Here is a 121896-nt window from a genome sequence, read left to right on the forward strand (position 1 = left end):
GAGGTAGCAGCTCAAGCCCTTCAAAAGGGCCCACTGCTTCCTTTCTGCCAAGTTGGGCCGAATTCACCGGGAGCGAACTTTCCCAACACGACCCCCACCATCACTCACTCACAGACCCTCAACCAAGTAAGTCAGTCCAGCATGGTCTCTTACCTGTAAGAGCTAACTCTCAGATAGTTGTCACCTTTGGAAGATTTCTCCTCTATATCTCTTCTGGTAACAGCTCAAAATGTTGTATTGCCTATCACTTTCAGTCTCGAAGATCACTGGATTGCCTATCACTTTCAGTCTCGCCTATCACTGGATTGCCTATCACTTTCAGTCTTGCCAATCACTGGATTGCCTATCACTTTCAGTCTCGCCGATCACTGGATTGCCTATCACTTTCAGTCTCGCCAATCACTGGATTGCCTATCACTTTCAGTCTCGCCGATCACTGGATTGCCTATCACTTTCAGTCTCGCCGATCACTGGATTGCCTATCACTTTCAGTCTCGCCTATCACTGGATTGCCTATCACTTTCAGTCTCGCCTATCACTGGATTGCCTATCACTTTCAGTCTTGCCGATCACTGGATTGCCTATCACTTTCAGTCTTGCCAATCACTGGATTGCCTATCACTTTCAGTCTCGCCGATCACTGGATTGCCTATCACTTTCAGTCTCGCCTATCACTGGATTGCCTATCACTTTCAGTCTCGCCTATCACTGGATTGCCTATCACTTTCAGTCTTGCCGATCACTGGATTGCCTATCACTTTCAGTCTTGCCAATCACTGGATTGCCTATCACTTTCAGTCTCGCCTATCACTGGATTGCCTATCACTTTCAGACAAAACAATCAGTACAATAATAATAATTACTTTACAATAAGAGAAGGTGAATCTCCCCAGCTGGATCACAGATGGCAATATAAACTTGACGGAGCATCTAACCCTTCAGCTAGACTTTTAAATAATCTATTTTGATCCATAAAGGTCCATGTCCAACCCCCTATTATGGAGTGACATCTGTCTCCCATTTTTTATTGTGCATTGTCACCCCCTCTTATTCTCCTCTGATTAAAACCTCAAAAGGCCATTGTGACACACATGACACAGACATAGTCCACCATTGTCACCATCAGGAGAACCAGCCTAGAGCAATGACGTGCAGTTGACATTGAAGTGAGCGCATGTAGTAGAAGGAAGTGACTTAGGCTGAAGGAGTGGCACTGAGACTGAAAACAAAAGATGAAGGGAAACTAAAGCAAGACTTTTGAGGGTAACATGAAAACTTTTAACAGCAAAATCTAAATGTCTTCCAGTTACAGTTTAAATATACATTAATATGTGCTAAAGACATGGCAAAGCACAGACCCGGAACAATCATGCTTCGAGCGAGTATCAGAAGAGTGTCAGAAATTCTTATCCCTGTACATGTTATGGGTCAGCAACTCAGAATGATAGTCAAAGCATCATCATAATGGTAAGTGGAGCTTCCGCTCATTGGAACCCTCCCCCCTTCCGGCACCACAATTGGCACCTTTCAGGGGGGAGGGGGGTGCAGGTACCTGTACAGTACAGATATCTGCACCCACTTCTGGCATAGATATCTGCAGAAGCTACGCCCCTTTCCGCAGAATCTACGCCCCTTTCCGAAGGTCCCCCACTGTCTGCTGGGAAACACACGGATCCCAGAGACAGCGGGGACCATCCTTATTGCGCAGCGCGACTCGCGCATGCACAGTAGGGAACCGGGAAATGAAGCTGCAAGGCTCCACTTCCTGATTCCCATACCCAAGATGGCGGCAGCAGCACCCGAGAGACGATCGAGAGATCGGCTTCGGGTGCCGACATCGCGGGCGCGCTGGGCGGGTAAGTGTCATTATTTTAAAAGTCAGCAGCTTCAGTATTTGTAGCTGCTGGCTTTTAAAAAAAAATAAACGGTGGACTCCCGCTTTAAAGGGAGATCTTGGCAATGGCATCCTCCAAAATTCTCCCATGACAGGTCCTCTTTATATTTAAAATATCTGAAACAGTATGTATCAATGTTTGTAATCTGATGAGTTAGGACCAAAGTGTTATTTATAATTATCAATGTAACTAAGGATCTGGCCTCTACAAAACTAAACAAATACAAAGAAATATTATGATAACTAAATTTGAATATAAATAATCAATACAGTGGAACCTTGGATTCCAGGAGAATGCTTATAATCTAAAGCACTCGCATATCAAAGCGAGTTTCCCCATAGAAGTCAATGGAAACAAAGTCGTTCCGCGTTGACTTCTATGACATGCAATACCACATGTGGCCAGAGGTGGGGGCACCGGAGAGTCTCGGAAATACTTGGGGACAGCTCGGCCGAACTCAGAAAAGCCTCAGAAAGGCCTGGAAACACTTAGGAGCAGAGTATTTCTGAGTGTTTCTGAGTATTTCCTAGTGTTTCCCAGCATTTCTGAGCGGCTTTGAAGGGCTCCGAACTATTCCGAATGTCCCCGGCACCCCCGCACCTCTGGCCAAATGCGGTACTGTACACCCCATTAGCTTCAAATCTGCATGTTTTGTGATACAACACTCGTAAACCGAGTCAGAATTAAAAATATATAATCAGCTCGTCTTTCAAAACGCTCGTTAACCGCGTTACTCGTTAACCAAGGTTCCACTGCACATGAATGGTAAATAAGGGTATGGTATGATCCCTTTAAATGTATCAATACTTAACTCTTTATTAACATAATCAGCAAAACATCAAACCCAGGAAACAACCAGATGAGATAAAATAATTACCTTAAAAAAAACATTTCATAGATCAGGGATATGCAATTAGCGGACCTCCAGCTGTTGCTAAACTACAAGTCCCATCATGCCTCTGCCTCAGGCTGTCATGCTTGTGGCTTTAAGAGTCTTGCTATGCCTCATGGGAACTGTAGTTCTGCAACAGCTGGAGGTCCGCTAATTGCATATCCCTGCCATAGATTATTAATTTATATTTCAAGTTACAATGTGTAGAACAGCCTTTCTCGACCTTTCCCAACACAGATGAACCCTTGAAATAACTTTCCCGTCTCAGGGAGACCCTGCTAAAAATGACTTTATCTACAACTCATGATACATTAGTGTGATGGTCAGCGGGAAGAATGCTCCTTACACTTGTGATTATTGAGAAGAATTACCCCTTCAGAGATAGTTAAAGAGATCATTGGTGTCAGTGAGAATGTATCTGAAAGGCAGAAAGTCCTAATTGTTTAACCACCTTCAGACCGGACCATTTTGCTGGTAAATGACCAGAGGTCTTTTTACAATTTGGCACTGCGCTGCTTTAACTGGTAATTGCGCGGTCATGCAATGTTGTACCCAAACAAAATTTGCGTCCTTTTCTTCCCACAAATAGAGCTTTCTTTTGATGGTATTTGATTGCCTCTGCGATTTTTATTTTTTGCGATATAAACGTAAAAAGACCGCAAATTTTGAAAAAAAATGATATTTTCTACTTTTTGTTATTAGAAAAATCCAATAAACTCAATTTTAGTCATACATTTAGGCCAAAATGTATTCAGCCACATGTCTTTGGTAAAAAAAAAGTCAATAATTGTATATTTATTGGTTTGCGCAAAAGTTGTCACATCTACAAACTAAGGTACGTTTTCTGGAATTTACGCAGCTTTTAGTTTACGACTGCCTATCTCATTTCTTGAGGTGCTAAAATGGCAGGGCAGTACAAACCCCCCCCAAATGACCCCATTTTGGAAAGTAGACACCCTAAGGAAATTGATAAGTGGCATGTTGAGCCCATTGAATATTTTATTTTTTTGCCTCAAGCGATTGAATAATGACAAAAAAAAATTTTTTTTTTTTTTTACACAAAGTTGTCACTAAATGATATATTGCTCACACATGCTATGGGCATATGTGAAATGACACCCCAAAATAAATTCTGCTGCTTCTCCTGAGTACGGGGATACCACATATGTGGGACTTTTTGGGAGCCTAGCCGCGTACGGGGCCCCGAAAGCCAAGAACCGCCTTCAGGTTTTCTAAGGGCGTAAATATTTGACTTCACTCCTCACTACCTATTACAGTTTTGAAGGCCATAAAATGCCAAGATGGCACAAAACCCCCACAAATGACCCCATTTTAGAAAGTAGACACCCCAAGCTATTTGCTGAGAGGCATGTTGAGTCCATGGAATATTTTATATTTTGCCACAAGTTGCGGGAAAATTACAAACTTTTTTTTTTTTTTTTTCACAAAGTTGTCACTAAATGATATATTGCTCACGCATGACATGGGCATATGTGAAATGACACCCCAAAATAAATTCTGCTGCTTCTCCTGAGTACGGGGATACCACATATGTGGGACTTTTTGGGAGCCTAGCCGCGTACGGGGCCCCGAAAACCAAGCACCGCCTTCAGGCTTTCTAAGGGCGTTACAGTTTTGAAGGCCATAAAATGCCAAGATGGCACAAACCCCCCCCAAATGACCCCATTTTGGAAAGTAGACACCCCTAAATTTAGGGGTACACTAGTGAGACTAGGTAATAAATGGCGGGTGCCCTGAAACTATAAAAAAATAACTAACCAACCAGCGTCACCTGTAACAGTTATATGGTGATCACTGGTGAAAGGGTTAACTAGGGGGCAATCAGGGGGCTTTATGCGGTAGTATATGGGGGTCCCTGGCGCTATAAAAAGCTGCGGCGAACCTAAATACCTACCTGCCTAACTAGCGTCACCTGTGACACTAATACAGTGATCAGAAAAACGATCGCTTATTAGGCTGGGTTCACACTGGAGCGATGCGGGAACGCCACGAATGCGCGGCGGGTTCCCGCATCACATGCCTCCCGGCGGCAGTTCACACTGCCCTATGCGAACTGCTGGGAGTGTCAGTGAAATGTTAATGACACCCCCAGATCAGTTTGCATATCGCAGTGCGATCTGCAAACTCGGATCGCATGGTGTGAACACCCATGCGATCCGATTCTGCTGCGGACCAAAAAAAGGGTCCCGTGCGAGTTTGCGGCGGGTGCGGCGGGTGCGACACGAATTCAGCCATACTATCTGTATGGCTGAACTCGAATCGCACAGAGATCGGATGTGATTTGCACTGCAGTGCGGTGCGAATCACATCCGTTCTCATAAACCACTGCAATGTGAACCCAGCCTTAGTGACACTGGCGACGGGGGGAGATCACGGGGTTAAACCTTTATTGGGGGGGTTAGGGGGGTACCTTAGAACTAAAGGGGGCTAACCCTAACTGCCCTAACAGTTATTACAGTCACAAATGACACCTGCCGGGTGATCAGGGGGTTAAACCTTTATTAGGTAATAAATGGCGGGTGCCCTGAAACTATAAAAAAATAACTAACCAACCAGCGTCACCTGTAACAGTTATATGGTGATCACTGGTGAAAGGGTTAACTAGGGGGCAATCAGGGGGCTTTATGCGGTAGTATATGGGGGTCCCTGGCGCTATAAAAAGCTGCGGCGAACCTAAATACCTACCTGCCTAACAAGCGTCACCTGTGACACTAATACAGCGATCAGAAAAACTATCGCTTATTAGGCTGGGTTCACACTGGAGCGATGCGGGAACGCCATGAATCCGCGGCGGGTTTCCGCATCGCATGCCTCCCGGCGGCAGTTCACACTGCCCTATGCGAACTGCTGGGAGTGTCAGTGAAATGTTAATGACACCCCCAGATCAGTTCGCATATCGCAGTGCGATCTGCAAACTCGGATCGCATGGTGTGAACACCCATGCGATCCGATTCTGCTGCGGGCCAAAAAAAGGGTCCCGTGCAAATTTGCGGCGGGTGCGGCGGGTGCGGCGGGTGCGACACGAATTCAGCCATACTATCTGTATGGCTGAACTCGAATCGCACAGAGATCGGATGTGATTTGCACTGCAGTGCGGTGCGAATCACATTCGTTCTCATAAACCGCTGCAATGTGAACCCAGCCTTAGTGACACTGGCGACGGGGGGTGATCACGGGGTTAAACCTTTATTGGGGGGGTTAGGGGGGCACATTAGAACTAAAGGGGGCTAACCCTAACTGCCCTAACAGTTACTACAGTCACAAATGACACCAATGCAAAAAAAAAAAAAAAAAAAGCAATTGGTGTCACTGTGACTGGGGGGGCAGGGGTAATTGGGGGGTGATCGGGGGTAAAGGGGGGGTGTGAGTGTGCCTGGCATGTTCTACTGTATGTGGGGTGTGTTGGTGCAACTCACCGAACCTCTCTCCTCGGTGCCGGAACGAAAACTACGGAGGAGAGAATACATCACTTCCTCTCCTGTGTTTACATTACAGGAGAGGAAGTGATGTCACCGGACATTTTCATTCGCCGGGAGCGATCGAGAGGGGGTGGCCATGAATGAATGGCCGTCCCCTCGTCCGGGTTCGCTCCTGAACGAATACCGACCGCCGCAGGCACCGGGCGGGGGCCCGATCGGGCCCCCGACCGGCGGGCAGGCAAGGACGTACATGTAAGCCCTTATGCCTGCCCGTGCCATTCTGCCGATGTACATCGGCGTGCGGCGGTCGGCAAGTGGTTAAGGAACATCTAGGAACCTCTGGAGGAACCCTAGGGTTCCATGGAACCCCATTTGAGAAATCCTCAACCCTGGTTGAGAAAAAAAAAATAAAATCAATGTGATCAGTGTTATATGTTGTGTAAAATGTATAACTATAACAACAAAATATTCTGTATCATTTTTTTTCTTCTATTCAGATATATATTCTAAATTATCTCCTGTAGTAGGGGTCTATATTTATAATTGATTTACAAAGAACTTGGTATTATGAGTTATTAACTATTATAGTTTTAAGGTGAGTATGTATATTTATGCATACATTGATTTTACTGAGCTCATAGATGGTCATTCACAGATGGTCACATTGTCTTGGGACCATTGTGCCTAGTGTTTTGTGGTTGCCAGATAAAACCAGCTTTTTTCGCGCTTCTTTCAAGCCTATAAAAGATCAGACAATGCACAAGGGCAGTGAACTTCACCCAGGATGAAAAAGTGCCTAGAACTTGCATAGACTGTCGATATTCCAGAAAAAAACTGTCTGAAGATCATGGAGAAAGCTGTAGTACATCAGCTACAACTTTACCTGGATACTCACAAACTCCTGGACCCGCTGCAATCAGGCTTCCGCCCGGGTCATGGAACAGAAACAGCTCTCCTCAAGATTTGGGATGACGCCCTCGAAGCAGCAGATGACGGGGAGCCGTGTCTCCTCGTACTGCTAGACCTAAGTGCAGCGTTTGATACAGTAGATCACAATACTCTACTCGTCCGCCTCACAGAAGTAGCCGGAGTCCAAGACATAGATCTCCATTGGTTCGCGTCCTTTCTAGGAAGTCGGTCACAGACAGAGAAACTAGGAAAATTCCTCTCCGAAACTCGGGCAGTCACCTGCGGAGTCCCTCAAGGCTCTACTTTGTCACCCGTTCTCTTCAACATTTACATTCGCCCACTCCTTCAAATCATCAGATGCTCAGATCTCTGCTTCCACTCTTACGCTGACGACACGCAACTTTATTTCCGGATCAATGGAAAAAAACATCACCAACAACAACTTGAAAACTGCCTCAAATCAATAGAGGACTGGATGACCACCAACTCCCTCCAGCTGAACGAATCAAAGACAAAGCTTCTTATCTTACACCCAAATCATAAGCCCGCAACCAAAACCTCCTGGTCTCCTCCAACCGTCTTTGGGCAGACTATCTCACCAAAGACCAAAGCCAAGAGTCTCTGGGTTATTTTAGATGCACAAATGTCAATGGATACGCAAATAGGATCTGTAGTCAGTGGATCTCACCATCTGCTACGCATGCTTCGCAGACTCATCCCTTTTATCCCAAAGAATGACAAAGCAGTGGTAGTTGGAACAATCATTAATTCACGACTGGACTACGCAAACTCGCTTTATATAGGATTACCACAATATCAACTTGCGCGATTACAACTGATCCAAAACACGGCGGCAAGGCTGATAACAGGAAAAAAAAACCCTGGGGATCCATCTCTCCTTCTCTGAGGAGCTAACATTGGCTAACCGTAAAAAATCGGATCACGTTCAAGACCCTTTGCCTCTCCCACAAATGCGTGCATAGAGAAGCTCCGCAATACCCAATGGAGAAAATAAATCATTACACACCAAACCGCAGTCTTCGATCAGCCAACAAAAACCTCCTCCTCGTGCCCAAAGCCGGTATAAATCCAAGGGGGATCGGAGATTCGCTGTCCAAGGGCCTCGGCTATGGAATGCTCTACCAATCAACATCCGCCTGGAAGAAAACCACCTGGCCTTTAAGAAAAAACTCAAGACCTTCCTCTTTTAGCAGATGATCAAAGCTCGCCACAGCGCCTAGAGGCGATTCAGTTCGCATTGTGCGCTATACAAGTATTTCATTCATTCATTCATTCATTCAGAAGTTGAGGGGTTCCCTGGATTGAATGCTGAATTTATCCTTGTATTGTATCATCTGTAACACATCTGTAACCAAAGTAAATCTCCTTTTTATTACATTCTATGTGTGTGTTTTAACCCTTTGCATTTACTGACCACATATCTGAAAGGGTAAATATTTGCATGAACCTATGGTTAAATATAACACACAATTTAACCCCTCATTACATCTCCCATGCAATAAATAATAAAAAATGAATAAAAATAATGATAAATAAATAAAAGATTACAACAATTGGGAAGAGCTGGGTTTTACAAATGTAATGATGACTGAAATGTACCGTACCTGTAAAACAAATAATGAAGGAAATAAATACTTGTGAATGGCCAGACTGGTAAAATGAAGAATTTTCCTTGTTTTAGCTCCTAGCCCCAGATTTAGTCAGTGACCCGGCAGAAGTAAATTCTGATAGAAGAGGGGTGAGGGGAGTCTCCTCTGAAAGGGTCAGCTCAGTACTAGAAGTCTGATGGAGAGATTTTGCTGAAGAAAATTGAATGAAAACAACAGAAAATGTGACATTTCTGGTCACAATATAATTTCATTATCAATATCTACACATATTTATAATACAGACATTTCCCCTGATCATCTCCGGAGCACACAGGAGTGTAGATTGGCTCTGCGTTCACCTGAGATTCATTTAAAACGTAGATCTAGATTTAACATAGATTTAAAACATGGATCCTCTGGAAGATGAATCTCTATGGAAATCAAACATCAACTTAATTCGTTATTCCCTCAATGATACACACCTTAGCCCTCTAGAAATAAATAACTACTTTAAGATTTTCCAAGCTTTACTCTACTTTCTATCACTTCTATCATTTTACTATTGGATGTTTCTTCGTTTTATAAAAGTTTGAAATGGGAAGTTGTGATGCTGAAAAAAAAATAAAAAATCAACAATAAAATGGTGTAAAGTTGAACAAATGGAAAGAACAAATATAATAAAACAGAAAAAGGTAAAAAAATTTAAAAATTAAAAAAAAAGGAACAATGAGAGGTTTAGGAAAGTTTGTTCTCCAAATAACATTTTGGATCTTTTTAAATTTAAAGCAATATAAATATATATTGTCCCTTTTCTTAAAAATCTTTAAAAGAAAAGTTGATTTTTATTTTAGTTAAACTTCAGAAAAAAGAGCAGAGAAGTTTCCTGGAGCTGCTTTGTACAATGACAAAACTATCAAAGAGAGTATTTCCAATGGAAAATATTGGTTTCACAGTAATTTTATCTTTTTTAAATATACTTTGTTTGAAATCTGCGATGTATGGGTTCATCACTAGACACTGAACACAATGCACTGTGAAGTATACACACAATGGGGCTGATTTACAAAGCATTTGCTCCATGAGTAGCGGCGCACGCCGACGCGCAACGGCCGTTTTTGCATTCACAAAGCATTTGCGCCTGTAACAGTGCAATTCTCCATTTACTATAGTGATCGTGAGCGATCTGCGCGCCGCTATAGACCTGGCGCATGGCATCTTCAACTCTGAATTAAAAGAAGCTGGAAGTGCGAATATTATGGGGTGATGTGAGGAAGTATAGATATGACTGTCCAAGTAACAAATATGTCCGAAATAGGATGGAATAGGACGGAATATTGACTTTCTCTGAGCAAGCTTGCTGCACCTGAAAATACACTCGGAACTGCGTGAGATCATTTTATGCACTGCGCATGCGCAAACGGCATTTGCGCCCGTTTAAGTGCTCTGGTTCACTGCGCCGGCAAAATCTTAGTAAATGTCAAGTCACGTAGGTTAATTTGCATAAGTTGAACAGGCTCACGTCTCAACTTGACTTTTTTTTTTTGCGCTGGTTCACTTCTATGGGGTTTTTTTAAGGCTATTTGCACACAGGTCATGTTAGCATTAAGAAAAAAAAAAATGAAGAAAAAAAACTGTGTGGGGGTCCCCCGAAATTCCATACCAGGCCCTTCAGGTCTGGTATGGATATTAAGGGGAATCTCGTGCCAAGAAAAAAAATGGTGCGGGGGTCCCCCTCAAAATCCATACCAGGCCCTTCAGGTCTGGCATGGATATGAAGGGGAATACCGCGTCCAAAAAAAATGGTGTGGGGGTCCCCCTCAAAATCCATACCAGACCCTTATCCAAGCACGCAACCTGGCAGGCCGCAGTAAAAGAGGGGGGGCGTGAGAACGCCCCCTCCTGAACCGTACCAGACCACATGCCCTCAACATTGGGAGGGTGCTTTGGGCTAGCGCCCCCCCCAAAGCATCTTGTCCCCATGTTGATGAGGACAAGGGCCTCATCCCCACAACCCTGGCCGGTGGTTGTGGGGGTCTGCGGGCGGGGGGCTTATCGGAATCTGGAAGCCCCCTTTAACAAGGGGACCCCCAGATCCCGGCCTCCCCCCCCTGTGTGGTACAGGGTACTTACCTACCATTTCACCAAAATAGTGACGAAAGGGTTAAAAATGACAGGAGACGGTCTTTGACAAGTCCTTTATTAAAGTCTTCTTTCATCTTCTTTCTTCTGGTCTTCTTCCTTCTTCCTTTCTTCATCCTTCGGTTTTTTCATCTTCTTCCTCCATCTTCTTCTTCCTCCGATCCGCTTCTTCTTGCTATGAATAAGCACTACAGCTAGTGCGAAACGTCAGCAATTTTTCCTTATTCGCTGTGTTTATTGAGCTGTGATGTGATTTTCCAAATAAAAGAAAGTGGTCTTCTGAAGAGTGTGGCAGTCCAGCGCTTGTTTTTCGCCTGCCGCTTCTTCTTGCTCCGGTGTTCTCATCCGGCATCTTCCTCCACGGCGCCTCTTCTTGGTTCTCGGGCCGCTCCACGCAATGGGAGGCTCCCGCTGTGTGACACTTCTCTTCTTCTGACAGTTCTTATATAACGGAGGGAGCGGGGCCACCCGGTGACCCCGCCCCCCTCCGACGCATTGGAATGGCCACCACCCCTGCCCATTCCCTCATATGGCTGATAACAGCTTGGGGAGTCATTCAGTGAGGACTATGTTGGGATCAATCACAGTTGCTGGGTCAGTCAGGTTTTATTCTTGAAGTTGGCAGGCAGTGGAATTTATGTGTGAATTTCTTTTGGGGATTTTTATTTTTCAATAAAGGACTTGTCTTTATTTCTAGGTTACTTTTTTGTGAATGGGTATAGGTACAGTATTATGTGCCTCTTACTTTTTTATTTTTTTACTTTACATTTAATTTTATTTTATATATTGGAAGAAGTATACAGATATTGTACAATATAGGAGTATACAACAGTACATATCAACAGTCATATCAATATAAGATGCTTTTCCACACAAATAAATTGAACAGTTTGTCAAAAGTAACAAATATCAATGTGGGGGAATGTGAAGATCCCCCTCAAACAAGTAGGGACTAGTATGGAGAAAAGGAGGGGAAAAACAAGGTCATGGTCAGGAATACAAAGAAAAACAAATAAGGGTGTCCAATCTGGTACATAGGGCTAGATAGGGTTTAGCCACTAGAGATCCGCGCTATAGCCAAATGACGGCTACAGCACGGACCTCCTTTGCCGGGAAGATGTCTATTGACGTCGTCCCATGCACGAGCGGCCTGTGCGCCCCCTGAGGGGCGCGTGCGGCGCGCTCTGTGATCGGCAAGTCTATGAGACTCGCCTGATCATGGATCCGAGCAAGGGGTTGATCCCGACCCCTTACCACGTGATCAGCTGTCAGCCAATGACAGCTGATCATGTGATACAACGGAGCCGGTAATCGGCTATTATTCCTCCTCGCGCTGAGAAAAAAAAGAGCCGATCACCGGCGGCCGTGATCGGGACATCAGTGCCCACCTGCCCCCTGCCAGTGCCACCTCATGAATAAATAAGTGCCCCCGTCAGTGCCCACAGTGCCACCCAGCAGTGCCCACAGTGCCACCCATCAGTGCCCACAGTGCCACCCATCAGTGCCCACAATCTGCCTCAACAACGGTGCTGCACCCCTGTGCCACATATCCGTGCCCATCAGTGTCATCTACCAGTGCCCATCAGTGCCGCCCATCAGTGCCCAGCAGTGCCACCTATCAGAGCCACCTATCAGTGCCACCTATCAGTGCCCATCAGTCCCATCTATCAGTGGTACCTATCAGTGCCCCTTAGTGCCACCCATCCGTGCCACCCATCCGTGCCACCCATCCGTGCCATCTTATCTGTGCCCATCTTTGCCCATCAGTGCCGCCTTATCTGTGCCCATCAGTACTGCCTTATCTGTGCCTATTAGTGCCGCCTTAACTGTGCCTATCAGTGCCCACCAGTGCAGCCTATCAGTGCCCATCAGTGCCGCCTCATCAGCGCACTTCAATGAAGGAGAAAAATGACCTGTTTGCAAAATTTTATAACAAACTATTAAACATGAGTTTTTATTTATTTTTTATTTTGCATATTTTTTTGTTTGTTTAGCAAAAAATAAAACTCCCAGCTGTAATTAAGTACCACCAAAAGAAAGCTCTATTTGTGGGAAAAAAATGATAAAAATTTCATTTGGGTACAGTGTTGTATGACCGCGCAATTGTCATTCAAAGTGCATCAGCGCTGAAAGGTGAAAATTGGTCTGGGCAGGAGGGGGGTTTAAGTGCCCAGTAAGCAAGTGGTTAATATGGAAAAACAGAAAGACTATGAGAACTCTTCATGATACCTTTGGGGATGCTAATACTTGTAGAAAGGATAATAATTTATTGCTATAAATGGACAGTGTATGCTGGGTGTGGGACCCAAAGAGACCATTGTGTCCAGAAGATTGCACGGGCTCCATTTTTTTGGCAAGCCTAATCTCATATTGGGTTCGCGTGTTGAGAATTTGGAGCAAGGTTGTTCTGTCAGGAGGATCAGCTTGTTTCCAAACCATAGCAATGGCCTTCCTAGTGGCATTACAGCCATGTACTCCCTACTAGTGATGGCCGAACGGTTCGCCCGGCGGTCGTTTCGCGGCGAATTTCCGACTTTCGCCGTCCGCGGGTTCGAACGCCTTTTTCCGTCGTTCGCCCCGGCGGACTTACGTGTTTAATGTATACAAGAACTTTAACCTTTCGTGACACGTTTATCATGTGTTACAGGACAACCAATTGAGACATGACAGCTCATGGACACTTGGACATTCCCCCTAACCTATAAATACACCCGATCCGGTGGCCATTTTACATTCTTTCTTCTGTCACTGTAGGGAAAGGATCCTGTGTGGAGTAGGGACAGAGAAAACGCTAGCTATTTGGTACACAAAAGTTCTTTTCAGGACTGGTATAGGTGTTAGGTCAGCAGCCTGAGTTTCTTTTGTCAGTTTAGATAAAGGGACAGAGCGCTGTATGCTGCTATTTTAGGGACAGCTCAGCCAGATTAGTCTTTCTTCATCATCATCATCATCATCATCATTAGCTGTTACTATCAGGTCCACAAAAGAGCTGTTCCAGCTAATCGTTCCAGCCTACTCTTTTTTGCCAATTTGTATAGGGACAGGCAGGAAGCAGTGTGTCAGGCAGTGAGGATAATTTTAAAGACTTGCTGTTACTATTAGTTCCACAAAGGTTCTTTTCAGGACTGGTATCAGTGGTACGGTAATAGGCTTGTACACGTATAATATTCTTTCTTCCAAATATAGAAAGAATATTATACTTGACTGCTGCCCTTCTGCTGCAGTCTGCTAATCATTCACAACTCACTTGTTCCACAAAGCTCTTTATCAGGACTGGTAACTTGGTCTGTCTAGGGTGCTACGGTACATAGGCTTGGGTGCGGTACAGTCTGCTGTTCTGTAAGGACCGCTATCGGTCCACAATAGATAGGGTTGACGTGCACCACTGCTGACCGCTGCCCTATACTGCAGCAGTCCTTCAGCGGTATAGGGACTGACGCACAGTCTGCTAAACACTAATACACAACCTGCTTGGTCCACAAAAGTTCTTATAAGGACTGGTAACTTGGTATAGGGTGCTACGGTACATAGGCCTGAGTGCGTTACAGTCTGCTGTTCTGTAAGGACCGCTATCGGTCCACAATACATAGGGTTGACGTGCACTACTGCTGACCGCTGCCCTATACTGCAGCAGTCCTTCAGCGGTATAGGGACTGACGCACAGTCTGCTAAACACTAACACACAACCTGCTTGGTCCACAAAAGTTCTTATAAGGACTGGTAACTTGGTATAGGGTGCTACGGTACATAGGCCTGAGTGCAGTACAGTCTGCTGTTCTGTAAGGACTGCTATCGGTCCACAATACATAGGGTTGCCGTGCACTACTGCTGACCGCTGCCCTATACTGCAGCAGTCCTTCAGCGGTATAGGGACTGACGCACAGTCTGCTAAACACTAATACACAACCTGCTTGGTCCACAAAAGTTCTTATAAGGACTGGTAACTTGGTATAGGGTGCTACGGTACATAGGCCTGAGTGCAGTACAGTCTGCTGTTCTGTAAGGACCGCTATCGGTCCACAATACATAGGGTTGCCGTGCACTACTGCTGACCGCTGCCCTATACTGCAGCAGTCCTTCATTGGTATAGGGACTGACGTACAGTCTGCTAATCACTAACACACAACCTGCTTGGTCCACAAAAGTTCTTATAAGGACTGGTAACTTGGTATAGGGTGCTACGGTACATAGGCCTGAGTGCGTTACAGTCTGCTGTTCTGTAAGGACCGCTATCGGTCCACAATACATAGGGTTGCCGTGCACTACTGCTGACCGCTGCCCTATACTGCAGCAGTCCTTCAGCGGTATAGGGACTGACGCACAGTCTGCTAAACACTAATACACAACCTGCTTGGTCCACAAAAGTTCTTATAAGGACTGGTAACTTGGTATAGGGTGCTACGGTACATAGGCCTGAGTGCAGTACAGTCTGCTGTTCTGTAAGGACCGCTATCGGTCCACAATACATAGGGTTGCCGTGCACTACTGCTGACCGCTGCCCTATACTGCAGCAGTCCTTCATTGGTATAGGGACTGACGTACAGTCTGCTAATCACTAACACACAACCTGCTTGGTCCACAAAAGTTCTTATAAGGACTGGTAACTTGGTATAGGGTGCTACGGTACATAGGCCTGAGTGCGTTACAGTCTGCTGTTCTGTAAGGACCGCTATCGGTCCACAATACATAGGGTTGCCGTGCACTACTGCTGACCGCTGCCCTATACTGCAGCAGTCCTTCAGCGGTATAGGGACTGACGCACAGTCTGCTAAACACTAACACACAACCTGCTTGGTCCACAAAAGTTTTTATAAGGACTGGTAACTTGGTATAGGGTGCTACGGTACATAGGCCTGAGTGCAGTACAGTCTGCTGTTCTGTAAGGACCGCTATCGGTCCACAATACATAGGGTTGCCGTGCACTACTGCTGACCGCTGCCCTATACTGCAGCAGTCCTTCATTGGTATAGGGACTGACGTACAGTCTGCTAATCACTAACACACAACCTGCTTGGTCCACAAAAGTTCTTATAAGGACTGGTAACTTGGTATAGGGTGCTACGGTACATAGGCCTGAGTGCAGTACAGTCTGCTGTTCTGTAAGGACCGCTATCGGTCCACAATACATAGGGTTGCCGTGCACTACTGCTGACCGCTGCCCTATACTGCAGCAGTCCTTCATTGGTATAGGGACTGACGTACAGTCTGCTAATCACTAACACACAACCTGCTTGGTCCACAAAAGTTCTTATAAGGACTGGTAACTTGGTATAGGGTGCTACGGTACATAGGCCTGAGTGCAGTACAGTCTGCTGTTCTGTAAGGACCGCTATCGGTCCACAATACATAGGGTTGCCGTGCACTACTGCTGACCGCTGCCCTATACTGCAGCAGTCCTTCATTGGTATAGGGACTGACGTACAGTCTGCTAATCACTAACACACAACCTGCTTGGTCCACAAAAGTTTTTATAAGGACTGGTAACTTGGTATAGGGTGCTACGGTACATAGGCCTGAGTGCAGTACAGTCTGCTGTTCTGTAAGGACCGCTATCGGTCCACAATACATAGGGTTGACGTGCACTACTGCTGACCGCTGCCCTATACTGCAGCAGTCCTTCAGCGGTATAGGGACTAAGAGTTTTGTCACAGGGTGATTTAAAAAATGACAGGCAGAGGAAGAGGCAGGCCCTTCCGCAGGGGTGGTAGGGGTAGGGCAGGAGCAACAGCCTTGAGCCAAAGTGGGAAGTTGCAGAAGGTGCGTTCAATTACTTTAAAGGATGCACCAGACTTGGTTGAGTGGCTCACTCAGCCTTATTCTTCTGCACCCTCCTCATCCTCTCGATCTGCACCCTCTTCTTCACTCTCTGCTATGTGCACCCCCAAAGACACTACCACCAACAACACCACCACCACCACATACCTTCCGCTTGAGTGCAAATGGGGGCCTTCATGCTCCAGTGTTTTAATAGGGACCCCCGTATAAAAAGCATGAGGGTCAAGGACCAGTACTGGGTGGCAACGTACTTAGATCCCCGGTACAAACACAAAATGGCGGAAATGTTACCGCCGTCGCAGAGGGCTGTCAGAATGCAGCACTTCCAGGCCTTGCTTCGAGAAATGCTGCATTCTGCTTTTGCGTGCGCTGGCAGAGGAGCAATTCCCACTCCCAGAGAAGGATTTGCGGGTACCAATCCAACAGCGCCTGCAAGAAGAGGCCGGTTTGAAGATGTGTTGGTGACTTCGGATATGAGGTCATTCTTTCAGCCGACCCATCGACAGGTGTCATCCGGATCCAGCATCAGGGAACGCCTAGACCGTCAGGTGTCCGACTACATTGGGTTAACGGCCGATGTGGACGCTCTGAGGAGTGATGAACCCCTAGACTACTGGGTGGGCAGGCTTGACCTCTGGCCAGAGCTTGCCCAATTTGCAATCGAACTGTTGGCTTGCCCCTCATCCAGTGTCCTGTCCGAAAGGACGTTCAGCGCAGCAGGGGGGATTGTGACCGATAAGCGTACTCGCCTAGCTCACGACAGTGTTAACTACCTCACATTTCTAAAAATGAATGAGGCATGGATCTCGGAGGAATTCAACACATGTGATCAGTAGACCATGTATATGTCTATAAACAATTTTTGGAATCAAGCACACAGACCTTCTTAATTCATTTGGCTCACTTCCCTGACCCAAAAAAGCACACCGTACTATATGCCCCTACCCTCCTCTTTGAAGAGGTTGAGCGGTGTCATATTTCTACTGGGGCTGCTTATTATGAGGGGTTCCCACCATCCCTGTGCTGTGCTGACTTCCTCCTGGGTGTTCTTATTATGAGGGGCTCCCACCATCCCTGTGCTGTGCTGACTTCCTCCTGGGGGTTCTTATTATGAGGGGCTCCCACCATCCCTGTGCTGTGCTGACTTCCTCCTGGGGGTTCTTATTATGAGGGGATCACACCATCCCTGTGCTGTGCTGACTTCCTCCTGGGGCTGCTTACGGTGCTGCTGTCAGCGCTGTATGTCACGGAGCTGCTGTCAGCGCTGTATGTCACGGAGCTGCTGTCAGCGCTGTATGTCACGGAGCTGCTGTCAGCGCTGTATGTCACGGAGCTGCTGTCAGCGCTGTATGTCACGGAGCTGCTGTCAGCGCTGTATGTCACGGAGCTGCTGTCAGCGCTGTATGTCACGGAGCTGCTGTCAGCGCTGTATGTCACGGTGCTGCTGTCAGCGCTGTATGTCACGGAGCTGCTGTCAGCGCTGTATGTCACGGAGCTGCTGTCAGCGCTGTATGTCACGGAGCTGCTGTCAGCGCTGTATGTCACGGAGCTGCTGTCAGCGCTGTATGTCACGGAGCTGCTGTCAGCGCTGTATGTCACGGTGCTGCTGTCAGCGCTGTATGTCACGGAGCTGCTGTCAGCGCTGTATGTCACGGAGCTGCTGTCAGTGCTGTATGTCACGGAGCTGCTGTCAGCGCTGTATGTCACGGAGCTGCTGTCAGCGCTGTATGTCACGGAGCTGCTGTCAGCGCTGTATGTCACGGTGCTGCTGTCAGCGCTGTATGTCACGGAGCTGCTGTCAGCGCTGTATGTCACGGAGCTGCTGTCAGTGCTGTATGTCACGGAGCTGCTGTCAGCGCTGTATGTCACGGAGCTGCTGTCAGCGCTGTATGTCACGGAGCTGCTGTCAGCGCTGTATGTCACGGTGCTGCTGTCAGCGCTGTATGTCACGGAGCTGCTGTCAGCGCTGTATGTCACGGAGCTGCTGTCAGCGCTGTATGTCACGGAGCTGCTGTCAGCGCTGTATGTCACGGAGCTGCTGTCAGCGCTGTATGTCACGGAGCTGCTGTCAGCGCTGTATGTCACGGTGCTGATGTCAGTGCTCTGTATTACGGTGCTGCTGTCAGTGCTCTGTATCTCCTGCACCCTCTTGTTTGCCTACCCTGGTCCCTGACCTTCCCTCTCCTCCATTGCCTTCATTAGCTCCATAGTCCTGAATTGTCAGAACAATTTCCCAAATAAAAAAAAAATGCTTGTAGTTATCGATCCCAAATTCACCTCATACATGTATTATGCTATTGTCCAGGTGGTGGGACTACGTGCTACCCCCTAATAATTACCCCGTGGCCGCAAATTCGACCTAAAGGTTTGCGAAATTCGCCTCCCATTGAAGTCAATGGAGCCCGCGGCGAACGGTCGTTTTCGCGAACGTTTGTGTCCGTTCGCGTTTCGCGTTCGCGAAACGTCCCGTCGGAAGTTCGTCCATCACTACTCCCTACATTATTATTATTATTATTATTATTATTACAGACATGTACATGTCAACTCCCTACAGTCCGGCTTCCGTCCACAACATTCCACTGAAACTGCCCTACTAAAACTCACAATGACCTACTAACTGCTAAAACCAATGGCCATTACTCCATACTCATAATCTTAGACCTCTCCTCATCAGCAAACGACTCTCCCTTGGCCTCTGTGATTCTGCTTTATCCTGGTTCTCCTCCTACCTATTTCAGCACACTTTCAGCGTCACTTACAACTCCTCCACTGCTCTTCCTATCCCTTTTGGGGTACCCCAAGGCTCCGTCCTTTGGCCCCTCCTATTCTCGCTCTATACCTCTTCCCTGGGCCAGCTGATCACCTCCCATGGCTTCCAATACCACCTCTATGCCGACGACACCCAGATCTATCTCTCCACTCCTCAAATCACCCCCTCGATCTCCTCACAGATCTCAAACTTACTTAATGCCATATCGATATGGATATCACACCACTTCCTCAAACCCTGTTTTATATATAGAAAGGCCCCCACCCTCCGTTCTTATTTAGTACATAACGGCAATAGATCCACCAAGGCACGTTAAAATCTTTAACGATATGAAGGGATTTTATAGGTGCCAAAGATGTCTCCCATGTAAAACTAGTAAGAAACAGCCACGTAAAAAAGAAACCTTTAGGGCAAAAACAGATCATAAAGAGTATAGAATGAGAGAATTAATTACCTGCCGGAGCACCCATGTAACTTACGTTATAGAGTGCCCGTGTAATCTGCAATATGTGGGTAGGACCACACGTCCCCTTTTTGTTAGGATTAGGGAACATATTAAAAATATTAAAAAAGGTTTCCCGAATCACAATCTTTCCCGTCATTTTGACGAGTTCCATCAAAGAGACCCATCTGGGTTAATTTTTTATGGGATAGATTGTGTTAAGGGGAATTGGAGGGGAGGAAACAAAACTACCCTGATCTCGCAAAATGAAACGGCATGGATATACAGGTTGGGGTCCCTCGCGCCGCGGGGCCTCAACCTGGATATAGATTTGAATTGCTTTATAGCCAATCCTTAAATAACTCCTCTTCTTGATGGTTTATTATTTGTTCGTTGATAATTGACTACAGATAAATATTAATATACCCCTTTGTGTGGGGCTGTGGCAATGCTGGTTAGCATTAATATGTTAGCTTTTCTATACATACCCCTTTGCTTGGGGTTTGCTGATGGTGTTTAGCCTTTTTTAGCTTTATGATATATATATAGATGGGATTCCTCTTATAGACATGATTTTTTGTATTTATTGTCTTGGTCCCCCCTTTTGTGTTTTTTCCTTCGTTATTAATATTAGTTTCAATATTACTTTTATTATCATATTTTTAATAAGATTATTTTTCCTCTGTTTCTTCTTTTCATCCTATGGTTCTTTGGAAAGAAAAAGAATTATATATATCAAAAGTTTCAGATATATAACATTGTACTATATAGTATCTGGATTGCAAGGAGATAATATAGGGCTTTGATGAAGGTCTAAGATACTAATTTTTGCTAAGATTATTTGTATTCAATTCTCTTTTTTTCCAGATGTCTCATAGCTTTAGAAATGCCCTATCTTTAGAGGGGTAGATTTAGATATTTATTTTTTGTATTTTGTAAATGTTTAAGTTATTATGATATATCTTCGTATTTGTGTTTTTTATAAATCTCCCTGGAATAAGGTCATTATGCAAAAGAGAGAAAAAATTATTTCTAAATTCCCCCTCGGACAGATCACCCTTGCGGGCTGTCATCTGAAGTGAGATATATTAGAAATTATTTGAATAATGTTTATACAATTTGGTAATTTTTTTCAAGAGTCTCGTATGTTTACTCTGCCTCTCAGTTTGTGACTGGGTGTTACGAACGTGAGTAACAAATAGGCATTTTTTCCCATAGTCTCGGATGCTTGCTCCGCCCCTCAGACTCTGATTGGATGCTGGGTATGGGGATGATCATTAAGGCGTCTAGTAGTTTTCTTACTTCCCTATTTAACGTGTAGTGTGTAGTGGCGTGACACCGCCACTGAAGACGTCAATGACGAAACGCGTTCGACTGAGTTACGCTTACTACGTCACTTCCGGGTCGCCTACGGTGGTTGGAACGCAGTTGTAGCACACGCTGTGCATCCACCGAACGGAAACCGCATTGTGTTTAGGAGATTCGCTACAAGGGCTCTACCCTAGGGGAATTTATAAATAATATATATTTTTATAAACGGAACTAATCTGGGGATATCGCTCATTCTTATTGGAGCAATTTATATTATTCAGGATTGTTCCTGTCCCCCCGGGCCAGAGAGCCATTAGCGTTTATTTTAAGTGTGTTTTCTGTTTTTATATTTTTTATATACATTATCCTGATTTTTTATTTTTTATTTTTTGGGGTTGATATATAAGAAATGGATCAATAACCCAAGGAGTCTATGTTAAGTGGAAGTTTTATTGGACTGTGTTCCATATTGATTACCATTCCTTTCTATCATATGAATTTTGTTTTTTGTTTTTTGTGGAAATAAACGTTTTTTATACGTATTACACTATGGAGACTTTAATTTTTTTCCTATGAGGGTAAAAATGGAATTTCCTTCTGAATACGAATGATCATACAATATACGGGCCAAGGAGCTGGATTTCTTCAAATTCGGTTTAAAGGCGAATTACCCCTGCAGGGGTGTATTCTTCTGGTGAGTGGGGCACCTTGTGGGGGAGCACGGAAGTCACTTTGAAGATTTTACAACAAGCACTAAAGTCACCTTATGAACATTTACTGTTGGACTTGCACTATTGAAGATTTTTGGACAGGTGGACACTATATAACCTTTTTTGGGGGTTTTTTTGATTTTTTGTTTTTTTCCTTTTTTATAATTAACTTTTTTTGCTTATTATTATTTTTTATATTTTTTGTTTTTTGTTTTTTACTTTTGTCTTTATTTTATTTTTATTTTTATTTTTATTATTATTATTTTTTATTTTTTATTTTTATTTTTATTTTTATTTTTATTTTTATTTTAATTTTTATTTTTAATTTTTGTTTTTTTATTTTTTATTTTTTATTTTTATTTTTATTTTATTTTTTCATTTTATTTCTACCTTTATTTATTTTTATTTTTATTTTATTTTTCAGTTTTGCGATTCACTTAGTTGGGTATTTGTTGTGATATATATTTTGCACTTTAGTATTTTAATTTTTGATTTTTCACCTGTACCTAATTGCACTTTATACTCTTTTAAGACATCTGCACTTTCAAATTAGACTTGTTTACTAATTTAGCCGATGAGTTGTTGGATAAATCACATTATTAATACTCATGCGATTTTAAGGCTATGGTCGCATTAAGTATCACTTTTTGTTATTTAGATTTTCTTCACAGAATTTATATATAATTTTTTTTGGTAAATTATATATTCTTTTTACACGGATTTAAAAAATATATTAGATAAGGTCACACTTACCATAATTGTGTCTGAATCGCAAAAGGTCAATCTATGCGATTTTAGCAGAGGTTACCGTTTTTGTCTATTCTTGTATAGAATTAGAGTTAGTGGGTTCTAAAGGATTGTATTGTGTTTTCCTTTGACAAGGAGTCAATATCTTCATGTGGCAGTAATTGGATATATGAGATTACTATTTGAGAGACAGGTTGGTGTGTTATTGGACTTTCTGGCATTTTTTAGGGTTTTCCACCAAAATACACTTTCCTTTCAAGTGTTTATAATTATTAACTATTATTTTCCGATAAAAGGTAGCGCCAGATACCCCAGTTGTTAGGTTGTATTTATTGTTGTGGAAACCCTGTGTGGGGATTTTCTTCATTTTGGGGGGGCTGCAACCTAAAAATATACATATATATACATTTTTTGAGTCCATTGCCTGGGTTTGCCTATCCTACACCTAGAACTTATTAGCGCGGTTTCTCCAATCTTTATACTAATCTCATATTGGGTTTGCGTGTTGAGAATTTGGAGCAAGGTTATTCTATCAGGAGGATCAGCTTGTTTCCAAGCCATAGCGATGGCCTTCCTAGTGGCATTACATCCATGTACTATTATAGGGTGGTAGGCAGGGTCCCAAGATTCATGGTGTAGAAGAAGAAGGGCCGTGACTGAGTTGCACTCTATGGGGGTGGTAAGTACCCTATAAAGAAAAGTACAGTGCCTTGGAAAAATATTCATACTCTTGGAAATTTTCCACATTTTGTCATCTTAAGCCGCGTACACACGGGCGGACTGTCTGTCCAACTTAGTCCGCCGAAACACATTTCAGCGGACAATCCGCTCGTGTGTGGGCTTCAGCAGACTTTTTCAGCGTGCAGTCTGGCGGACTAAGTATTTTGGAATTTCCGTAATACTGTCCGTCAGACTTTGGTTTCAGCGGACAATCCGCTCGTGAGTAGGCTAGTTGGACGGACTAAGTATGGCGCATGCTCAGAAAGGATTTACACGGCGGAAGGTTGCATTGCAGTGTATAGGACGTCCTATTTCTAGTCCCGTCATATGTACACGTCATCGCGCAAACTTTCAACGGACTGTTTGTTCATCGTGTGTGGTCAAGTCCATTCAATTGAAAGTAGGACGGACTGTCCGTCGGATTGTCTGACGGACTAAGTTGGCCATACAGTCCGCCCGTGTGTACGCGGCTTAACAACCAAAAACCTAAAATGTATTTTATTGGGATTTTATGTGGCCAAAACAAAGTGGCACATAACTGTGAAGTGGAAGGAAAATGACAAATGGTTTTCAAAATTTCTTACAAATAAATATCTGAAAAGTGTGGTGTGCATTTGTATTCAGCCCCCTTTTCTCAGACAGGTAAGCTGAAGTAAGTGGGATGGTTAAGGTTCTGAAGTGGTACAGTACTGAAGGTAGTAGTGACATGTACCCATTATGCCACGTACACACGATTGGAAATCCTGCCAGCAAAAGACCGATGAGAGCTTTTGGTCGGAAAATACGACCGTGTGTTTACGCTCCATTGGACTTTTTCTGGCAGAATTCCAGCCAGCAAAAGATTGAGAGCAGGTTCTCTATTTTCTGGTCAGAAAAAGTTCAGATCGGAAATCTTTTGTACAAATTCCTACGCATGCTCGGAAACAATTCGACGCATGCTCGGAAGCATTGAACTTCATTTTCTCGGCTTGTTGTAGTGTTGTACGTCACCACGTTCTTGACGGACGAAAGTTGAGAGAACTTTTGTGTGACCGTGTGTATGCAAGACAAGCTTGAGCGGAATTCCGCCGGAAAAAAAAAATCCAAGTTTTTTTCGTCTGAAAATCCGCTTGTGTGTACGGGGCATTACTTATTCACATAGGAAGGGGCTGGTAACTGGGGGTCCTTCTATTATTAAAGGGGGTTCTGGATTTCCATAAGACTCCTGTCTATAGACTCCAACAACCCCTGGGCCTAGGTTGTGCAGAAGAGACCATTGTTCTTATTAACATGGGGTCATGTTGAGGGCCTGCAATGTATTTTAAATGGGTCTGTGCTTACTGTTGGTCTCTAACCGCATGCACCCACCATTCAGCCTCCATTATTAAGCTAACTTCTCTTTTCCAGTCCGACAAAGTAGGACATGCATCCTATTTCCAAAACCTAGGTATTAAAAATTTGGCTGCTTTCAACGAACGAGGACTTATACTTTTTTTTGTAGAACTTAACCACTTCCCACCCGGCCAATGCATATATACGGCCGGGTGGGAGCCGTCTACTCCTGATAGGACGTTCAGGAACGTCCTTCAGGAGTAGCGGGATCGCGCGCGTGCGCGCCCGCGCAGCGGCGCGATCCCGATGTGCTCGTGTCACCCGGACACGGCACATCTCAGATCGGCAGGAGGGCTCTGTGATTGGCCCTCCTGATCACATGACGGCCGTGTCCAATCACGGCCATCATGTGATGTAAACAAACAGCCGGTTGCTAGGCAATCGGCTCTCCTCTCCTCACACGGAAGTCACCGCTGTGGAGAGGAGAGCAGAACGCTGCAGCCGGCTGATGATCAGTGAGTATGAGCTGTTTTTTACAGTTTTTACTCACTGATCATCAGTGTAGTGTAAACACACAACACACCACACAGTACAAACACAGTCCCCACATATGTCCCCAAAACACACATGTCCCCAAAACATACATGTCCCCAAATAATAAAAACACATGTCCCTAATAATAAAAACATGTCCCCCACATATGTCCCACTAAAATCACATGTCCCAATGATTATCTGCACACATATGTACGTGATCACCTGCACACATATGTACATGATCAATTGCGTACATATGTCCGTGATCACACAAACCAATTATTATACACTTAACGGAATTTTTTTTACCAAAAACATGTAGCAGAATACATTTTGGCTTAAATTTATGACAAAATTTGATTTTATTGGATTTCTTTTCAAATAGAAAAAAGAAAATATTGTTTTTTTTCCAAATTTCCGCTATTTTTGCGCTTATATCGCAAAAAAAAAACGGAGTCGTGAATAAATAACACCAAAATAAAGCTCTATTTGTGCGAACAAAATGATAACAATTTCATTTGGGTACAGTGTAGCACGACCGCGCAATTGTCACTGAAAGCGATAGAGCGCTGAAAGCTGAAAATTGGGCTGGGAAGGAAGGGGGTGAAAGTGCCCGGTATTGTAGTGGTTAAAGGGGTTGTAAAGGTTTGTTTTTTTATTATATAAATAGGTTCCTTTAAGTTAGTGCATTGTTGGTTCACTTACCTTTTCCTTTGATTTCCCTTCTAAATGTTTTTTTCTTTGTTCTCTTTGTCTGAATTTCTCACTTCCTGTTCCTCTTCAGTAAGTTGTTCAGTAAGCTGTTGTGGCTGACTAAACACCGCTCGCATGATGGTGTGAAGTTTACGGAGGAGAAACAGGAAGTGAGAAATTTAGACAAAGGAAAAAAAAAACATTTAGAAGGGAAATCGAAGGAAAAGGTAAGTGAACCAACAATATACTAGCTTAAAGGAACCTATTTAGAAAAAAAAAAAAAAAAACCTTTACAACCCCTTTAATAGAAGAGGGCATCCCATGGAATAGGAAAAGCTACGGGGAAGATTCTATGGGTCTAAATGTCATCCTTTTCATCCACAGAGCAGTCACCTCCCAAAATGGTTTCAGTTTGGGACAAGACCAAAAAGTTGAGTGTATTACACATTTTAGATTTATGCACATTTGTGCAAAGCTCACCATTGATCACAGTATGCGAGGATCTCTGGGGACTTGAAGTTGTATTTTGTGTGAAGGATTTTATTCGCTTTGGTACTGTGTATATGAATCACCTTTAATTGTCTAATGTTTATTATGGTTTTGATTATGGTGTTTTGAGAAGAGTTCACATTTGGCTTAGTGATTTGAGGTTTGATACTCTCTGATTTGTGCACTTGGTATATTGTTTACTTTGGAGCTTGTTTTGATCCTTATTTTCAATCTATACACCCCCCCCCCCCCCACCTTTTTTTGTCTTGTCTTCTTGAGATAGGTTCCTCCCCTATATTATGCATGAAGATGGTATGCATTTATAGGAGGTAATAGCAATAGGAAGAATAGGAAGAATAGAATATAGAAGGGCAACTCAGTTGTGGGGCTTCCCCCCCTCCTCCCCCCCTTTTTTTTCTTTTTTATTATTTTTCGCTATTTACTCCCCTCCCTCTCTTTCCCTCTCATCATTTGAAGCTCACTGTATACGTCTATTTCCTCCTACTTCCCTAATAATTGCTGTGATCTACTGTCCCCCAGGACCATTATCTACTTTCCTTGATGCGTTTTCTGCCTGGCTACCCTACTATCTCAAGTAGGGGGGCTATTTGATAATAGTCTCAGAAGGACCTTTAGATTGTATCTGGCTGGGATTTACATTTTGACATTTAGAATATAGATGAGGGAGATGAGAAAAAAAACATTTTAAGATCTCCCTAAGGAGTGATCTACCGGAAAGGGTAGTTAAGAGAAAATAAATTTGAAAAGAGTACATAAAAAAATGAATATCGGACTCAGAACCATCTTTGGCTCTCCTGAATAGATTCCCCACTGATCTCACCAAAACACAACAACGCCTTCTCCTACAACTCACCACCGCAGCTAAGGGCATGGAAAAGCCCAAACCTAAACATAATTGAAGTCAAAAATAGGGTCACCCAAGCGATGATTCACAGTAAAATTGAAGCCACCATTATGGATAAAATCCCCAGGCACCTAAAAGTCTGGCAACCCTGGATTGATCATTTCTTACCGCCAGACTTCGATGAGCACCTAATGATGCCGTGATCTCCATCATTTTCCCAGGGTTCTGGAGCATAGACCAATAGATGCTCCGCGTGTGCTGCCCGATCTCTCTTTTTCTCTTCCTTCTCTCATTCCTACTTTTGGCTCTCCCTTCTGCTCCCCTTACTGCCTCCTTCTTTTCTCCCACTCTAACCTTTTCCCACTTCCTATAAACCTTTTGGTGGCATGTGTGACCGCTATGCACAGTTTAGCAAACTTGATCTTCCCGATTTTATGGAGTATCGCCCCTCTTTTGCTATTACCAGCAGTTGGGGCCTTAGCCTATTATTGTCTGTACCGAGGAAGCAAGCGATATTTTACCCACTAGAGATCCGCGCTATAGTCGAATGACGGCTACAGCGTGGACCTGCTTTGCCGGGACTACGTCTATTGACGTCGTCCCGTGCACGAGCGACCTGTGCGCCCCCTCAGGGGCGCACACGGCGCGCTCTGTGATCCGCGAGTCTATGAGACTTGCCTGATCACGGATCGGAGCAAGGGGTCGATCCCGACCCCTTACCACGTGATCAGCTGCCAGCCAATGACAGCTGATCATGTGACACAACAGAGCTGATCACTGGCGGCCGTGAGAGGGACTTCAGTCCCAATCATGGCCAGATCATCAGTGCCCACCTGCCCCCTGCCAGTGCCACCTAAGTATTAAAAAAGTGCCCCCCATCAGTGCCCCCCATCAGTGCCAGCCATCAGTGCCCACAATGCCACCCATCAGTGCCCACAGTGTCACCCATCAGTACCCACAGTGCCACCTATCAGTGCCCACAGTGACACCTATCAGTGCCCACAATCTGCCTCAACAACAGTGCTGCACCCCAGTGACACATATTCGTGCCCATCAGTGTCATCTACCAGTGCCCATCAGTGCCCATCAGTGCCACCCATCAGTGCCCAGCAGTGCCACCTATCAGAGCCACCTATCAGTGCCACCTATCAGTTCCCATCAGTCCCATCTATCAGTAGTACCTATCAGTGCCCCTTAGTGCCATCTATCCGTGCCACCCATCCGTGCCACCCATCCGTGCCACCCATCCGTGCCACCCATCAGTGCCATCTTATCTGTGCCCATCTTTGCCCATCAGTGCCACCTTATCTGTGCCCATCAGTACTGCCTTATCTGTGCCTATCAGTGCCACCTTATCTGTGCCTATTAGTGCCGCCTTAACTGTGCCTATTAGTGCCCACCAGTGCAGCCTATCAGTGCCCACCAGTGCAGCCTATCAGTGCCCCCCAGTGCCGCCTCATCAGTGAATTTCAATGGAGAAAAATGACCTGTTTGCAAAATTTTATAACAAACTATGAAACATGATTTTTTTTTTTTTTTTGCATCTTTTTTTGTTTGTTTAGCAAAAAATAAAACTCCCAGCTGTAATTAAATACCACCAAAAGAAATCTCTATTTGTGGGAAAAAAATGATAAAAATTTCATTTGGGTACAGTGTTGTATGCCCGCGCAATTGTCATTCAAAGTGCATCAGCGCTGAAAGCTGAAAATTGATCTGGGCAGGAGGGGGGGTTTAAGTGCCCAGTAAGCAAGTGGTTAAAGTATACTCATGTCAATTGCTATTGGTTAGTAATTTTTTTTTTGTTTTTTTTGTTATACCAGTATATGGCTTCTGTACGAAAGCATGCTCTGTTCTTATTTGTCATTATATTCTAAACTCACACTGTTTCTGTATACAACTTACTTGTTGCCAATAAAACTATTTGAAAAGAAAAAAATGAATATCTGCACATATGAGTACAAAGTCATACATACAATGACTATGTAATGCAACGTGGGTATTATTGCATGCACCATAAAGAGAGGAATAATTATAGGTCCATTATTTACTGTTAACCCTAAATAAATCATCTGTAAAGGTTTTTAAAGGGTCACCTGTGGAAAATGTTGAGTATTGTATTTGGTCACCAATTCGCCCCCACACACAATTGTCTTGACATATTTGGTATTGATTTACTCAACTCAGTCTCATCTTTTATTTATGGGAAATTAATATCATGCAATAAACGTAATTGCAACTGCCATATTTTTATTCTGCACCTACCAGTTTAAAAATAATATATATTTAATATTTTGGGTTTTTAAATGCTGTTTTCATGTACAAAAATTTGCATCTTAACCACTTCAGCCCCGGAAGATTTGGCTGCTCAATGACCGGGCCATTTTTTGCAATTCGGCACTGCGTCGCTTTAACTGATAATTGCAAAATTGTGCGACGCTGCACCTGAACAAAATTAATGTCCTTTTTTTTCCCCACAAATAGAGATTTATTTTGGTGGTATTTGATCGTCTCTGCGGTTTTTATTTTTTGCAATACAAACAAACAAAGAGCGTCAATTTTGAAAAAAAAACACAATATTTTGTACTTTTTGCTATCATAAATATCTCAATTTTTTTATTTAAAAAAGCTAATTTTTTTCTTAGTTTGGCCGATATATATTCTTCTACATATTTCTGGTAAAAAAAAATCTCAATAAGCGTATATTGATCGGTTTGCGCAAAAGTTATAGTGTCTACAAAACAGGGGATATATTTATAGCATTTTTATTATTTTTTTTTTACTAGTAATGGCAGTGATCTGCAAAATTTATCGGAACTGCAACATTATGGCGGACACTTCAGACACTTTTGACACTTTTTTGGGACCATTGGCATTTATACAGCGATCAGTGCTATAAAAATGCACTGATTACTGTAAAAATGTCACTGGCAGGGAAGGAGTTAACACTAAGGGGCGATCAAGGGGATAACTGTGTTCCCTATGTGTGTTTCTAACTGTAGGGGGAGGGGACTGACCTAGAGGAAGTGACGGATCGTGGTTCTTAGCTAATAGGAACTCACGATCTGTCACGCCTCACAGAACAGAACAGGGATTTGAGTATTTACACACACATCCTTGTTCTGCCTCTCATCGTGACTGCCGGCCACGAGCTTCGGCACCCGCCGCTGTGCAGCGGGTACGGGTGCACACCTCCAGCAGCGTGCGTGCGCCTGCTATCCCGATCCCGCAAGCTGACGTATAGCTAGGACGGCTGGCAGAAACGTGCCGACCTGGTAAAATGACGGCGGCTGGCCGGCAAGCAGTTAATGTGTGTGAAAACTAAAAAAAAAAAAGGTTCTAGTTGAAAACCCCAATGACTTAAATCTACCCTCAAATCTCCTTCTCCTTTTCAAGATCACATTACAGCATATTTCTATTGAACATCAGCTTTTAAAAAAAAAAAAAAATTGTGACATCATAACCAAGCTTGAAAAATTCTTACATGGACATCTTCTACTAGGAGAGATCAGCTGAGTGTCCATCATCATTTCCTACCGATGTACACAAATCCTCTAGGACTACGTCTCCCAAGTGTTCTTTACCTACACACAGTCTATAGGCATCCTCTTGCAGTCAAGACAAATCATTTTTATTGTGAACATAAACAATGTAAGCACGTAGAGAGTGAAAGAGGTGGAATTCTGTAGTCCAACATGGGAGAACATCCCTTGGGATTTCAGTGCAGCAGAGGGCACTGTTGTCAGCTCACCACAGAAAGTTACCAACGCATTGGATTTCTGACAGATCATCAATACAGTACACCGACAAGTAAACTGAATACCATTGATTATCTTGTGACAATGGCAAAAAGGGGGTGGGCTATATTAGACAGCAAGTAAACATGTTGATGTGTTGAAAGCAGAAAAAATAGGCAAAGGTGAGGATTTGAGGGCTTTTGACAAGGGCCGAATTGTAATGGCTAGATGACTGGGTCAGAGCAACTCCAAAACTGCAGCTCTTGTGGGATTTTGCCAGTCTTCAGTGGTCAGGACTGACCAGAAGTAATCCATAGAGGGATAAAGAAAAACTCTGGATAGTTGCACACCTCACTTTATTATCAAAAAACATCACAATACAGTGGGGAACATATATATATATATATATATATATATATATATAAATTATTTTTTTTATTTTTTATTATTATTTTTTTTATTGGTATTTCCAAAAAAATTTCAATTGTTACCTTTGGGCATTCCCCGGCTCAGAGAAATACAAACTTATAAACAGGTACATATCAATAGGTTAGCTACCAAACAAGACACTAGACAACCTAAAATTCAGCTGTTCAGTCTCTCAATTTGATAAAGGAGTGAGATTAAAATGCGCTACACTTCAAACAGAGATATTTTAAAGTTTTTGCTCTACATGAGCTTAGTTGCAAAGGAAAACCAGCAAACCGGAGACAGGCTCATGGGTGGCCAAGGTTCATTGATGGACATGAGGATCGAAGGCTGGTCCGTTTAGTCCAATCCAAAGGAAAAGCTAGTGTAACTCAAATTGCTGAAATTGTTAATGCTGGTTCCCATTAGAAATAAGTCAGAACATACAGAGCATTGCAGTTTGTTATGGGACTGTGTAGCTGCAGACTGGTCAGGGCGCCCATGCTGACCTGTGTCCACAGCCAAAAGTGCCTACAATAAGCACATGAGCAGCAGCACTGGACCACAGAGCAATAGAAGAAGGTGAAAAAAGGAAAAAAAAAGCAGAGCACATACATAAATACTATAAATAAATGAAATATAAACACCTATGAGTGATTAATTAATTGATTGCAATAGTAGTGAGAAAAATTGATGTACCCCTCTAATAAATCAAACATAACATAATTTATTAGATGCAAAAAGATCCAGAAAGTCGACAAAACAAACAAAGATTTCACCGCTCTAAGACAAAACCACTGACAGGCTGCTAGCTCTCCAAATGGGGTTCCAGGTGCAGGCTGATTGCATAAGCCAAATGTGTAGAAACAGAACGAAACTCTGGATAGCCGCACTCCGGATTGTGTAAAAATTAGATGCCTTTATTTCTTCAAAATGCAAGTGCAAAACTCCATTGAACAAAACGTCACAGCAAAAAGGGGAACAAAAAAGGATTTTTGAATAAAATAGCTAACGCGTTTCACGCTACAAACATCGCTTACTCATAGCTAGCTTATGTTCTGAGTAACAAACAAATATATACTGTTCATGTATAAGCACACCACAGTGAAATCAGAGGTAAAACAATGACAGCTGATAAAGCTATCATCATAGATTCTCCACACATGCATTCCACACCCAGTTGTTGGTTGGTGAAAATAACTGGGAAAGGAAAAAAGGGGAAAAAAGGTGAACATGTCTGTGTATTGAAATGTGATTTGATGAAAAGTATAAATATGTAAAAAATATATATATATATACATATAGAGGTGAAAATAACAAAATGTGAAAAAAAAAAGAAAAATGTATATATGTATATAGGCGTGTATTAATGTGTGTATATAAATATATTGGTGTAAAGGTGATAATAATACATGTAATTGTGCACTAGTGCAGAATAACCTTTTAATGCATAGATAAAGAATATGAATAAATGTCATAAAATTCAAAATGAAACAGTATTGAATGTTTATATGTATGTAAATAAACTCAAATATTTAGAGAATGAACTGTGATGTAACAGTGACAGGGATGAACCTGCACTAAACAAAATCACATCAGATCAATGGCCATATTTATGTGAACTGTTGGTGAAAAAAGAAAAGGATAATAATGAAAGAACCAATATGAAACCATACAATTGATGGACTTATTTCGATGACAAGTAGTACGCATGCATGGAGAATCCAAGATTCAGAAACAGATCACAATTGCCAAATATTTCTAAAGTTGTACATACACCAACCAATCTCGTGTTTTTATCGATGTGTAAATGAATGTAAATACACCAATCAATGCATAAAATAAAGTATGTACCTGCGACTACCACTATAAAAACACACAAGTATACAAATATAACATGTAAAATAGTTAAATAAAAACAGAAACAAAAAAGAAAAACAAAAAACCTTTTAGAACCCTCACGGACACTAGAATAAGCCTAGACGCCTCAATCAAGTGCCTAAAACAGTAAATGCACCCAAATGAGGCGTATGCTTTAGGCAATCAGCCATCTACTTGAATATTCCATAGATATTACAATTAATGGGCAAGAAAAGAAACAAACATTTTAACCCCTTCCCTCCTCACTATAATTAACTCATGTTGTTCACACGGGTCGCCCATATAAAAATACCGATACAGCGATGTGCAGAAATGTCTGTAATACAATAAATGCAACTAGTGTACAGACACCAACTGTTCTATATGGAATAGTGATATATAGTGTGTAATCGCAGTGTATATAAAGTCACTTAGACATTTTTTATATAGGTTGTGTAGTATGAAAGGGAAATATCTCACTGTAATAGTGTGAAACATCTCCCTTTCTTTGAAGACCAATGGCCTGAGTGAATAGTATGAGAGAGTCTATGATGGAATAGAGGCAAGGATGCAATGGCTATAACGGTTGATTGAACATGATCAATTCCACATAAGATAAAATGGTGATATATATATAACCACAATATGTATAAACTCATGTGAACACGGTTTGTGGGCTATATATATGCAGAAGGGATCACGCTACAATGCTGTGAGATCTCTTGATTTCTATTTCTTATTTTTATTTATTAACCTAATGTAAATGACACCTCTCTAGATTGTGTAAAAAAATATATAAAGATTTACTTGTTAAAAGACTATAGTCGCGGAAAAAAAATATTTCCAGATCTGTACAATAGTTAAATGTGAAATGTGCTGTATATAACCCGCATCAATAAATTGCATAAACCGCAAAGTGTGTAATGCGGTATATACAAATTCCCCAATATCTGGGTTATATCAGTAAACCACATACATGTAAAATAGTGAGTGTGTCCCATATCTATGAGACTATACCCATATAATGTATACTGTATCTGAAAATATCTACGTATGGGTAACATTCACAAACTAGACAAAAACCCCCCTCTATGGTCTTAGTAAATATGGGGAAGAAGTGTCAATTACCACCCACTTGGTGTGTCTGACTAGCGCACACATGTATAATTTTAGACATTCACATGGATGTTATCATTTTGATCCCATGTGACAAGCTTGTAGAGGGTGTTATTGTGAATGAACCTATGACTATTATAACGTTAAATTTTGGGATGGCTGAAAAAGCTGATGGAAAATAAGAAACAGAACTGGAACACTAGTATATCATAAAAGGTAACATTAAATTGGGGTAATCTTAATCCTGAAGGGGAATTGCAGTGTTTCAAAAGATTTCTCAATCATAATAATATGAAACATCCCAACCAAAATTTAACCCTGTCGGAATTCTGGTTTCTAAAAAGAATATCCAGAAAACCTCACGTTTACAGAGTATGAGAAATCTGTCACCTCCTCGCTTGGGGGGTCACCACCTTCTCAATCCCCTGTATGAATAGATTTGAAACATCCTTCTGATGTACAGTGTTCCAGTGTCTAGCCACATTAGTGGATTTGTTCTTTTCAATGTCATATAAATGATCATATAAGCGATCTTTAAGTCTGCGTGTAGTGCGTCCTACATATTGTATATGGCAAAGATTGCATGTGATGACATAAATTAAATACTTAGTGTTGCAATTCATGAAAGATTTAATGTCAGCAGTTTTATTATTAACACAAGAAGTAATTTGTGTACCTCTCATGATATGGCAACAGTAAGCACAACCTGTTCCTCCGCATTTAAAGTTACCTGTAGATCTTAACCAATGTTGGTCGGATTTGCTACTTGTGAATAAACTGGGGGATAAGGTATGTCCTAAAGTAGATGCTCTACGAGAAACCATTTTTATACCTCTAGAAAGGATTTGGTTGTATGCAAAATCGCTAAATAAAATAGGGAGATATTTGGTCACTATTTTCCTCACGTCATTAAATTCTGTACTATAAGATGTGGAGAACACAGGGATGTTTGTCTCTAAAGAAGAAAATTTACTTTTATTGTTATTTCTACTGGAGGAACGTTTATTTTGTAACAAAGTATCTCTTGGGATGGTACTGGCTGAAACCAGGGCTTTTTGTATATTGGCGGGTGTATATCCTCTTTCCTTGAATCTATTAGCCATCTCATTGGCTTCCAGCTGAAAAATTTCTGGGGTGCTGCATAAACGCCTCAACCTCAAAAATTGTCCATATGGCATCCCTCTGATAGTATGACCAGGATGGGCTGAGTCTGCTCTTAAAAGTGTGTTACCTGCAATTGATTTTCTATGTAGACCAGAGACTATGTTTTCTTCTGAACCAGTCAACCTTTTATGATGTACTAGTGTTCCAGTTCTGTTTCTTATTTTCCATCAGCTTTTTCAGCCATCCCAAAATTTAACGTTATAATAGTCATAGGTTCATTCACAATAACACCCTCTACAAGCTTGTCACATGGGATCAAAATGATAACATCCATGTGAATGTCTAAAATTATACATGTGTGCGCTAGTCAGACACACCAAGTGGGTGGTAATTGACACTTCTTCCCCATATTTACTAAGACTATAGAGGGGGGTTTTTGTCTAGTTTGTGAATGTTACCCATACGTAGATATTTTCAGATACATTATATGGGTATAGTCTCATAGATATGGGACACACTCACTATTTTACATGTATGTGGTTTACTGATATAACCCAGATATTGGGGAATTTGTATATACCGCATTACACACTTTGCGGTTTATGCAATTTATTGATGCGGGTTATATACAGCACATTTCACATTTAACTATTGTACAGATCTGGAAATATTCTTTTTCCGCGACTATAGTCTTCTAACAAGTAAATCTTTATATATTTTTTTACACAATCTAGAGAGGTGTCATTTACATTAGGTTAATAAATAAATAAAAATAATAAATAGAAATCAAGAGATCTCACAGCATTGTAGCGTGATCCCTTCTGCATATATACAGTCCACAAACCGTGTTCACATGAGTTTATACATATTGTGGTTATATATATCACCATTTTATCTTATGTGGAATTGATCATGTTCAATCACCCATTATAGCCATTGCATCCTTGCCTCTATTCCATCATAGACTCTCTCATACTATTCACTCAGGTCATTGGTCTTCAAAGAAAAGGAGATGTTTCACACTATTACAGTGAGATATTTCCCTTTCATACTACACAACCTATAAAAAATGTCTAAGTGACTTTATATACACTGCGATTACACACTATATATCACTATTCCATATAGAACAGTTGGTGTCTGTACACTAGTTGCATTTATTGTATTACAGACATTTCTGCACATCGCTGTATCGGTATTTTTATATGGGCGACCCGTGTGAACAACATGAGTTAATTATAGTGAGGAGGGAAGGGGTTAAAATGTTTGTTTCTTTTCTTGCCCATTAATTGTAATATCTATGGAATATTCAAGTAGATGGCTGATTGCCTAAAGCATACGCCTCATTTGGGTGCATTTACTGTTTTAGGCACTTGATTGAGGCGTCTAGGCTTATTCTAGTGTCCGTGAGGGTTCTAAAAGGTTTTTTGTTTTTCTTTTTTGTTTCTGTTTTTATTTAACTATTTTACATGTTATATTTGTATACTTGTGTGTTTTTATAGTGGTAGTCGCAGGTACATACTTTATTTTATGCATTGATTGGTGTATTTACATTCATTTACACATCGATAAAAACACGAGATTGGTTGGTGTATGTACAACTTTAGAAATATTTGGCAATTGTGATCTGTTTCTGAATCTTGGATTCTCCATGCATGCGTACTACTTGTCATCGAAATAAGTCCATCAATTGTATGGTTTCATATTGGTTCTTTCATTATTATCCTTTTCTTTTTTCACCAACAGTTCACATAAATATGGCCATTGATCTGATGTGATTTTGTTTAGTGCAGGTTCATCCCTGTCACTGTTACATCACAGTTCATTCTCTAAATATTTGAGTTTATTTACATACATATAAACATTCAATACTGTTTCATTTTGAATTTTATGACATTTATTCATATTCTTTATCTATGCATTAAAAGGTTATTCTGCACTAGTGCACAATTACATGTATTATTATCACCTTTACACCAATATATTTATATACACACATTAATACACGCCTATATACATATATACATTTTTCTTTTTCTTTTTTCACATTTTGTTATTTTCACCTCTATATGTATATATATATATATATATTTTACATATTTATACTTTTCATCAAATCACATTTCAATACACAGACATGTTCACCTTTTTTCCCCTTTTTTCCTTTCCCAGTTATTTTCACCAACCAACAACTGGGTGTGGAATGCATGTGTGGAGAATCTATGATGATAGCTTTATCAGCTGTCATGGTTTTACCTCTGATTTCACTGTGGTGTGCTTATACATGAACAGTATATATTTGTTTGTTACTCAGAACATAAGCTAGCTATGAGTAAGCGCTGTTTGTAGCGTGAAACGCGTTAGCTATTTTATTCAAAAATCCTTTTTTGTTCCCTTTTTGCTGTGACGTTTTGTTCAATGAAGTTTTGCACTTGCATTTTGAAGAAATAAAGGCATCTAATTTTTACACAATCCGGAGTGCGGCTATCTAGAGTTTCGTTCTGTTTCTACACATAACATAATTTATTAAAATAATTATAAATAACAAGTGTTAATAATGAAATTCGAAAAATCACAGTGAAGTGATAAAAAAGTCCAATACCAAATTCCATAATAGCATCAGGATAAAAAAGTATGGAGATAAGGCAAGCCACACCAAAAGGGGGAGAAAAAAAAAGGAGTATGAATGTATAAATGTATACGTACAATTTTATAGTATTTGAGGACATGACTATGAATGGATTTTATGGAAGCTCATAAGAGAGCGATGAATGTAAATGGTGAAATGTATAATGGATATGTAAAAAAATTAATAAAGAGACACACGTTCTAACATAAACACCAACATATATTTACTTTTCCCAACTCCATGGCCCCATTAAACATCATATCATTAAATACTCAGGGACTAAAAGTTCCACACAAACGCACTAAAGCCTTCCGCACATTTTCATCCAAAAAAGCACATATAGTTTGCCTCCAAGAGACTCCTTTTGCGTCACAATCCACTCCCAAATTTTTCAGTAAAGACTACCCCCAAGTATACACAGCTTCGGCCTCCTCTAAAAAACGAGGCGTGCTTATAGCTTTCCATCGCAATACACCATTTTCACTAATGAAGGAAATCAAGGATCCAGAAGGTCGTTACTTGATTCTTAAAGGACACCTACTTGATACCGCTATCACCATTACATCATACTACGCTCCTAACAAAAATCCTATTTCTTTTCTTTCTCATTTATTTCAAACTATAGAACACCACAAAATAGGTACTACAATTCTATGTGGAGATTCTAATCAGACCATATTTCCATTTTTGGATAAATCACCAATCCCACAGTCACATACAGCAGACAAACAACTCTTATCAAAACTAATTACAAAACATAACCTAGTAGATACTTGGAGAGAATTGAATCCAACCAAGAGACAATACACACATTACTCGTTCCCTTATAGCTCATTTTCTAGGATAGACCATATATTTATGTCCATAGGGCTAATTCCAGAACTAATATCTACAAAAATGATTCCCATCCCATGGTCCGATCATAGTGCAGGCTACATTACTGTTGCCTCTATAACTCCAAAAAAAAAAAGATCCAACATGGATATTAAGAGATTTCCTACTCAAAAATCCAGCTCATAAAATTAATATTGAAATTGCGCTCAAAGATTATATAAAATATAACTCCACACCTAACGTCTCTCCGACTACATTATGGGAAGCACACAAACCTGTTCTCTGTGGCATATGTCTACAGCAAGCAAACATATTCAACAGAGAGCGGAAAATCCTTTGTCAGACTTTAGAAACAAATTTCAATAAATGTCACACAGCATTCCAAAATAACCCTTCTTCTTTATCTAAAATAAATCTTGACAAAGCTAAATTGGAATTTGATCTATTCCTTACTGAAGCAGCGGATAAAACCATCAAGAGATCACAACACAATTTCTATATCAATGCGAATAAACCTCACACACTATTAGCCAGGGCATTAAAATCCTGCCAGAACCCAACGAAACCGATACGTCTGAAAATCTCTAGGGGGGTATACACAAATAATCCTTTAAAAATATTACAAAAATTCAAAACACAATTAAAAAATTTATACTCTTCTAATAATGAGTTGGACCCTTCTAGAGCGAATGATTTTTTCTCTCATATATCTCTACTGACACTTTCTAAAACACAAATGGAAATGATGGAGGAACCAGTGTCAATTATAGAGGTATCTGAAGTTATCAAAAATCTGAAACTAAATAAAAGGCCAGGTCCTGATGGTTTTTCTGCGCTGTATTACAAAACGTTTGTAGACACCCTATCTCCAGTCTTGACAAACACTTTTAATTCCCTTTTGGAAGGTCATTCTTTTAGAAGAGAAACCCTGACTGCAATTATCTGTATGCTCCCTAAACCTCACACAGATGATTCAATATGGTCTAATTATCAAGAGAAAAAAGAAAGGAAAAACCGTGCTTGTCAAATAATCAAAAATTAATTAAAGAAAAATAAGCAGCAAACCCAAATGTTATACTACATTCGGCATTAAAAATAAAAAAAGGGGTGGGTTGCGCTAAAAAAAATTTATAATAACAAATTAGAAATAAATAGAATGTGTATGTGAGCAAAATTATACCAATGAAGTGTCACCCAAAATATATACGTGAATATATAAATCAATCCTATGCAAAAAATAATTTGTAAAATGTACAAAAATATGTCAGTGAAAAAAAATCCTATGAATTACAGGTCTTCAACAGAATATGAGAACTTATTATTGAAGATTTTTGACTTTCACAATACACATTACATATAAATTTTATTAAACACGGCCTTCTGGTGACAAGATACTTCAGCAAACTGTAGAAGGTTTCTAGCAACAAAGTCCCCCATAAGATACTTTTGTTCTCAAGACCTTACCCCCAATGCTATACCACACACCTGAGTAGTTGAGAATATATTACCTTACTTGTTTATGATGCCCTGATATTTTTTTTTTTTTTTTTTTTTTCAGGTGTATTGTTAGGCATGTTGCCTTTAAGTGATTTTCTCTTAATGATATATAACATATATAGTTGTATTAACCATTGTTTAATTAATTAACTCTTTATTAGTTATTGAACAGATTTTCTTTGAACATACTCCGATGAATACAATCGGAAATGAATACAGTAGATATTATTTTAGGGTATTTTTGCTCTCTTATATATAGGTAAACTCTAAACCTATAGAGACTCCTAATTAATCTATATGATTTACATAGTCTTATTTTAGCTGATAATATTTTTCTTCTCTTTTTTTATTTTTTTTCTTCTCAGACTCTCATTTATTGACAACTTACGTAGATATTCATTTTTATCTATTGTCATAGACAGTCATTTTTTCATGGTTAACCAATATGCGTCTTTATTATATAATGGTAGACGGATATATAATGGTTATGGTCTTACACCTCTCTCTTCTCATGATTAATTTAGATATATATCCCCTAATACGGATTATATACCCCCAATACACAATATAATTTGCCATTTTGAGGCTCATGGTTTGATGGTACCCCCTGATTCATTAATCTCGAAAGGTAATCACGTACCCCACAAAGTGGATTAGTTTTACATACTTTATTATTTCAATTCCAACTGTGAATATCCACTACCTTTCCCCGGCAAATAGCTATCCCTCTTGTAAATAGGTGAGCGGGATCTCACCTATAGCCGGATTTCCATACAATCCCCTATACTCTAATCTAATCTCAATATAACTTGTAACAATAGTTGTATAATAATAGATTTCTGTCACTCAAGCTCAAGATCGACTCAGGTCTATATACTCATTCATTGTCATAATTAACATATCACCTTCAGTAGAATTTTTCTCGTTCAATACTACAATTTTCTAAACTCTGTCTGATTTTTCTCTGCTACACTTTATTACAAACGAAGCAGAAATGATACCTACCTATTCTTCGTCTACCCCCACTTGCCTTAAATTAATTTCTTTAAATGCAAAAGGTTTAAATTTACCGGAAAAAAGGAGCCAATTACTCTACACTATGAAACATGACAAAGCGAATATCATCCTATTACGGTACAAGAAACTCACTTCCGTACAGGATCGGTACCTAAACTTGAAAACCTAAATTATCCAGAGGTTTATCATTCCACGACACCTGAATCTAAAACCAAAGGTGTATCGATCTTATTGGCCAAAAATTGTCCTCTACAAATAATAGATAAACTGATTGATGAAAATGGTAGATTTATTTTTCTGAAAGGAACATGCAATGGGCGAAAAATAACGATAGCAAATATTTATGCACCAAATAATAAGCAAGTACCCTTCTTTAAGACTCTCATTCAAGATCTCACTTCCTTCCAAGAGGGAACCCTAATTCTGGGTGGTGATTTTAATGTTCCCCTACACCCCCTTTTGGATACCTCAAATGGGACTTCGTCCCTCACATATTCTGCTCTGAAAAGCATTAAAAGTGAAATTCAATCCCTATTATTACATGATACCTGGAGATCCTTATACCCTGATTGTAAAGATTATATGTTTTATTCTAAACCACATGATAAATACTCCAGGATAGATTACTTTTTCCTATCTCAGAATGATCTAACTTTCCTTCAAAAAGCATCTATTGGTCCCATGTATCTTTCAGATCACCATCCAATAATTATTGAATTATCCTTCCCTGAAATCCATCCGCGCTCTCCCATTTGGAGACTTGATCAATCGCTTTTGACTGACACCGATACTACCAAACATGTAAAACTTAGATTGCAACAATACTTCAAGGAAAATGAGGTAGAAGATACCTCACCCCCTATAATATGGGAGGCACATAAATGTGTCATAAGGGGTATATTCATTGCAGCAGCGGCTAAACGGAAAAAAGAAAAATTAAAATATTTCCAAGAGTTAACTAGCCGGATTCATCAACTAGAGAAAGCCCATAAACATTCGCAAGCTTTAACAGTAATGAATTCATTAATTGAGACTAGAAAGCAACTTCTTACCTTACTAGATAAACAAACTAAGCGAAAATTTATATTGACACAAAAAACATACTACGAATTTGGTAATAAAGCTAGCAAAACTCTGGCAAGGGCTTTACAATCAAAAAAAGCAAAAACGACAGTTCATGCCCTTTCAGATACCCAAGGTCGTAAATTACTTAATACTAATGATATACAGTGGTGTGAAAAAGTGTTTGCCCCCTTCCTCATTTCCTGTTCCTTTGCATGTTTGTCACACTTAAGTGTTTCGGAACATCAAACCAATTTAAACAATAGTCAAGGTCAACACAAGTAAACACAAAATGCAATTTGTAAATGAAGGTGTTTATTATTAAAGGTGAAAAAAAATCCAAACCATCATGGCCCTGTGTGAAAAAGTGATTGCCCCCCTTGTTAAAACATACTATAACTGTGGTTGTCCACACCTGAGTTCAATTTCTCTAGCCACACCCAGGCCTGATTATTGCCACACTTGTTCACAATCAAGGCATCACTTAAATAGGAGCTGCTTGACACAGTAAGGTCCACCAGAAGATCCTTAAAAGCTACACATCATGCCGAGACCCAAAGAAATTCAGGAACAATTGAGAAAAAAAGTAATTGAGATCTATCAGTCTGGAAAGGGTTATAAAGCCATTTCCAAAGCTTTGGGAATCCAGCGAACCACAGTGAGAGCCATTATCCACAAATGGCGAAGACATGGAACAGTGGTGAACCTTCCCAGGAGTGGCCGGCCGCCCAAAATTACCCCAAGAGCGCAGCGACGACTCATCCAAGAGGTCACAAAAGACCCCACAACAACAACCAAGGAACTGCAGGCCTCACTTGCCTCAGTTAAGGTCAGCGTTCATGCCTCCACCATCAGGAAAAGACTGGGCAAAAATGGCCTGCATGGCAGAGTTCCAAGGAGAAAACCACTGCTGAGCAAAAAGAACATCAAAGCTCGTCTCAATTTCTCCACAACACATCTTGATGATCCCCAAGACTTTTGGGACAACATTCTGTGGACCGATGAGACAAAAGTGGAACTCTTTGGAAGGTGTGTGTCCAAGAATATCTGGCGTAGAAGTAACACTGCATTTCATAAAAAGAACATTATACCAACAGTAAAATATGGTGGTGGTAGTGTGATGGTCTGGGGCTGTTTTGCTGCTTCAGGACCTGGAAGACTTGCCGTGATAAAAGGAACTATGAATTCTGCTGTCTACCAAGAGATCCTGAAGGAGAATGTCCGACCATCTGTTCGTGTACTCAAGCTGAAACAAACTTGGGTTCTGCAGCAGGACAATGATCCTAAACACACCAGCAAGTCCACCACCGAATGGCTGAAGAAAAACAAAAAGAAGACTTTGGAGTGGCCTAGCCAAAGTCCTGACCTGAATCCTATTGAGATGTTGTGGTATGACCTTAAAAAGGCCGTTCATGCTCGAAAACCCTCTAATGTAACTGAATTAGGACAACTCTGCAAAGATGAGTGGGCCAAAATTCCTCCAGGACGCTGTAAAAGCCTCATTGCACGTTATCGCAAACGCTTGGTTGCAGTTGTTGCTGCTAAGGGTGGCCCAACCAGTTATTAGGTTTAGGGGGCAATCACTTTTTCACACAGGGCCATGATGGTTTGGATTTTTTTTCACCTTTAATAATAAACACCTTCATTTACAAATTGCATTTTGTGTTTACTTGTGTTGTCCTTGACTATTGTTTAAATTGGTTTGATGTTCCGAAACACTTAAGTGTGACAAACATGCAAAGGAACAGGAAATGAGGAAGGGGGCAAACACTTTTTCACACCACTGTAGCTGATCAGTTCAAAAATTACTATTCTCAGCTGTACAATCTTTCTACCCCGAATTCGCCTTCGAAAGCTATGCCGAGATCACAAATGATTGCGGATTTTCTTTCAAAATTTGGACCCACTCCCATCACAGCTACCCAAAACCAAGAATTAGATAGACCACTAGATATGGAAGAAGCAAAATATGCACTATCCATGATGAAACCTGGAAAAAGCCCAGGTCCAGATGGATTGAATGTTGGTTATTATAGAGCCTTTAGTGACCTTCTCACACCTATCTTTCTCAAAACTTTTAATACTTATGACACACTCATCACTCCTCCCAGAGACTTAACATCTGCCCATATAACGGTTATCCCGAAACCTGGGAAAGATACTCTGCTCACTTCTAGCTACAGACCCATATCTCTATTGAATGTAGACCTCAAATGGTATGCAAAAATTCTAGCTAATAGGCTTCTCCCATTAATTCCCCAACTAATACACCTAGATCAGGTGGGTTTTGTACCTGGTAGGGAGGCCAGGGATAATACCCTTAAGGCTCTTAACATTCAACACTATTTATCCACTTCTAAGGAGAGGGGATTCCTCTTATCATTGGACGTGGAGAAGGCGTTCGATAGAGTGGCCTGGGATTATATGACGCAAGCTTTACAAGCAATCGATCTCCCACAGCGAATGCTTAACTTTATACACATGCTTTATTCTAATCCCACTGCAGCGGTAAGGATAAATGGCCACCTATCGAGCGCCTTCTCTATTTCAAATGGAACGAGGCAAGGTTGCCCTCTATCCCCCTTGATCTATATTCTTACATTAGAACCTATGTTGAGATGTATTAGGGAAAACCCGGACATTAAAGGAATAAATATAAAAGGTCCTTCATACAAATTAGCGGCTTTCGCCGATGACATCCTTTTATTCCTTTCTGCACCTCGTATAACACTACCAAATCTCCTTAAATCACTTACACATTTCCAACAACTATCCAACCTCCAAATCAACTTTGCAAAGTCTACTGCTCTGAATATTTCTCTTACATCAACACAATGCAAACACTGCCAAAAAAAATTCCCGTTTAAATGGAATTCACACTCTATTACATATCTGGGTATCAACTTAACCTCCAAAATCTCAGATTTATATATGGCAAATTATATACCCATACTTCACTCCATAATTTCTGACTTCAAAAAATGGTCAAATAATTTATTTTCCTGGTTTGGTAGAGCGGCCATAGTCAAAATGAATATTTTACCTAGATTGCTATATCTCTTTCAAACGGCTCCGATTCAAATCCCCAACACATTTTTCACATCATTTCGCACAGCATGTACAAAATTTATTTGGGGGTCTATACGCCCACGAATAAACTTTATGAAACTCACTTGTCCGAAATTAAAAGGAGGTATAGGTTTACCTGATATTAAAAATATCAACAAGCATGTCAGTTGACGAGAATCATTGACTGGAATATACACTCTCCCAATAAAGAATGGGTCCAGTTGGAAAATTCTTTAGATTCCATTCCAATTGCTCAAACTCCATGGTTACCAGCTAAGCATATTCCTAAAGTATATAAACTCCATCCTTTAATTGGTCCGTCACTTACCGCTTTCAAACAAACATGTTCCAAATACCGTCTCTCATCAAATACGGGGCTTATGACACCAATAAAAATGAATCCAGCATTTTTACCTGGAATGTGTTCTACATTTTTAAACGATATCTGGCCACAGTCAACGGTCAGATCCATGCTTTTCTTTGAAGGAGATAAAATTATCACCTATTCCAAATTACAAGCTTCTATACATCCTCAGTCTTTTCCTCTGGAGACATATTTACAAGTTAAACAATTCCTAGATATAGCATCTAAACGTCCCGATTGGGCCCGAGTTCTTACACCTTTCGAAAAGATGTGTCTTAAAAAAGAACCACAAAAACATCTAATCTCTTTTTCATATACGTTACTTTTCTCCGACTTGGAGTCCACGATAGATGGTAGAGCTGCCCAATGGTGTAGAGATTTATCCCAAAATATCACAAGCAAAGATTGGGAAACGATTCATAAAATCGCACACAAGGGCTCTCTGAATGTATCGGCACAGGAAAATGCTTATAAAATTATATCGAGATGGTATAATACACCAGTAAAATTAAATCGTATATTCCCAACAGTTTCCCCATTATGCTGGAGATGTGGTACAGAACCTGGTTCTCTCCTTCATATTTGGTGGTCTTGTCACAAAATACAACCTTTCTGGAATGATGTACATAAATTTATCTATCGTATTACTACATTCAAACTGGAGTACACACCTGCTCAATTTATGCTACATCACTCCACTAAGCATTCCAGCAATTATATAAGATCTCTGCCCATGTACTTAATTTCAGCAGCAAACATGTGCATACCATGTAAATGGCGCTCTCCTGACCCACCTACCATAAAAGATTGGTTTCTTCGAATCCAAAAAATCGCAGAAATGGAGAATCTCATTCACCAATCCAAAGATACTCCTTCCAAATACACTAAAACATGGTCAAGCTGGATATGTTTCTCGTCAACTGACACTTTTAAAGATCTGATCAAGTAACCATTATACAGTGGTGTGAAAAAGTGTTTGCCCCCTTCCTCATTTCCTGTTCCTTTGCATGTTTGTCACACTTAAGTGTTTCGGAACATCAAACCAATTTAAACAATAGTCAAGGACAACACAAGTAAACACAAAATGCAATTTGTAAATGAAGGTGTTTATTATTAAAGGTGAAAAAAAATCCAAACCATCATGGCCCTGTGTGAAAAAGTGATTGCCCCCCTTGTTAAAACATACTATAACTGTGGTTGTCCACACCTGAGTTAAATTTCTCTAGCCACACCCAGGCCTGATTATTGCCACACCTGTTCACAATCAAGGCATCACTTAAATAGGAGCTGCTTGACACAGTAAGGTCCACCAGAAGATCCTTAAAAGCTACACATCATGCCGAGACCCAAAGAAATTCAGGAACAATTGAGAAAGAAAGTAATTGAGATCTATCAGTCTGGTAAGGGTTATAAAGCCATTTCCAAAGCTTTGGGAATCCAGCGAACCACAGTGAGAGCCATTATCCACAAATGGCGAAGACATGGAACAGTGGTGAACCTTCCCAGGAGTGGCAGGCCGCCCAAAATTACCCCAAGAGCGCAGCGACTACTCATCCAAGAGGTCACAAAAGACCCCACAACAACGTCCAAGGAACTGCAGGCCTCACTTGCCTCAGTTAAGGTCAGCGTTCATGCCTCCACCATCAGGAAAAGACTGGGCAAAAATGGCCTGCATGGCAGAGTTCCAAGGAGAAAACCACTGCTGAGCAAAAAGAACATCAAAGCTCGTCTCAATTTCTCCACAACACATCTTGATGATCCCCAAGACTTTTGGGACAACATTCTGTGGACCGATGAGACAAAAGTGGAACTCTTTGGAAGGTGTGTGTCCAAGTATATCTGGCGTAGAAGGAACACTGCATTTCATAAAAAGAACATTATACCAACAGTAAAATATGGTGGTGGTAGTGTGATGGTCTGGGGCTGTTTTGCTGCTTCAGGACCTGGAAGACTTGCCGTGATAAAAGTAACTATGAATTCTGCTGTCTACCAAGAGATCCTGAAGGAGAATGTCCGACCATCTGTTCGTGTACTCAAGCTGAAACGAACTTGGGTTCTGCAGCAGGACAATGATCCTAAACACACCAGCAAGTCCACCACCGAATGGCTGAAGAAAAACAAAATGAAGACTTTGGAGTGGCCTAGCCAAAGTCCTGACCTGAATCCTATTGAGATGTTGTGGTATGACCTTAAAAAGGCCGTTCATGCTCGAAAACCTTCTAATGTAACTGAATTAGGACAATTCTGCAAAGATGAGTGGGCCAAAATTCCTCCAGGACGCTGTAAAAGCCTCATTGCACGTTATCGCAAACGCTTGGTTGCAGTTGTTGCTGCTAAGGGTGGCCCAACCAGTTATTAGGTTTAGGGGGCAATCACTTTTTCACACAGGGCCATGATGGTTTGGATTTTTTTTCACCTTTAATAATAAACACCTTCATTTACAAATTGCATTTTGTGTTTACTTGTGTTGTCCTTGACTATTGTTTAAATTGGTTTGATGTTCCGAAACACTTAAGTGTGACAAACATGCAAAGGAACAGGAAATGAGGAAGGGGGCAAACACTTTTTCACACCACTGTATGCACTTCAGATTGACATTAGACCTTATTATTCTGGGACATTCAGGAAGCTGGCTTCCGTTATTACAAACTCAATATAAGTGTATATTATAAATTCTTGATTCACTTCAGATAATATTTAATATTTACCTACAGGTAGCAAAAATATTTTCCTCCTGTGCTTACAATTTTTGCTTGTAACTTAACTAATGAGTGACAGGCTAGATGACTTTGATGGTAGTCTTTCTTGAAATTACAGATTATATCTTTCTTCAATAAGAGTTAGGGGATTTTCTTTCCCTTTTTTTTTTACTTCCTATCCCCCTATCCCAATATTTTCCCCCTTTATGGTGACTCTTATGGTCACATTATGGTGATAGCATACGGTTCTTAGACATTAAATATAATCTATATATTGGATTTTTTTCTTTTATCAAGATCATTTTGCAATGTTTATATAATTTTTCTTAATTTTTTTTTTGTTTCATGATTGAATGTCTGATTGTATAAACTCAATAAAAATATTTGAAAAAAAAAAAAATATGTCAGTGAAGATAACAAGTACAAATCCCTATTATTAATAAACAGCAAGGATAGTAATTAATTAATCATATAACCGCAAACCAGCTAATCAAACTGTATAGGTAGCAGAAAGAATTTTTTTGTGTAAATTCATTTAAATTAATAAATTAATAAAACATAATTCTAAACAGTGAAAAAAACATGTTATAATGTCCATATAAAGTCTTTAGTTGAAAGAGGAGAAAGGATTGTTTGCAATAACTCCACAGTGATAAGGTGACAGCAGACCATCCAAAATTATTGTGAGTAGTGCACGCCTCCACCACAGATATTACTGCCGCTTACCAAAGGTATATGGTTCTTTGTTACAGAGAACCATACAACACAAGTGACTGATTCCCCCAGTCCAGGGTATTCACAGGTGGATACAGGAACTGTTTACTTCTCCCATCCTCCAAAAACTTCCTCTCATCAATGACCGTAAAGGAAATAAAACTTGCAATAGTGTAAAACCCAAGTATTTTAATGAATGTTAAAAAAACAGATTGCGCACTTACAAAATGTCAATGTACAGATCACATAACAGATTCGAGCCGGCCGGTCTCGATATGCAGCGCCCAATACTTCCGGAACAAACACGTGAGCTGGTGGCGTCAGGACGTCGCTCCTCCTCCCTACGCGTTTCGTAATTTATGTAAAAAGATATATGCACAAATATATAAGTGCAGAAATTAATAACACAAACCATACCGTCCTAGGAATTGTCAATGAAGCAATTGACATCAACATCAATATTCAACCCAAAGGGGGTATAGCTCTTTAACTTATGTACCCAGGCCATCTCTAATCTAGAAATGCTGCGGACCAAACAGCCACCCCTCCAATGCGGCCTATATTTATCTATGCCAAGGAACAACGTATTGGAGGGATAACTATTATGGACAGACCTGTAGAGGTCTCTTGGTCCGCATTAACGAACATATAAGCAACATCAGAAAAGGGTTTACTAAACACTCGGTCTCCAAGCACTATCTAACTGTCCATAATAGGGATCCCTGCAATACGTTGTTCCTTGGCATAGATAAATATAGGCCGCATTGGAGGGGTGGCTGTTTGGTCCGCAGCATTTCTAGATTAGAGATGGCCTGGGTACATAAGTTAAAGAGCTATACCCCCTTTGGGTTGAATATTGATGTTGATGTCAATTGCTTCATTGACAATTCCTAGGACGGTATGGTTTGTGTTATTAATTTCTGCACTTATATATTTGTGCATATATCTTTTTACATAAGTTTTTCTATATACATTTTTCATATTATTTTTTTATACTATTTTTCATATATATATTTTTGTATATATATTTTTAATATGTATAATTTTATATATAATTTCAGGTTTTTTTAGCTTTTATGTATTGTTTATGGTTGATATACACCTAATTCTAGGAGTGCAATATGTCTTCTCAATTTGGATATTTGCGCATATATAATTGATGTTTTTGTATAAAGTATAGCCCAAGGGTTTGACCTTTGGAACTCGGCGGATCACCCATGCGGTATATCTAATCAAGTGGGCCAATTCATAAATATTCCCTATCAATACCTTTGTGGCATTTTTTATGTTCTTTTTAGAAAAAGACAAAAGTGTTTTTTTCTCCCCCTCCTATAATGTGGTTATTATGGTGATTTAATTACATTTGTCTTAATCTGATAGAATATCTTCGGCAATTCTTTTTTTAGGCATTTGAGTCGGTACACATCCGGTTCGGGTGTATAATATTTGAATCTTTATATTTATTTATTTATTTTTATTTATCATGCCTGTTAGGAGGGCGTTTTTCCCACAGCACTAGTCAGTGTTGCTTTTCCTAAACCAAGATGGCGTCTTCTGTTTCAGTTCCGGGGGTCAGACCGAGGCTTGGTTTCTGTTTTTACTATTTAAGCGGTGCGTCAGGACGCCGCCCGTACCCCGTGACCACGTCCCTTAGTGACGAAACGCGTAGGGAGGAGGAGCGACGTCCTGACGCCACCAGCTCACGTGTTTGTTCCGGAAGTATTGGGCGCTGCATATCGAGACCGGCCGGCTCGAATCTGTTATGCGATCTGTACATTGACATTTTGTAAGTGCGCAATCTGTTTTTTTAACATTCATTAAAATACTTGGGTTTTACACTATTGCAGGTTTTATTTCCTTTACGGTCATTGATGAGAGGAAGTTTTTGGAGGATGGGAGAAGTAAACGGTTCCTGTATCCACCTGTGAATCCCCTGGACTGGCGGAATCAGTCACTTGTGTTGTATGGTTCTCTGTAACAAAGAACCATATACCTTTGGTAAGCGGCAGTAATATCTGTGGTGGAGGCGTGCACTACTCACAATAATTTTGGATGGTCTGCTGTCACCTTATCACTGTGGAGTTATTGCAAACAATCTTTTCTCCTCTTTCAACTAAAGACTTTATATGGACATTATAACATGTTTTTTTCACTGTTTAGAATTATGTTTTATTAATTTATTAAGTTAAATGAATTTACACAAAAAAATGCTTTCTGCTACCTATACAGTTTGATTAGCTGGTTTGCGGTTATATGATTAATTAATTACTATCCATGCTGTTTATTAACAATAGGGATTTGTACTTGTTATCTTCACTGACATATTTTTGTACATTTTACTAATTATTTTTTGCATAGGATTGATTTATATATTCACGTATATATTTTGGGTGACACTTCATTGGTATAATTTTGCTCACATACACATTCTATTTATTTCTAATTTGTTATTATACATTTTTTTTAGCGCAACCCACCCCTTTTTTTATTTTTATGGTCTAATTATCGCCCTATTTCGTTACTAAATTTGGACATAAAAATTTTAGCCAAAATTCTAGCTAACAGATTAAATACTATTATAGGCAATCTTATACATCGTGATCAAGTGGGCTTTATTCCATTACGTCAAGCAGGAGATAATATTAGACGTGCAACACTCCTGTCACATGCCGCTAAAAAAAGACGTATTCCCACTTGTTTTCTTTCTTTAGATATTATGAAAGCTTTTGACACAGTCTCATGGTCATATATGAACTATACCCTTTCCAAATGGGGATTCGGCCCTCATTTTTTACGATGGATCTCTAATTTGTATCAAGATCCCAAAGCTTATATCAGATATGCAGGGTACAAATCGGACGAGTTTAATATACTGAGGGGGACTCGTCAAGGATGTCCACTTTCGCCATTATTATTTGCTTTACTCATTGAACCTTTAGCACAAAGAATTAGGATGGAACCCACTATAACAGGTATTGAAATGGGTGGCTTTCATCATAAGCTCTGTTTATTCGCAGACGATATTCTCCTTTTTCTATCTTCTCCACATGTTTCGGCCCCAAATCTTATGGTTGTACTACAAGAATTCTCATTTATTTCGGGCCTAAAGGTCAATATTCAAAAATCTTCAGCATTAAACATTTCACTTGTCGAAAAAGATAAACAATCTTTACAAAATTCAATACCCTTTAAAGTGGGTAGATCATAGCCTCCCATATCTGGATGTGCAGTTTACTCCTAACCCCTCCGATTTATTTGCAGTTAATTACCCAGCTCTATTAAAAAATATTACAAGGTCGTTATCTAATTGGTCATCAATGCCGATATCATGGTTTGGGAAAATCAATATCATAAAAATGTCTGTTCTTCCGAAATTTTTATATTTATTCAGAACTCTCCCGATTCATATTCCTGCATATTTTCTTAGGCTGATTCAACAAAAAGGAACGAAATTTACTTGGGGGGAAAATAAAACATAGACTTCACAAAAAAACACTTGTTCTCCCCAAAGCTTTGGGTGGTTTGGGATTTCCAGACTTTAACCACTTCAGCCCCGGACCAATAAACAGCTTAAGGACCAAAGGTCTTTTTGCAATTTCGCACTGCACTGCTTTAACTGGTAATTGCGCGGTCATGCAATGTTGTACCCAAACAAAATTTGCGTCTTTTTCTTCCCACAAATAGAGCTTTCTTTTGATGGTATTTGATTGCCTCTGCGATTTTTATTTTTTGCGATATAAATGGAAAAAGACCGAAAATTTTGAGAAAAAATTATATTTTCTACTTTTTGTTATAAGAAAAATCGAATAAACTCAATTTTAGTCAAACATTTAGGGCAAAATTTATTCAGCCACATGTCTTTAGTAAAAAAAATGTCAATAAGGGGGCGTGGCTTGATCTCAGCCAAGATGGACGCGTAGCTCGGGAGCTCTGACACACAGCGGGACAACGAAGCAGCTTACAGAGCTCAGAGGGGATTTTAACCTCCCCCTGAGAAGCGATCCAGGTCCAGGACACTTACCGAACATGTCTAGGCGGAAGAGAGTGGACAAAAGGCCCAGGAAACTGACGGCTTACTTTTCACAGCCACCAGGCCGGCAGTCCCAAGATGGCGCCGGCGCGTCCTCCACTCCGCGCCATGCCGCCACATCCCCGGAGCGCAGCGGCGGGCTGATCCGGGACCCTGAGCGACGGTACTCAGACTCTCAGGCTTCCACTCTGTCGAATGGAAGCCCGGCCAAGGCGAGGAGCAGAAGGGAAGGAGAGGTGCTACCACGACATGCTGAGGTGAGCTCTCCCATTGATTCACAGGAGGATACCAGGGAACTCCCTGACTCCATTATGACTTTTCCAACTGCTAATCAACCTGTCCTTGATACTACTCTCAAATACATGCTTATTTCTTTGCGCAGCTCTTTGCATACTGACATGATGGCCTGCATGAGAAGTTTTGGCACAGATTTAAAAGATATGGGACAAAGAGTGGACCACATAGAGACTAAAATGGGGGAATATGCCTCTACGATCAATGATTTGATCGATGCACATGACACAGTGGAAGAAGAACAGAGCTGGGTGAAAGCTAAGTTAGCAGACTTGGAAGACAGGGCCAGGAGAAATAATGTTAAGCTAAGGGGTATCCCTGAAACAGTTGCAGATGCAGACCTGCACACCTATGTTTCGAACATGCTATCCACCCTTATGCCAGATCTCACACCTATTGAGATATCTATGGATCGGATACACCGCATCCCAAAGCCTGCCTTCATTCCAGCCCCTGTACCTAGAGATGTTTTGCTCCGCATGCATTTTTATCAAACCAAGGACCGTTTAATGCAGATGACGAGAAAGGGGGAGCACCTCAATACGGAATTTTCCGGCCTCCAGTTCTATGCGGATCTTTCGTAGCACACTCTGCAACTTCGCAAAAACCTCAACAATATCACCAAAGTTTTGCGAAACCACCGCATTAGTTATAAATGGGGGTTCCCCACTAAACTAAGTGTGCACAAGGAAGGGACTAACTATATAATTTCCTCTCCTTCCAAAGGACTTCAACTCCTCAAATCATGGAAGATCCTTCTGGAAGACTCGTTAAATTCACCTATGCCTGACACACCAAAGAATTTACCTCATGACTGATACACGCCTACTGCCAGCTACTTGTTGCTCGTCCAATGACCTGGACGCTGTAAGGCACAGCCTATCCATTAGGCCCCGCTTCTAGGAGCCTCCTGCTGGTCCAATTACCCCGTTTTCTTGAGCGGATACATTCTGCACACGGGTTATGATGACCCTCCTTTTAACTGTTTTCTCAACACTATTGGTTTTGTTTCCCCTTTCCCCTTCCTTCTTGTTCCAGGAGCTGTTGATGTACTTACTACTTTCCAGAAACATCATTGTCCTATGTCATGCATTGTCCCTGGCCGGGGACTCACAGAAGATATGTAGCTACCGGGTTGCTTCAGAGCATTGTCCATTATTGGAGAGGCCACAGGCCGCGGGGATACGTGAGTATGCCCGAGTAATACTTCTGAGCTTCGACATTCCTGAAGATCATGCCGATCACCATATTGTCCATTAATGCCCACGGGCTTAATCATCCAGCTAAGCGGTTCTCTCTATGGTCTGAAGCCCAATCGTCACATTGTGACATTCTTTGTGTTCAAGAGACGCACTTCCCCATTGACGCACCTCCTAAGTGTACCTCCAAAGGATTTCAACATTATTATTTTGCAAATGCACAGGAGAAGAAAAGAGGGGTCATGATTGCCATCAGAGACTCGATTTCCTTCCAGCTGCATCAGCAAATCATGGACCCTAATGGTCGATTTCTCATATTGATTTGTGACATTAATAACCATCGCTACACATTAGTTAATGTATATGTCCCTAATGCTCGGCAGATACATTTTTTGAATATTCTTATGAAGAAAATTCGCAAGGTGAAAGAAGGAACATTGCTGCTTTGCGGGGACTTTAATGTTACCCCAGACCCGAAAGTGGATTCTACTGCTACTTCCTCCAAGCGAGCGTTATCTTTAGCTAATTTCTTGAGATCTAATGATTTGTATGATGTTTGGCGTTGTAGACATGCCTGCGAGAGGGACTATTCTTTCTACTCTCACAGGCATTGCTCTTACAGTAGAATTGACTTATTTTTGGCGGACAGGTGGCTTCTGCAAAAAATTTCCAAATCCAAAATTAATGCGATATCATGGTCAGATCATGCGTCTGTCCTGATTCAGGTCGCAGATAACAACCTCTCATCCTCCACTTATTTGTGGAGAGCGAATGCTCATATAATTCAAGACCCTCATACTAAATCTATATTGGAAAGCCACCTCTCCGAATTTTTTAATATCAACACCACTCCTGACGTTGCACCATCCACGGTGTGGAACGCTCATAAGGCATATATTCGTGGTATTTTCATTCAACTAGGGGCTAAAGCGAAGAGACAGAGGCAGTGGCAACTAGAGGAACTGTTGAGGAAAATCGAACACATAGAAGGCCTACACAAAACACAGCCTTCTCCTGATCTCCATGTCAAACTTACTAATTTACGTCATGATCTTAGACTTTTCTTGTTGCAAAAATTTGAACAACAGGAAAGACGGCTGAAGTTGTCTTTTTACTCTACTGGTAACAGGGCTGGCAAGGCATTGGCCCGTAGACTGCGGGGCCAGCGCTTTAAATCTAAAATTCCCTATCTGGTTGACTCAACATCTAAAGCTAAAGAGCAGGACCCCCAGAAAATTGCTGACGCCTTTAGTGATTATTATGCGTCTTTATATAATCTAGCCGATGACGAGTCCACCCCACAACCTTCTAGAGTTGATATCGATAACTTTTTGTCGACGGTGAATCTTCCTAAACTGAGTCTCTCTCAGTTGGAGGAACTAAACCTACCCTTTACAGTGGATGAGATATTTAAAGCTATTACGTCGTTACCGAATAACAAATCCCCTGGTCCCGATGGGCTAACTGGGGAATACTACAAAGCATTCATGCCTATCTTGGGACCCCATTTGCTCGGGGCCTTCCGTGATGCCGCTGCCTCATCTCTCTTCCCTTCAGAAATGCTGGAGGCTCTTATAGTGACTCTGCCTAAACCTGGTAAAACCCCGGATGTGCCACAGAACTTTAGGCCTATATCATTATTGAATAACGACTTGAAACTGTATGCCAAAATGTTAGCTTTTAGACTGGTGTCAATTTTGCCTACCTTGATAGATCTGGATCAGTCAGGGTTTACAAGGGGTAGACAGACCTCAGACGCCACCAGACGAGTTATTGATGTCATTAGTCTAGCAAAAAGACACCGAACGCCTTCTCTGCTCCTGGCGTTGGATGCAGAGAAGGCGTTCGACAGAGTCCACTGGGTCTACTTGGCTAGGGTATTGGAGAAGTTTGGCTTTGAAGGCCACATCTTCTCATCCATACTTGCACTATACACTTCACCTTCCGCCAGAGTATATACCTCAGGGATATTATCAAAACCCTTTAACATCACGAACGGCACCCGCCAAGGGTGTCCAATGTCCCCTTTAATTTTTAATATGCTTATGAAACCCCTAGCAGCTAAATTCAGACAAGATCCCAATATACAGGGATTTGATGTAAGAGGCCGTAAGCACGTTATAATTTTGTTCGCTGACGACGTGATACTTATGCTTACACACCCAAGGAATTCCCTACTCCATGCTACAGCCCTTTTGACTCAATATGGCAAAATCTCATACTCGGATTTCGTATTTGGGGATTACACTTACCTCTTGTCCCGGCCAACTTTTTAAAGCCAACTATCTACCATTAGAAAACAAGCTGCGGATGGGGTTTCAAACTTTACAGAAGCATTTTCTCTCATGGTCGGGTCGCCTAGCGGCATTTAAAATGCAGATTTTACCACAGTTGCTGTATATATTTCGCACTGTCCCAGTACCAGCTAGTAAATCTTTCTTTGCGAGATTGCAATCACTTTTATTGAAGTTCCTCTGGGAAGGTAGAAGAGCAAGGTGCGCATTTGGCACCTTGATTAGGTCTAGGAAAGCAGGAGGCATGAGTCTACCAGTGATAGCGGATTATTACAGATCAGCTGTTCTCGCACAAATTTAGGAGTGGATGGCTGTCCATCCCTCCTCGCTGTGGGGGGAACTGGAGCAATCAACTATACCGGGGGGTAATCTTTCTAACTACGCTATGGCTTTCCCATATCTGTCACGGACCCCGAGGGAGGTGCCACTCCCTGTGGTAGCCTCTTTACAGGCCTGGACTTATCTAACTTCCCATAAACCACTAGAGGGGCTAACCTCGGTTATGCATGTTCCTCTCAGGGTTCTAACCCTTTTGATTCCAGACTTATCCCTAGAAAGATGGCTCGCATCAGGCATAACATGGGTACATGACTTATATAATAGCAATACGATTAAATCTTTTGTAGCTATGCAGGAGGAATACGGGTTACCACAAACGGAATTCTTCTCATATGCACGTGTTCACTCACTCCTCACTAATACCACCATCTCACCCTATGAAATACACTGGAAAGTTAAGAAATATCTAACTACTGATGAAAGGTGTGGAGGCGGCATCTCGTTATTCTACAATAGCCTACAGGACAAAACAGTTTTGCAAAAAACCAAATCCATGTTAGCATGGGAGAGAGATTTAGGTATCCCCATTTCCAATTCACAATGGAGCAAGGCTATTCAACACACACACTTGGCTACTAAATGCACTTCCTTATGGGAACTTTCACACAAAATCATACATAGATGGTACCTAACCCCGCATCGTATTGCTAAATTTAGCCCCTCTGCCTCACCCCTTTGCTGGAGACAGTGTTCCCAGGCTGGCACTTTGATACATGTTTTATGGGACTGCAGTAAGTTGGCTAGATTTTGGACAGAAGCACTTCAGATATTTCATCAGGTAACTGGTATGACATTGACCCATCCCCCCTCCCTAGTATTATTGAACGTGGGCATTGAGGATATTCCTCCACTGTTTAGACAATTCACAACTCATTTGTTCTTAGCTGCTAAACTTACTATTCTTAGAGTCTGGAAGTTACCGGACCCCCCGAATTTTCGGGAGGCTCTGCGACTCCTGTCTATTCACTACACGTATGAGCTAGCTTTAGCGACTAACTTAGGGAACAGAGCGGCTTTCTTGGCAGACTGGAAGCCTTGGGTAGATTGGTATAACTCTCACAATTTGGTCTAAGAATAATCTATGCATACTTTTTCTGCTTAGCTCTTCTCATAGGACAGACCTCTCTTCCCCTCGAGTCTTTTGACAGCTCCAACCCCTATTCCTTTTCCCTCCCCTGTTACTTTTATTTGTTTGCTTTTGGGTTACAGTATTATTGAATGATTCTCTTTATGGAAACACTAGGCAATCTGAATCTAAAAGTTGCCCACTTTGGTCTTCTGACTTGCGAATGACTGGAAGCCGGGTCTTCTCACCTCGTGGGTGCAGCTAGTTCCCAGTTGGGGTGTGTTTTAGCAAATAAGGTCATGTAATCAGTAACAACAGGAAGTAACCCAGTATAAGCTCTGAGTTTGCAGATGCTTTTACTCTACTATAGGCATTGTCCTTGTAGGTCATCAAGAATGTCAATTGTGCTTTTGTTGTCCTTCTCCTTATCGTTTTCTATACAATATGTAACACTCATTCTGTAACCCTGTGTTGTTGTTGTTAATTATGAAAAATCTCTTGAATAAAAACTATTGATACAAAAAAATGTCAATAAGCGTATATTTATTGGTTTGCGCAAAAGTTATAGCGTCTACAAACTAGAGTACATTTTCTGGAATTTACACAGCTTTTAATTTATGACTGCCTATCTCATTTCTTGAGGTGCTAAAATGGCAGGGCAGTACAAACCGCCCCCAAATGACCCCATTTTGGAAAGTAGACACCCCAAGGAAGTTGAGGAGAGGCATGTTGAGCCCATTGAATTTTTTTTTTTTTGTCCCAAGTGATTGAATAATGACACAAAAAAAAAAAGTTTACAAAAAGTTGTCACCAAATGATATATTGCTCACACATGCCATAGTTATATGTGGAATTGCACCCCAAAATATATTCTGCTGCTTCTCCTGAGTACGGGGATACCACATATGTGGGACTTTTTGGGAGTCTAGCTGCGTAAGGCACTCCGAAAACCAATCACTGCCTTCAGGATTTCTAAGGGTGCAAATTTTTGATTTCACTCCTCACTACCTATCACAGTTTCGAAGGCCATAAAATGCCAAAATAACACAAAACCCCCCCAAATGACCCCATTTTGGAAAGTAGACACCCCTAGCTATTTACTGAGAGGCATGTTGAGTCCATGAAATATTTTATATTTTGCCACAAGTTGCAGGAATTTTACAATTTTTTTTTTTTTGCACAAAGTTGTCACTAAATGATATATTGCTCACACATGCTATGAGCATAAGTCAAATTACACCCCAAAATAAATTCTGCTGCTTCTCCCGAGTACGGGGATACCACATGTGGGGGACTTTTTGGGAGCCTAGCCACGTACGGGACCCCGAAAACCAAGCACTGCCTTCCGGATTTAAATATAAAATGCTACCAAAAAAACTGTTAGCGATGGCAGTGATCAGGCCTGACTCTGCGATCGCTGTAGTTATGTGTTTAGTGTTTTGTAAGTGACAGTGATCGATCGATACTGCACTTGGGTGGGCTGGGCAGAGGGGCAAAACGCAGGTGCTAGCAGGTATCTGGGCTGATCCCGCTAACAATGCGTTTTTTTGGAACCCTAAACTGCTGGGGATGCTAGTATAGATCTGATCAGATCAGATATTGATCTGTTCAGATTCTATACCACTACGGGAGGTGTATGCTTTGCGTGTGGGTGTTAGCGGTACTGGCACTAACCTAGCGCTGCCTGGGGCGACGCAGACCCTGACCCTAAAACCTAATTGATATCACCCGCCGGGTGATCAGGGGGTTAAACCTTTATTGGGTAATAAATGGTGGGTTCCCTGATGCTATAGAAAGCAAACTAACCAGAGTCACCCATAACACTTATACGGTGATCACTGGGGAAAGGGTTAACTAGGGGCAATCAGGGGGTTCAAATTTTTATTAGGTAGTATATGGGGGTCCCTGGCGCTATATAAAAACCTGACAGGGAACCTAAATAACTAACTGGCTAACCAGCATCACCAGTGACACTTATACTGTGATCGCTGGTGAAAGGGTTAACTAGGGGCAATGAGGGGGTTAAAACAATTATTGGGTAGTATATCGGGGTACCTAGCGCTATAAAAACCTGGCGGTGAACCTAAAAAAAAAAAAACTAGCTACCTAGCGACACTAGCGACACTAATGCAGCGATCAGAAAAATGATTGCTTAGTGACACTGGCAAAAGGGGGTGAAAGGGTTAACTAGGGGCAATCAGCGGGTTAAAACCATTATTGGGTAGTATATCGGGGTACCTAGCGCTATAAAAACCTGGCGGTGAACCAGGTAGAATGAATCAATCTTTCATCCATGCTAAAATGGACGCTATAGATAAAAACCAGATGACAAAGTTTGATATCATATGGAAACCCTGGATTAAATATTACAGGTCAGATAATATTGATAACCGAGTTTTATTGTTATGGTGATTACGATTTTTTACAGAATTACAACATTAGCTGATATATAAAACCTCCTCCGGAGAATTATTCCCTCCCCTTCCCCTCCTATATACCTTTTATGTTCCTCCCTTACTATATAATATTTACTATAAACATACTTTAGAAGTTATGGTCAAAACTTTAAAATCATATATTTTCTTTTAGACATATTTATATTTTCTTGGGATTAAAATGTTTAAAACTCCGCTATAAGAATGTTTTCAAATTCTAAAATATATAAGGCCATTTATTGTCATTCCCACGAGAATATCTTGAAATTCTTCTTTGCTTTGTATCATCCGTACTTCAATATGTCTTTTTATTTCTGGTATCAAATAATTTGTCTTATATTCTGTACATGCAATTTATTTTAACATAAAATAAAAACTTTTGAACAAGAATAAAGACATTATAGGGAAAAAAAAATGAATAAAGAGATATTTAAAAAAAAAAAATGCCAAAAGGCAAACGATTTCATGCCCATAGTCAATCTCCACAGCACCTCCTCAGACCATGATCACCGTAGGGCTCCCTTATTGAATAAAACAGGCCAGGACCATCAACAGCAGCACGTGAAGCAGAAAGGCAGTACTCGGGATCCCAGGGAAATGGAAAGAAGACTCGCCATAGTATAATTCCGTATAACAAATTTAATAAAAGTAAAGAAATACACTTACATAGAAAGCAGTAAAAACGCCCTTAAAAAATGCCAGCCGGCATGCAACTGCCCGTCCAATCTACGCTGTATCGCAATGACGTCAGCACGTCTGCCACCCGACATACATTTCGGCGTAAAAAGACTTATTCGTGGGGGATGGTGTTTATATTTCATTTATTTATAGTATTTATGTATGTGTGCGCCTTTTTCCTTTTGTTATCTTATTGTGTTTACGTGTATCTTGTAAAACTGAGCTGCAGCGATTTTTAGTTGTACTAGTGTAGATTTAGGTTTAGCGCGGTATTTATTTTTCTTTTTGATCAATAGAAGAAGGTGGCCTGGCCTGATGCCTTCTAAAAAAGGTCTGAGGGACACAATAACGAGTTTAAGTTGTTCACTTGTCCTCCAAATTCTCCAGCTTTCAATCCATCGAGCATCTGTGGGATGTGCAGAAAAAAACATTCCGATCCATGGAGGCCCCACCTCACAGCTTACAGGACTTGAACTGAACTGATCTCTGTAGGCAAGACAAATCCTCCTTTACATGGTTAGGCAGAAAAAATATATATATATAAGATGATTGTTGCACTACATATTTTGTTCCTCTTAGCCCTTGTACACGCGGTCGGACATTCTGACAACCAAATCCGTCGCATTTTGTTCGACGGATTTTGTCCGAAACTGTTGCATACACACAGTCGGACAAAGTTGTAAGAAAATCCGATCGTACTTAACGTGATGACGTTATTTCGTTACGATGGGACTACGTTCAGGGTAGTAGCCAATAGCTTTGGTCTAGGAATTTGATCTGAGCATGCGTGGCACTTTGTCCGATCGGAATTCTCTACACATGATCGGACAAAGTCCGATCGGAGCATGTTGTCAGAAAATTTTATAGACAAGTTGGAAAACTTGGTCCATCGGATACTCCAATGGAAACAGTCCGATGGAGCCCACACACTGTCGGAATATCCGACAACACAGTCCTATCGGACATTGTCCATCAGAATATCTGACCGCGTGTACAAGGGCTTAGAGATGATCTCCATTAAGGTGCCCTTGACCTTTTTCCAGCAGCTCAACACTTTTTCGGTTCCCAGGTGTCTCCAATATGCTTCTTGTCATCATTAACAAACTTCTGTGTAAAATGTCTGAATCTCTAGTTAGACTATGGTTCCTACTATACAAGTTGTTGCCTACCCATTCTTAAAGCATAGTGAGGTTTAGGGATGAGCCGAACACCCCCGGTTCGGTTCGCAGCAGAACATGCCAACAGACACAAAATTTGTTCAAACACGCTAACACACCCTTAAAGTCTATGGGACACGAACATGAAAAATCAAAAGTGCTAATTTTAAAGGCTTATATACATGGTATTGTCTTAAAAATTGTTTGGGGACCTGGATCCTGCCCCAGGGGACATGAATCAATGCAAAAAAAAAGTTTTAAAAGCGGAAGTTTTTTCGGGAGCAGTGATTTTAATAATGATTAAAGTGAAACAATAAAAGTGTAATATTCATTTAAATTTCATAGCTGGAGGGTGTCTATAGTATGCCTGTAAAGGGGCGCATGTTTCCCATGCTTAGAACAGGAAAATTACATTTCTAAAGGAAAAAAAGTCATTTAAAAGTTCTCGCGGCTATAATGAATTGTCGGTTCTGGCAATACACATAAAAGTTCATTGTTAAAAATGGCATGGGATTCCCCCACAGGGGAACCCTGCATCAAAATTAAAAAAAAAAAATGTGTGGTGGTCCCCCCAAATTCCATACCAGGCCCTTCCGGTCTGGTATGGATATTAAGGGTATTAAGGATATTTTTGGGGGGGCCCCACACCATTTTTTTTTTAATTTTGGCACGGGGTTCATCTTAAAATCCATACATGACCTGAAGGGTCTGGTATGGATTTGTCTGGTATGGATTTTGAGGGGGACCCCATACATTTTTTTTTTTTAATTTTGGTTCAGTGTTCCCCTGTGGGGGATCCCATGCTGCTTTCATCAATGAACTTTTATGCGTATTGCCGGGACCGACAATTAATTATAGCCGCAAGTACTTTTGAATGATCAAAATAAAAAAAATGATAAAAATGTTATTTGGGTGCAATTCTGCATGACCGCTCAATTGTCATGCAAAGTGCGACAGCGCCGAAAGCTGAAAATCGGCCAGTAGGCAAGTGGGTAAACAAATCCTTATTCTATCCAAAACAAAAAAAAAAGAATTCTGATTAGTGATGCACATTAAAATAAACAGCTGCTCAATGGATTTCTTATTCAGATCATGAAAAGGTTCTTCTATATCTTTCTATGTCTCTATTTTCGTGGGGGGATCTTCCTGAGAACACTTTGAAATGCTGTTCTAAAATCCTGGTTCCTCAGGCTGTAAATGAGAGGATTTAGAAGAGGAGTGATCACAGTATAAAAGACGGACGCAATTTTGTCACCAGAAAAATAATGACTAGAATTTGGCCAAAAATAATTAAACATAACAGAGCCATAAAATACAAGCACCACTGTCAGGTGAGAGGTACAAGTAGAGAAGACTTTACTTCTATTGCCCTTAGCTTGGATTTTAAGAACAGTTGTGAATATATAGACATAGGAGAGGATGGTCAGTATTAGAGATCCACCTCCAAGTAAGCTAACTGACAAAAAAGTAAGCAAAATATTAATGTAGCTTTTACTGCAGGAGATCCGAAACAATTGTGGAAGGTCACATACAAAGCTTTCTATAATATCTGATTCACAAAATGTTAAACTGTAGGCTAGAAGTGTATGAACTAAAGAATTGGTAACGCTGAGGCACCACACAATGGACACCAACTGTACACACACTTTCCAATTCATGATGTGTAAGTAATGTAATGGCTGACAAATGGCGGTATATCTGTCATAGGACATGACAGTCAACAAAAAAGCCTCACATCCCATGAAGGATATAAAGAAGAAGACTTGGGTTATACAAGCCTTTATGGAAATTTTTCTTGTCTTGGTGTGAAGGTCAAATAACATGCGTGGAGCGGTGACGGAGGAATAACAGAGGTCCAAACTGGCCAGGTTCCCAAGGAAGAAATACATAGGAACGTGGAGGTGAGAGTCGGTGACTATGAGGGAGATAATCAACAAATTCCAGATGAATGTCAGAAGGTAGATGAGAAGGAAGAAGAGAAAGAGAGGGAGCTGAAGAGCCGGAAGGTCAGACATTCCGGAGAGGAACAATTCATTCAAAATTGTCTGATTTCTCATTCCAATTTTTACCTACTTTTTTGATAAGGAGAAAAGATAAAACTATTAATCAAACGAATCATCCAATATGCTACAAAACTTTAAAAAAAACGTAGATAAAGCTTTCTCTAAATTGTAAATTGGTTTTCTTTATATTTGTAAAAATAATACAGAAAACCTATCAATAAAATATAACTGACTTTTTCCTGGAATTTAAAGTATGACTTGATGTGTGACAATTTAAAATATTGAATATATAAATATTGACTAGAGAACTTCTATTTAACGGTTTCTTGATACTGTCAGATGTTAAATGTTATAATTCTTCACCAAAATATTCAGATATTTGCTATAAGATGGATGTATTGAGCAGACTGTAATATCCATTGTCCTTCATCCTAGAGACCAAGAAAAGTCACGTATTCCTGCCATATCAGAAACCAAAAATATGAATTAACTTTTTTATTTAACATTTTTATTGCATTTTTAAACAATAAGATAAGACAGATATTTTATACGATCTCTCCCAGAAATGCTTTAAAAACTACATATCACACCCCTTGCAGTATATTAATTCACTACCAATTAACACCTTTACCAAACTTAAATTTATTACTTACATCTTCCATTATCCAACTAGGGCAACCATCCAACAGTCATTCCACAAGGAGTGAAAAAACAAACAAACACAAAATAAAAAAAATAAAAAATCCATGGTTCTTCTGCACTAATGCCGTGTACACACGAGCGGAATGTCTGACAGATAAAGTCAGACGGAATCTATTCATCGTATATTCCGATCGTGTGTAGGCCTCATCTGACTTTTTTTTTTTTTCGAAAATTCTGATGGACCTAGAAAGACAACATGTTCTAAATATTTCTGATGGAACCAAATCCTATTGGGAAAAAACATTCGCCTGTATGCTGCCAAAAACGACGCATGCTCTGAAGCAAGTACGAGACGGAAGCTATTGGCTACTGGCTATTGAACTTCCTTTTTCTAGTCTCGTTGTACGTGTTGTGATTGTGTGTACGCAGGACAATTTCAGCGGAATTCCGTCGGAACGCCGTCGGAAAAACCTTCAGAGTTTATTTTCCGATGGGAAAACCGGTCGTGTGTACAGGGCATAAGAGAAGTGCCCACTGCCTGATGCAGTATTCCCCCTATGCATATTCAATCCCATTACACAGCTCTCTAAATTTAAAGGAGGAATAGAAGGATCTCCAGGGAGACCACACTTCTGCAAAATTTGGCACAGTTATCATGTAGGACGGCTGATAATTCCTTCAGTCTTTGTAGACATTGCATTTCATCCACCCACTCCCTCAAAGTAGGCTGAGAAGATGACATCCGGTGTTTTGTCATTACTGCTCTCACAGCCAGCAAACAAAAGTAAAAGACCTCCTCAGCATCTTATTAATGACCAGAGATAATAGAAAATAATGCTATTTGAGGAAATGACACAAAGGTTAAAACATTTCATAGGTTATATTAATTTTTATTTTCATCAATCAAAGAAACATCTGAGTGTACAATGTGTACAGAGTGAGAACAGACTCGTATTTATCAGCTTGTACATAAAATTAAATGTGACTCCTTACCTGCCCTGTATCTAAGAAAAAAGAAACAAAAAAAAAAACATTATCTGAAATAAGACCAAATATATCAGAGTGTTATGTATTAAGAAAAAGTGTAGTTGTAAAAAAAAAAGAAAAAAAAATCTGTTTTGATACAAAACAAAAAAAAAAAGAATAAATCAATTAGGTTGAGCTCAGTTTTACGAATGAAATAATGCCTAAAAATGATGATCCTTGTAAAACGAAAAAGAAAAACTATTCTTTATCTGTTTTTTTCTATACATACATATATGCAAAACCAAATCAGTGATACTTCAAACCCAGAAAACAACCAGATGAAATATAAAAAAAAGACGTTAAATAAAATATTCCATTGATTATTCATACAGTATTTCCATAATAAAAAGAAACACAGCAACATACAATGTGTAGAGAGTGAAAAATATATCATTTGAATCAGCTTGCACTTATAATAAAATTTGGCTCTTTACCTGCCCTGTATAAAAAAAAAAAAAAGACTTATTACCTGAATTGAGACACAATAAATATATTTGTTTAGAGTGTTGTGTATTATAAAAGAGTTTAGCTGTAAGGAAAAAACATTTTTTTTTGTTTTTGTTCTACACAGACATGTATGCAAAACAATAAAACAATAAAAAAAGAAAGAAAAAAAAAAGAACTTAGGTTGAAGTTTTACAAATGAAAAAATGACTGAAAATTGCCATCCCTGTAAAAAACTCAAAATGAAGGAAAAATACCTGTGAATCACCAGACTGGTAAAATGGACAATTTTCTTTGTTTTTGCCCCCTGGCAGAAGTAAATTCTGATAGAAGAGGGGTGAGGGGAGTCTCCTCTGGAAGCGTCAGTTCAGTGGTAAAAATCTGATGGAGAGATTTGGCCGAGGAAAGTTAAATGAAAATAACAGACGATGTATGTGACATTTCTGGTCACAATTCCATTCTCCACATATCCACATATTTATAATACAGAAATCTCCCCTGATATCTCCGGACCACACAGGGGTATAGATTGTCTCTGGATTCATCTGAGATTAATATAAAACATGGATCCTCTGGAAGATGAAAATCAAGCATCATTTCAATTAATTTATCCCTCAATGACACACTCCTTGGGCTTTTAGAAATAAATAACTGCTATTAGATTTTCCAATCTTTACCCTTTCATCTCTTATTTTACTAACAAATGTTTATATGCTTTATAGTTATATGACTTTAAAATGAGAAGTTGTAGTGATGGAAAGAATCAACAATAAAATGTCGTTAATTCAGCAATTCACAAAAAAAAATATATATATATATATATATATATATATATATATATATATATATATATATATATATATATATATATATATATATATATATATATAGATAGATAGATAGATAGATAGATAGATAGATAGATAGATAGATAGATAGATAGAATTTGTAAAAATGTAGAAAAATTGTAGAAAAATCCAAGAATAATGAGGGGTTTAAGACATTTTAGGAAGGCTTTTTCACCAGCGGCCCCCACATAAAATTTAAATTTTTTTTTTTTAAATATACAGTGATGTAAATTATTGTCCTAAATTTCAAATAATTATTTCAAATAATGAAATGATATGTTTATTTTTATTTTAGTAAAACTTCTGAAAAAGAGCTGAGAACTTGCCCAAAGCCAAACTGTAACTAGAAAAAACTACTAAAAAACTTTGAAAGTTATGATGGTGTTACCGTATTTTCATTCTTTTGAATAGACTTCTTTTTTTTTTTTTTTTTTTACACATGTGATATATAGGGTCATCACTACACACTGAATACAAAACACCGTGAAGTATGCACACAATATGTACACTCTCAGATGTATTCCTTGACTGGTCTTCAGGTCTTTATTTTTGGTGTCCCAACAATACTGGAAGATTATTCAAAATGTATTGCCAGATTAATTTATTTTATTGTGTGTTAATCCTCAATCTGTTAATGCCAATTCTTTAGATTTGTGGTTATATATAAATTATTGAGGTGAAGGGACTTTTTTAAATTAGAGGTTTTAAAAATTTATGAAACCCTTTGTTGTGAGTCTTCTGGGACCTTGAAGAAGGGGACATACCCCAAAAGCTTGTCCTGAAAAATTGTATGTGCAAATAAAAATAAAAAAATCACAGACAGTACTTAATTGTCTCTGTTGCAAGTGCAATAGAGCTACAATCACCTCAAGCGTTGTGAGTCTTCTGAAATTGTGAATATCATACATGCATTTAATTAAAACATTTTTTTTGAAGGAGATGTTTGGGTTTGTAGTTATATATATATATATATATATATATATATATATATATATATATATATATATATATATAAACAGTATAAATACACACACATTTATATTATGCATTTTACTCATAATTCTGGTATACATTTTAAGGGGAACCCTGTATCAAAACTTTAAAAGCATGGTGTGGGGTCCACCCCATAATTCATACCAGACCCTTTAACGAGCATGAAATCCGTCAGGCCAAGAAAGGGGGGGAGGAGCAAGCCTCCCCTTCTGAACCATACTTGGCCGCATGCCCTCAACATGGAAGGGGGGAGTTTTGGGGCAGAGGGTCTCCCCCCTCCAAAGCACATGTTGATGGGGTCAAGGGCCTCTTCCCCCAACCCTGGTCCAGTCGTTGTGGGGTTTGGGGTTGACTTATCAGAATCTGGAAGCCCCCTTTAACAAGGGGGCCCCCAGATCTCAGCCCCCTCTATGTGAATGTGTGTATGGATTGGGGATGGATTTTGTTAACATTTTCAGCTGTCAGTGGGGAAGCCCATGGTTGTTAAGGGTGTGCATCAGCCGACATCCTGGACCACTCCTTAACAACCAGCTATTCTTCACACAGATTGAATCGGTCGACCATTTTTCAACCAATGCGAATTCATATAGTTCCAAAAATTTGGAAATTCTTAGAAAACAAATAGACAATAAGAAACGTAATGAATTTCAACAAAATGTATCCTAATCTCGAACTAATCAAAAATTAATCTAAATTTAGATTCAGACAGAAACAAATTGCACATGTCTAGCGGCGATCAACTTACAAAATCAACATTGTCACTATACTGGAATCTGATGACTGGCTTGCACAATTGGCTGGTATGATCACTTATTCCATCTTTACCACCTCAGTTCATTTAGCCTATTGTGCCTATTAGACCTCTAAAGCTGCATTCACACCTGAGCGTAACTTTTTCAGGTGTTTTTGAGGGCATTTTTCTGGCATTTTTCAGGCCTTTTTTTTTCTGAGCGTTTTTGCTGCGTCTTTGCACAGGTCAAAATGTCACCAATGGAAAAAGCAGAAAAACGCCTGCAATCTGCCTAAAAATTAGCTCATGTACTTTTTTGAGAGACAGGCGTTTTGCTTCAAGCGACAGAACGCTCAGATGTGAACAGTGACCATATAAATGAATGGGATTTTGCTTGTTGGGCGCTTTGAAACTTTTTGAGATGAGTGTTTTACGAGCGTTTTATGAGCTGAATACGCTCAGGTGTGACTGCAGCCTTAGGGTGAACTGCTAATAATACTTCACAAGCAGAGCTTTTTAAATTGTGGACTGTTCTTGTTTTTTTAATAAACTTTTTTTTGTATGGATTCTATGCCTTTGGATTATATACCTATAGTATATGGTTGTTTGCATACAACCGAGGACTAAGTGTACATTAGCACCATCTTGTGGTCTCTAATCCCAAGTGCTTCTAGTTGACGATTTATCTGTTTGCTCTGCTACTCCAAGTGGTTATTACTACTCCAAAAGTTATAGCATTTACAAAATAGGGGATAGTTTTATGCCATTTTTATTAATAATTTTTTTTTTACTAGTAATGGCGGCGATCAACGATTTTTATTGTGACTGCGACATTATGGCGGACACATCGGACATTTTTGACACATTTTTGGGACCATTGTCATTCAGCAATCAGTGCTATACAAATGCAGTGATTCCTGTGTAAATGACACTGGCAGTGAAGGGGTTAACCAGTGGGTGGCAGTGTAGGGGTTAAGTGTTCCTAGGGGCGTGTTACTAACTGTGGGGGGCTGGGCTTTCTTTTAGTGAACACTGATCTCTGCTCCAATCACATGGAGCAGAGATCAGCATCACTTGTTGCTAGGCAGAACTGGGAGATGCTGTTTACAACAGCATCTCCTAGTTCAGCTGCCCTGTGAGATGATCGCGGGTATGCCCGCAGCGATCGAGTCAGACTCACGGGGGTCCTGACCGACACACGAGCGCGCCTCCGGTGGCGCGCTCGCGATGTCAGGGCAGCAAATTTAAAGGGACATATAAATACGCCCATTTGCCTGCCCGTGCCATTCTGCCGACGTACATCGGCGTGCGCCGGTTGGGAAGTGGTTAATGGCAGCTGGGATTATTGTTTTTTTTTTTATTCCAATTCATCATATGCCCATGTTCTTCTGCTGCCATGGTCAAGCATAGATATGAGAATATAATGCATTTCATTCATTTCAACAACAATACACTCTGTCGCCCTTGGTGTGACACTGAATATGATCGGATCCATAAAATTCGGCCCCTTGTAAATTACCTGTCCTAGAAATTTGCAGATGTGTATACACCCCCAAAAAAATTTGCATAAATGAGTCCATCGTTAATTTTTTTGGGCCGCCTTGCATTCAAGCGGTATCTCCCCAGCAAGCGTGCCTGATATGGGGTCAAACAGTTCAATCTCTGTGAGAGGACAACAGGCTATACATATCATTTTAGAATTTGTGAGGGGAAGGACAGACATGTGGAGCCCCTTGGATGGCCAGAATACATGGGGAGTAGTGGCAAGATAGCCTGCAACTTGGTGTCATCCTTTTTGCCTATGGGGCACCACTTGTATGTGGACAACTTCCCTACAAGCGTACCACTATTTAGACACTTATTCGATATTGGAATTGTCTACTGTGGTTCTGTGTGACCTAATATGGGCTTGCAAATACCTAACTTAGAAACGGGGAGAAAGCCTGCTTGAGAAATTATGAATTACTTGCAGTGAAGTGTGGAAGGAAAAAACGGGATGTTTTCTTCCTGTCTTCCATTCATGCAGATACGACAGTCCAAATTTGCATGGTATCTTCTGTTGTTGAGAAGCCTCTCTGTGTCCACGACTATAACCTTAACATGGGAGGTGTGGATTTTAATGACCAGATGATGAAGACGTTCTTAATTTCCCGCAAAGCCAAAAAGTGGTACAAAAAGGTGGCTGTATATTTATTTTAATTGGCTCTGTGCAATGCCTTTGTACATTATAAAAAAAAAAACTAAGTAAATAATATAAAAATAAATTAAAGTGCCCCCATATCACCACAAATGTCAGATCGAGGGCAGTAATTCTAGCACTAGACCTCTTGTGTAGATCTAAAGTTGTAACCTGTAAGGGCTTTTAAAGCATCACCTAAAAAAGTTTGTTGCCATTGCATAGGCATGTGCAAACAAAACAAAATTAATTTTTTGCTACATTTTTCAAAACCTTGTGGCGAAAAATTAGATCTGCAAAATACTCACAGATTATTATTATTATTATACACAATTGATATAGTGCCAACAGTTTATGCAGCGCTTTACAATGTATGGGGGGGGGGGGGCAACACAATTACAGTACAGTTCAATACAAAAGGTACAGGAGGGCCCTGTAGAGCTTACATTCTGAAGGGAGGAGGGGGTGGTACAAAAGGTAATAGCTGCAGAGAATGATTTGATGTGGGTGGCTCGGGGACAGGTAGGTGGGTGTGGGATAGGCTTCCCTGAATAAATGAGTTTTCATGGAACTCTTAAAGGTGGACAGGGTAGGGGCTGATTGGACAGACTGGGGCAGGGAGTTCCAGAGGATGGGAGAGGCTCTAGACTAGTCTTGAAGGCGAGCATGGGAGGAGGTAACAAGGGAGCTAGAAAGCAGGAGGTCCTGGGAGGAGCGGAGGGGACGATTTGGGCAATATCTGCAGATGAGGTTGGTGATGTAGATGGGGGGCGAGGTTGTGGATGGCTTTGTAAGTTATGGTTAGCATTTTGAATTTTACACGGTGGGGGAGGGGAAGCCAGTGAAGGTACACGGTGGGGGAGGGGAAGCCAGTGAAGGGATTGGCAAAGACGGGCGGCAGTCATGGATCGATTAGTGAGGTGTATTAGTCTAGCAGCAGCATTCATAATAGACTGAAGGGGGTAGGAGTCTGCTTAAGGGTAGGTCATTAAGGAGAGAGTTGCAGTAGTCAAGGTGGGAAATAATCGCGGAGTGAATGAGTTGCTTTTTGGCATCATTAGTCAGGAAGGGTCGGATTCTGGAGATGTTGCAGAGGTGAAAGCGGCAGGATTTAGCCAGTGATTGGATATGGGGGCTGAAGGAGAGGTCAGAGTCAAGGATTACACCCAGGACCCTGGCATGAGTGGAGGGACCAATGGTTGTGTTGTTGTTATTAATGGTGAAGTCACGGGGTGGGGGGTGGACCGTGAAGGAGGAAATATAATAAGCTCAGTTTTAGAAAGATTGAGTTTGAGGAAGTGGTGTGACATCCATACTGATATGTCATTCAGTAAGTTTGAGATCGGTGAGGAGATTGAGGGGGTGAGTTGAGGAGTGGAGAGATAGATCTGGGTGTCTGGGTGTAGAGGTGGTATTGGAAGCCATGGGAGGTTATCAACTGGCCCAGGGAAGAGGTATAGAGCAAGAATAGGAGGGGCCCAAGGATGGGGTACAGTGGGGCCCAAGGACTTGGGGTACAGTGTGTCTCCTTGTGTAACTTTATTGTGGAGAATACCTTATTTATAGTGGTGCTGGGTGCTCACGTGACCCGCCAGAGCTGCACATTATATAATCTTTTTACAAAACGGATTACATGATTTTACAAGGGCTTTAACTAGGGCTTATTTTCGGGGTAGGGCTTATGTTGCAGCCATCCCAGAAACTCACACTAGGTCTTATTTTCCGGGTAGGGCTTAATTTTAGGGAAACACAGTAGTAAGGAAGTGAAATTAGGAAATAACGGCCTTTAAAAGCTGGCTAGACTGCCAAAAAGTCTCACATGTGTAATCCCCATACTCAGGAGAAGCAGCAGAATGTTTTTTTGGGGTGTAATTCTTCATATACTCATGGCATGTGTGAGAAATATCTTATTAAAGTAACAACTTTGGTAAAAAAAAAATCTTCATGCACTCAAAATGCCTCTCAGCAAATACCTTTGAGTGTCTACTTTCCAAAAAAGAGGTAATTTGGGGGATGTTTGTACTATTCTGGCATTTTAGGACCATTGAAACTGTGATAGGTAGTGCGGAAGCGACATGATGAAACACACCCATTGAAAGTCCGAAAGGCATGTACTGGCCATTGGGACTACCGGGAGTTTCCCGGTGGGCCGATGGCTTATTGGGCTGGTCAGGTGCAGTCCTGGAGCCGCTCCTTTCTGACGGTGAGTGATCGCGATTTCACTCCTGTCACCACAGAGCAGCTGCCGACACTTGCTGGAGATAAGATTAGACTTTCTGCTCCCTCCAGCCTGCAGGGAGAGATAGACAGCTGACAGACTTTCCTCCCTCTCTCCCCTGTTCACTTCTCACTTACCACATGACTGGAGAGAAGAACGAGATGCTGCCTTCAGAACTGTGACTACACGTGGCAGGGGGAGGAGAGGGAGGACACTCTGATGTAAGGGGGTGCTGATGGGGACACTCTGATGTGAAGGGGGCTGCTGATGGGTACACTCTAATGTAAGGGCACTGCTGATGGGCACACTGATGTAAGGGGACTGCTGATGGGGACACTGATGTAAGGGGACTGCTGATGGGGACACTGATTTAAGGGGGCTGCTGATGGGGACACACTGATGTAAGGGGGCTGCTGATGGGGACACTCTGATGTGAAAGGGACTGCTAAGGGGGACACACTGATGTGAAGGGGGCTGCTGATGGGGACACTCTAATGTAAGGGAACTGCTGATGGACACACTGATGTAAGGGGGGCTGCTGATGGGGACACTGATGTAAGGGGACTGCTGATGGGGACACTGATGTAAGGGGGCTTCTGATGGGCACACACTGATGTAAGGGGGCTGCTGATGTGGACACTCTGATGTAAGGGGATTGCTGATGGGAACACTGATGTAAGAGGGCAGCTGATGGGGGCACTGATGTAAGGGGACTGCTGATAGGGACACTCTGATATAAGGGGGTGCTGTTGGGGACACTGATGTAAGGGCGCTGCTGATGGGGACACTCTGATGTAAGGGGGTGCTGATGGGGACTCTTTGATGCAAGGGGGTGCTGTTGGGGACACTCTGATGTAAGAGGGACACTGTTGAGGACACTCTGATGTAAGGGGGACATTGTTGGAGACACTCTGATCTAAGGGGGTGCTGATGGGGACACTCTGATGCAATGGGGTGCTGTTGGGGACACTCTTATGTAAAGAGGACACTGTTTTGGACACTCTGGTGTAAGGGGGACACTGTTGGGGACACTCTGATGAAAGGGGGCTGCTGATGAGGACACTGATGTAAGGGGACTGCTAATGGAGACACTAATGAAATGGGGCTGCTGATGGGTGCACTGATTCAAAGGGGCTGCTGATGGGGACACTGATGTAAGGGGGCTGCTTATGGGGACACTCTGATGTAAGGGGGTGCTTTTGGGGACACTGGTGTAAGGGGACTGCTTATGGGGACACTCTGATGTAAGGGGACACTGTTGAGGACACTTTTATGTAAGGGGGACACTGTTAGAGACACTCTGATGTAAGGGGGTGCTGATGGGGATACTCTGATGCAAGGAGTGCTGCTGAGGACACTCTGATGTAAGGGAGACACTGTTGGGGACACTCTTATGTAAGGGGAACACTGTTGGGGACACGTTGATGTAAGGAGGACACTGTTGGGGACACTCTGATGTGAGCGGGACACTTTTGGGGACACTCTGATGTAAGGGGGACACTGTTGGGGACACGCTGATGTAAGGGGGCTGCTGATGGGGACACTGATGTAAGGGGACTGCTGATGGAGACAATGATGTAAGGGGACTGCTGATGGAGACACTGATGTAAGGGAACTGCTAATGGGAACATTCTAATGTAAGCAAGAAAAAAGGAAAATCCCCTCCATAGGATGGGACTTTAAAGGCAACACAAAAAATTACAAAGTAAATACAAATTAATTAATTAAACAATATACAAACATATAAATATTCAAATTACAAAATCATACAGATTTATCAAAAACCAATAGCAAAATTGGATAAAACTCAATATTGTATTCCCACGTAGTCCAATCAGCCCAACGCGTTTCGGGACTAGGTCCCTTCGTCAGGGGCAACAATTGGATGGGCTCACTGTATGAGATCAAAAAAATACATATTACATTTAATTTACATTTGTTTTTGTTTTTTTGTTTTTTTCAGGTAATTCGTTATGAAAACAAACAATTTGTTATTTTAAATAAATTTGGAAATTCCAAAATTCCGAAATTTGAAAAATGCAGAAATTTGGAAATTTGAAAATCTGAAAAATAGAACCCAATTCAAAAAATTTGAAAAAAAAAATCTGAAAATTTGAAAATCTGAAAAAATAACTAACTAATTAATAATAATTAACTATTAAATTATAGATATTGGAATTTACTTTTAAAATTGACTGTTAGTGAATGTAATGAATACAAATTTATCCAACATTACAAATTATCTGAAATAATAAATGCTGCCTCTAAATAAATGGAAGATAATAAATTAATAATAATAAATAATTATTAATTATTATTAATTTTTTACATTCCATTCGTTTAGATGAACCATTCATTATTTTGGATTAATTTGTAAACTTTGGATAAATTTGTATTCATTACTTTCACTAACAAAAAATTTTGAAAGGAATTCCAATACCTATAATTTAAACGTTAATACAATGTAATATTAGTTAATTATTATTTCAGATTTTAGAATTTTCAGGTTTTCTAATTTTTGTTCTTATTTTGGAATTTGTGTCACCATTATTTTATCATACAAAAAATGTTTCCCATATTTTTTTTATATTTACAGATTTGCTCTGGGCAATTTCCCTGTCTATTTTTTTTTCATATTTTGATGGAAAATAAAAATACTCTCACAAAGTATAATATGCAAATAACATTTTATGAAGACTATTTTTTTTTTAGTTATTGAGATTTCTGTAATAATCTTTATCACTATAATTGTGACAAAATACTGAAAAATTTCAACCCCTGGGGGGATTAATGCTCCTCAGATTTCTCCATTCTTGACCTTTTCTGTATATTTTCTTTCAATGTGTTTCCATGTTTGGTTAGTTTTTTTTACTTCTAAAGACTTCTTATTGTCACTTTCTTTCAGCATGAAAACTTCTTTCAAACATGAGCAAATTAATTTTTCCTTAAAGTTACTAAATTATCAGAAGGGCAAAGTTGTGTGTCCGCAGGGAACAAATTAATCATAACAATGGCTTGTTTTCTGTAGCAGTTCTGTGTGCTCTAAAGGTGTCAGGGGAAATTTCTATATTATAATAAATACATGTATGTTCTTCTAGTAAGAATGTATTGTGACAAGAAATTTCAAATGGATTTTCTGTCATAGTAATGAAACTTTTCTTCATAAAAATGTATTTGCATTGGACCTGCTGCCTCTGAGATGACCCTTCCATAGGAGCCCCCCCCCCATTCCTCTTCTATCAGCATTCACTTCTGCTGGGGGTATCAGAGGAAAGAGGCCAAAACAAAGAAAAACTACTATTTTATCAGCCTGGAATTTTTTAGGTATTTATTTAAATTTTTATTACCTGTTTTTTTTTTTTTTTTTATAGGTACCAGGCATTAATATTCATAAAGTTTTCTCAACCAAACGAATATATATTTTTTTCTTTAAATATATTTTTGGTTAAAGAATTTTTTTTTTTTTATTGCTAACATGGCTTTTGACTTTTTTTTAGATGTCAGAAAGAAAATATTTGATATCAAGTCCAAATTGGTAAATTGGAAGACATTGTCACGTCTTTCCCACATTTTATATGCTTCTCTAACCTTTGGATGGATAGAAATGTAACAATCTATAAAAAAATGTAATGCCATATATTCCCGTACTAGATATTTAAATGATTACATCAGTTTTAATATGTTAACAAAAACATGTTACTTTTTAATTATGTGTTTATTATTTTGAATTTATTTGAATATTATTTAGAATTGAGTGGTTCCATATTTTTTTTCCTCTGCTTGATCTGCAAAAACAGTTGCAATTGACTACAGTTTTATTTCTTTTTTAATCTTTTTAAGTATTTTTCTTAAAGCCAGAAGTTTGGAATGTTAAATGAAAATAGTCTTGAGGCATGTTACATAGTTAATGAGGTTGAATAAAGACACCAGTCCATCCAGTTCAACCTGAGTGAGTGTCTACAATTGTCCCTATCCCTGTACATTGCACACTCACATCACTCCCTACCCTCAAGGAGCCCACAATCCAAGGTCCCCACTGTAAAGTACATGGTGATGCCATAATATTTTCCTCAGAATTGAGCGGTTCCATATTTTTTTTCCTTTGCTTGATCTGCAAAATCAGTTGCAATTGACTACAGTTTTCTTTCTAAGCATTTCTTAACCACTTGAGGGCCAGCTGCCGCAGTTATACTGCGGTAGGTTGGCTCCCCCTGGGCGAGCTGTCATAGCTGTAAAAAATATATAATGTTTGGGGGTTTTAAGTAATTTTCTAGCAACAACAAATGATTTTAACTTGTAAACACCAAGCCTAAGCCTGATCTTTACCCAGCAATGTGCACGAGAACTCCTTCATTGGTGGGCTCGCGCAACTGCCAATAAAGCTCTGTGACAAGGAAGCAGGGATTGGGGCAGAGACACCCTGTCTGCACCAGTAAGCATACACAGAGTGGCTCGGGAGAAAGCCCACACTAGTGCCCCCTCACTAAAAAGGAGGAGCAAGGAGCGCCGGCAGGGGACCCAAGAAGAGGAGGAGTGGCGCAGCTCTGTGCAAAACTGTGCAAAACTGTGCAAAACCATTACACAGAGCAGGTAAGTATGACATGTTTATTATTTTAATTTAAAAGAAATTAAGGTTTAATAACACTTTAAACATTTGACAAGAAACAGGAAAACGTATTACATGCAGGAATGAGCGCTCCAATGTCCTAGATTCTGCAAACCCTGTAGTGGTACAGAGATAAATTTGTTTAAAGGCTGTCTAATTGAGTCAAGTGTACAAGGAGGGAAAAAAAGGAAAGGGGGAGGGGAGGGGTAGGGAGGAGGATGGGATCATGAGAAAGGGGGGAAACATAACGCATAAACTCCAAAATGCCTTGTGCCCTGCAATATTGTCCATAGAATGTGGGTACACCCTTCACATTAGGCTTTAGTTGTCTTGTGTATCAGGTAGAGGAAATAATTATCTGGTATTCTGATTCGAAGGGGGGCAACCCAGGGAAAGTAGAACATATTCTTCTCTCCAGACTACATATTGTCATATATAGCAATATATAGCAATGATTGCATTATAAATCTAATTTTTAGAACCTAGTAAGGGGTTTGTTAATCCAGTTTGGACTTCAAGAACTACCACATACATTAAAATAAATATCTTGTTTAGGAAAAGTCATATTTTTATTTTTGATGCTGCAGTAAAAACGGATTATCCTCTGTATCTTTGATAAAGGACAACTGTAATTTCATAAATCTGATACTTCTGGTAAAGAATTTTTAACATTTGGCATTATTGAATGCCAATTGAAGTCCCGTAAGGACGAAACACGTCAAGTATTTGCTAGCCAGATCCATACATTGCGTTTGAATTTGTGATCACTTTTTTTTTTTTATCTGTCCACATCTTCATGATGTTAGTACTTCTTTTAAATAAATCCATCCATTTTTGGCCTACACCATGTGGAGGCGCTTTTCTCTTTATGACCCTCATTTATGGTTATATGCTGGACAGGATTTTCGTGCACGCTGCCAGTATTTTCAGTGACCTGTACCAGAGTTCTGGTTTCCAACCTAAGCTTGGTTGACTCGCTGCCGCTGGCCCATGGGTCCACAGTCTCCGGTAATAGTACCTACCCCTTCCCCTGGGTGGAGGATGCACTATATCCGGTGATCTTGCATTGGTTATCCCTTTGAGGACCAAGGGCTGTTTTTGTCGAGTGTTTTTAATTGCCTGTATCATCTGATTAAGAACTTAAAAAACATTTTTGTTTTTGGTTTGAGTCAAAATATTAGTTCTTATCAACAAATGAATCTAGCTTTTTGCCAGTTATTTCATGAAATGGCTTAGTTACCGCAACTGAAGTGTATGAACTTAAAAAAAAAAATAGCTTCTTTTGGCGTTCCATAAAAAGTGTCCTAAATAGTCAGATGTTATTGGATCATCTGATATCAGTTGATAGACTTGCGTTTGACAACAAAAAAATTTTTTTGGGAGAAATTTTATAATTTGAACTAATTTGGCTGACATTTTTTGCCCTGGGACACATATGTCCATAGGGACACATTTCCCCTAAAAATGACACACGTGTGGAAATGGTCTTACTTATTGTTCAAATACATTCTTAAAAGGGAAAAAATAGAATTATTTTTATATTAATGACGGTAATCTTATGGTCCTCAAAGGGATTTATACACTCGCCACCACTCTTTCCTGGCATAGACTTTGGTCTTCAGTCTCCCATCTCATAACATTCTTGTTTACTGTGTTTGACAGTTTTAAGAAAACCATGGTGGACTTTGTTTTTCATTGAACAAACCTGCGGTCATTCACTTCATTGTGACTACTAATTATCAGCACTTATACACTTTTTTGTGTTTCTACTTACACTTCATTTGTGTGATGATATTTTGCACTAATTGTTTTATTTGTATAAGCACTGATGCACTTTAAATATTGGTATACATTGCCTATATTGTGTTGATGTTCACATATTTCACATTCCTTGCATCAGTTTATATGCACTATATACTGATGGTCACACATTATAACATATGGTGTACTTACTTATGTTAATTAGCACTGCACTTCTTACTTTATTCACCTATACAATTCTGTCACATTGTAGTGTCAGCTGCCGTACGTATACAATATTTTGTGGTATTGCTGACAAGAAACTGGCTAATGATTTCTGCGCCCCACTTTGGGTCAACATTTGGAGTTTTTTTTTCTATATTTGATACTTTGGATTGGCATAAATCAAGTCCTACAATGAATTGAAGAGCTGAATATAGTTTTTTTTTATGAATGTTTTTATAAAAAAAAAACTGACTAATCATTTCTGCGCCCCATTTTGGGTCAACATTTGGAGTTTTTTTTTTTCTATATTTGATACTTTGGATTGGCATAAATCAAGTCCTACAATGAATTGAAGAGCTGAATATAGTTTTTTTTATTAATGTTTTTATAAAAAAAAAACTGACTAATCATTTCTGCGCCCCATTTTGGGTCAACATTTGGAGTTTTTTTTTTCTATATTTGATACTTTGGATTGCCATTAATGAAGTCCTACAATGAATTGAAGAGTTGAATATTGTTTTTTTAATGATTGTTTTTATAAAAAAAAAAAAAATATGAATACAAATATTGTAATGAGGAACCAGACAATTGGATTTGTTCTTTCTGGATTGTCGGACCTTCCGGCTCTTCAGCTCCCTCTTTTTCTCTTCTTCCTTCTCATCTACCTTCTGACAGTAATCTGGAATTTGCTGATCATCTCCCTCATTGTCACCGACTCTCACCTCCATGTTCCTATGTATTTCTTCCTTGGGAACCTGGCCGGTTTGGACCTCTGTTGTTCCTCAGTCACCGGCCCACGAATGTTATTTGACCTTCACACCAAGACAAGAAATATCACAATAACGGCTTGTATAACCCAAGTCTTCTGCTTTATATCCCTTGCCGCCTCTGAGATTTTTCTTTTGGCTGTCATGTCCTATGATCGATATACCGCCATTTGTCAGCCATTACATTACACACAGATCATGAGTTGGAAAGTGTGCGTACAGTTGGCCTCCGCTGTGTGGTGTCTCGGTTTTACCTATTCTTTGGTTCACACGCTTTGTGCCTTAAGACTATCATTCTGTGGCTCACATATTATAGAAAGCTTCTTTTGTGACCTTCCCCAGTTGTTTCAGATCTCCTGCAGTGACATCTACATCAACATACTGCTCATCTTTCTCTTGGGTGGGTTCATTGGAGTTGGATCTCTGATACTGACCATCTTCCCCTATGTCTATATATTCAAAACAGTCCTGAAAATGAAAGTTAAAGGTAAAAGGAGTAAAGTTTTCTCTACATGTACCTCTCACCTGACAGTGGTCTTCGTATTTTATTTTTCAGTTTTTTTTAATTATCTTCGCCCGAGCACTAATAATCATTTTGCTGCTGATAAAGTGGTGTCCGTCTTTTACACCGCAATTGTTCCTCTCTTCAATCCTCTGATATACAGTCTGAGGAACCAAGATATCAGAACAGCTTTTCACAATGTTTTTTTATAGAGGAGTCTTCCCCCTTTCACCTTCCACCCGAAATACAGAACCCACCTGAGCTACACCTTCATTAGGAGAAATTAGAAAGATGCAGTTAAATAATATTTATATAATAATTAAAAGTATTTTCTGGAAAGACAACAATCTGCATCAGTGCTGTACATATTGGTTATTCCCATCCGTTCTTGCCCACAATATAGGGTTACTATCTCACAAGCATACTCGTGTGTGCACTGGCGAAAAATGTGTTCGTTTTCATTTTTGTTTCTTTGTTTGGGGTTTTTTTGTTTGTTTTTTAAATCATTCATTATCGAAATTTGTATGTCCGTGAACATTAGTAATTTCGTAAATTAAAAATGAGAAAATCCAGAAATTCAAAAATCCGAAAATAAGAAAACATTCAAAGAACGAATATCTGAAAATAAGAATGAAAATCAGAAAATTTGAAAATCTTAACCACTTCAATACCAGGCACTTAAACACCTTCCTGCCCAGACCAATTTGAATGACAATTGCGCGGTCATGCTACGCTGTACCCAAATTAAATTTTTATCATTTTTTTCCCACAAATAGAGCTTTCTTTTGGTGGTATTTGATCACCACTGTGGTTTTTATTTTTTGCTAAACAAATAAAAAAATACAGAAAATTTTGAAAAAAAATATGTTTTTTTGTTTCAGTTTCAAAACTTTGTAACTACCGTATATACTCGAGTATAAGCCGAGATTTTCAGCCTCTTTTTTGAGGCTGAAAGTGCCCCCCTCGGCTTATACTCGAGTCATCGCCGTCTGTCTGCCCGATCAGCGTGTCGAGCAGACAGACGGCGGCCATTCTAGCATTCAAAAGCCGCGCCTCCGTCTGTGATAGGCGGAACACTCACTTTCCCAGCAGTCTGTGTTCCGCCTATCACGGACATCCTCTCATCCTCGTCCGTAGTATGAGGATGAGCGGATGTCCGTGATAGGCGGACCACTGACTGCTGGGAAATTGAGTGTTCCGCCTATCACGGCGGAACACTCAATTTCCCAGAAGTCAGTGGTCCGCCTATCACGGACATCCGCTCATCCTCATACTACGGACGAGGATGAGAGGATGTCCGTGATAGGCGGAACACAGACTGCTGGGAAAGTGAGTGTTCCGCCTATCACAGACAGAGGCGCGGCTTTTGAATGCTAGAATGGCCGCCGAGGATGCCGACGAAGAGCAAAAGGACGGAGGCTCGGCTCGGGACGGGACGGGACGGAACGGAGGCTCGGCTCGGGACACGACGGGACGGAACGGAGGCTCGGCTCGGGACACAGGTAGGCTGGACACACAAGGCTGCACGGACACACACACACAGGGATGAATGGACACAGGGATGGATGGACACAGGGATGGATGGACACGGACACAGGGATGGACACGGACACAGGGATGGACACACACACAGGGATGGACACACACACAGGGATGGACACACACACACACAGGGATGGACACACACACAGGGATGGACAGGCATGTCTCACCCTCGGCTTATACACGAGTCAATAATTTTCCCAGTTTTTTTGGGGTAAATTGGGGGCCTCAGCTTATATTCGGGTCGGCCTATACTCGAGTATATACGGTAAGTAAGTTTTCTCCTTCACTGATGGGCACTGATGGGGCTACACTGATGGGCACTGATAAGGCGGTACTGATGGGCACCAATGAGGTCGCACTGATGAGGTGGCATTGATGGACACTGATATGTGGCACTGATAGGTGGCACTGATAGGCGGCACTAATGGGCGACACGGATGGGCACTGATAGGTGGCACAAATTGGCACTGATAGCTGGCACGGATTGGCATGGATGGGCGGCATGGATGAGTATGGATAGATGGTACAGATGGGCATGGATAGGCAGCACAGATGGGCACTGATAGGCGCCACAGGTGGGCACTGATAGGCAGCACAGGTGGGCACTGATAGGCAGCACAGGTGGGCACTGATAGGCGGCATTGTATTATGTTATACTGTACTAATGGATGCCAATCAGTGCCAAACAATAATGCATGCCAATCAGTGATGCCCATTGTGGGCACTGATTAGCATCCATTATGGGCACTGATTAGCATCCATTGTGGGCACTGACTGGCATCCCTGGGGGTCTAGGGAAGATTACTTTGTGCTGGGCATCCCTGGTGGTCTGGTGGCGTCCCTGGTGGTCCAGTGTGGACATCCTCGGGGGGGCTGTGCTGATAATCGATCAGCACAGACCCCCCCCTGTCAGAGGAGCAGCCGATCGGCTCTCCTCTACTCGTGTCTGACAGACGGCTTTTCCGGCTTTACACTGTGAACACTGTGATCAGCTGTTCAGCTTTTCCTATTTAGACTGATCAGCTGTGATTGGACGCGGCTGATCAGGTGGTAAAGAGTCTCCGTCGGAGACTCTTTACCGAGATCGTAGTTGCAGGGTGTCAGACTGACACCCCGCAACAACGATCGCCGCAAGGCGTGCCCCCGGGGGCGCGCAGCGGCTCAAAATCCTGATCACGTTATATGACGTCCGGTCAGGATTTTGAAACCACTTTGCCGCCGTGTATCTGCTATAGGGCGAGCGGCAAGTGGTTAAATAATAACTTAACTATTACTAATACTAACTATTAAATTATAGGCATTGGAATTTCCTTTAAGGCCCCTTTCACACTGGGGCGGTGGGTTCGCCACTATTTTTAGCGCTGCTTTACCGATATCGGTAGTGGCAGGGACGATCCAGGTTTCTGCACAGATGTCAATGTAAATCGCTGCCTGACATTGCAAAAAGTAGCACAGAAACAAATTTTGACTAATTTTTAACGTTTGAAATCAGTACAGCACCGCAGATGTGGCATTACAACAATTAGGACGGCGTCATTGACGGCAATTGCCGCTGATTTGACATGCGTTTTGACGTGTCAAAATGCTCCAGTTTGAACCAGGGCTAAAACAAACGAAAGCAACAGCAACTTCACCTCCGAAACATCTCCAAAATACGCCCCCTTCTAACCATTGACACCACTAAGCCCTTGTTATCTCTTGCCTTGACTATTGTAATTCCCTTATCATTGGCCTACCTCTCCGCAAGCTATTCCCTCTTAAGTCTATCGTGAATACCACTGCCAGACTCATCCACCTTACCAACCATTCAGTTTCTGCTACTCCCCTCTGCCAATCCCTCCAGTGGTTTCCCAGTGCCCAATGAATACAATTTGAAAACATTAACAATAACATAAAAAAAATGTACATTTCTGCCCCGAGCTACATCACCAAACTTCTCTCCAAATATCACCCAAGCCGTCCTCTACACTCCTCCCAAGACCTTCTGCTCTCTATCTCCTTTGTCTCCTTCTCCCATGCTCATCTCCAGGACTTCTTCAGAGCCTCTCGCATCCTCTGGAACTCACTACCCCAATCTGTCCGGGTTAACCCCTACTCTGTCCACTTTTAGGCGATCCCTGAAAACTCATCTCTTCAGGGAGGCCTATCCTATCTCCAGCTAACAACGGAATCTTCTACTCCCCTCATCAATTCATCCCTCACAGTCCCTACCTTTTGTTTCACCAGCCCCTCCCTCTTAGATTGTAAGCTCGCAGGAGCAGGGCTCCTCTAACCCTCTTGTTTTGACTTGTACTGTTGGTGTAGTATCTCCCTTACATTGTAAAGCACTGTGCAAACTGTTTGCGCTATCTAAATCCTGTATAATAATATAATACTAATAATAATAACAGTGTAAAAATAAAGAGAATACATTAGAGAGTGTGCATACTGTGTGTATACTTCACAGTGCATTGTGTTCGGTGTCTAGTGATGACCCCATATATCAGGGACATGCAGTCAGGGGAGGCAAGGGAGGCAGAGCCTCACCTGTCATGAGCATCCATCTTTAAAAAAAAAAAAAAAAAGCAATCAACTTTGAGGGTTATAGCTTGGTGACCAGGGGACCCCAAATTTGGGGAGTAGGAGAAAAGAATAATTATGAAAATTGAAAAGTGTGCTAACCTGCCAGCATCCTAAATTGCATAGTAGAAAAAAACATACAACGAGTGCATTGGGAGGTTGCCCCCTTGGACTTTAAATGGCAAAAAAATATGGCTGTAAATTGGGATGTATGCTACAAATCCTTAACTGAACTTACATAGTTAGTAAGGTTGAATAAAGACACAAGTCCATCCAGTTCAACCTGAGTGAGTGTCAACAATTGTCCTTATCCTTGTACATTGCACACGCACATTGATCCCTACCCTCGAGGAGCCCATGATCCAAGGTTGCCATTCATATACTAGGGTCAATTTTGGACAGAAGCCAATTAACCTACCTGCATGTCTTTAGAGTGTGGGAGGAAACCGGAGTACCTGAAGGAAACCCACACAGGCACAGGGAGAACATGCAAACTCCAGGCAGGTAGTGTCGTGGTTGGGATTCAAGCCAGCGACCCTTCTTACTGCTAGGTGAGAGTGCTAACCACTACACCACTCTGCCACCCAACTTAATTTAATTTGAGCAGTATTTTGGATTACTAGCTCTGGGTGGTATTTATTGTTATATCTTACTAACGTTGATTCATTGGTTTATTGTTCATACTATTTAAGTGAACTTTGTCTATATCGTATAATAACAAATTTTCTATTTTTGTATATTAATAAAGTTGGCACTTTTGTGCCTTTTTATTCTTATTTACTCTCTATTACTACTTTTTTTTCTGCCATTTAGTCCAAGTCCAATGGGGTGTCCTTCCAATGCACTTGTTGCACTTTTTTTTTCTGCTAAATTTGGGGAGTAGGTAGCTGAAGTCCTACCCCATACTTGGGGCTCCCTTCATCTATGGTTCCAGAGATACAGGGCTCCTTATGCAGCCTGTCAGGGGCTACATACAGAGCAACCAGTTTAAATACAAGCATGCTCTGCAGCATATTGAGAGGATGAGCTCACAGTGCCTCTCCTCACTTCTTGTCAGAGGGACTGAGCTTAATGGACAGCTTGGGGTCTTGGACCAGTGGTAAAGTACCATTGGTCCAAGCTGTCCAATAAAAATGCTGCAGTGGAGGCTGTCCTCTCACTGCAGTGTCATAGAAGGGGGCGTGTCTAATAGATAAATACTCATTTTCAGCCCAACCCTCTTAACAACAAGGAAATAACGTGTTTATGTGTATTAGCCCTTGTACACACGGTCGGAGATTCCGACGGAATGTTTCCTAACGGACCGTCTTGTCGGATTTTCCGACTGTGTGTGGTCTGCATCGGACTGTTTCCGGTGGAATATCCGAAGGACCAACTTTTCCAACTTGCTGGTAAAATTTTCCGACAAAATGCTCCGATCGGACATACTCCGATCATGTGTAGCCTACTCCGACGGACAAAGTGCCACGCATGCTCAGATCAAATTCCTAGACCAAAGCTATTGGCTACTAGCCTGAACGTAGTCCCGTCCTAACGAAATAACATCATCACGTTATGTACAATCGGATTTTCCGGCAACTTAGTCCGACCGTGTGTATGCAACATCACTTCCGGACCTCTTCCGGAATTAATCCGTCGGAATTACTCCGACGGATTTGGTTGTTGGAATCTCCGACCGTGTGTACAAGGGCTAAGATTTACCCACAATCCCATGTTTTTCTGACACAGTTAAGAGGAAGAATGAGAATTTGCTGCTGCTGAAAAGGTACGAGCTAAATCACATCATATTATTATGCTATATGTTATAAGATAATAATTTATCATTTATCTATTTACTGTGAAATGACTGGTTTGAAGTTATAACTTCAAACATCAGTAATTTGTCCATTAAGCCACCTGCTTGAGTACAGATTTTTCAAAATATAGTAAATTACCTTAAAAACAATATATACTAATTATTTGTATATTACTTACTTATGGTAATTAACCCCTTGCCACCCAGGCCAATTCTGGCACTCCTGCATGTAATAATCATCATTTTTTTGCTAGAAAATTACTTAGAACCCCCAAACATTATATACAGTATATTGTTTAACAGACACCCTAGGGAATATCATGGTGGTTGTTGCAACTTTTTATGTTACACGGTATTTGCGCAGAAATTTTTCAAACATGATTTTTTTTTCCGAAAGATACTGTTACATAAATAAAAATTTTAAAAAACACTAAAAAGTTAGCATGATTTTTTTTTGTATACTATGAAAGATGATGTTTCGCCCAGTAAATAGATACCTAACATATCACATTTTAAAATTGCGCACACTCGTGGAATGGCGCCAAACTTCAGTACTTAAAAATCTCAGTTTTTTTTTACAGGATACATGTTTAGAGTTACAGAGGAGGTCTAGTGCTAGAATTATTGCTCTCGCTCTAACGATCATGGCGTATGTAACCTGTGTCTATCCTGCTCTGATACCAGCCAGTGTCTCACCAGCCAATGACCTCGCCGCACGTCCCTGGCATACATTGTAGATTGAAAAGGATAAAAGTCTATTGAAAAGCATAAAAGTACTGCGACACCATCATTATTCATAAATTCATAAACATTCAGAAATATTGTTTTCCATAGTTTTATCATTTTACAAATCTGCTCTGGAAAAATGATCTCTTCTCTTTTTTTTTCTGTAGTTTTACTAAAATAAAAATAAAAAATGTTTTAATTTAGTTATTTTAGTTATTTGAAAATTAGGAAAATCATTCTTATCACTGTAAATTCAGAAAGATCTAAATGGGGCATCTGGAGACCAAACCTTCCTACACCTTATATATATATATATATATATATATATATATATATATATATATATATATATATATATATATACATACATGCATAGAAAGGGGGGGGGAAGACAAGGGGGGGGGGATTTTTCAACGGTGCTGATTATACCAAAAATCGAACAAAATATGGTAAAAATTCCTAGAAGTTTATTAATATACATTAAAAAGCACTAAAACAGCATAAACAATATGCAAAGGTACAGAGAACACTATACACGCTGTTACTCAACAAGAGGAATCCCAGAAGTGAGAGTTGACAGGCTGACAGCACTTGTCTCCAACATGTTTCGCAATTAGCTTCATCAGGGGAAGTGCGCAACTAGCAATGAATTTAATAGAAATTAGTATACAGGAAAAACAATCGGATTATTATAGTTATACACACCATTATATAGTAAGATCACTAATGATGATGACAAAACTCATATAAAAAAAAAAAAAAAGAAAAGAAATTATGAATCGGAACCCAAATGCGTGAGCTCTAACAAAATGGCACTTACCAATTATTGCCAGACCAAATATATATATTTTTATCTTTTCTGTTTTACTATATTTGATCTTTCCAATTGTTCACCAATTTTACACCATTTTATTGTTGATTCTTCCCAGCATTACAACTTCCCATTTTATAAAATGGAGAAAACGTCTATTAATAAAATAAGAGATGAAAGGGTAAAGCCTGGAAAATCTAGAAGCAGTTATTTATTTCTAAAGGCCCAACGCGCGTGTCGTCGAGGGATAAATTAATTATGCTGATGCTTGATTTCCTGTAGAGATTCATCTTTCAGAAGAATCCATGTTTTAAATTAATCTCAAAAGAACACGGAGCCATTCTATACTCCTGTGTGCTCCGGAGATGTCAGGGGAAATTTTTGTATTATAAATATATGTATGTGTAGAGAATACAACTGTATTGTGACCAGAAATGTCACATAGATCTTCTGCTGTTTTCATTTAACTTTCCTCAGCAAAATGTCTCCATCAGACCTCTAACTCTTCCAGAGGAGCCTCCCCCTCTTCTATCAGAATTCATCTCTGCTGGGGGGAGGACAAAATCTGGGCTAGGAGCTAAAACAAAGAAAATTGCATTCTTTACCAGTTTGGAAATTCACAGGTATTTATTTCCTTTATTATTATTATTATTATTATTATTATTTTTTTTTTTACAGGTACGGTGCATTTCAGTCATTGTTTCATTTATAAAATCCAGATCATCCCAAAAGTTGTAATATTTCTTTTGTACCAGAGGTGAAAAGAAAGAAGCATAATATTTTTTTTTTTTCTTACATCTATTGCACTGTATAATTTTTACGTAATACACGACACTAATCACATTGATTTATTTTATTTTATTCCCATCTCCGGTAATATTTATTTTGGTAAAAAAAAATTGAATTTTATTTTATGCACAAGTTGATAAATATTATGCTAAACATTATATGCTTGTATGTCTCTTTAATTTGATGAAAATATAAATGAATAATCAAGGAAATGTTTTTTTTTTTAGGGTAATTTTTCATAATCTGGTTGTTTCTGTTTGATATTTCACTGATTTATGTTAATAAAGAGCTAAGTACTGAAACCTTTAAATAAATTGTGTCACTTTTTTATTCACTAATAATTTATACATAAAGGTAATAGAGACCTCCACCGTGCCACATCCAAAACTACTAGACATGTGCAGAGTGAAATATTTTGTCTCGGAATTTCGTTTTCGTGCGAAAAATAAATGAATTTAGTTACTCCCGAAATTTGTTTTTAATTTATTTCGTTTTTCGTTCACAAAATTGCATTAGTCTGAAAATCCACATGAATTACGGTCGAATCTGTCTTTGAAGGCTTACGGTGTCTGTCGAATATAAAAAGAAGATTCGACGGAGCTTCTAAACTCTAAATTAGCCTATAGGAGGAGCATTTGACTCCGGAAATGTAGGATTGCAGCGTCGTACAGTTTCGATGCTCCGTCGAATATTATTATAAACGTGTGTGTTTTTTGTTGCTTTGTCGAACCTCCGTCGTTCATGTTGAATGAATGGTCTAAGTCTCACAGTGTCAGGTGTCAGATAGTGAGTGACTGATAATAACGAATATGGTGGCAACCCATTGTGAGAGCGACATGGAGGCATTGGAGGACATTCCTGGGCCATCCACAAGTGTTTCTGTATATATATATTATATACTCGTTCAAACAGAAACTAGTGGACTGGTGATAGCGATCACTGATCAGACAGGTGACAAGATTCTATAATAATAAATCCCCCCACAACACAGGCAGCCTCTGAGGCTATCAAAACACTAGCAGCAACACTAGTATCACTATAAGGTTCTCACACTAACACAATAGCAGCAGATTATTAGGAAAAAGCTACGTTGAACTGTAGCTTGCTTCACTATGGTTCTGCTGCTGTGCTTATGCTTAATAATAATTCAGGTTCTCTGACAAGTGACAATTCAAACGGACCAGCTAAGATTGACTGTCTTCTGAAATGATTCAGTGTGTGTGTCTCTCTCTGCTAGCAGTCGTAAGTGAAAGTAAGTTGGCTGTACGTGTGTACTTAGTTCTAGCTACTTTACTGCTCCTCCTCTTTGGTTACAATCAGCCAATAACATTCAACATCATCATTATTTTTATTTTACTTCCCCCACCCAATTCCAGAATCTTTTCTCTCTGTCGAATCTTTTCTCTCTATGTCGAATATTTTCTCTCTCTGTCGAATCTTTTCTCTATATAATCTTGGACTAATAGAGGTAAGGTTAAGCACATTCGACCACAGGTTCAATTGTCATGGTTATGCAGTGACCTTCCTGTGTTTGCTTACCTCCCCTCATGTCTTCAGACTAAGAGGTCAGCTACTTCCACCTGGTGGTTTTTATAACCTCTCCTCTAAGCATGGCTCCACCCCAGGCCCTATCAGGGAGCCCTATATTAACCTGTGCACTGCAGGCCATCAGTGCTGATCAACCATTGTGTATTCCTTTGTGTGTTAGCTTCCTATTTCCTGCCGTGTGCTCTGCTACTGGTTTCCGTTACCGACTTGGCGTGTCTTGACTATCCCTGTTTGCCTGTGATCCTGACCTTTTGGCGTGTCCCCGACTATTCTTGTCTGCTTGTGGCCCCCGACCTTGGCTTTGTCCCTCACCATCCCTATCCTCCTGTTGCCTACTGTGGGTGTGAGTTGGGGGACCCTGGGGGTCGCGACCTGGAGCCAGTTGCAGCCAAGTCCATCCTCGCCACCAGAGGCTCTGGTGAACACCTGCTGGCTCTTAGACTCTGCGCCCCAGGGAATCTTACGCTCTAACCCCAGTGGGATCTATCCCCCGTCTGCAGCAGTCAGCCGTAGGGTCCACAATCTTGCGGTGCACTCCTGATCTCTACGGTGTGCACCTGTCACCTCGCCTCAAGGTGACCTGACATCAATAGACACAGATTATTATTGTCAGATTGACGTTGAATCTCCTATTCTATATCGAACTGTTGTAACAACGAAAACAAAAATAAAGCCTTTATTTATGTCGGATCTTTCGTTTTTCAGATTCTGCGCTTTCGTTATCGTTTGTCAAAACGAAAATACCTGAAATTCGGTCGAAAATGCATTCGGATGAAAAGGAATGCACATGTCTAAAAACGACATATATACAATGTAGCCTATATAACGTCGGTCAAGGTGTATAGGTCCATCCAAAGTGCCACATCCAAGACTACATAAGAAGTGGAGTGATTGTAGGAATATATCCTACCATAATATGGACTTTATTGGCACCCACATTAGACACTTTAACCACTTGTCGGCGGATATGCTGTGGCTGGTCGGCTCTCCTGCGTGAACTGACGTACCTGTACGTCAGTCCATACAAGGAGGACTCGATGTCTACCGACGTCCCGTGATCGCCTTGTACACAGGCAGAACGGGGAACTGCCTATGTAAACAAGGCAATTCCCTGTTCTGACCAGAGATATGACAGAAATCTTCTATTCCCAGTGATCGGGAACAGTGATTTCTGTCATGTTCCAGTAAGCCCATCCCCCCTACAGTTAGAACACACTGAGGGAACACACTTTACCCCTTGATCACAGCCTAGTGTTAACGCCTTCCCTGCCAGTGTAATTTTTACATTGATCAGTGCATTTTTATAGCACTGATCAATGCAATAATGTCACTGGTCCCCAAAAAAGTGTAATTTGGGGTCAGATTTGTCGCAGATCGCTTCCATTACCAGTAAAAACAATTAAAAAAAAGTATCCCATAGTTTGTAGGTTAGTTGCTGCCATAACAAAGATACCCACTGTCAAAGTAAGGACATATATATATCGGCATGCAGCGGTCCGGAAGTGGATAACATATTTTATGGATATTATTAACTTGGAAAAGCTTAGGAAACCAATAGCCCTGAGTCTCCTTCTGGGTGCTGCCATTTTGGTTGTGGTGGCAGGGGCACCAGCAAACTCAGCGCTGTCACTCAAGTGGCATTTTCCAACCTTCTCTTTATACTTCTCTTTGTGTAGCTTGAAAACGTCATTAACAGCATTCTTCGAGCATTGACTTCCTATGCAGCTTTCTGCACTCATAAAACAAGTAAGAAGGGAGGGCAATATCTATAATGTTACCACATCCTAAATTGAATACAATGTATATGAAGAAATTCTAACAGAAAAAAGCTGCAGAACTTTAACCACTTACAGACCGGACCATTTTGCTGGTCAAAGACCAGACCACTTTTTGCGATTCGGCACTGCGTCGCTTTAACTGACAATTGCGTGGACGTGCGACGTGGCTCCCAAACAAAATTGATGTCCCTTTTTTCCCACAAATACAGCTTTCTTTTGGTGGTATTTGATCACCCCTGCGGTTTTTATTTTTTGCGCTATAAACAAAAATAGAGCGACAATTTTGAAAAAAACGCATTATTTTTTACTTTTTTTATAATAAATATCCCCCAAAAATATATAAAATAAATTTTCCCTCAGTTTAGGTCGATACGTATTCTTCTACATATTTCTGGTAAAAAAATCGCAATAAGCGATTATTGATTGGTTTGCGCAAAAGTTATAGCGTTTACAAAATAGGGATAGTTTTATGGCATTTTTATTAATAATTTTTTATTATTATTTTTTTTACTAGTAATGGCGGCGATCAGCGATTTTTATTGTGACTGCAACATTATGGTGGACACATCGGACATTTTTGACACATTTTTGGGACCATTGTCAGTTATACAGCAATCAGTGCTATATAAATGCAGTGATTCCTGTGTAAATGACACTGGCAGTGAAGGGGTTAACCAGTGGGTGGCAGTGCAGGGGTTAAGTGTTCCTAGGGGTGTGTTACTAACTGTGGGGGGCTGGATTTTGTTTTAGTGAACACTGATCTCTGCTCCAATCACATGGAGCAGAGATCAGAGTCACTAGTTGCTAGGCAGAATGGAGAAATGCTGTTTACAAAGGCATTTCTCCATTCAGCCGTCCCGTGAGACGATCGCGGGTATGCCCGCAGCGATCGAGTCTGGAGGAGAGGACCCGCGATCGGACTCACAGGGGTCCCGGCTGGCAGGGCGGCATTGAAGATTGGACGTACCTGTACGCCAATATGCCTGCCCATGCCATTCTGCCGACGTACATCGGCGTGCGCTGGTCGGGAATCGGTTAAAAGGTACCAAGTCAAAACAATATTTAGTAAAAGCATATGTTTTTATTCATATCATTAGAAGTATTGGAAGTAAAGCACTTATTAAATGCTGTTTCACGTACATATAGATATAACATACATAAATACCCCTCAGATACCCCAATACTAATTCTTAATTATATTCATTAATTCACAATGCCTCATTCCATTATTCAAGTAAGCATCCAAAATTCAACGCGTTTCTCGGATCAACGCCTGCTTCTTCAGGAATTATAGGGGGACAGTAATCTGCAATGCAAAATGCAGCATATTTGTAGCATAGAATATCAGAAAATAGCATGCCGTTTTGTATGTTTTACAAGTTAAAAACAAGATGATGCTCACGGTGAAGAAGGCATCCAGTCATCCAGCATGATAACCACAGATGAGGGACCCCATCATACAATAAAAAAAAAACGGAGGGGGGCCTCATGGACAAAAACTGACCTATTTATCCCAATAATATAGAAAAGATATAATTGTTTGGTGGTAAAATCTTCATATCTATATATAGGGATATATATCTATATAGGGATAAGTATATAGACATGTCTTTAGCGCAATGTAAGGTCCATTAACCACGCCAATAAGGCGCACTTTCACCCCCTTCTTGCCCAGGCCAGTTTTCAGCTCTGTCACACTTTGAATGACAATTGTGCGGTCATGTAACACTGTACCCATATGAAATTTTTATCATATTTTTTAGACAAATAGAGATTTTTACTGGTATTTCATCACTACTGGGGTTTTTATTGTTTGCTAAACATATATAAAAAAAATACTAAACATTTTGAAAAAAGTGCCCTATCAGTGTAAAAAAGTACTGATAGCCTTGCCGGGTAAAGGCTGTCCTTTCCTTACACAGGCACAGCGTGTGAAGAAAGGACTGCCAATAACCGGAAACTCAGCAAATCAGCTGTGATTGTCGCTTTACCATGAATCAAAGGATCCAAAGGACACAGCAATCCTAGAGCACGCCTAATGCACGCTCCAAGGGATGTGTGGGAGGCAGGGTTCTAGGAGGACATGCATGGGTGCCCTCCCATAACTGGACGCCCTTGCTGTAGTTGTCTTTTGGCTTTTGCGTGGGTGGGAAGCAGGTGATTGCTATTACAGATTGATGATTTCCAGCTTTTCTCCTAAAATTTAGACATGTGCATTTGTTTTCGTCCCAATGCATTTTCGTCCGAATTTTGAGTATTTTCGTTATCATTTTAACAAACGATAACGAACGTACAGAGTCCAGAAACCGAAAGATCCTACATAAACAAATGCTTTATTTTAGTTTTCGTTGCAACAGTTGGATATAGATAGGAGATTCGACATGACGCTGACAATAGCGATCTGTGTCCATCGAACCTGTGGTCGAATGTGCCCCTAACCTTAGCTCTATTATTATTATCTATAATTATTTTGGATTTTCAGACGAATGCATTTTTTAACGAAACAAAATAAACAAAAACGAATTTCGGAAGTAACTAAATAAATAAATTAAATTCATTAATTTTAATTGATTTCAGTGTGCACATGTCTACTAAAATTAAAGCGGAGGGCCACCCTAAAGTGGACCTTCCGCTCATTGGAATCCTCCCCCCCTCCGGCGCCACAATTGGCACCTCTCAGGGGTGAAGGGCGTGCAGGTACCTGTACAGTACAGGTATCTGCACCCACTTCCGGGATAGCTCTCTGCGGAAAGGGGCGTAGATCTACGCCCCTTTCCGAAAGTCCCCCGCTGCCTGCTGGGAAACACACAGATCCCAGAGGCAGCGTGTCCATCCTTATTGCACAGCGCGACTCGCGCATGCGCAGTAGGGAACCGGAAAATGAAGCCGAAAGGCTCCACTTCCTGATTCCCATACCCAAGATGGCGGCGGCAGCACCCGAGAGACGATCGAGAGATCGGCTTCGGGTGCCATTATCGCGGGCGCGCTGGACAGGTAAGTGTCATTATTTTAAAAGTCAGCAGCTGCTGTATTTGTAGCTGCTGGCTTTTAAAAAAAAAAAAACGGCGGAACCCCCGGCGGACTCCCGCTTTAAGGTCTATTCAGCTCCAAGATTATTCTACATAGAGAGAAAAGATTCAACATGAAGATCCGATGAAGCAGTCGCCGCGAGAGGACATTTATGGTCAAATGCTCCGCCCATAGGCTATAGAAGAATTCTAATGTTGGTTGACTAGTAATAATAATTAATAAATATAATTATTACTAGTGTCATACGATATTAGAATTCTACTATAGCTTGTAGGCGGAACATTCGACCAGAAATGTACGATTGCGGTGTCGTACAGTTTAGCTGCTCCGTTGAATCTTCTTAGACCATTCGACAGACACCATAAGCCTTCAATGACAGATTCCACCTTAATTATTTCAGATTTTCAGACTAATGCATTTTTTAACGAAACAAAATAAACAAAAACGAATTTCGGAAGTAACTAAATAAATTAATTTTTCAGACAGAAACGAAATCCCGAAAACAAAATATTTCAGTGTGCGCATGTCTACTAAAATTAAGGTCTATTCAGCTCTGTGGTGTGAAATGAGAAACCATACCAAACTCTAGACTCTACCAAACGCTAGACTGATTTGGGGTCTGTGTCAATGACCTTTGGGCTTGTGTCATTGAGGAAATAGAATGTTCTTTCAGATGCACTCTTCTTGCATTTGACATCAATTTGAGGCACTTCTGAGATCATTCAGAATTCACTGATCGGTACACTTGGCAAGAATTGACCTCCATCTGATCGGAATTTCCTCTCCTTCTAAACTTTCTCAACCTGCTCTGAGCTGCTTTTAACCACTTAAGGACCGAGCCTCTTTCTGAGATTTGTTTTTTACAAGTTAAAAATATTTTTTTTGCTATAAAATTACATATAACCCCCAAACATTATATATTTTTTAAATAAAATGGCGGTCGTTGCAATCATTTCTGTCACACTGTATGTGCACAGAGGTCTTAGCCCTTGTACACACGGTCGGAGATTCCGACGGAATGTGTCCGATCGGACCGTATTGTCGGATAATCCATCGGACTGTTTCCGTCGGAATATCCGACGGACCAAGTTTTCCAACTTGTCTATAAAATTTTCCGACAACATGCTCCGATCATGTGTAGCCTACTCCGACGGACAAAGTGCCACGCATGCTCAGATCAAATTCCTAGTCCAAAGCTATTGGCTACTAGCCTGAACGTAATCCCGTCGTAACGAAATAACGTCATCACGTTATGTACAATCGGATTTTCCGACAACTTTGTCCGACCGTTGGTATGCAACAGTTTCGGACAAAATCCATCGGACAAAATCCGTTGGACAAAACTTAACGGATTTGGTTGTCAGAATGTCCGACCGTGTGTGCAAGGGCTTACAAGCGCAGTTTTTTTGGAAAAATTTCGAATTAAAAAATAAGACATCATTAAAGTTAGCCCAATTTTTTTTTTTTATATTGGGAAAGATAATGTTACAACGAGTAAATTGATACCCAACATGTCACGCTTCAAAATTGCGCCCGCTCGTGGAATGATGACAAATTTTTACCCTTAAAAACATCTGTTAAAAAAAATTCTACAGGTTGCATGCTTTAAGTTACAGAGGAGGTCTAGTGCTGGAATTATTGCTCTCGCTCTACCGATCACGGCAATACCTCACATGTGTGGTTTGAACACCGTTTTCATATGCAGGCTCTACTCATGTATGCATTTGCTTCTGCACGTGAGCTCGGCGGGACGGGGTGCGTTTAATTTTTTTTTTTTTATGTATGTAAACATCCCTTATAATAGAAAAAAAGCATGGCAGGATCTCTTAAATATGAGATCTGGGGTCAAAAAAGACCTCCGATCTCATATTTACACTAAAATGCAATAAAAAAAAAAATCAATAAAAAAAAAAAGTTTGTCATTTAAAAAAATGTAAAAAATAAATAAATGTCCCTTTAAGAGCTATGGGCGGAAGTTACGTTTTGACGTCACTTCTGCCCTTCTGCCCTGCAATGATATCGTCTCCATGTCAGACTAGGGAAAGGATCCAACTCTCCTCCACCACTACCGTCGGCTCCGGTAAGCGGTGGAGAGCACCGGAGCGCAGCAGGAAGGGGGCCCCTCTCCCGCCACCGATAAAACTGATCTTTCGGCGAATCTGCCGCAGAGACCACTTTTATCTTGAAACAGACCGACCTCTGAAGAAGAGGATACCGGGGGGTTTGGCAGCTATCTGCTGCCATAACAACGATATTCCTCTTCAAAGTATCGATGTATAACGACGGTGGGCAGTCTGGAAGTGATTAAATTCCTATATATTTATGGGAAGAGGAGCAGTTCTGATGCAAATAAAAGCCCATTGACACAGGTGATTAATTATCATTATTATTATACAGGATTTATATAGCGCCAACAGTTTGCACAGTGCTTTACAGCATGGGGACAGACAGAATGTCATATACTGCATTTAGGACATTTTAATCACATATTTTGAAGCCTAATTTGGGGTCCTAATCATACCGGGTGGGATCGACAGCATACATTTCCTAAATCTTAGGGAACAATTGTCTTTTGTCAATCTCTTTGACAATAAATACACTTAACTACATTCTGCTCCATGCATCCTACATTTTTCAGGACAATTTAGCTACATTATGCTCCATGCTTGTTTTTTGCGTACAAGTTTAATCAACATTTTTGAATATTGTAGGAGAATATCGCTACTGGATATTATAAGCATAAGTCAAGCCTTTCAATGAATTGCTGAAATGTGTTGTTATTTTCTTATTGTCAGGTCACCTTGAGGCGAGGTGACAGATGCACACCGTAGGGATCAGGAGTGCACCGCAAGGTTGTGGACCCTACGGCTGACTGCTGCGGACGGGAGACAGGTCCCACCGGGGGTTAGAGCGTAGGATTCCCTGGGGCACGGAGTCTAAGAGCCAGCAGGTGTTCACCAGAGCCTCGAGTGGTGAGGATGGACTTGGCTGCAACTGGCTCCAGGTCGCGACCCCCGGGGTTACCCAGCTCACACCCACAGTAGGCAACAGGAGGATAGGGATGGTGAGGGACAAAGCCAAGGTCGGGGCCACAAGCAGACAAGAATAGTCGGGGACACGCCAAAAGGTCAGGATCACAGGCAAACAGGGATAGTCAAAGACACGCCAAAGTCGGTAACGGAAAACAGTGGAAGAGCACACGGCAGGTAACAGGAAGCTAAACACACAAAGGAATACACAATGGTTGATCAGCACTGATGGCCTGCAGTGCACAGGTTAATATAGGGCTCCCTGATAGGGCCTGGGGTGGAGCCATGCTTAGAGGAGAGGTTATAAAAACCACCAGGTGGAAGTGGCTGGCCTCTTAGTCTGAAGACATGAGGGGAGGTAAGCAAACACAGGAAGATCACTGCATAACCATGACACTTATGTTTATTTTTTGTTCATTTTTATTTACTTATCTTATCAAATAGAAGGAAGATTGGAAATTTTGCAATGAGAAATCAGACCATTTTGAATGAATTCCTTCTGTCTGGACTGTCTGACCTCCCAGCTCTTCAGCTCCCGCTATTTCTCTTTTTCCTTCACACCTACCTTCTGACATTCATCTGGAATTTTCTGATCATAGTCCTCGTAGTCATTGACACTCGCCTCCATGTTCCTATGTATTTCTTCCTGGGGAACCTGGCCGGTTTGGACCTCTGTTATTCCTCATTAACCGTCCCACGGATGTTATTCAACCTTTACACCAAGACAAGAAAGATTACCATACCAGCATGTATAACCCAAGTCTTCTTCTTTTTTTTCTTTTCCACGACTGAATTTTTACTGTTGGCTGTCATGTCCTATGATCGATATATCGCCATTTGTCAACCATTACATTACACGCAGATCATGAGTGGGAAAGTGTGCGTACAGTTGGCCTGCATCGTATGGTGTCTTGCTTGTACTAATGCCTTAATTCACACACTTTGTGGGTTAAATTTAAAATTTTGTGGGTCAGATGTTATAGAAAGCTTCTTCTGTGACTTTCCTCAGTTTCTTCAGATCTCCTGCAGTGACATCTTCATCAACGTTCTTCTCATTTTTATCTTGGGTGGAATCCTTGGAGTTTGCTCTCTAACACTGATCGCCCTGTCCTACGTCTCTATATTCAGAACAGTCCTGAAAATAAAAGTCAAAGGTAAAATGAGTAAAGTTTTCTCTACATGTACCTCTCACCTGACAGTGGTCTTCATATTTTATTTCTCTTCTATTTTTAATTATTTTCGGCCAAGCCCTAACCAACATTTTGCTGTGGACAAAGTGGCATCTGTCTTTTATGCAGTGATCGCGCCTCTTCTCAATCCTCTGATTTACAGTCTGAGGAACCAAGATTTCAGAAGAGCATTTTACAATGTCTTTAGGAAGATTGTCTCAACGGCAATGGGAAAAATGAATATACATTAAATCTTCATTTGTAGACATTACCAAGACACAGAAGTATATTTATTTGACCCATGTCCATAATTCAGAAAACCTGTTTCATTTTGAAATGTATCTCTAGGAAAAATGTTTTATTTTTTTTTCCTAAATAAAATGTTTCACGGTTAAATTTTTATTAGTTTAACCACTTAAGGACCACTTTTCAGATTTGGTGTTTACATGTTTAAAACAGTTTTTTTTTGCTAGAAAATTACTTAGAAACCCCCAAACATTTTATATTGTTTTTTTTTTCTAACACCCTAGAGAATAAAATGGCGGTCATTGAAATACTTTTTTTCACACCGTATTTGCGCAGCGGTCTTACAAGCGCACTTTTTTTGGAAAAAATTCACTTTTTGAATAAAAAAATAAGACAACAGTAAAATTAGCCCAATTTTTTTATATATATTGTGAAAGATAACGGTACGCCGAGTAAATTGATACCCAACATGTCACGCTTCAAAATTGCGCCCGCTCGTGGAATGGCGTCAAACTTTAGCCTCAAAAATCTCCATAAGCGACATTTAAAAAATGTTACAGGTTGCATTTTTTGCGTTACAGAGAAGTTCTAGGGCTAGAATTATTGCTCTCTCTCTACCGATCGCGGTGATACCTCACATGTGTGGTTTGACCACCGTTTTCATATGCGGGGGCTACTCACGTATGCGCTCGCTTCTGTGCGCAAGCTCGTCGTGACGGGGTGTTTTTAAAAACCTTATTTTTTTTTTGCTAGAAAATTACTTAGAACCCCCAAACATTTTATATTGTTTTTTTTTCTAACACCCTAGAGAATAAAATGGCGGTCATTGAAATACTTTTTTTTCACACCGTATTTGCGCAGCGGTCTTACAAGCGCACTTATTTTGGAAAAAATTCACTTTTTGAATAAAAAAATAAGACAACAGTAAAATTAGCCCCATTTTTTTTTATATATGGTGAAAGATAACGGTACGCTGAGTAAATTGATACCCAACATGTCACGCTTCAAAATTGCGCCCGCTCGTGGAATGGCGTCAAACTTTTAGCCTCAAAAATCTCCATAAGCAATTAAAAAATTCTACAGGTTGCATTTTTTTGCGTTACAGAGGAGGTCTAGGGCTAGAATTATTGCTCTTGCTCTACCGATTGTGGCGATACCTCACATGTGTGGTTTGACCACCGTTTTCATATGCGGGCGCTACTCACGTATGCGCTCGCTTTTGTGCGCAAGCTCGTCGTGACGGGGTGTTTTTAAAAAAAACTTTTTTTTTCTTATTTATTTTAATTGATTTTATTTATTTTTACACTGTTTTAAAAAAATAAAAAAAATGGATCACTTTTATTCCTATTACAAGGAATGTAAACATCCCTTGTAATAGAAAAAAGCATGACATGTCCTCTTAAATATGAGATCTGGGGGGTCAAAAAGTCCTCAGATCTCATATTTGGACTAAAATGGCATAGAGATGAGTGGGGGCCATCTTAGCCTCACTCGTCTCCATACCCAGCTAGTGAAAGGACCCGATCGCCTCCGCCACTACCGACGGCTCCGGTAAGCGGCGGAAGGTGCGAGAGGAGGGGTGGCACCTCTCCTGCTGCCGATAGCAGTGATCTCGCAGCGAATCCGCCGCGGAGACCACCGTTATCGTACAGACGACCGGCGCCTGAAGAGATGGATATCTCAGTTGTGGCAGCAGCTGCTGCCGTTACCGAGATATCCCTCTTCAAAAAATAGGAAGCACATCGTCGTGCGCTGGTCGTTAAGTGGTTAATGAATGCGTTATCTTTGCAAAGAATACCCAATTATATGCAAGGAAGATTTAACCAATTCAAGGCCCGGACTTTTCGAGACAGATTGAGCTTTCTTTTGGTGGTATTTCATATTTTTAATTTTTTTTGCTAAATAAGGAAAACAAAACACACTTTAAACATTTCCAAATAAATAATTTTTCTTCAGAAATGTTGGCCAAAATATATTCTGCTACATTTCTTTGCTAAAAATTACCCAAATCAGAGTATATTATTTGGTATGTGCTAAAGTTATAGAGAAAACAAACTATGTTATGTACGGTATATTTGAAAATTGAGCAACCCTGAGGTACTTAAAATAAAGAAGGCCTTCGCGTTACTACCTATAGGTGGAAAACTACGAATAGGAAAAAATAGTGATAAACCTCATACAAAAGAAATATATATGAATAGATAAGTGATAAAATGAATAAAATTAAATACACTAAAACAAGTGTTTACAGCACTAAATGAATATGCACGTGCAAATTGCAAACAGGTGCTAATAACTGCAGCTGGACCTAATAGTATTCACATAATACCAAAAAATAAGAAATTAAATTCACAATGATCCTGCGCAAGTAAATGTGTAATAATAAATATATAAAGTGCTAAGTGCTAAAAAAGAATAAATGAATAATTAATATTAAAGAGAGCAGGCACAAAAATTGAGTCCATATAATAAGTCTTTAAATGTTTTTCAACGGCGCCAGAGGTATTCAGATAGATCCAAATCAGAGAAACAGCAGGTGAAAAAGTATTAATATAGCACGGAAAGATATGGGCTATCATAACTCTCACCTCCACGCCTTGAAAAGATAGCACATCAAGTACAGAAAATAGCCTCCGTTTTCTCCTTTACCACCAGGGGGTCTTCAATTGTAAATAACTCGAAAATTATGGCCATCCACACTGGGCCACCAGGGGGCCATTCATCCCTGTATCCACTGTATTGAAAACCAGGTAGCGACTTCCACGAGTAAATGCCACTCAATGAAAATATATAGGGAGAAGGAAAAGGCTCCAATAGTGTAGTATTTAGTAAAACGAATGGTTCAATTTATTAAAATAACAGTTAAACTCTCACATTTGATAAAAAAGTAAACAGCACATAAGGAAAATGGTGTCCTGGCGTCTTCCGCCAGTCTTACGTCACTTCCGGTATTACGTCACGGCCACTCCCTACGCGTTACGTCGATCACGTGACTTCCTCAGGTGATGCTCTCTATATATTTAATATTTAATATTAATTGTTCATTTATTCTTTTTTTTAGCACTTAGCACTTTATATATTTATTATTACACATTTACTTGTGCAGGATCATTATGAATTCATTTCAGCCCTGAGGTACTGACTTCCTATCTCGTTATTTGAAGCACTCAAATTTTTTTGGAAAGTAGACAGTCCAAGGTATTTAGTAAGAGGCATGGCAAGTTTTTTTGAACTTGTAACTTTTTGTCCCAGTTTTTTGGAAAATGAGAAAATGAAATAGTCAGTCTGACACACCGCACCAACGATCTTGGTAAACAGCCTCTGATGGTGGTTCTTTAACAAGTGATCAGCCGTGTCCAATCACGGCTGATCACGATGTAAACAGGAAGAGCCGTTGATCAGCTTTTCCTCACTCGTGTCTGACAGATATGAATAGAGGAGAGCCGATCGGCTGCTCTCCTGACAGGGGGCGTCTGTGCTGATTGTTGGATGCCCACCCAGGACCACCAGGATGCCGCCAGGACCACCAGGGATGGCTACCACACTGGACCACCAGGTATGCCCCTCTAGAACACCAGGGAAATGCCAATCAGTACCCAGGCAGCTGCCAATTAATGCTCATCCCAAATGCCTGCCAGTGCCATAATTGATGCCTAACAATGCCATCTATCAGTGCCGCATATCAGTGCCCATCAGTGCCAGTATCAGTGCCTATCAGTGCCCATCAGTGCCGCATATCAGAGCCCAGCAGTGCCACCTATCAGTGCCCAGCAGTGCTGCCTATCAGTGACACCCATAAGTACCCATCAGTGCAGCCTTTTAGTGCCCATCAGGGCCTACCAGTGACACCCATGAGTGCCCATCAGTGCTGCCTACCAGTGCCCATCAGTGCTGCCTATCAGTGCCCATCGTCAGTGCCACCTCAATGTTCCGCCTTATCAGTACCCAGTCAGTGAAGGAGAAAACTTACTTTATTTACAAAATTTTATAACATTAACATAAGAAAAAGGCTATTTTTTCACAATTTCACAATTTTAGATCTTTTTTTTATTTGTTTAGCCAAAAATAAAAAACATAGAGGTGATCAAATACCACCAAAAGAAAGCTATATTTATGGGAACAAAATTCTAAAAATTTTGTTTGGGTACAGTGTAGCATGACTGCACAATTTTTAATTTAAACAGTGACGGCGCAGAAATCTGAAAATTGGCCTGGGCAGGAAGGATGTAGATAAATCTTTACTAATGTAGAAGATCTGGATTAGAGAGTCTCATCACCAGCCAACATCCCGTCCTATGATGATCAATAATGGAGGTTCCTAACACAGTCCAAACAGATCAGAATCTTAGGTGAGGCTGGGGATACTCGGATGGGACTCTCCCTAATATTTCCCTTATCTCTCACATGTCATGTTGGAATGTTTTACATACGTGTCTCTGTACATGTCATTATGTACAATGACTTGTGATGACACATAGGCCGGGGATATCAGAAGAGAACTATTTATAAGGGGGAGATCACTATTCACCATTTGTTACCATGGAAGAAACTATTTCCCACGTTTCCAAATTAAACATTTACTCCGGGTAATTTCTCTTTTTTATATTTAAAAAAAAAAAAAATAATAAAATATTCCAACAACATTTGATCAACTTCAATAGTTGAAAAAAATGTTTTTTTATTTTTTTATAAAAATCTACATGAATCTAAACCTGACAAAATCCAATAAAATGTCAGCAGAGGGCATCTAGAGAATAAACTTTCCTCAGATCTCCATTCTTTGTTATTTTCACTTTTCTGTATTGTTGTGTCCATGTCTTTACTTTTTACCACTTTTCAGTCTCCAGGAAACTTTTAAATTCCAAACTTGAATTACTTTTCTTTTTTTAAGTTACGTAATTATCAGGAGGGAAAAGTTGTGTCTCTCTGAAGGATTCATGAATTCAGCTGATGATTTATTTTCTCTAAAGATTTGTTGGAGACAAGAAAAAAAAAAAAAAACGTTCCTTAGATAACTCCATTCATTAATATTATAACTTTTCTGTATTGTTTGGTCAGGGTCACTACTTTTTACCATTTTTAAAGGATAACTAAAGATTCATTAACAAAACAAACAAAAGAAAAAGCAAACATGTCATACTTACTTACTTACTTACTTACCTCCTCTATGCAGTTGGTTTTGCACAGAGTGGCCCCCGATCTTTCTCTTCTGGGGTCCCTCACCAGAGCTCCTGGCTCCTTCTCTTCTCGAGCTCCCCGTTGGACAGCCGCACTCTCTCAGGAGACTCATGCGTCTATTGCCACAGACAGTGTCAATAGATGCACGAGTACCATTGCCATTCCTCTGCCTCATCTAAGATTCTGATCTGTTTGGACTGTGCTAGGAACCTCCATTATTGGTCATCAGAGGATTGGATGTTGGCTGGTGATGAGCAGGACTCGGCCCCGCCCCTGCCTCCCGCATCATTGGATTTTGTTGACAGCAGCGGGAGCCAATGGCTACTCTGCTATCAATCTATCCAGTCAGGGCCCAAGACACCAGCTGGAGCTGGTGTGCTCATCCTCGAAAGACCGGATTCAGGTAAGTAAAAGGGGGGCTCCTGCATCACAGGATGCATTAAGGTGAAAAACCTTGAGGGTTTCACAACCCCTTTAAACTTTATATTTCAAACTTGGATACATTTTCATATACTTATGCCCCGTACACACGGTCGGACATTCCGACCACAAAATCCGTCTGATTTTTTCAGACGGATTTGGGCCGAAACTTGTGTTGCATACACAACGGTCACACAAAGTTGACGGAAAATCCGATCGCTCGGAACAAGGTGACGTTATACACGTACGACGGGACTACGTAGAGGCCAGTAGCCAATAGCTTTCGTCTCCAAATTTTTTTCTGAGCATGCGTGGCACTTTGTGCAGCAGAATTCTCTACACACGATCGGGAAAAGTCAGATTGGATTTTGTTGTCGGAAAATTTTAGATCCAGCTCTCAAACTTTTTCCGTCGGAAATTCAGACGGAAAAAGTTTGATAGAGCCCGTGCACGATCAGATTTTCAGACAACATAATGCGATCTGACTTTTTCCGTCTGAATTTCCGACCGTGTGTATGGGGTATTAGAGTTCTAAATTCTGTGATTTCCACTCCCTCCACCTAATACAAATAATACAAGTATTGCGATAACCACATGTGTCACATAACACTGAAAATTAGAAGTATACATAGATACAGAGCACACAAATGAAATACTGTATGTGACAAGTCAATGAGATAGAATTCAAATAAACAAACTCAGAAACATTAGATCATGCATAACCGTGTCAAATATTGTCCCAACAGTATAATGTGTAGACTTCTTCTATAGTAAGGTATACACCACATATTGATGATAGAGGAGAACGCGATACCCGTTGTCCAGTGATTCCACCACCTTGATGTCAACAGAGAATTCACCAGAGGATAATCACCTCTAGAGATCAAGAAGGTCATAAAAGCTTAAAACTGTCATCCACCATCTGATCTTCCCTTTTTTTAGATGTCCTCCATTCCAGCAACCACCGCTTAGAAGTGGGAGGATTTCACAGCACATAATATTACTTCCCCTTCAGCTTTATAACATCTCATCTTCACAACTCACCACTCTTAAGCAATGTCTAATAGAAAACTCCACATAGTGTAAAACCACATGGACTTTGATTGAAATATAAAAGGAGAGCGGGCATGTTTGGTGGACTTTGGGGCCCAGTGGCCTACTTAAAGTCATACAGGACCCTGGATCATTGCTGAATGGTCTTCAGCTTCTTCTGCCTGTGACCTGATCGCATGTACTGTACTTCCGTATCCAGACTTGTTGACTCTGCTTGCTCCTGAAACCCTGTCGCTGACTCAAGGTTGTGACTTGACTTTGTCTTCTGTTTGCTGTTCCGGTACCTCCTCTACCTCAGAAAATCGTATTATTTTAGTCTGTTATTTAGTCTGTTATTTGCACTACTGTTTCTTCCTTTCAGCTCCTGTGGTTGCTGAGCTATTGTAGGCACAGACAAGGGTTGACTAAGCCCTTGTACACACGGTTGGAGATTCCGATGGAATGTGTCCTATCGGACCATTTGGTCGGATGTTCCGACTGTGTGTGGTCTGCATCGCACTGTTTCCGTCGGAATATCCGTCGGACCCAATTTTCCAACTTGTTGGAAATATTTTCCGACAAACTGGTCCGATCGGACATACTCCGATCATGTGTAGAGAATTTTGATCGGACAAAGTGCCACGCATAGTCAGATAAAATTATTACACCAAAGCTATTGGCTACTAGCCTGAACGTAGTCCCATCGTAACGAAATAACGTCATCACGTTCTGAACGATCGGATTTTACGACAACTTGATCCGACCGTGTGTATGCAACAGTTTCGGACAAAATCTGTCAGACAAAATCCGTCGGACAAAATCCGTCGGACAAAATCCAACGGATTTGGTTGGCAGAATGTCCGACCGTGTGTACAAGGGCTTAGTATTACACTATCTGATCACTATTATCTGTGGAACCTGCTGTTACCTACAACCTCAGAGCAGTTTGGCCTTTTTGTCCCCACACCTGTTACTTTGGGGGAATTGCTGCAATTTTCTACATCACTCTAGTATGGTCAAAGAGATTATGTAAAAATATGTATAATATGTAATTACTGATCATATACATGTTTTTTTTTTTAAGATAGATCCTTGTGTAAATGTTTGCTATTTTAGTATACACTCATCTTGCTCCTGATGAAGCAAATTTACTCCAGGAAACATGTTGAGGACACCTGCCTATTTATAATCATATCTGTGACAAACACAAGTCCGACCACTGCCCTTTTCACCAACTTGTGACAAATGGCTGGTCAACCTCACACCACGCTGTCACTAATACACAACAATGACTCTCTCAGCCTCACCCAGCACTGATTCTCCAGCTTGCGGGACCACAAGCTAAGTGCCAACAGACTAACAGGGATTGTCACTGGGTTTAATTAACTAAGAAATTAACCCTTTCAAACCTCAAACTGCCTCCAGATAGCTTTGGGCCTATTATCCATTCACAATAACAGCAATGACAAATATGAATCGAAATAAACATCTGTACACACACTGTCATCACAAACAGGTATATCCAGGGATTTACCATGTAGTAGTGCTCTTCAAGAGACAGGGATCTTTATGTTTGTGTTAGGGCATTAGAGACACTTTTAAAAATATTATTTAATAATGAAAATTTAAAGACGGTGCAAATAGAATATTTACAGGAAAAGGGTATTACAAAGATGCAAAGAGACAACAATGCAACAGAAAGACCAAAAGGGGTGAGAAATAAAAATACTGAAAAAGTCGTGGTTTGCAAAGTCCAATGAATAAGCAAGACAGACAATGGCTCTCAGAAGTCCTGTTGGGTGTTCCTTGATTTGATGTTAAACAAGAGATTCCAACTGTGGCTGTAGTCCGGTTTTTCTGTACCTCAAGGGGATGTTGACAGAAATGACTTGACCAATCAGGAGGCTGAGGCTGGCCATGGGATGTCTCTGTGTTTAGGATCAGGCCATAGAGCCAGTTTTTTATCGGTATAGATATCTTTGAATGCCTACAGTTCCTTGCAAAAGCATTCGCCCCCTTGGCTTTTTACCTATTTTGTTACATCACAGCCTTTAGTTCAATGTTTTTTTTTTATTTGAATTATATGTGATGGACCAGAACACAATAGTCTAAGTTGGTAAAGTAAAATTATGTACATAAAACTATTTTTCAGCAATAAAAAATGATAATTGGCATGTGCGTATGTATTCACTTCCTTTGTTATGGACCCCATAAAAAGCTCTGGTGCAACCAACTACCTTCAAAAGTCACATAGTTAGTGAAATGATGTCCACCTGTGTGCAATCTAAGTGTCACATGACCTGTCATTACATAGACACACCTTTTTGAAAGGCCCCAGAGGCTGCAACACCTAAGCAAGAGGCACCACTAACCCAACACTTCCATGAAGACCAAGGAACTCTACAAACAAGTCAGGGACAATGTTGTTGAGAAGTACAAGTCAGGGTTAGGTTATAAATAAATATCCAAATCTTTGATGATCCTTAGGAGCACCATCAAATCTATCATAACCAAATGGAAAGAACATGGCACAACAGCAAACCTGCCAAGAGAGGACCGCACACCAAAACTCACGGACCTGGCAAAAAGAGGGCATTAATCAGAGAGGCAGCACAGAGACCTAAGGCAACCCTGGAGAAGCTGCAGAGTTCCACAGCAGAGACTGGAGTATCTGTACATAGGGTGACAATAAGCCGTACGCTCCATAGAGTTGGGCTTTATGACAGAGTGGCCAGAAGAAAGCCATTATTTCCAGTAAAAAACAAAATGGCACGTTTTGAGTTTGCGAAAAGGCATGTGGGACACTCCCAAAATGTATGGAGGAAGGTGCTCTGGTCTGATGAGACTAAAATGGAACTTTCTGGCCATCAAAGAAAATGCTATGTCTGGCACAAATCCAACACATGACATCACTCAAAGAACCACATAATGCTGTGGGGATGTTTTTCAGCAGTCGAGACTGGGAAACCGGTCAGAGTTGAGGGAAAGATGGATGGTGCTAAATACAGGGATATTCTTGAGCAAAGCCTGTAGCACTCTGTGTGTGATTTGAGGCTAGGACAGAGGTTCACCTTCCAGTAGGACAATGACCCCAAACACACTGCTAAAGCAACACTTGAGTGGTTTAAGGGGAATGTAAATATGTTGGAATGGTTTAGTCAAAGCCCAGACCTCAATCCAATAGAAAATCTGTGGTCAGACTTAAAGATTACTGTTCACAAGCACAAACCATCCAACTTGAAGGAGCTGGAGCAGTTTGGCAAGGGGAAATGGGCAAAAATCCCAGTGGTGAGATGTGGCAAGCTCATAGAGACTTATCCACAGCGGCTTGGAGCTGTGATAGCCGCAAAAGGTGGCTCTGCAAAGTATTAACTTTAGGGGGTGAATATTTATTGCACATTGACTTTTTATGTTATTTTTGTCCTATTTGTTGTTTGCTTCACAATCAAAAAAAAACATCTTCAAATTTGTGGGCATGTTCTGTAAATTAAATGATGCAAATCCTATAACAATCCATGCTAATTTCTGGTTGTGAGGCAAAAAAACACAAAAAATGCCAAGGGGGGCGAATACCTTTGCAAGACACTGTACATGTTACAGTCTGCTAATGTGCATATTATTGTCCAGCATTGAATTGCCTTTGGAATGAATATTGATGTGACAAGTTCTGGATGCCCAGTTCACCTAGGAGAGGAATCGGGCCGGTCCTGCTCCTGGTACTCCTAGGGTAGCAGTGCTTGGGCTAAAAGAATTACTAATTAACTGAGGCAGATAAATATGTCCTTATTTTGGCTGTACTGCTATTATTTCAGAAGTTATGAAAGACACTGGGATTATAGCTTCAACCAAAAAAAAAAGAGTTTTAATATTCTTTCCACATTTTCCAAAAACTTGTGGAAAAAATGACATGTTCAAAAGTCTCACAATGCCTCATAGAATATACATTGGAGTGTTTGCTTTCCAAAATGGGCCTATTTTGTGGGTGTTTTCATTGTCCTGGTGCTCCAGGGTCTTCAAACTTGTGATAGGTTGTCAGGAAACGATATGTGTAATTTACGGTATGCTCCTAGAACACCCGATGGTGCTCCCTGCATGTTGGGCCTCTCTATGCGGCTAGGCTGTGTAAAAGTTTCACACATGTGGTATCGCCATACTCAGAAGGAGTAGCAGAATGTATTTTGGGGTGTAGTTGCAAGTATGCCTATACAGTATGTGAGAAATAACTTGGTAATATGACACCTTTGTGAAAAAATACATCTTAATTTTGCAAAAAATTGTGGGAAAAAATTACAAATTCAAAAGACTCACTATGCCTCTTACTAAATACCTTGGAACGCCTACTTTCTAAAAAGGGGTCATTTGAGGTGTATTTGTACTTTCTTGGCTTGTTATTTTCTCAAGAAATGAGATAGGCCGTCAGTACATTAGGTTTGATCAATTTTCAGTGATTGGCACCATAGGTTGTAGACTCTATAACTTTCACAAAGACCAAATAATATATATTTATTTGGGTTATTTTTATTTATTTTAGTTACTTTAGTTATTTTAACCCCTACCTTTATCTTTTGGCCAAAATGTATAAAGAAAAATTACTAATTTGCAAAATTTTTTTTTTTTTTTTTCAATATGGATTTTATTAGTTTTTTTTTTCAGTGATACAATGATAAAGTCATAACGTAATACACTTATGTGAATATACAAAGACTGTCACATAATATATGATCTAATTTAGGCAATATTTATACTTTAGTAGATATACATATGGCATTAAATTGGACATTTGCATAACTAAAGAAGGGGGAGGGTGTAGTACTTAACAACTAAAGTGGAAGGGGGAAGGGAATAAGGTATGGGAGGGGGATGTTAGGGGGGGGGAGCATTCTGAAAGTTATGCATAGTGCAGTACATATATATATATATATTACTTATTTGCTGTAATTGGTATGTGTGTGACCTGCACACCATACTTTAGTATGTTACTACAGTTGTCTTACAAAGGGTAGGGAAGTGGGGTTGGGTGCGTGTGGCTATGTGGTAACAGGTTTAGTTTGTAGACAAGGCTACTAGAGACTTGATGTGAGTGGATGGGTTCTATTTGTGTAGTTAACTTTCGTGCACATGTAATATTGGGTCGTGTATGAAAGGATTTCCTTAGTTGTGAGATAACATGTCTATTATAATGTCATTATATGCTTCATCCGGGGGTATCTTGCGACTTGAGCGCGGTCGTGTATTTTGTGGACATTGGTCTGTTTGGGTTCGTTGCTTTAGCTGCACATCTTTTGAGTGTATTCTATAGTGGATTTGAAATGGTTCCAGCAAGCCCAGCGTGTGGAGAATTTGTGTGGGGCGTTTCGTGAGATTGATATGAGTTCTTCCATTTCTGCTATTTTGTTTATTCTTTTGTACCAGTCAGCGATGGAGGGTATTTTAGGTGTTCCCCATAGAGGGGGTATACACATTTTGGCTGCATTGACAAGCATCACAGCTAATGATTTGAGGTATGAAGTTTTGTTTGGGTTCTGGAGGTGTAAAAGATATTGTGCAGGTGAGTAATCTAGCACATCTGTGGTAATATTCTTGATGTGTTTATGGACTTGAGTCCAAAAGGTTTGGATGAGCGGACATGTCCACCAAATCTGTAAAAGGTCACCTGGTGTCTCTTGACACCGCCAGCATGTGTTTGCAAAATTTATAACTGAAACGAAGAAAAGTGCATTTAGTTCCAACATTTTCGGGTCTTTTTTCATTTATAGCACAAAAAAAATAAAAAAAATGTAGTGATGATTAAATACAACAAAAAGAAAGCTCTATTTGTGTGAAAAAATAAAAAAATGACAAAAATGTCATATGGGTATAGGATTGATCAATATACAAATATATACACCATGATTTTCAGGTAACAGAATAAATGTTGGCCTAAATTTATATAGAAAAATTATTTATTTGCAACGTTTTATAACTAATTGTAATATTGTTTCATTTATATAGCATATTGTTGTTTAGACACCAGTTAAATAAAGATCTGTCTAAAATTAAAAAAATATATATAAAAATAAAAAAAATTAGTACAGTGTTGTAATTGTCATTCAAAGTGAGACACTTTGACAAAAGTAAAAATATTCCCAAAAAATTTGATTTGCAGTTAACTTTAAACTTTTTAAAAAGTCTGATATAAATCCAAAAAAATGGCAGCAGAGGGCAGCTGAAGAATAAGCTTTCCTCAGATCTCTCCAATCTTTTATTTTAGCTTTTCTGCATTTTATTTGGTCAGTTATTTCACTTTTTACCACTTTAGAGTCTCACTTTGAAACTTTTCGATTTCAAACTTTCAACCGTTTTCTTTTTATTAAAGTTATTTAATTATCAGTAGAGAAAAATGTTATCTCTCTGAAGGATACATGAATTCAGCTGATGATTTATTTTCTGTAGAAGCTCATTGGAGCAAAGTTTTAGCTGAATCTCACATGAACACCGAGCCAGTCTACACTCCTGTGTGCTCCGGGGATGCCAGGGGAGATTTCGTTATTATAAATATATGAATGTGTGGAGAATGAAATTGTATTGTGACCAGAAATGTCAAATACCTCGTCTGTTAATTGAATTTACCTTTCCTCAGCAAAATCTCTCCATCAGACTTCTAGCACTGAGCTGTTCCTTCCAGAGAGGTCTCCCCTCCCCCCCTCTTCTATCAGAATTTACCTCTGGTGGGGGAGGACCACTGACAAAATCTGGGCTAGGAGCTGAAACAAGGAAAAAAAATCTTAATTTTACCAGTCTGGCCATTCACAGGTATTTATTTCCTTCTTTATTTGTATTACAGGTATGGTACATTTCAGTCATTGTTTTATTTGTAGAACCCAGCTCATCCCAGTTGTAGTAATTTTTTTTTTATATTTTTGGTAACAGAATTTGTTTGCATATAAAGTAAGTTTGAATAGGGAAAAATAAATAAATCAATAAATAAATAATATATATATATATATATATATATATATATATATATATATATATATATATATATATATATATATATATATATACATATACATATATATATATATATATAAATATATATATATATATATATATATATATATATTTTTTTTTTAATATATTTTTATATATATATATATATATATATATTATACATCTACTGTATCCATTTTACATAATAGATGACACTGATCATATTGATTTATTCTTCTTTTTCTTGTTTCAAATATTATGTATTTAGGTAAAGAATCACATTTTATTCTATATACAAGATGATGAATATGATACTGTTGTCACTGTCTACACATTGGATGCTCATGTGTTTCTTTGATTAATAGAGCATAAATTAATAATCTATGAAATGTTTATTTAAGGCCATTTTAATTTCTCATCTGGTTGTTTCCTGTGATTGATATTTCATGGATTATGTTAATAAAGAGCTAACTATTAATACATTTAAAGAAATCATGTCACTTTAATAATTATTATATTTATTATCATTATTAATATGTACTGTATATTTATTATCTTCATACTGTAGCTGTGTTACAATAATTATCAATACATTTAAAGACGTTCTGTTACTCCCTGATTTATTGTTCATTTTAATTATATTCCTATTTAGTTATCGGAGTATTTCTTTGTATTTGTACAGCTTTGTAGAGGCCGGCTCCTTAGTTACAATGATAATTATGAATAAAGCCCTGTACACACAGTCAGACTTTTAGTCGTAAAATGTGCGATCGGATCGTGTTGTCGGAAAATCCGATCGTGTGTGTGGGCTCCATCGGACTTTTACCATCGGAATTTCCAACACACAAAGTTTGAGAGCTGGATCTAAAATTTTCCAGCAACAAAATCCGATCGTTTAAATTCCGATCATGTGTAGGCAATTCCGATGGACAAAATGACACGCATGCTCGGAATTAATTACGAGACGAAAGCTATTGGCTACTGGCCCCGTTTATAGTCCCGTCATATGAGTTCTAGATCACCGCGTTCAGAACGATCGGATTTTCTGACAACTTTGTTGCCACCGTGTGTATGCAAGACAAGTTTGGGCCAAAATCCGTCGGAAAAAATCCGACGGATTTTGACGTCAGAATGTCCGACCGTGTGTACAGGTCATTACACTTCAGATTACAAACATTGATAAATGCTATTTCAGAAATTCGAAAATGAAAGGGAACCTGTCATGGGAGAATATTGGCAGCTGCCATTGCTAAGCTCCACTTTAAGAATGTTAGTTCCTTAGAGTGGGTAAATATGAAGCCCTATGGGCATCAGTCGTGACAAATTTCCTCCCACCTAATTTCGACAAGTCCCTATTGCTCCCATGATCAGCAACTTCCTGGAATTTTCTAAACATTACATTTTAGGTCTCCTCTAGAGGTAACCGTGTTTCCTCGCCCTCTCCCCTCCTCTCTCTTCTCTCAGCTTTCCCTCACTCTTATATCTCTTCTCTCCTTGCTTTTCTGAACCAAAACCTGCATGCATTATGGCAGAAAACCTCCTCTTTTTCTTTTCGTCTCCTTTTTTTACATATAAGGCTTCATTATTCACGATCTGACGGGGTAAATTCACCCCTCTCTTCCCTATATCAGGGAAATGTCAAACCCCAATCCACGGGAGTATTAACTCTATTATTACCGCTCTATGTAAAATGCCTCCTTCATTTTATCTTACCAAACCCTGACTTATGCCGCGTACACACGACTGGACTTTCCGGCAGAAAAGGTCCAATGGTCTTCGTGAAGGAGTTTCCGAATGAACGGACTTGGCCACACACGAATGGAAAGTCCGTTGGAAAGTGTGTTCATTTTGAACGTGATAACGTACGACGGGACTAGATAATAAACTTGTGCACAATGGAAAATTTCATTTAGTTTTGGTTCGTTGTCATTCGTAAAATACATCATTTCGTTCTGTTATATTCGTTATGTTACTTTAATAAGTTTTTCGGATAATTCGTTATTATTCGTAGCGTGTCGAATTCATTCGTTCGTATTCGTTGAAATTCGCTATTTATGTATGTATAGACATTCGTGATAATGATTCGTAGTTTGGAAAGTCGTTTGTTTATTGAATCTTTTAACACACAATGACAACGTCTCTTCTCCTCGGCTCCAATACAATACAACACCCTTCTAACTCAGTTCTCAGCAATGCACTTTGCCAGTAATCCATCCTCCGGCACAAAATTAATTAGCTGATTGGACTATAAGATTTACTTTGAGCTGACCTTTTGTTTCATTAGATCTTTAAAGAATTACCGAATCATGTCCAATTCATTCGAATTCATTCGTTATATTTCTTTCGTATTCGTTGTAATTCGTTATTTTTTTATTCGGACATTTGGATGCATCCGAATGTCCGAAAGATGCAAAATTCGGCCGAATTTCGATTCGTTAAGAAACTAATTGCACAAGTCTACTAGATAAGGCAGTTCAATAGCCAGTAGCCAATAGCTGCCCTTGCGTCGTACCAGCATACAGATGAATGGTTTTCCCTATAGGAATTGATTCCGTGGGAAAGATTTGAAACATGTTCTATTTCTAGGTCCATCTGAATTTTTTTTTAGAAAAATGATCGGATTATCCCACACACGATCGGAACATTCCGTCGGATCTTTTCTGCCGGAAAGTCCGGTCGTGTGGCATAATTCTCTAAAATGTTTAAATATAGCCTACACATCTTAAATTTGTATGACTTTATCCGACTGTCATTGAGATCCATCCAGATCTCTTTACTGTAACCAACCTTTTGGTTCATGTCACTGCTGCGATTGGCTGCCACGGTGGTCACATGATTGGAGAACTCCCGATCAAAAGCAGCGATTGGGAGGTTTCCGCTAGCCGCCGGGAGCGTGTACAGCATGTGCTCTTGGCACAGCTTTATTGGCACTATTGCACGTAAATGCAGTATGTGGCCCCTCTGCACCAAGGCCTGGCAGCCACATATTTGGAGCGTTCCCGGCGCCAACAGGTTAAGAGTTGTAGAAAAATGTGAATTGTGTTTTATTTATAGCCTTTCTCTATGGTTTTACATGAAATTGTAAAAGAAAAACTAAATTTAGGAAAAGCTTTATGCAAGTTTCTGATTTTTATAGTGTTTTGGATTTCAGAGTAAGATATCAGATTATATATACATGACGTTTTATTACAATGAGAAATCAGTCAATACTAAATGAATTATTTCTCTCTGGATTGTCTGACCTTCCAGATCTTCAGCTTCCTCTATTTCTCTTCTTCCTTCTCATCTACCTTCTGACCTTCATCTGGAATTTGCTGACCATTGTCCTCATAGTCACCGACTCTCACCTCCATAGTCCTATGTATTTCTTCCTTGGGAACCTGGCCGGTTTGGACATCTGTTATTCTTCACTAACCGTCCCAAGAATGTTATTTGACCTTCACACCAAGACAAGAAAAATTTCCATAAAGGAGTGTATAACCCAGCTATTCTTCTTTTTATTCTTTGCTGGTTGTGAAGATTGGCTGTTGGCTGTCATGTCCTATGATCGATATATTGCCATTTGTCAGCCATTACATTACACACAGATGATGAGTTGGAAAGTGTGCATACAGTTGATGTCCATTGTGTGTTTTCTCAGCTTTGCCCATTCTTTTGTTCATACACTTTTTGCCTTCAAATTAACATTTTGCAGATCAGATATTATAGAAAGCTTCTTCTGTGACCTTCCACAGTTGTTTCATATTTCCTGCAGTGACATCTTCATCAATAGTCTACTTGTCTTCCTCTTGGGTGGCATCCTTGGAGGTGGATCTCTAATAATGATCATCCTGTCCTATGTCTATATATTCACAACTGTTCTTAAAATCCAAGCTAAGGGCAATAGAAGTAAAGTTTTCTCTACTTGTAACTCTCACCTGACATTGTTGTTTATGTATTATGGCTCTGCACTGTTCAATTATTTTTGGCAAAGTGCTGGTCATCATTTTTTTGGTGACAAAGTGCTGTCCATGTTTTACGCTGTGTTTCTTCCTCTCCTCAATCCTCTCATTTACAGTCTGAGGAACCAGGATTTTAGAACAGCATTTCAAAGTGTTTTCAGGAAGAACTTCCCACAAAAATAGAGATAAAGAAAGACACAAAAATACCTTCCTATGACCTATACAAGAAATCCTTTGAACAGCTATTTATTTTAATGTGCATCTCTTATCATATTTTTATTTTTTATTTGAATAGAGTAGGGATTTCGCTCATTTACCGCAAGGCAAACAAGGTGTTTTTTTAGGGAGGAGGCGCTGCCCCCAGACAGAAGGGGCACTACGAGCAGTGGCATCGGTGTGTGGGGTGTGAACCACACCTGGGTGGCACTCACCAGAGGGGGGACACCAGGGGTGGCTGTGAACTGACCGTTCAGTGACAGGGGAGTAAAGCAGAAGCGGGAGGCGGCGATGGCTTCAGAGTTGGATCCTGGAAGTAGCTCACTTGGCAGAGCAGGTCAGAGCCCTGGGCTGTGATTGTGCCTCGGCAGCCGGGCTACACAAAGCTCATAAAAAGAGTCAGCAGGCTGTGGGAAGGAGAGCGACGGGTGTCATTTTTTTTCAGGGAATGGGTAAGTTTCCTGGGGTAGTATAGGGGGATAAGGAAGCTCCTCCCTCTCTCACCCCCTCTCTCTCGCCCACCTCTTGCCTCTCCCTTTCTCTCTCACCCCCTCTCTCTTCCCCCTCCTCTTCTCCCCTCTCTCTCAAACACCCCTCTCTCTCCCCCACCTTTTGCCTCCACTTTCTCTTTTAACCCCTTTCTCTCTCTCCCTCTTCTTCTCCACTCTCTCTCACTCTCCCTCTCTCTCACACACCCCTCTCTCTCCCCCACATCTTGCCTCCCCTTTATCTCTCACCTCCCTCTCCCCTCCCTCTCCCCCTCCTCTTCTCCCTTATCTCTCTCAACCCCTCTCTCTCTCACACTCTCTCTATCTCTCACCCCCACCTTGGAATAGGTGGAGCATAAAAAGGAAGGGGGGGTTTACATGCAAAGGGGTGGATCTTAAACAGGAAGGGGTGGGGCAAGTTTAGATCAGGGGGACCTGATTTTAGTCTTGCCTAGGGCAGCACAAATCCAAAATACACCACTGCTTTCACTGCCTGCGCTCCACTTTAAAATTTTAGCAATTTTTTCCATTGTTTTTTATTTTTCCCTTACAACTTGCAGAGTTTGTGAAAATCCCCATGAACCATTTTACATTTTCTGAAATCATAGGACCAGTAGAATAAAAACGATACTCAAAAATCCTTATTTGCGGATACAAGCACAGTAAAACTTACCAAATTCCTGCTAAATTCGAACTAAATATAAAAGCTAAACTGTATTGATTTATCAAATTACAACCATTTGTACATTTAAAATGATGTCTTTTTGAGAAATGGTAAAAACTGATGGGGGGGGAGCAAAACTGTAAATAAACATTTACTCAAAAAATCCGAGGTTATAGTTTTTCAATTACAGCTTTCAGAATTTGTAATAGACACCCCCCTCCACCCAAAACCATATATTTTCTGAACGCACATGACCTGTAGAAAAAAAAAAAGTGCTACTCTTTTTTTTAAGGCCCTGCAATAGTTGTGCAAATCTTAATCAAAATGCTATTTTCACAAAAAATACACTAAATCATTATTAGTGCACAGAAACATAACATAACTTATGCAATTGCTACTAAATACTAAGGCCTTGTTCACATGTGGCGTACTAAAGTGTAAGCTCATGTAGAGCCGTGTTTACCTGCACAGGGATGTCCAGGTGTTCCATGCATCCCAGTGCAGGCACTCCCATTCGTGTCAGTTGGGATGCATAGAGACTCCTATTCATTTATTCACAGCATCGCCCCCATCTACATCACCAACCTCTTCTATCACCCAAATCGTCCCCTCCACTCTTCCCAGAACCTCCTGCTCTCTAGGCTCCCTTGTTACCTCCTCCCATGCTTGCCTTCAGGACTTCCCCAGAGCCTCTCCCATCCTCTGGAACTCCCTGCCCCAGTCTGTCCGATCAGCCCCCAACCTGTCCACCTTTAGGGGATCCCTGAAAACTCATTTATTCAGGGAAGCCTATCCCACACCCACCTAACAACAACTGTCCCCGAGCCACCCCCATCAAATCATTCTCTGCAGCTATTACCTTTTGTACCACCACCCCCTCCCTTTAGAATGTAAGCTCTACGAGCCGGGCCATCCTGTACTTTTTGTATTGAACTGTACTGCAATTGTGTTGACCCTCCTATACATTGTAAAGCGCTGCGTAAACTGTTGGTGCTATATAAATTGTGTATAATAATAATAGAAATTCATAAACTGATACATGGTAAACACTGTTTACTATGTTTCAGTGATGATAGAACACACAAGCAATCATTACCAATTGCTGTCTGTGTTCAATCAGGAAAGGAAGGGGGCTGGTAAACACGTTTAGCAACCCCCCTGCTCTCTATCCGGACAGGTATCTCCTGCCCCAGCAACAGCTGCACCTGGCGGGACACAGGGGAGGGAAAGCCGGCTGCGGCAGCACCATGGGCAGGGGGGCAAGGGTATTAGTGGTGGAGAGGCACTATGGGGGTCAGAATAGTAGCAGGGGATATTAGACATGTGCATTCGTTTTCATCCGAATGCATTTTCATCCGAATTTCAGGTATTTTCGTTTTCGTTTTGACAAACGATAACGAAAGTGCAGAATCCGAAAAACGAAAGATCCGACATAAACAAATGCTTTATTTTTGTTTTCGTTGTTACAACAGTTTGATATAGAAGAGGAGATTCATGGTGACTCTGACAATAACAATCTGTGTCTATTGAATCTGTGGTCGAATGTGCCTAACCTTACCTCTGACACTGTGAGACTTAGGCCGCGTACACACGGGCGGATTGTCTGGCCAACTTAGTCCGCCAACTGGCGGACTTGACCACACACGATGAACAGACAGTCCGCTGAAAGCTTGCGCAATGACGTGTACAGCACGTACGACGGGACTAGAAATACGACGTACAATACACTGCAATGCAACCTTCGGCCGTGTAAATCCTTTCTGAGCATGCGCCATACTTAGTCCGTCCAACTTGCCTACACACGAGCGGACTGTCCGCTGAAACCAAGTTTGGACGGACAAAACCAAGTTTGGACGGACAAAATTACCGAAATTCCGAAAGACTTAGTCCGCCAGACTGTCCGCTGAAAAAGTCCGCTGAAGCCCACACATGAGCGGATTGTCAGCGGACAGTCTGGCGGACTAAGTCTTTCGGAATTTCGGTAATTTTGTCCGTCCAAACTTGGTTTTGTCCGTCCAAACTTGGTTTCAGCAGACAGTCCGCTCGTGTGTAGGCAAGTTGGACGGACTAAGTATGGCGCATGCTCAGAAAGGATTTACACGGCCGAAGGTTGCATTGCAGTGTATTGGACGTCGTATTTCTAGTCCCGTCGTACGTGCCGTACACGTCATCGTGCAAGCTTTCAGCGGA

At 40.4% G+C, this 121896-nt stretch overlaps 4 protein-coding genes across 5 annotated transcripts; 3 read left to right on the forward strand and 1 right to left on the reverse strand.

The window, feature by feature from the left end:
- Nucleotides 1-63879: 63879 nt before the first annotated feature.
- Nucleotides 63880-65123, reverse strand: LOC143925343 (olfactory receptor 5B12-like). The gene has a single exon (XM_077449917.1). The coding sequence runs from the start codon at nucleotides 64908-64910 to the stop codon at nucleotides 63978-63980; it is 933 nt and encodes a 310-aa protein (XP_077306043.1). The 5' UTR covers nucleotides 64911-65123; the 3' UTR covers nucleotides 63880-63977.
- A 15930-nt stretch (nucleotides 65124-81053) lies between these two features.
- LOC143925344 (olfactory receptor 5B12-like) lies at nucleotides 81054-82805 on the forward strand. Its single transcript, XM_077449918.1, has one exon. The coding sequence runs from the start codon at nucleotides 81059-81061 to the stop codon at nucleotides 81983-81985; it is 927 nt and encodes a 308-aa protein (XP_077306044.1). The 5' UTR covers nucleotides 81054-81058; the 3' UTR covers nucleotides 81986-82805.
- A 6816-nt stretch (nucleotides 82806-89621) lies between these two features.
- On the forward strand, nucleotides 89622-100963 carry LOC143925345 (olfactory receptor 1500-like). The gene is made up of 2 exons (XM_077449919.1): nucleotides 89622-89832; nucleotides 99828-100963. The coding sequence occupies exon 2, from the start codon at nucleotides 99850-99852 to the stop codon at nucleotides 100801-100803; it is 954 nt and encodes a 317-aa protein (XP_077306045.1). The 5' UTR covers nucleotides 89622-89832; nucleotides 99828-99849; the 3' UTR covers nucleotides 100804-100963.
- Nucleotides 100964-113939: 12976 nt separating this feature from the next.
- On the forward strand, nucleotides 113940-120029 carry LOC143923332 (olfactory receptor 8G17-like). 2 transcript variants are annotated; one of them, XR_013261716.1, is made up of 2 exons: nucleotides 113940-114220; nucleotides 117647-117789. XR_013261716.1 is itself a non-coding variant. In XM_077446946.1 (2 exons), the coding sequence occupies exon 2, from the start codon at nucleotides 117589-117591 to the stop codon at nucleotides 118519-118521; it is 933 nt and encodes a 310-aa protein (XP_077303072.1). In that variant the 5' UTR covers nucleotides 113973-114220; nucleotides 117549-117588; the 3' UTR covers nucleotides 118522-120029. The 2 variants fall into 2 exon arrangements, 1 of the variants encoding a protein (XP_077303072.1); XM_077446946.1 differs by having other exon boundaries at nucleotides 113973-114220; nucleotides 117549-120029.
- Nucleotides 120030-121896: the final 1867 nt, after the last annotated feature.

This window comes from Lithobates pipiens, unplaced genomic scaffold (assembly GCF_037356315.1).
Source record: "Lithobates pipiens isolate NorthernLeopardFrog02 unplaced genomic scaffold, aLitPip1_a1.2 Scaffold_22, whole genome shotgun sequence".
Taxonomy (NCBI): domain Eukaryota; kingdom Metazoa; phylum Chordata; class Amphibia; order Anura; family Ranidae; genus Lithobates; species Lithobates pipiens.

Bases quoted from the DNA above. Each gene is read 5' to 3' on its own strand.
- LOC143925343 (XM_077449917.1), bottom strand. From the start codon at position 64,910: ATGAGAAATCAGACAATTTTGAATGAATTGTTCCTCTCCGGAATGTCT.
- LOC143925344 (XM_077449918.1), top strand. From the start codon at position 81,059: ATGAATACAAATATTGTAATGAGGAACCAGACAATTGGATTTGTTCTT.
- LOC143925345 (XM_077449919.1), top strand. From the start codon at position 99,850: ATGAGAAATCAGACCATTTTGAATGAATTCCTTCTGTCTGGACTGTCT.
- LOC143923332 (XM_077446946.1), top strand. From the start codon at position 117,589: ATGAGAAATCAGTCAATACTAAATGAATTATTTCTCTCTGGATTGTCT.